The 110,314-nt window shown below is 42.3% G+C and overlaps 8 protein-coding genes across 17 annotated transcripts; 1 reads left to right on the plus strand and 7 right to left on the minus strand.

Moving 5' to 3' along the window:
- Nucleotides 1-5,518: 5,518 nt before the first annotated feature.
- Nucleotides 5,519-17,392, minus strand: LOC309700447 (vitamin D3 hydroxylase-associated protein-like). Of its 4 annotated transcripts, none has more exons than XM_082523957.1 (16): nt 17,022-17,392; nt 13,769-14,006; nt 13,321-13,434; nt 12,835-12,975; nt 12,558-12,691; nt 12,200-12,406; nt 12,063-12,103; nt 11,813-11,937; nt 11,458-11,583; nt 11,270-11,367; nt 10,936-11,035; nt 10,814-10,857; nt 10,669-10,708; nt 10,485-10,593; nt 10,153-10,298; nt 5,519-5,953 (listed from the first exon to the last, which is right to left on the minus strand). In XM_082523957.1, exons 1-16 carry the CDS (start codon nt 17,249-17,251, stop codon nt 5,831-5,833), a joined length of 2,016 nt encoding a protein of 671 aa, XP_082380083.1. In that variant the 5' UTR covers nt 17,252-17,392; the 3' UTR covers nt 5,519-5,830. The 4 variants fall into 4 exon arrangements, with proteins under 4 accessions (XP_082380083.1, XP_082380084.1, XP_082380085.1 ...); XM_082523958.1 differs by lacking the exon at nt 17,022-17,392 and adding an exon at nt 16,875-16,956; XM_082523959.1 differs by lacking the exon at nt 17,022-17,392 and adding an exon at nt 16,111-16,852.
- Nucleotides 17,393-23,720: 6,328 nt separating this feature from the next.
- LOC309701144 (vitamin D3 hydroxylase-associated protein-like) lies at nt 23,721-32,027 on the minus strand. The gene is made up of 15 exons (XM_082525163.1): nt 31,819-32,027; nt 31,356-31,469; nt 30,870-31,010; nt 30,403-30,536; nt 30,045-30,251; nt 29,908-29,948; nt 29,658-29,782; nt 29,339-29,464; nt 27,104-27,201; nt 26,770-26,869; nt 26,648-26,691; nt 26,506-26,545; nt 26,322-26,430; nt 25,648-25,793; nt 23,721-24,025 (listed from the first exon to the last, which is right to left on the minus strand). Exons 1-15 carry the CDS (start codon nt 31,996-31,998, stop codon nt 23,903-23,905), a joined length of 1,728 nt encoding a protein of 575 aa, XP_082381289.1. The 5' UTR covers nt 31,999-32,027; the 3' UTR covers nt 23,721-23,902.
- An 11,891-nt stretch (nt 32,028-43,918) lies between these two features.
- On the minus strand, nt 43,919-49,920 carry LOC309701137 (vitamin D3 hydroxylase-associated protein-like). The gene is made up of 15 exons (XM_082525149.1): nt 49,620-49,920; nt 49,173-49,286; nt 48,686-48,826; nt 48,213-48,346; nt 47,855-48,061; nt 47,717-47,757; nt 47,467-47,591; nt 47,112-47,237; nt 46,924-47,021; nt 46,590-46,689; nt 46,468-46,511; nt 46,326-46,365; nt 46,142-46,250; nt 45,176-45,321; nt 43,919-44,236 (listed from the first exon to the last, which is right to left on the minus strand). Exons 1-15 carry the CDS (start codon nt 49,797-49,799, stop codon nt 44,114-44,116), a joined length of 1,728 nt encoding a protein of 575 aa, XP_082381275.1. The 5' UTR covers nt 49,800-49,920; the 3' UTR covers nt 43,919-44,113.
- A 6,901-nt stretch (nt 49,921-56,821) lies between these two features.
- Nucleotides 56,822-75,871, minus strand: LOC309701135 (fatty-acid amide hydrolase 1-like). Of its 4 annotated transcripts, XM_082525145.1 has the most exons (16): nt 75,800-75,871; nt 63,469-63,866; nt 61,779-61,892; nt 61,393-61,533; nt 61,116-61,249; nt 60,758-60,964; nt 60,620-60,660; nt 60,370-60,494; nt 60,015-60,140; nt 59,827-59,924; nt 59,493-59,592; nt 59,371-59,414; nt 59,229-59,268; nt 59,045-59,153; nt 58,079-58,224; nt 56,822-57,139 (listed from the first exon to the last, which is right to left on the minus strand). In XM_082525145.1, exons 2-16 carry the CDS (start codon nt 63,691-63,693, stop codon nt 57,017-57,019), a joined length of 1,773 nt encoding a protein of 590 aa, XP_082381271.1. In that variant the 5' UTR covers nt 63,694-63,866; nt 75,800-75,871; the 3' UTR covers nt 56,822-57,016. The 4 variants fall into 4 exon arrangements, with proteins under 4 accessions (XP_082381271.1, XP_082381273.1, XP_082381272.1 ...); XM_082525147.1 differs by lacking the exon at nt 63,469-63,866 and having other exon boundaries at nt 75,800-75,858; XM_082525146.1 differs by lacking the exon at nt 75,800-75,871 and having other exon boundaries at nt 63,843-63,924.
- LOC309700241 (uncharacterized protein) lies at nt 64,005-69,840 on the plus strand. 2 transcript variants are annotated; one of them, XM_082523694.1, is made up of 6 exons: nt 64,007-64,128; nt 64,918-65,826; nt 66,095-66,191; nt 66,565-66,675; nt 67,124-67,290; nt 67,624-69,840. In XM_082523694.1, exons 2-6 carry the CDS (start codon nt 65,588-65,590, stop codon nt 68,549-68,551), a joined length of 1,542 nt encoding a protein of 513 aa, XP_082379820.1. In that variant the 5' UTR covers nt 64,007-64,128; nt 64,918-65,587; the 3' UTR covers nt 68,552-69,840. The 2 variants fall into 2 exon arrangements, with proteins under 2 accessions (XP_082379821.1, XP_082379820.1); XM_082523695.1 differs by lacking the exon at nt 64,918-65,826 and having other exon boundaries at nt 64,005-64,128.
- LOC309701143 (uncharacterized protein) lies at nt 70,082-73,319 on the minus strand. Of its 2 annotated transcripts, none has more exons than XR_014274887.1 (8): nt 72,748-73,319; nt 72,533-72,635; nt 72,181-72,283; nt 72,049-72,101; nt 71,863-71,941; nt 71,438-71,641; nt 70,776-70,969; nt 70,082-70,667 (listed from the first exon to the last, which is right to left on the minus strand). XR_014274887.1 is itself a non-coding variant. In XM_082525162.1 (8 exons), the coding sequence occupies exons 1-8, from the start codon at nt 72,801-72,803 to the stop codon at nt 70,523-70,525; spliced, it is 1,206 nt and encodes a 401-aa protein (XP_082381288.1). In that variant the 5' UTR covers nt 72,804-73,171; the 3' UTR covers nt 70,082-70,522. The 2 variants fall into 2 exon arrangements, 1 of the variants encoding a protein (XP_082381288.1); XM_082525162.1 differs by having other exon boundaries at nt 71,169-71,641; nt 72,748-73,171.
- A 235-nt stretch (nt 75,872-76,106) lies between the features above and the next one.
- On the minus strand, nt 76,107-85,577 carry LOC309701136 (vitamin D3 hydroxylase-associated protein-like). The gene is made up of 15 exons (XM_082525148.1): nt 85,293-85,577; nt 83,462-83,575; nt 82,739-82,879; nt 82,275-82,408; nt 81,931-82,137; nt 81,799-81,839; nt 81,562-81,686; nt 80,165-80,290; nt 79,987-80,084; nt 79,660-79,759; nt 79,524-79,567; nt 79,379-79,418; nt 79,195-79,303; nt 78,168-78,301; nt 76,107-77,055 (listed from the first exon to the last, which is right to left on the minus strand). The coding sequence occupies exons 1-15, from the start codon at nt 85,515-85,517 to the stop codon at nt 76,933-76,935; spliced, it is 1,761 nt and encodes a 586-aa protein (XP_082381274.1). The 5' UTR covers nt 85,518-85,577; the 3' UTR covers nt 76,107-76,932.
- Nucleotides 85,578-88,483: 2,906 nt separating this feature from the next.
- LOC309701134 (vitamin D3 hydroxylase-associated protein-like) lies at nt 88,484-105,227 on the minus strand. Of its 2 annotated transcripts, XM_082525143.1 has the most exons (15): nt 104,782-105,224; nt 102,616-102,729; nt 102,308-102,448; nt 102,000-102,133; nt 101,386-101,592; nt 101,261-101,301; nt 99,296-99,420; nt 99,043-99,168; nt 98,844-98,941; nt 98,572-98,671; nt 98,408-98,451; nt 98,273-98,312; nt 98,089-98,197; nt 97,651-97,796; nt 88,485-89,716 (listed from the first exon to the last, which is right to left on the minus strand). In XM_082525143.1, exons 1-15 carry the CDS (start codon nt 105,028-105,030, stop codon nt 89,594-89,596), a joined length of 1,797 nt encoding a protein of 598 aa, XP_082381269.1. In that variant the 5' UTR covers nt 105,031-105,224; the 3' UTR covers nt 88,485-89,593. The 2 variants fall into 2 exon arrangements, with proteins under 2 accessions (XP_082381268.1, XP_082381269.1); XM_082525142.1 differs by having other exon boundaries at nt 88,484-89,716; nt 101,261-101,592; nt 104,782-105,227.
- Between the last annotated feature and the right edge of the window lie 5,087 nt (nt 105,228-110,314).

A 110,314-nucleotide genomic window follows, 5' to 3' on the forward strand; every position in this document is an offset into this window, starting at 1 on the left:
AGCGTTAAATCAGCGTAACGATTATCTTTAAATGCAAAAAATTGATCAGCCAACATACTGGAAACTGTTCTCCTGAACAATTAACCGCCACTACTGTAGCTGGTGTTATTTAATGTTTTAAAGGTTTTCAAATCAACATTTCACATTTTTTATTTTATATATGTATCTGTTACACAATTTAAAACTTTAATAATCTCACAATAATTCCAAGCCTCGGATGTAATCCTTTTGAAACTACATTTAAGCGTCCCATAACTTTGTATTGCAATTTACATTAATGATATTGACTGTTGTAAAGGTCCAGTTTTGTTTATTGATCTAAGCCTGAGCAGCTACGCGTAGTTTCCAGTAGAGGGCTCTGTCGCTTAGTTAGCAGCAAGTTGCACTTCCAGCTTGTATTTGATTGCTTAGTTGATATTTTATTGTATTTTCTGCTTTGTTTGAGTTCATATTTGTAATAAGCGTCTAAGAAAATGTACTTTGTGTTTTTGTTTAGTTTTCACGGTGCATTGGCGCACCTCAGCACTGTTAGATTCTGAATGAATCTCAATGTAAAAATTAATGCACCCATCGAGGCTCTCTCTATTTCTTCTTTGGTCCGGGGGACTGCTACAGTGAAAACTCGGTCGCTGAGTGAAGACTACTTGCTAGCTGCCATGCCAGATGAGTGCAGCCCGTGCCTGTCGAGCTGGGTCCGTGTGTCAGCTGTGAGAGATTTCTACACCAGTCGACATCATCATTGCTTCATCGCCTACCTCCACTTTGAACTCTGATGGTCACTTTACAAAGGTGCAGGTGTTATGCCCATTAAGGACTTTGCTGATAACAAAGTTAAAATGTCTGCACACTAATTCAGAGTAACTTGCCTTAAATATTTTGTGGTTTACAGCCTTAAAGGTATACTGTATTGCACTAAGTAATTACAATCTTTAAATTGTATTGGTTTATTCTTCTTGAAAGTAACGTTATGGTATATCAGCAGGATTTACAGTTACATTTTGTCTAATATGTGGGTGCTAATCTGTTTATTTATGTGATGTAAACGTTTGATGTGAGCATTGTTTCCAAAAAGTTAAAGTAAGTCCAGACGTTATTACATAGAGCAACATACACATTACAGTAACAAAATGTTGAACCCTGCTGAAGAAGCCGACGACTCAGAGCAACAAGGAGTGAGAACCAGCAATCGGGAAAGGCATTTAACTGAAAAAGGTAAAGAAATGCAGGAATATGAGGCAAAGAAAAATGAGAAGGCATTTAACAAGGTTTATGACACTTGGAAGAAGGCAGCTAAAGAAATCAGAACAAAGCTGAAAACTTTCTGCTCACCTAAAGAACTAAATAATATCAGTCATGACATAAGAGACAAGCACGCTGTAGTACAACAGCATTATGAACCCATTCGCCGCAGCCAATCCATGACGCCAGACATTGTTAAGCGAATGGATGCTTGTGCAGTGCTTACAACTGACATTTGGGAAGTTATTGCTAAACGACAGGAAAATATCAATCAGCTCTTTAATGATCGACTTTAAAAGGAAAGAGTACCGACATTTAGACCTCACAATACTACTCCAGAACAAGAAGAACTTAGCTTAGTTCAAGCCCTTGCCAGCGCTCTTACCCTAAACAGGCTTCCTGTACATGAGCCCACCATCTTTAGTGGCGACCCCCTAACGTTTATGGATTGGAAAGTATCCTTTATGGCACTAATTGGTGACAAACCTCTACCTGTGTGTGAGAAAATGTTGTATCTAAAGAGCTATCTTGCAGGTGAAGCACGAAAGGCAGTAGAGGGATATTTCTTCCCCAACAGTGAGCAGGCATACGCAGGCATTTGGAGCGTTCTAGAGGAAAGGTATGGCAGCCTATTCGTTATCCAAAGAGCCTTTAGGGCTAAACTCACAAAATGGCCTAAAATAGCTGCCAATGATCCTATAGCACTGAGGGAGTTTGCAGATTTTCTCCAAAGCTGTGCAGAGGCTATCCCCCAAGTCAAAGGCCTAGATATCCTTATTGATTGTGAGAAAAATCACAAGCTTCTAAGAAAACTGCCTAAGTGGATAGTACAGAGATGGAGCCACATTGTAGTGGAGGAGCTAGACAAAAGCCAAGACTACCCCAACTTCGCTCGCTTTACAAAGTTCATACAAAACGAAGCTAAAGTAGTTTGCAATCCTGTTGCCTCACCATTCCTAATGAACGAAAGGGCATCAGAAGAACGGCACGTTAAAAGAGCGAAGGCACTCAGTACTACCATTCAACCAAAGTCTCCACCAATCCCAGTATCCACTTCTAGACCTAAACCCCCATGTTAGTTTTGCAAAGAAGAATCGCATGGCATAGCTAAGTGTCCTGCTTTTGCAGCGAAAACTAGTGATGACAAGAAAGTTTTCATTCAGGAAAATCCTCTCTGCTTTGGATGTTTGAGAAGGGGTCATGTAACCAAAGAATGCAGAGGACGTCACTCCTGTAGTAAGTGTGGCCGGCGTCACCCCACCTGTCTACACACAAAAAGAGCGAATGAACCTAAAGAAAGGAAAACTGAGGATTCTAAATCCCCAGATGAAGGTGCAAACAAGGAAGTGCATAATGTTATGACTCATGTACTAACAAGCAAAACATCTTCCACATCCAGCATAGTACCAGTATTTGTGTCAGTTGCATCTGAGCCTGAGAAAGAAATACTTACATATGCCCTGCTTGACACCCAGAGTGACTCATCCTTTATTTTAGAGGATTTGGCCTCAGAACTAAATGTAAATGCCCAACCAGTGCAGTTAAAGCTTAGCACCATGACTTCCGTCGACACAGTTGTTGCAAGTAAACTTGCCAACAACAGGTGCGTGGGTTTGACTCTGAGACTCGTGTCCGAATAGAACAAGCCTACTCTCGTGACTTTAACCCAGTTGACACGTCTCATATCCCTACCAATGAAACTGCATTTCAGTGGTCACACCTTGAAGGCTTAGCTAACAAGTTACAGCCATTGCAGAACTGTGAAGTAGGTCTATTGATTGGTTATGACTGCCCATCAGCACTAGCCCCCCTAGAGATTGGTAAGTTAAATGTGTTTGTAAGCTACTCCGTAATTACCATCCTTAGCTAGCTCCTGAGACCTAGCTAGCTAAAATGAGCACTCGGCTGTCAGGGATCGTTTAGCTAACCCATGCAGGTGAATGAATTTACCCTGACTAAAGAAATCAAGAGAAACGCTCCGGGCTGCTCAGTCACTAATTACTGTTACTGTACTTTTATTACAAGTATTATACTTTATAAACAACAGGCTGCACCCTCCTGCAGCTCCTGTGCAGAGCTGAATATTAAATATGTGCAAACAACAGCATGTTTTCAGTCTCTTGCCACATCTGTAAAGACAGTAACATTTTTTTTTTAAAGCTTGTACTTCAGTAACTCCTCATTAATCAGGAACTATGGATTAAAGTACTGTAGTGTACTGTAATACTGAAAAAAATGCAAGGGAAGAACTTCAGATCCTGAGTGTGTGAGGACAGAAGAATCAGCTTTATTTCAATTTTGAGGGATAAAATTAATATTTGAGTTTGATGGGGTCTTTCTGTGTGGAGTTTGCATGTTCTCCCCGTGTTTGCGTGGGTTCCCTCCGGGTACTCCGGCTTCCTCCTCCCACCGTCCAAAGACATGCAGCTTGTGGGGATAGGTTAATTGGATAATCCAAATTACCACTAGGTGTGAATGTGCGAGTGAATGTGCGAGTGAATGTGAGTGCGAATGGTTGTCTGTCCCTGTGTGTTGGCCCTGCGACAGACTGTCGACCTGTCCAGGGTGTACCCCGCCTCTCGCCCTATGACAGCTGGGATAGGCTCCAGCGCCCCCCGCGACCCTGAAAAGGATAAGCGGAAGCGAATGTATGGATGGATGGATGGTTCTGTTGTCTTTGTGATTACAGGAGCTGCCCTCAGATTCAGACCTCAGCACCACCCAGTGACAGCAGACAGATCATCCAACATGTTCATATGTTAACTGCAAAATTAACTGATGAAAATAGTACAAAGGTTAATGAAAGATGCAGCTGTTTCATTGATAAAGTTAAAGACAAAAAACCAAAAGGATTAATCACCCATGTAACTGTGTCACTATATATCAGCATTAACAGGACCTCAATTTGGTGTTTCAGAGAGCTGCTGATCTCAGACCTGCACAGCTTCCGTTTTAAACACTTGATGTACTCAGCTGCATGAAGAGCATATGAGATTTTGTCTAACACAATTTAATAAAACCTGATGAAGGTCAAAGGTCATCACTTCTATGTTGAACTACAAACTTGTCATCTGGAATTCTTTCACAGTTTTTTGCAGATAGTGTTATTTACCATACAGTAATTCAGAGTTATTCATACCAGAGTAACCAGAGAGGATCATATATTTTTAAATATATAACTTTCTACAGGACTGAATATATTATGTTTATGTAAAAGTCCGGAGCCTCTGGGGAGTATCAGAGTATTTATAACATTACACAAAGCAAAGGTCACCATCACAGTGTTCATGAAATGCTGGGTTTATTCATCACCTGGGGCGGGCCTACGGAGGGGTGCTGAAGATTTCCCTGTCAGGGAGCTGCTGGTGAAGATCATGAGTTCTGCTTGATCAATGCGATGAGCTTCAGTCTTCCTGTTGTTTCTTAAATGATGCCTCTTTCAGTGGGTCAACAGAACTTCTGGCACAGGACAGCTGTGATGAAAGAAAGGGAAGAAGTTTCTCCAAACCTCTGGACCCAGGAAACTCAGCTTGGTCCTGATGGTCTCCCTCACTAGTTTCTCTCCAGGGTGAATGTAGCTGTTGATATAATATGGATTATTATAGGGCTGCTCGATTATGGCAAAAATGATACTCACGATTATTTTCACTGAAATTGAGATCGAGATTATTTGATGATATTTATTCAACCCTTTAACACCTACCATAGAACCAAGTCCGCCAGAGCTTATAGTATTTTTTTTTACATGTTGTAGTGCCATTTGTGGGAGCATTTCAAGTTGCTATACATCAATACAACTGTTATAGCCCATATTTTAATAATATGTATGCATTAAGTCCATAGTAACTACATTAATTGCAAAAAAGTGCAATAAACTACAAAAAAATTGAAAATCGTTTTTGTTTGTTTTTTTACATATATTTCGACTTGGAGAAATTTAAGAGGCTTATCCCTTAAAACAAAATACAAATACAAATACAAAAAAGTTGCAAAAAATAGTTTACAACAACAGGAAATTTATTTTGAGTGTCTTCATAGTTTTATTTTGGAGATACAGCAATTTTTATATGTTGCAGGAAAATGAAAACCAATCCTATGATGCAAATTTGCAAAGAAAACAGCATGTGCATCAAAATAAACTATTTCCAGCAGTGCAATTCGAGTTGTCAGCCAGACATCTAACTATGAAAAAATTACACTCCAAAAGACCCCGGGCTTCTGAAAAAACAACCCGGGCTTAAGCCCAGTAAGCCACCCCCCCGCTCCGCCACTGCACCAAAAGATGAAGCGTTTTGACTGCAGGTTCCTAAAAGTGGATAAATGATCATGATAACAATGGTGATAGCAAGACAATATAAAAGACTTTAAAATATAAGAACAAAAAAACATAAATGCATAATTTTGCCAGTTAACTTTTATTTAACCTTTAGCAAACAGCCAAAAAAACCCAGAAAGTGCCCAGATTAAGCTTGTAGTGCAGAGAATATTCCATTTATGACACCATTAGCTCATTATTACAGGAAATGCTCAAGTTAACATGTTTCCTCTGAAGTCTGCAGCCTCTCCTGTGAGACTGAGAAAGAAAGCAGCTTTACTTCTTGCTTTCTTTGACCAGTTGTTCCACTTCCTTCATGAAGCGCAGGCAGAGTTCATCCTGCCACGGCAGAGCAACACACTGAACCGCCACAGGTAGACCCTCGCCACCAGTCACTGCCTGAACACAAAAACACACTCCTGTCACTCAATGCTCAGCAGCTGAACGCACCACAGTCTCCTTCATCCACCTACTGTAATAAAAAGAAACTCTATAAATATTGGAGCCGCAATAGACTGATCTGGTTCAGTTCTTGGTTCTGTGTAAAGTCATGTTAAGTACATAGAATTGAACTGAATGTCCAGAGTAATACATCACATTTTTAAATAACATTCCACAGAAAATTGCATTTCTTAATTTAGCTATTACAAGATAAAACTGATACTAAGGGAAAAATTAGATTCAAGCAAGTAATGTTTATTATTACTTCAACATGCACAGATGAGTAATAGGGAACATCAAACGATGAGCTCTACATAGCCCGAGACAGATGTGCTACAGCAGCTGATTGAAACCACATTAAAGTACACTGACGCACATTCACAAGTATACAAAAAATAAATGTATCTGTATTTTAGACTTTACATCAGGGGCTCCTGACTTGTTGTTGCTGCATGAAAAGCTAGCCTGACACTGAGTCTAAGACACCAGATTTACTAAACAGGGCAAAAGAGCACAATCCCCAAATAGTGCGGATAGGCGTTTAGCTAGAAAAAAAAAAAAAAGGTTTTGCAGAGTTCACGTGAAAGTTATGTACAGGTCCGTCTCAAAAAATTTGCATATTGTGATATTCATATATGTCATATTTGATCCGACCAATAACAAAAAAGTGTTTTTAATACAAAAAAGTCTACCTTCAAATAATTATGTTCAGTTATGCACTCAATACTTGGTCGGGAATCCTTTTGCATAGATGACTGCTTCAATGCGGCGTGGCATGAGGCAATCAGCCTGTGACACTGTTGAGGTGTTATGGAGGCTCAGGATGCTTCGATAGCGGCCTTAAGCTCATCCAGAGTGTTGGCTCTTGCGTCTCTCAACTTTCTCTTCACAATATCCCACAGATTCTCTATGGGGTTCAGGTCAGGAGAGAGAGTTGGCAGGCCAATTGAGCACAGTAATACCATAGTCAGTAAACCATTTACCAGTGGTTTTGGCACTGTGAGCAGGTGCCAGGTTGTGCTGAAAAATGAAAAAACTTCAGGCATTTCCCTCGCCCCAGTCTTCCTCCAGACTCTGGCACCTTGCTTTCCGAATGACATGCAAAAGTTGCTTTCATCCAAAAAAAAAAAACAAAACAAAACAAAACAAAAAAAACCAAAAACAACACAAAAAAAAAAACAGTACTTTGGACCACTGAGCAACAGTCCAGTGCTGCTTCTCTGTAGCCCAGGTCAGGCACTTCTGACGCTGTTTCTGGTTCAAAAGTGGCTTGACCTGGAGAATGCGGCACCTGTAGCCCATTTCCTGCACACGCCTGTACACGGTGGCTCTGGATGTTTCTACTCCAGACTCAGTCCACTGCTTCCGCAGGTCCCCCAAGGTCTGGAATTGGTCCTTCTCCACAATCTTCCTCACCTCTTCTCGTTGTGTAGCGTTTTCTGCCACACTTTTTCCTTCCCACAGACTTCCCACTGAGGTGCCTCGATACAGCACTCTGGGAACAGCCTATTCGTTCAGGAATGTCTTTCTGTGTCTTACCCTCTTGCTTGAGGGAATGATGTCCAGAATGATGGCCTTCTGGACAGCAGTCAGGTCGGCAGTCTTACCCATGATTGCGGTTTTGAGTAATGAACCAGGCTGGGAGTTTTTAAAAGCCTCAGGAATCTTTTGCAGGTGTTTAGAGTTAATTCAGATGATTAGGTTAATAGCTCGTTTAGAGAACCTTTTCATGATATGCTAATTTTTTGAGATAGGAATTTTGGGTTTTCATGAGCTGTATGCCAAAATCATCAATATAAAAACAAAAGGCTTGAACTACTTCAGTTGTGTGTAATGAATCTAAAATATATGAAAGTCTAATGTTTATCAGTACATTACAGAAAATAATGAATTTATCACAATATGCTAATTTTTTGAGTAGGACCTGTATGTGTACGCGTGTACATCTGTGATCTCACGTATTGTCAAAGTGCATGCAGCTGAATATGTGTAGATCCACCAGTAATAAGTAATGGTGTTTGAGCACAGCTGATGTGCTGAAAACCGTGTGCTGTTTACAATCCTGGAATTATAACTGTTTCAAAATGTATTTGTTAAATTTTATCAACATAAATACATTGTTTAGTATGATGTCCTTCAAAGGTCTGATTCTTCTGAGGATCAGTGCTGTCCTCCTCCCTGTCTCTCCATTTTTTGGCCGTTTCTCTTTGAACCCTATTGCACAGGCTGTGAAACTGAAGACCTGAAAGCAGTTTTGTTGCCGCTGGCATTGTGTGACTCGTTTAGCTTGAAGGTTACAAGTCACCTCTGACTTCATTGAATAAATTTAGCATTGAGTGCAATTTTCCCTCAATTTTTCACGTGTCTGAGTGAACACGCAAACTCCTTGAGCGGTCCCTTGGACCACTGTGAGCAACAGCAGACGTGTGCACTGTGGTCACACCAGCATCGAATCCATCCAAGTTACATGGTTTATTAAAATAATCCAATTACAACATTTACATTTATGTTAGACTACTTTTAATTAAGTGCTTTAGCCCACTTACAATGACAATGTTAAAAAAAAAAAAATCTAATCATTGACCTGTGTAGTATGTTAACACTATTGGAAGTAAAAATAACTTGAACTCCAATTTCAAAAACACAACTTTTTTTTCTTATTTATTTATTTTTTTTATAAAGCTCTGACTTGTATTATGAGTCTGTGGTCTGTGAGAGAGTCCTGTAACTCTGTCTGCAAAATACAGTAAATAATGACCAATGCTGGGCAATTAATTATATAGTAATAGGGCGATCGTGGCTCAAAGAGTTGGCAGTTCGTCTTGTAATCGGAAGGTTGCTGGTTTGAGCCCCGGCTCGGACAGTCTCGGCCATTGTGTCCTTGGGCAAGACACTTCACCTACCGCCTACTGGTGTTGGCCAGAGGGGCCGACGGCGCAATATGGCAGCCTCGCCTCGGTCAGTCTGCCCCAGGGCAGCTTGTAGCCACAGCTGCCCTGGGGCAGTAAATGTAAACAGGAAGAAAACCAAACATTGCAGATATTTTTATCATAACTCTGGTTTTACGTGGCCGATCAACACAATTTAAAAACTGATATAAAGTCCACACTTTTTCCGTCAATTGCTCCGTCTGTCCTGCTCACATCTCCAATGGTTGTACAGGTTGTCATTAACATGGCTTCACTCCACATCAGCCGCTTTGCCAGCTAAAAGACCGGTGTCGGCACATAAGGACGCTGCCATAGCCTGTCAACCACGTTGATTAGCTGCGTATATACGAATGTGAATCGCATCATTGGCTGGACTACGGGATAAGGTGGCATCGTTCTGATCCCATACGGGAGCATCCAGTCACTCACTGACTAACACTGCAAAACAGAATTGTTAAAGTATTAATTTTAATTTCAATTCAGGTTAGAATTATTTTGTGCGCAACGCAGATTTTCTGTGCGCAGAGATCGTGCCAGCAGTGCGCAATTGAGCACGTGCGCAGCTTAGAGGGAACATTAATTGAGTGGTTTGGTAGTCAGTTCCTTGGAATGGTTAGTCTGCTTGCCTATCGATCTTGCTTATCGGTTGCACTTGCACATGAGATACAATCAGTTGATTTCAATTCATATGCCGCAGGGCGAAAATAGTGACACAGTCTACAACGTGGATATAAACATTACTTTTATTTTAAATTGCAGAAAAGAACAAGCGTTAAGGTACAGTGAAAACGTCCAGAACAGAAACAACTGCAACAGTTTTTAATCTACTGCACAATATTTTGAAGGCATTTATCTGCTATAAAAAGACAGGCCAGGAAAATCTGATTCACATTCTCTGTATTTTATCCTCAGTTACTTTGACACAAAGGCATCTGCTGTGATGCTTTTTTTTATACAAATATAACAATAGGGATATGTACTGATGAATGATCAGAATTATAATATTTCTGGAGAGCTGAGTTAAAACTGAATCGACTGGAGTCAAAATCAATACGCAGCACTAATTTTATGGAGAAATACGAATGTAATGTAATGAGTTGTGTAACAAATTGGCTTCACCTGGGAATAATTAAGTAATGTACTGGATGGCCTGGCCTGACACAACGTGTTAGTAAATCTGGCTCTATGTTCTCACTCAGTCTTATCTCACTGGTACATGTTGCCTACCTCTTTGAAGAGTTTGTCCCACATGTCCTGATAACAGCCCTTATAGTTCTTGAGTTCCTCCTCATCCTTTTTGGTCACTGTGGAAACAGTGACTACACCCGCAGGAAAGGTAAGGAGATTGTAGAGCATCGTGTAGCTGGCAGCAGCTGAAGGTGTAGAAAACAAAAATAAAGAAACATAAACACGATTCTTAGCCTTTAAAAATGTTGTTGAATGTTGATGTTTAAAGTGTTCACATTTTAAACATCTTTAAAGTCCTTAGATTACAGTATTTTAAAAACAAAGTGATAGATACAGAAACTAAGTTGTCTGTCATACTGAGTTAATCATACTTGAAAGTTTGCCACAGTATAAGAAGTTGTAGGCTGGTCCAATCACAGGACACAGCAGCACATCAATGTTGCAGCTCCTCCAATGTGCTATTGTCTCTTGAATGTAGTCCTAAAGAAAACACAGGAAATCTCAATTTCTCCTTCAGACTTTCATACGTGACCATGCATCATCAGCTGACAGTACCTCAACAGCAGCATGTTGCTTCCACAGCTCAGGAACAGATCTAAGAATGAAGCAGAACGTTTGGATATAATTCCTAGCACATGGAAATGTAACAAAGAAACTGAGATTCAAGCACAAATGAAGAATTTCAAGGATACTTTCTCACCCAACTCCACAAAGAGCATCAAAGTTGGCAGAAACACGAGGAAACTGCCAAAAAAAATCAGCATCATTATAAATGTTTTATCAGACTGAACTGTGAAGTTAACTGTTAAACCAAGGACTCACCACGGGTTTGAGCAAGAATGAAATGGTTTTCTTCAACCACTTGGGAAAGCCATAAGGAAAAACCTGAGGCTCCAGACAAGGGTCCACAGGTCCCCCTTCCCTAAAATGAAAGAGATCATTGGCACAGGAGAAAACAGTCTGTTCAGAGACACTGAACTGAGAATTACTGTAATGGTTTCAAAAAGAACCACAACCCCATGTTGTTCATAAAGACAATGGCAGCATGGTGATGTTTAGTGGTTAGAACTAAAAAGAAACAAAATCTCTAAATGTTAGATGATTTAAGTTTAGAAAACAAATGGTACTAACTGACTTATTAAATGGAACAACTCACAGTTTTTGTAGCAGGGTGGTAGCTCCATCTGCTAAAAAACCCTTTATCAATAGTTCAGGGAAAATTTGATCCATCTTCAGTGGACAGTAAGGGACGAGCTAAAGACACAAATATCAACACTAAGGACCTATGACTCATATCACATACGTGGCTTGACAGTGATCATAGTGTGTGTGGTGACGTCTTACTGTGTGTCCTGCTTGCTCTAGCAGAGCTTTGACCTCTCTGACGCCTCGGGCCATGCTTGGAGATGGATGCGTGTAGCCATCGCTTTCCAAATAACCGATCCTTAGAGGTCTGGAGCTTCTGTATATCTAAGGGTCAATCTTTTTTACTTCCTCAGTCAATTAAACATAATCAGTTTGCAAAGGTTAAGATTACAGCCTGTAAAGTTAGTTCTGTATCTCAGGACATTAATAACAGGTGAGGTAAGAGTAATATAAAGTGAAGGATTAGGACAACTATGTATCCGCTTAATTTGTAGTTTTTAACCAAAAGAATAATCATTAACAGATTATATGAACCTCACAGTACAGGACACACCTCCATGTTAAAAGGTAATGGTGGAACAGTGGGGTCCAAAGAAAACATGTGGTCACAAAGAAGTGCCTGCATGCACAGAGCCAGGCTGTCCACATCTCTTGCCATGGGTCCAGGAGATGACGGCACTAGTTTCATACGAAATATAAAGCAGTGACTCAAATATTTGAGACAGTTTGTGTCTGTGAAATATTGCTATACAGTGGTTATGTAACTACATTTACTTTATATGTAAAGTACATATGTTTCTTACCCGACTTTTGCCCTCGATAAATTGGACGAAGGCCCTGTAAACTAATCATTACACAAAAGTGTTAACAAAGATAAAGTTTAACTCAGTGTAACTCAATGTGTAATAAATTTCCAGGAAACTGACTGAATGAGACCCACCTGAGCCGACCTGCAGTTGGCTTGAAACCACAGATTCCACAGAAGGATGCAGGAATACGGATACTGCCACCTATATCAGTGCCTATACCAAGCAGAGAGCCCCCTCCCCCAATGAGAGCCCCCTCCCCACCAGATGAACCTCCAGAGGTCTTCTGGGGGTTATGAGGGTTCACAGTCTGCCCGTAGATAGGATTACTGCAGTCATAGCTGTCAACAGAGAGTTAATGAGTCTCTGCATATTATTTTCATTCATATTTTCATTATTTGCACATTTGGAATGGACAAAGGCAACTTAACACATGCACTCAGTTTTAAATGTGCTGTAGATTTTTATGTGAGTAACTGATAAAAGATGTACTTTAAAAGAGCTTGAGGCAAGTTGGTTCTCACAAAGGGAATAGCTCCTTGTTTCTTCAGGACTTGAACGAGCACACTGTCCTTTTCAGCGGGCTGGTCCAGGTTAATGACCACACCACAAGAACAGTCATGATTCTAGTGTTGGAAAAAACAAAGATGATAATGTTACATCAAATACCTGAGCTATGATGCTCGAGAATACTGTACCATACTTATAAATACTGATGGGAAATACTTTAACTGTAACTGAAATTTGCATTGCATAACCTTTGTAATACCTTAAATGTAATATTTTCTTTGACGCTAACTGGAACTCCGTACAAGAGACCATCCTTGTTGGAGCCAACAGTTGTCAGCTGGTCCAAACTCTCCAGCAAAATTTCAGTGCAGCAGTTCAGCTTTTGGTTTACAGCCAGAGTCTGTTGGAAAGGAAACAAGCACAGACAGTTTGAGATTAACTTATTCACCTAAAGGGATTTTAATCTTTGTAAAATATTAAACTCTTGTTGGAAACACAAACATTACTTGACACATCAGTCTGTGTTGCTTATATGAATATTTTTATCCAGTGTGTCTAAACTTTAACTGTAATAAGACAATTCTGTGTAAAAAGAACTAAAAAGCAGTGAGTTGTAAGTAGGAGTAATGTCAAAAATAAACAACATTAAGATAAGTCTGACTAATTTAAATGATTACTTGTTTAAAAATGACTTTTGCTGTATTTGATCTATTATGAAAGATTTGTGTCATGCTGGATATTGAACCTTTTCCATGTAAGAGTAAAGCACATCCTCGGGGCGCAGTAAACCTTCGTTCAGCTGCTGTGTCAGCTCAGACAGGGAGAGCGTCAGGATGAAAGCAGAGTCAGTTGTCGGATGCTAGGAGACACAGACCCACACAGAATCATTATGTTATTATTTCTTTTAAAGGCTGCAACAAAGAGACGGAACCACATCCATGTACAGATTCAGGATTCTTCCTTCCACTTTTTTTTTTACAAACTTTCTCAAACACAGCAATGAGTTCACTGCACTTAAACGGTTTGCACAGTCATAACTTTCATTTTCATGCTCAAGCATGGAGACATTGCAAAGTGCCAGTATTTTGGTATTTAATAACTACACCTCTGCCAGGTTAAACTAAAAGCAGATCATTAGCTGAGATTATCGATAAAGAGAAACTAGAAAAATCCCCAAAGCTCTGAACTCTCACCGACTGTTTGTACCGGAGCACCGCCTGCTCTGCGTGCTGCAAGCTCTCATCTCTCCTGTTTCTGGCTCTCTGTATCTTTTCCTCTGCCTGTCGGAGGCTGTTGATCTTTTTCACCCGCACAACCAGGTATCCCACAATGCAGGCAACACCAGTGAGCAGAGCCGCTGTCCACTTGTCCATCTTCACTCTCTTAATAAACAGTTCAGTGTTCTGCGTGGCTTTCGTCTTTGCCCTGTGGCTGCAAGATGCAAAAATCCAAGCGGACCTAACAGTCAGATGTTTAAACACGACGACAGGCTTGTCTTGTTTTAGGCGTGGCCGTGTTGTGTACCGTAGCTTCCCTAATCTACATGCACAGCAACATGTCCTTTCATTTTAATAATAAGCCACATTCCAAAATGTAAAATCTAATTAGTTCTCAGAATGTAAATAAATTATGCAAAATCTCTGCCTTAAAGAAAAGTACAGCTTACTTAAGATTGCTGAGTTAGAGCAACTTATTCATTGTGAGTACACAGCAGTAAGAATAGCTTGATTTTTCTGAGTGAGAAATACTAAATGTTAACTGACATAAACATTTATTGTTCAGCAAAATTAAAAAATAGTTTGTGGTAACTTACGTTTTAACATTTTGCTTATGTGACCAAGTGGTCGGCGGAGTTATAAAAGAATAATAAAATGACAACGCTATAGGGGAATTTCACCCCCAGGAAATATATATTTAAGAAAAGAAAAATAGATACCTGGGACCATTTCGTGGCCTTTGCGTTTTACGTTTCCACGCCATTTCCACTGTGTTTAATGGAGTATAGCCAAACTTTCTAACATGAATTTTTTTCCCATTTTATTTTGAAATTCAGTCGGAGTTTTTAAAATGAGCTTAAATGGCTGAATAAAAGGCATACATCCACTATCGAACCTCGTGGCCGATTTGTGCCCCATTGAAACCCTTTATAAACGCTATTTTTCACTGCAGGATTTATACCGTTAACATCTGGGTGATGGCTTAGGTTTCGTTTTTGTTTTGGAGAAGAGGCCTTAGAATTGTAATTTTTTTATTTGTCCACCGGGTGGTGCCCTTGCTCCACATTTGACCCGGGGCTGGAAAACAGCGGGCTGCTTAAAGAGACCTGCGGGAAATGACGCCTCTTTTCCGGCGTGCTGCAGCGGCTTCGCCCGCTGATCGGGCGGGACAATTTTCGGCCCCAGGACCGTTTGAGGTTGGATTTTTTTTTTTAATCAACAGGAAATGACGTATTTGTTGTGACGTGGTACCGGATGTGTGTGTTGGAAAAAGGGATCGACGCAACATGCCCCGGTCATCGTCGCGAGTCAACCCGGGAGCATGCACCGATTCCGGGCTAGAGGAGAAGCATTTGCCGCCTGGAGACCATTTTCTGGTCCTGAAAAAAAAAATAAAAGGCGATCGAAATGACTGTTTGTGCCAATCTTTAGTCCATCTAAAGGCCTAATTATAATAACAATCAAATATTACTTCAAATGTTTTTTTGGGAAAATATTTAGTTTTTTAGTTTTTTTTTTTAGTTTTTTTGTAATTTAAAGGGTTAAAACAACGAAAATATAATTAAAACTTTATATGAATATTTCAGGGAGAAGTAGTTTTAAAAGACTGACCAATTTAAAGTGAAAAAAAAATTAATATTTAATATTTTTATTGCACTTTTTGGGCGTGGTCGATAGTGTGCATTTTATGAAATGCGCTCCTGGAAAAAAAATAAAAGGCGATCGAAATGACTCTTGGTGCCAATCTTTAGTCCATCTAAAGGCCTAATTATAATAACAATTGAATATTACCTCAAATGTTTTTTTTGGAAAATATTCAAGTTTTTTGTTTTTTGGGGCTAAAAAAACAGGGCGCTCATGTAATAAAACTGGGATTTAAAGGGTTAAAACAATGAAAATATAATTAAAACTTGACATGGATATTTTAAGCAGAAGTAGTTTTAAAAGATTGACTAATTTAAAGTAGAAAAAAATATTGATATATAACATTTTTAGAGCACTTTTGGGGCGGGACCATTTTTGGTCCCGAGGTTCACGAAAGGGTGGGATTTTGAGGTTGCCCCAGGGGTTAAGAAAAATAGATAAAAGGAATAAAGAGAGGCCGCACAGATTCAAGGATGCACACCGAGGCAGATTGGCTCCAATATTAAAACTGTTTTATTTATAACAAAAATAAATAAAATATTAGAAAATCAAATGTAGCGTCGTGTTGACAGTGTCCTAAAACTTTAGGACACTGTCAACAACGACGCACCACAAGAAGAAAATCACTACAGCCCACCCGGTGCTGTACAAAAGAAAGTGCGAAAATGACCCACCACCTGAGGTCTCAGGGCCACTGGCACGTCCTCCGTTCACCGAAATAAAACACAGAAATACGTTAAAAGAATAAAAGGACACTGAGCGTCCGGCTCGCTACAGATCATAAAAAACTAAAACCAACTTTAATTAAAGAAATCACGCGCGCGCGCACGCACACAATACTGGAAGGCGTACGCCCCACGAGTCAACTACAACTCCAGCAACAATCCAGAATAAAATAAAATAAAACCAGGCGAACCAGAAAAAGGTAAGCCTACAGTTTCACGACGAGACAAGACAGCAGGCTCCACCGAGGAGGAGCCCTCACAACAGCAGCTGGGAAGGCGTTTCACTCTTCCGATTAAGGTCGGGCAGTTTGCCAGGGAGATGTGAAGGCAGCAATCAAACCCTATAACAACAGATAAATATAACCTTAACCTCCGGTAATTGTGAATGCTAATAAAAGTAGTAGGACCGGAGGCGCTATACTCTCACGGGTGGAGATAACTGGAGCACTTCTCTCCGCAACGCCGGAATAAAACAAACTGCCGCGCTGTAGCTGTCATATGATCTACTCGCTTGCTGATCAATCCGTTGTGGTGTGCCAGCATTGGCTGCTGCTTTTTGCCAAACGGATGGGAGGAATAAACCAGGAGAACACCGGCTTTGTCATGGTCCTGGGTCGGTGACCCAGCGCTTTGAGTTTATGATTATTATTTTCTAGTTTATTCTGTTTTTGTATTAGTTCTTGGGGTTTGGTTGTCGTGTTTCTTTTCCCTACCTGTGTCTCCCTCTGTGCTCTGTACAGGTCCCCGAGTTTTGTGTTGTAAAACAGTCTGTGTGTGTCCTGTTTTACTTTGTAGGGCTGTGTCTCGTTATGCCCATTAGTTCCAGCTGTGTCCCCTCCTGTGTGCCGTTTCCTGATTACCTGGTGTGTGTATTTATATTTTGTGTCTGCCTGTGCTTCTCGTCGCGTCGTCTGTGTTTCTCTGTGAATCTCCTGTGTAGTCTACATTGTTCCATGTTTCTTCGTGTCTTTCTGCTCCTCGCTCTATGTCCTCCATTTCGTATTAGTTTTCCCAGTTTAGGTTTATGTTCGGTTCTGCCCACACCTTGGTTTTGTGCACTGTAAATAAAACCCACTTGCACCTCCGCCATTGTCTGCTATTGGATCCTCCTTTCTCACCCTCCACACGACTGCCGCCCCAGCCGTGACAGGCTTAACTTTATATGGACTGGCGCCACCCTGCAATCAATATGCAGGTGGGTTCCCAATTAACCTAGTGGCGCAGCCGAGAGCAAGCGCAGTAGAGCGAGCGAGGGAGAGAGAGAAAAAGAAAGGCGAGTAGCCCATCCGGCTACACTTACAAATTAAATGCAACTAAATCCCATTAAATTTGTATCACTGTTGACTTAAAAGATTTCTTGTCCAACAACACAATAAACAATATAAAAGTGTATGTAAATATGAATACAAAATAATAATGAAAAACACTTCTTGTAAAGCGTTAAATCAGCGTAACGATTATTTTTAAACGCAAAAAATTGATCAGCCAACATACTGGAAACTGTTCTCCTGAACAACAAACCACCACTACTGCAGCTGGTGTTATTTAATGTTTTCAATGTTTTCAAATCAACATTTCATATTTTTTATTTTATATATGTATCTGTTACACTATTTAAACTTTAATAACGTCACAACGAATAAAAGCCTTGGATGTAATCCTTTTGAAACTACGTTCACATAACTTTGTATTGCAATTTACATTAATGATATTGGCTGTTGAAGCTAAAGGTTTCCCGAAGGAATTTTTCTGCTGTTTTCTGACCAGCGCATGGATTGTTCCCAAGATCGTTTGTGTCTCGGCATTTTCTGGATCCTGTTGATGTCTGCTTGATGTCTGTGTAAAAGGTTAACATCTGTGTTTAAGTTGAAATGTGTGGCTGGTAAATCTGGATCACACTAATAGTTAAAAAGTTAAGAGATAAAAAGGCTTATGGGGATGTTAGTTCAGTTTATGTCTTCATACAAGGAAAAAAGGGAACCCCCCAGTTATAATTTGGTCTTTGTTATATCGTTCAGTGTTAAATCAGTATTTTCTAATTACACTTTACATCTTCCATGGCATTACTTAAAAAATACCACTAGGTGGCGCATAGCGGCCGGGAGGAGCGTAAACCCCCTGGGAGGCAAATCTGCAGAATAAATCCTGCAGTTGAAACGTAAACAAGTTCATGATCTGTGCCTCTTTATTTCAATATACAGGTGGGTTACTAGTCCTCAAAATGACTAATAGGTAACACAGTAGAAGAAATAAGACTGTTGTGAACTCGTGAATGAAAGTATACCGTTATAAGCTGCAGGATCTAGGATCGCACCCCTCCCAGGCACCTGTCACACCAGGGGGGCAACATCTGCTTAGTCGTGGTCGGCTTTGATGACCTCCGCCGTGAAACCTGAGGCCGCTGCGTCGGATTTCTCGACTTGCTGAAGCCCGTGCTCCAGCTCCTGCTCCTGCTCCTGCTCCTGCTCCAGCTCCAGCTCCAGCTCCTGCTCCTGCTCCTGCTCCTGCTCCAGCTCCAGCTCCTGCTCCAGCTCCAGCTCCAGCTCCAGCTCCTGCTCCAGCTCCAGCTCCTGCTCCAGCTCCTGCTCCTGCTCCAGCTCCAGCTCCAGCTCCAGCTCCTGCTCCTGCTCCTGCTCCAGCTCCAGCTCCAGCTCCTGCTCCTGCTCCTGCTCCTGCTCCAGCTCCAGCTCCTGCTCCTGCTCCTGCTCCAGCTCCTGCTCCAGCTCCTGCTCCTGCCAGGATTGGCCTGGTGAGTGACAGATCGCTTTTGAACGACACTTTTGATCTTCTGGACTTTTTCGGTTCCCGTTATCTGGATTTCCTGTGTGTGACTGAGACGTAGCTGAGTGGTGGCGAGTCCAGTGCTCTGTCTGAACTTCTACCAGTGGATTGCTGCTATTTTAACTCGCCACGGACGTCAGGCGGAGGCGGAGGCACAGCGGCTATTTACAAAAAGGATGACAAATGTAAGCAGTGTTTTCTGAAGCCTTCATTCTCCAGCTTCGAACTTACCTCGCTTGAGGTGAGTCACACAAAACCGGTTTTCTGCGCCTCATCTATTGCATGGAAATAAAACAAGAACTTCATAAACGACTTCCATTTTTTCCAGCTGGGATTATGCCCAACTATGATCATGTTCTTATTGCTGGCAATTTTAATATACGTGTGTTGTCCTGATAAACCACTGGTAAAGGACTTTTTGGGCCTTTTGACTCTTTTAACCTGGTATAGTCCGTGCCTGGCCCTACACATGAGCACGGACACACACTGGACCTTGTTCTTTCATGTGGTCTGCCTGTCACTAACCTGGAGATCTGTGACTCTGTGCTCTCAGATCATATGCCTGTGTTATTCAATGTTGCTTTTACACATACTGCAGTTAAATCTCGCGCTGCCGCTCTGCACTGTCGGGTTATTAACCCCTCCACTGCCACACAGTTTTCTGTTGCTTTTAATCAGCCCTGTGGCCCTTCTGACTTTGTCTCCTCTGATACAGAAGACCTTAATTCCTGGTCTTATTCTTGCTGTCAAACTATCTTGGAATCTGTGGCTCTAGATATTATTTCAAACTCTAAGACTGCTGGAATTGCTACTAGAACACTGCCAAAGAGGCAAAAAGGGAATACTTTGCAAATATTATTTCTTCCAACAGTCATAACCCACTTGTGTTATTTAAAACCATTGAGGCTGTTCTTAATACTCCATTGAATGTCTGTTTGGAAGTTTCTGCTAATATGTGCAATCATTTTCTGAGCTTTTTTATAGTAAAGGATGTCACCACCAGGGCTCTCATACAGCTTCTGACTCTGACCTCTCTGTCTCTGTTGTTTTTACTCAGTTTGAGCTTGTGACTCTCTTGATTTTAGGGGATGTGGTTCATCATATTAGGCCTGGCAAATAGAACTCTTTCTGTCAGCCTTCTCAGTTTTGTATCATCTTCTGCTCAGAATGCAACATTTTCATTATTTATTTATGATGAAATTAAAAAAATATTTTCCCAAAAGTTTACATAATGAATGACATACGACACAAAAGCAAATGTACTATGTACTAACTCATATCACCATCAATGAAAATAAGTTGGGGGTTTCTTATTATTATTTTACAATAATTTCAGTTCAAAGTAATTCAGTGAGTGCTGTCAGGGAACATGTTAACTATCAGGAAGGAGCAGTTAACAGGAAATTAGCCCACTTTAAAGTCCAGAAAGAGTAATTTATCATTTTTATAATATAATTCCATCCAAAATAATTTGAAACATATGCTGTTGGGTAAATATCATGGTATGCTAACTATATTTAAAAAATAAACTGGGTTGCACCAGCTACCTTGACCTCAAAACCTTTTTTCTGAAGATTAGTATCTATAAGTTGCTGCACATTCAGGACATAGATGTTGCAACACAGATTGCTCATTGCCATTCATTAACTAAAATACACACACACACACACACACGCACACACACACGCACACAGTTTCTGTTTTATATGCTAGTGAGCTTATTTTTTAAACATTAGCTGTGAAGCAATTTAAACACACATGACTTTAGCCTGTACAAATACAACTGACTTGACTTTAGTAAAATACATAAAACGAATGTTACAGACAGCTTAGAGCAAAGAGATATAGGTGTGTTTTGTGCAGATTATTTTCGATACCTATCGTTTAATGTTAATTTTCAATATTTTCAAACTTGTACTAGCACTGTCCCTTTGCCTAATATTGACATGCTTCTAGTTTTCAGGCTTTTAGTGCCTTTTCATGCTTTATTACATGAAATGGATGGTGTTAGGGAGAAATATTTTCATGTATGGTTAAGATGTCCTTTTATACTTCTATATTTTTTGTAGAATAGAATAGCCTTTATTGTCATTGTACAGAGTACAACGAAATTGGAGTGCCACTCCCTTGGTACAAGATTCAATAATAAATATAAATGTAAAATATAAAAAGTACAATAAAACAATCGCAAGTACTCAAACAATAGTAAGTATGATATATACAGGATAGCAGCATTAATATAATGACAGTATGAATAGCAGCATAATATAATGGCAGTGACGGTATGGTATAGCTAAGCAGGTTAAATTGTTTTGTGCTTATTTACTACGGTGATAGCTCTGGGAAAGAAGCTATCCCTGAATCTGTTTGTCCTGGTTTTATGTGACCTGTACTGTCGGCCTGACGGTAATAGTTCAAACAGTTGATTGCTGGGGTGAGAGTGGTCCTTGATGATATTGCCACCGAGAGTTTGCAGTGACCTCCAGGCTGGGCAGAGAGCAGCCAGTGATCTTCTGGGCTGTGTTAATGACCCTCTGCAGTACTTTCCTGTCCGCAGCTGAGCACCCTGCATACCATGTTGTTATGCCGTACGTTAGGATGCTCTCTATGGTGGCTCTGTAAAATGTCACCAGCAGCCTCTCCTCCAGGTTGTTCCTCCTGAGCACTCTCAGAAAGTGGAGACGCTGACGTGGAGACGAGCAGTCGGATGTGTAGAGCGTAAACAGGAGGGGACTCAAAACACATCCTTGTGGAGACCCGGTGCTGAGTGTGATGGTGCTGGACCGGTGGGGGCCGAGTCTGACAGACTGTGGTCTATTTGTCAGGAAGTCCTTGATCCAGAGGCAGATGGAGGTGGAGAGTCCCAGGTGAGACAGTTTCTGGACCAGGATCTCCGGGATGATATGATTGAATGCTGAGCTAAAGTCCAGAAAGAGCATTCTCACATAGCTTCCTCGGTGCTCCAGGTGACTCAGCGCAGTGTGGAGCGCTATGGTGATAGCGTCCTCGGTGGATCGATTTGTCCTGTAGGCAAATTGGTGGGGGTCCAGACTGGGAGGCAGACCGGCCCTGATGTGCTGACAGACCAGCCTCTCAAAGCACTTCATCACTACAGGCGTAAGTGCAACAGGCCTGTAGTCGTTTGGGCTGGCCACAGCTGTCTTCTTGGCGATGGGGATGATGGTGGAGGTTTTGATGCAGGGCGGGACGGTGTTTGATGACAAGGAAAGGTTGAAGATTTTAGTGAAGACTCCAGTCAGTTCGTCAGCACATGCTCTGAGAACCTTTCCATGTATTCCATCAGGACCTGCCGCCTTCCTGGGATTCACTGACCTTAGAACACACCTCACTTGGTGCTCCCTGAGTGTTAGTGTGCCAGTGCTGGGGGCGGGTGGAAGTGGTGTGGCAGCTGAGGGCCTGGTCGTCTCAAACAGCGTTAACAGCGTTCTCTGCAATAAGAAAGAGAGAATTTATTGTGTCGGTTAAAGCTGATATCAGCATGACAATAAAACATCCCTGATAACAACTGAGGTAAGGTGTTTTCTCACACGGGGCACTCTGTCAAGTGAGATCTCTCACTGTAAGCCAATGACTGTTGCCACGTGGAAACACTATCAGGAGAACAAATCAGGGAGTGCCAATTCTTAACCACGGCTCTTTCCCTGTGTCATTCTTTCAACCAATCAGACAGATGCACATTCTCATGTAAATCTTTCTATAACTGCTAAGATAGTTTACTCTCTTTTGGAAGTTGACTGCTTGCAGACTGTATGTTAGAGAGTTATTTCTGGGATGCTGGGATGATAGCTCCCTCAGGACTTAAACTCCGGTCAGAGAGTGGGGCACAGAGAGTGATGTCCGGATATACTTTAATGGAAGTTAACAGCAGCTCAACAGTACAGCAGTAGGCATACTTAACGAATGTGGGAGGGGTGGACAGACGTGTGGTTCTGAATAACAAGAAACAAGGAGAAACAATTTTCACATGTAAACAACAATCGTCACTTCCCAACATCATGCCAATATAATGAACTGTAACACAAATAATCAGCTGAATGCTCTGACATAAGAAAGTCCCACAATCCCATTTGAACAGGCAGGAAACAAGAATATCTGCATATCTCAGGCAACAGAAAAGACCTAATGCCCCCAAATTAGGAAAGGTCAGCAATTACATGGTCTTCAGTGCCCTCTAGTGGCTAAATAACCCAACTGCGGTGCACAGATCCAACCCGCAACAAATGCTACGGTGGTAAGTCACATGCCTCTATCAATCTCGATAAATCTCCTAGCATAAACCCCCTGTAATTAACGTCAAAGTACAGCCCGTGCTATAAGTGGGAATGGACTCGTAGAACTGGAGGGATTTTGACTCACATTTGCACAGGAACGCACACGTCTGGAGATCGCTATTCCCCCGCACTCATGGAGAAAAACATGCCTAGTGCTCCTCGGACTCGTGATACGGCAGGACCGTAGCAAACAGTAAGAACAAAGTGGAACTTATCGGCAGAAATTAACACTGCACTTATAGCGATGCGATTGAAATAGAAGGAGACTTTCGGACACACTGTAGTTTTCTGAACAGAAGAGATCCATGTATGTGCTGATTTTTGATCATCCAATGCTTTAATAAATACACCAAAAGATGAAGCGTTTTGACTGCAGGTTCCTAAAAGTGGATAAATGATCATGATAACAATGGTGATAGCAAGACCATATATAAAAGACCCGCCTTTAAAATATAAGAACAAAAAACATAAATGCATAATTTTGCCAGTTAATTTTTATTTAACCTTTAGCAAACAGCCAAAAAACAGAAAGTGCCCAGATTAAGCTTGTAGTGCAGAGAATATTCCATTTATGACACCATTAGCTCATTATTACAGGAAATACTCAAGTTAACATGTTTCCTCTGAAGTCTGCAGCCTCTCCCGTGAGACTGAGAAAGAAAACAGCTTTACTTCTTGCTTTCTTTGACCAGTTGTTCCACTTCCTTCATGAAGTGCAGGCAGAGCTCATCCTGCCACGGCAGAGCAACACACTGAACCGCCACAGGTAGACCCTCGCCACCAGTCACTGCCTGAACACAAAAACACACTCCTGTCACTCAATGCTCAGCAGCTGAACGCACCACAGTCTCCTTCATCCACCTACTGTGATAAAAAGAAACTCTATAAATATTGGAGCCGCAATAGACTGATCTGGTTCAGTTCTTGGTTCTGTGTAAAGTCATGTTAAGTACATAGAATTGAAGTGAATGTCCAAAGTAATACATCACATTTTTAAATAACATTCCACAGAAAAAATTGCATTTCTTAATTTAGTTATTACAAGATAAAACTGATACTAAGGGAAAAATTAGATTCAAGCAAGTAATGTTTATTATTACTTCAACATGCACAGATGAGTAATAGGGAACATCAAACGATGAGCTCTACATAGCCCGAGACAGATGTGCTACAGCAGCTGATTGAAACCACATTAAAGTACACTGACGCACATTCACAAGTATTCAAAAAATAAATGTATCTGTATTTTAGACTTTACATCAGGGGCTCCTGACTTGTTGTTGCTGCATGAAAAGCTAGCCTGACACTGAGTCTAAGACACCAGATTTATGTGTACGCGTGTACATCTGTGATCTCACGTATTGTCAAAGTGCATGCAGCTGAATTTGTGTAGACCCACCAGTAATAAGTAATGGTGTTGGAGCACAGCTGATGTGCTGAAAACCGTGTGCTGTTCAAGATCCTGGAATTATAACTGTTTAAGTGGAGTATAATAAAACTTTAAAAGCACACTTTTACTTAATAACTTTTATCAACATAAATACATTGTTTAGTATGATGTCCTTCAAAGGTCTGATTCTTCTGAGGATCAGTGCTGTCCTCCTCCCTGTTTCTCCATTTTTTGGCCGCTTCTCTTTGAACCCTATTGCACAGGCTGTGAAACTGAAGAGCTGGAAGCAGTTTTGTTGCCGCTGGCATTGTGTGACTCGTTTAGCTTGAAGGTTACAAGTCACCTCTGACTTCATTGAATAAATTTAGCATTAAGTGGTTTGGTAGTCAGTTCCTTGGAATGGTTAGTCTGCTTGCCTATCGATCTTGCTTATCGGTTGCACTTGCACATGAGATACAATCAGCTGATTTCAATTCATATGCCGCAGGGCGAAAATAGTGACACAGTCTACAACGTGGATATAAACATTACTTTTATTTTAAATTGCAGAAAAGAACAAGCGTTAAGTTACAGTGAAAACGTCCAGAACAGAAACAACTGCAACAGTTTTTAATCTACTGCACAATATTTTGAAGGCATTTATCTGCTATAAAAAGACAGGCCAGGAAAATCTGATTCACATTCTCTGTATTTTATCCTCAGTTACTTTGACACAAAGGCATCTGCTGTGATGCTTACACTTCTAATAAAGTCTCACATGTGTCAGCTTTGTTTTTATACATAGATATAACAATAGGGATATGTACTGATAAATGATCAGAATTATAATATTTCTGGATGTCTGCGATAAAACTGAATCAACATCGATATGCAGCACTAATTTTACTCTTACTGCACTTTCTTTACAAAAATCTACTTTATGCCTTTTTAATGCTAAAACCCAGTTTTGTCCTGACACAACATGTTAGTAAATCTGGGTCTATGTTCTCACTCAGTCTTATCTCACTGGTACATGTTGCCTACCTCTTTGAAGAGTTTGTCCCACATGTCCTGATAACAGCCCTTATAGTGCTTGAGTTCCTCCTCATCCTTTGTGGTCACTGTGGAAACAGTGACTACACCCGCAGGAAAGGTAAGGAGATTGTAGAGCATCGTGTAGCTGGCAGCAGCTGAAAGTGTAGAAAACAAAAATAAAGAAACATAAACACCATTCTTAGCCTTTACAAATGCAATTATTGTTTAATTTAAATATAATTTAGTTAATGCAGTAATGCCTTTGCTTTGCTCTTTATCCAGATGTTGTAATCCAGGTTACCTTTTAATCAAGTAATGTCTGGAGACAGTTTCATGACTCTTACTGTGCTGCACTCTGTCCTGTAATGCCCAGTTTTCCCAGCAGTAGACAAAAGCAGTCGTCCTCATCTTTGATGAAATGTCTCTTTTTCTTCACTTTTTTAAGTCCTGTCACACTCTTGTATTGTAACATGTAACTGTTTTGTTTCTTATATGTATCCGGTTCCCCAGTGAGGAAACTCTCTGAATCCACTACAACATGAATTACACCTTTAGCTAAACTTCATTTACAAATAGAAGTACTAAACACAATAAAAATTAAACTGGAAAAATAAAGCGGTTGTTTTCTTAGTCCCTGCAATCTTTTGCCTTTTATAGTTTACAGCTATCATAATCAGCCATACTTAAAAGTTTGCCACAGTATAAGAAGTTGTAGGCTGGACCAGTCACAGGACACAGCAGCACATCAATGTTGCAGCTCCTCCAATGTGCTATTGTCTCTTGAATGTAGTCCTAAAGAAAACACAGGAAATCTCAATTTCTCCTTCAGACTTTCATACGTGACCATGCATCACCAGCTGACAGTACCTCAACAGCAGCATGTTGCTTCCACAGCTCAGGAACAGATCTAAGAATGAAGCAGAACGTTTGGATACAATTCCTAGCACATGGAAATGTAACAAAGAAACGATTCAAGCACAAATGAAGAATTTCAAGGATACTTTCTCACCCAACTCCACAAAGAGCATCAAAGTTGGCAGAAAGACGAGGAAACTGCCAAAAAAAATCAGCATCATTATAAATGTTTTATCAGACTGAACTGTGAAGTTAACTGTTAAACCAAGGACTCACCATGGGTTTGAGCAAGAATGAAATGGTTTTCTTCAACCACTTGGGAAAGCCGTAAGGAAAAACCTGAGGCTCCAGACAAGGGTCCACAGGTCCCCCTTCCCTAAAATGAAAGAGATCATTGGCACAGGAGAAAACAGTCTGTTCAGAGACACTGAACTGAGAATTACTGTAATGGTTTCAAAAAGAACCACAACCCCATGTTGTTCATAAAGACAATGGCAGCATGGTGATGTTTAGTGGTTAGAACTAAAAAGAAACAAAATCTCTAAATGTTAGATGATTTAAGTTTAGAAAACAAATGGTACTAACTGACTTATTAAATGGAACAACTCACAGTTTTTGTAGCAGGGTGGTAGCTCCATCTGCAAATAAACCCTTTAAAAATAGTTCAGGGATAATTTGATCCATCTTCAGTGGACAGTAAGGGACGAGCTAAAGGCAAAAATGACAGGATTAATGACCTATGACTCGTAGGGCTATGCGATATGTCGAAATACACTCAACAAAAATATAAACGCAACACCTTTGTTACTGCTCCCATTCCCCATGGGATGGACGTAGAGACCTAAAATTCAAACAGTGGTCACAAATCAGTCCAAATGTGTGGTAGTGGGCACATCTGCTATATTGAGATAATCCATCCCACCTCACAGGTGTGCCACATCAGGATGCTGATCTGACATCATGAGTAGTGCACAGGTGTACCTCAGACTGCCCACAACAAAAGGCCACCCTGGAATGTGCAGTTTTTTGCACTATTGGGGGTCTGGGGACCCAGAACCAGTCAGTATCTGGTGTGACCACCATTTGCCTCATGCAGTGCAACACATCGTCGCATGGAGTCTATCAGATTGTCAGTTGTGGCCTGTGGAATGTTGGTCCACTCCACTTCAATGGCTGTGCGAGGTTGTTGGATATTCGTGGGAACTGGTACACGCTGTCGTATACGCCGGTCAAGCACATCCCGAACATGCTCAATGGGTGACACGTCCGGTGAGTATGCTGGCCATGCAAGAACTGGGACATTCTCAGCTGCCATCTGCCCTGAACAATGTGAACCATGATTCATCCGTGAAGCGCACACCTCTCCAACGTGCCAGACGCCATCGAATGTGAGCATTTGCCCACACAAGTCTGTTACGGCGACGAGCTGGAGTCAGGTCAAGACCCCGATGAGGACGACGGGCATGCAGTTGAGCGTCCCTGAGACGGTTTCTGACAGTTTGTGCAGAAATTGTTTGGTTGTGCAAACCAATTGTTCCAGCAGCTGTCTGGGTGGCTGGTCTCAGACGATCTTGGAGGTGAACCTGCTGGATGTGGAGGTCCTGGACTGGTGTGGTTACACGAGGTCTGCGGTTGTGAGGCCGGTTGGATGTGCTGCCATATTCTCTGAAACGCCTGTGGAGACGGCTTATGGTTGAGAAATGAACATTCAATGCACGGGCGACAGATCTGGTTGACATTCCTGCTGTCAGCATGCCAATTGCACGCTCCCTCATTGCTTGTGGCATCTGTGGCATTTTGCTGTGAGACAAAACTGCACATTCCAGGGTGGCCTTTTGTTGTGGGCAGTCTGAGGTACACCTGTGCACTACTCATGATGTCAGATCAGCATCCTGATGTGGCACACCTGTGAGGTGGGATGGATTATCTCAATATAGCAGATGTGCCCACTACCACACATTTGGACTGATTTGTGACCACTGTTTGGGAGGGATGGTTATATTGTGTATCTAGAATGAATTTTAGGTCTCTACGTCCATCCCATGGGGAATGGGAGCAGTAACAAAGGTGTTGCGTTTATATTTTTGTTGAGTGTATATCAGATGACTTTATGAAAACATCTATCATTTCAAATTATATGCTATCGTTTGGCATGGTGTCGCAAAATAAACTGTTTACAGCAATATTTTTTCATCGGGACACAGAGAATACCAGCTTAGCCAGTGAAAATGAGGCAACAACAGGTAGCTCCAAATGGAAGGACCAGTCAAAATAAATCAAGGACCTTATTACCTCTGAAGCATGGACATGGTTTGGTTATGAAAGGACTGACGCGGAGCGGAAAACTGTACTATGCAAATTGCGCTGCAAACCGCTCACCACCACAGACTCAAACACGACAAACTTTTTCTACCACCTACACAAGAATCATGTGAAAGCGTATGGAGCGAGTTTATGGATGGGAAGCAAAAAAGAGTCGTCAGGTGCTCAGAATAAACTTTAGACTCAAACATTAGAACAGGCTTTTCCCCGCAGCACGCCATGTAATAAATACATACAAATAGAAATTGGAGCCCCTGTCACAACTTATGTTTAAAAATGTATAACTTCATGCATGGCTCAAAGTACTCGACTCCAGGTACACAACGCCCAGCTGAAAATACTTCACGCAAGTCGAGTTGCCCGAGATTTACAGAATTTACAGAAAATGCCCTGTTTTGTGATATCTATTGTTATCGGGATGAAAAATGTCCTATATTGGGATATGAGATTTTGGTGATATCACACAGCCCTAAATCACATACGTGGCTTGACAGTGATCATAGTGTGTGTGGTGACGTCTTACTGTGTGCCCTGCTTGCTCTAGCAGAGCTTTGACCTCTCTGACGCCTCGGGCCATGCTTGGAGATGGATGCGTGTAGCCATTGCTTTCCAAATAACCGATCCTTAGAGGTCTGGAGCTTCTGTATATCTAAGGGTGAAGAATTTTCATTTCCTGAGTCAATTAAATATAATCAGATGTTTTTGCGAAGTTTAAGATTACAGCCTGTAAAGCGTAATATAAAGTGAAGGATTAGGACAACTATGTATCGGTTTAATTTGTAGTTTTTAACCAAAAGAATAATCATTAACAGATTATATGAACCTCACAGTACAGGACACACCTCCATGTTAAAAGGTAATGGTGGAACAGTGGGGTCCAAAGAAAACATGTGGTCACAAAGAAGTGCCTGCATGCACAGAACCAGGCTGTCCACATCTCTTGCCATGGGTCCAGGAGATGACGACACTAGTTTCATACGAAATATAAAGCAGTGACTCAAATATTTGAGACAGTTTGTGTCTGTGAAATATTGCTATACAGTGGTTATGTAACTACATTTACTTTATATGTAAAGTACATATGTTTCTTACCCGACTTTTGCCCTCGATAAATTGGACGAAGGCCCTGTAAACTAATCATTACACAAAAGTGTTAACAAAGATAAAGTTTAACTCAGTGTAACTCAATGTGTAATAAATTTCCAGGAAACTGACTGAATGAGACCCACCTGAGCCGACCTGCAGTTGGTTTGAAACCACAGATTCCACAGAAGGATGCAGGAATACGGATACTGCCACCTATATCAGTGCCTATACCAAGCAGAGAGCCCCCTCCCCCGATGAGAGCCCCCTCCCCACCAGATGAACCTCCAGAGGTCTTCTGGGGGTTATGAGGGTTCACAGTCTGCCCGTAGATAGGATTACTGCAGTCATAGCTGTCAACAGACAGTTAATGAGTCTTTGCATATTATTTTCATTCATATTTTCATTATTTGCACATTTGGAATGGACAAAGGCAACTTAACACATGCACTCAGTTTTAAATGTGCTGTAGATTTTTATGTGAGTAACTGATAAAAGATGTACTTTAAAAGAGCTTGAGGCAAGTTGGTTCTCACAAAGGGAATAGCTCCTTGTTTCTTCAGGACTTGAACGAGCACACTGTCCTTTTCAGCAGGCTGGTCCAGGTTAATGACCACACCACAAGAACAGTCATGATTCTAGTGTTGGAAAAAACAAAGATGATAATGTTACATCAAATACCTGAGCTATGATGCTCGAGAATACTGTACCATACTTATAAATACTGATGGGAAATACTTCAATACTCCCAACCCCCTGAGCCACGGTCATCTGCAACCGGAAGGTCGCCGGTTCGATCCCCCAGGGCATCTGTGGCTACAACTGTAGCTTGCTTCCACCAGTGTGTGAATGTGAGAGTGAATGAATAGTGGAATTGTAAAGCGCTTTGGGTGCCTTGAAAAGCGCTATATAAATCCAATCCATTATTATTATTATTAACTGAAATTTGCATTGCATAACCTTTGTAATACCTTAAATGTAATATTTTCTTTGACGCTAACTGGAACTCCGTACAAGAGACCATCCTTGTTGGAGCCAACAGTTGTCAGCTGGTCCAAACTCTCCAGCAAAATTTCAGTGCAGCAGTTCAGCTTTTGGTTTACAGCCAGAGTCTGTTGGAAAGGAAACAAGCACAGACAGTTTGAGATTAACTTATTCACCTAAAGGGATTTTAATCTTTGTAAAATATTAAACTCTTGTTGGAAACACAGACATTACTTGACACATCAGTCTGTGTTGCTTATATGAATATTATTATCCAGTGTGTCTAAACTTTAACTGTAATAAGACAATTCTGTGTAAAAAGAACTAAAAAGCAGTGAGTTGTAAGTAGGAGTAATGTCAAAAATAAACAACATTAAGAAAAGTCTGACTAATTTAAATGATTACTTGTTTAAAAATGACTTTTGCTGTATTTGATCTATTATGAAAGATTTGTGTCATGCTGGATATTGAACCTTTTCCATGTAAGAGTAAAGCACATCCTCGGGGCGCAGTAAACCTTCGTTCAGCTGCTGTGTCAGCTCAGACAGGGAGAGCGTCAGGATGAAAGCAGAGTCAGTTGTCGGATGCTAGGAGACACAGACCCACACAGAATCATTATGTTATTATTTCTTTTAAAGGCTGCAACAAAGAGACGGAACCACATCCATGTACAGATTCAGGATTCTTCCTTCCACTTTTTTTTTTTTTTTACAAACTTTCTCAAACACAGCAATGAGTTCACTGCACTTAAACGGTTTGCACAGTCATAACTTTCATTTTCATGCTCAAGTAGGCCCAAGCATGAAGACATTGAAAAGTGCCAGTATTTTGATATTTAGTGACTAACCCTCCACCAGGTTAAACTGAAAGCAGATCATTAGCTGAGATTATCGATAAAGAGAAAGTAGAAAAACCCCCAAAGCTCTGAACTCTCACCGACTGTTTGTACCGGAGCACCGCCTGCTCTGCGTGCTGCAAGCTCTCATCTCTCCTGTTTCTGGCTCTCTTGATCTTTTCCTCCGCCTGTCGGAGGCTGTTGATCTTTTTCACCCACACAACCAGGTATCCCCCAATGCAGGCAACACCAGTGAGCAGAGCCGCTGTCCAGTTGTCCATCTTCACTCTCTTAATAAACGGTTCAGTGTTCTGCATGATTTTCGTCTTTGTCCTGGGGCTGCAAATGGGTTTAAATGCCACATGGTCCTAACACACAGCTGTTTAAATGCGACAGGCTTGCCTTGTTTTAGCTGTGAACTAAAGTGGGCGTGGTGAGCATGTAGGGTTGATTAACTTCAGGACAGACAAAAAGCCTTTTTTAGTTACTCATTAACCAGTAGCCACCAACAACTAATATGATAAGAGATAAGATAAGATAAGATAAAACTTTATTAATCCCTCGGGTGGGTTCCTCTGGGAAATTCGGTTTCCAAAAGCACAGCACCGACAGAAGTTACAGTTACAGAATATTATATACACACACACACACATATAAATACAGAGACATATATAAATAAAATATACGAAGGGGATAAATAGGAATAAAAATGAAAATACAAGTGAATTGCACATTTCAAGTATGGAGTCTATTGCACCATTGACTATTAACAAAAGTATTACACAAAAGGTATTGTACAGTGAGGTGAAGAGGCACTACAGCTTAGTTGTTCCCCCCTCCCTTGTCCCCCTGTTTCCCCTCCCTCTCCCCTCCAGAGAGGAGTTAAACAGTCTGATGGCGTGTGGGACAAAGGAGTTTTTAAGTCTGTTAGTTCTTGTCTTGGGGAGAAGCAACCTGTCACTGAACAGACTCTTCTGGTTGTTTATGGCCGTGTGCAGAGGATGCCCAGCATTGTCCATAATGTCCAGCAGTTTCTTTAGTGTCCTTTTCTCTGCCACTGTCACCAGAGTGTCCAGCTTCATGCCGACCACAGAGCAAGCCTTCCTGATCAGTTTCTCCAGCCTGGATGAGTCCTCCTTTGCTGTGCTGCTCCCCCAGCACACCACAGCATAGAAAAGTACTCCAGCAACCACCGACTGGTAAAACATCCACAGGAGCTTCCTGCAGATGTTAAAAGACCTCAGCCTCCTGAGGAAGTACAGTCGGCTTTGGGCTTTTTTATACAGGTGCTCTGTGTTGCATGACCAGTCCAGTTTATTGTCCACCCACAGCCCGAGGTACTTGTACGTGTTGACCACCTACACCTCCTCCCCCTCTATCTGAACCGGCAGTGGACCTGCTCTAGACCTCCCGAAGTCCACAACCAGTTCCTTAGTCTTTGAGGTGTTGAGTTGCAGGTGGTTTGTGTGACTCCATGCAACAAAGTTCCTCACCAGGCTCCTGTACTCCTCTTCCTGATCATCCCAGATACACCCCATGATGGCTGTGTCATCTGCAAACTTCTGAATGTGGCATAATTCAGAGTTGTAGCAGAAATCAGAGGTGTACAGGGTGAAGAGAAGAGGGGACAGCACAGTTCCCTGTGGTGCTCCTGTGCTGCTGACCACAGTGTCCGACGTGATGTCCTTCAGCCTGACGTACTGTGGTCTGTCGGTGAGGTAGTCGGAGATCCAAGCCACCAGGCAGGGGTCCACCTTCATCCTGTTCAGTTTTTCCTGAAGCATACAGGGCTGGATGGTATTAAAGGCACTGGAAAAGTCAAGAAACAGGATCCTGACCGTGCCTTTTCCCCCATCCAGGTGTGAGTGGGCTCTATGCAGGAGGTACAGGATGGCATCCTCCACTCCGACATCCGCCTTGTATGCAAACTGTAGTGGGTCCTGGGCATGTTGTACCTGTGGTCGGAGGAGGTTGAGGAAGAGCCGCTCTAGAGTCTTCATAAGATGTGACGTCAGTGCCACCGTTCGGAAGTCATTCAGCTCATTGGGCCGGTTCCTTTTGGGGACCGGGACGATGCAGGATGTCTTCCATAGGGCGGGCACTCTCCCCAGTCGCAGACTGAGATTGAAGACTCGTTGTAGCGGCTCCCCAAGTTCAGCAGCACATGCCTTTAGCATCCTAGGACACACCTTGTCTGGGCCTGCTGCCTTTCTGGGGCGAAGCTTCCTCAGTTCTCTCCTGACCTGATCCACTGTGACACTGGGAGATGTTTGGGAGGGGGGGGGGAGATGTCTTGCTGCTGAGAGAGGGATTGGAGGAGGGGGGTGTCATAGTGTCAGGAAGGGGGGAAGCGAGGGAGGTAGGAGAGTGGGGAGAGGACTCTGTAGTAAAGGTGAGGGTGAGGGTGGGGGTTGTGGGCTGGTCAAAACCTGTTTCTTTCGTTTGCCTTCTCCACAGTCCCCCCCACTGTACTTTTCTTGGTGTTGTGGCCTGTGATGGTTTTCACACCATTCCAGACCTCCCTCATATTGTTCCTCTCCAACTTCTGCTCCACCTTCCTCCTGTAGGTGTCCTTTGCTTCCCTCAGGCAGCGTTTCACCTCCCGCTGTGCTGCTTTCATCTCCTCCTTCACTTTGCTCCTGAAAGCCTTCTTCTTAATGTTGAGGACAGCTTTGACTTCCTGTGTTACCCACGGTTTGTTATTAGGATAACACCGTACCGTCTTAGCAGGGGCGACTGTGTCCACACAAAAGTTGAGGTAGTCTGTAAGACAGTGTGTCGCCCCCTCTATGTCCTCACCATGTGGGCTCAGAAGCACATCCCAGTCTGTGGTGTCATAGCAGTCTCTCAGAGCATCCTCCTTTTCTGGGGTCCATCTCCGGATGGAGCGCGTTGTGACAGGCTGCCTTTGGACGAGGGGTGTGTATTGTGGCTGTAGGTAAACCAGGTTGTGGTCTGACTTCCCTAGTGGGGGGAGGGGGGTGGCTCTGTATGCATCTCTCACATTAGCATACAGTAGGTCAATTGTCCTGTTGCTCCTTGTGGGACAATTCACAAACTGGTGAAAAGCAGCCAGAGTAGAATCCAGTGTGGCATGATTAAAGTCTCCAGATATAATAATGAAAGCCTCGGGGTTTTGTGTCTGAAGTCTTGCTGTGACTGTGTGTATTTTCTCACAGGCAGCTGTTGAGTCAGCCCTCGGAGGGATGTAAACACACACACAGATCACATGACTGAACTCCCGAGGTAGATAATATGGCCGCAAGCTAACAGCTAGCAGCTCCAGGTCCGGACAGCATACCGAAACTTTAACGGAGACGTGTCCAGGGTTACAGTATCTGTTGTTAACATAGACCAGGGACGTGCAGAGGGGGGGGGGCTAGAGGGGCTTGAGCACCCGCCCCTTTCCTGATGAGTGCCCAAAGTGCCCTTTTGTTGAGGCAACTTTTAAAAAATTTTTATTTTTTTTTTTATGTGTGTGTGCGTGCGGAGTCCTTTCTGTGCCCCTCAACAATAATATTTAACTATTAATCACAGTTTTGCTAAATAAAAGGATCTGGCTTGCATCAGTCACATGATCACTATTAACCAATGATCGCCCTCGACGGCAGAACGCGCTGGTTACAAGCCGGGAACGAGCTCACAAAGAGCACGCGCATTTTTTGCGGTACGGAGCTGTAGGAGAAACACAAGTTAACTCAGAGACACAGACTGATGCGACAAAACCAGTAAGTAGGTGTACAGCGTACACTGTAGTGTGTAGCACCCAGGAGTATTAGCTTATTACGTACACGTTGGTAAGCTGTCTTGTTGCAACTGACGAACTGAAACAAACGAGCGTGCTGTGTGTGCAACAGCGCGACAAACATTACCTGTCCTTTTATTAACTGCACAGGTAGTGCTGGTCACAGCTGCTGGCTACCTGTGTAAGGCTGTCATGGGTCTGTAGCTCTGTCACCGTTTTAGGGAACATATTTAGTTTTAAAGTATTTAGAACATATTTAGTTTTAAAGTATTTAGAACATATTGTAACGATGGTTAAGTGTTATTGTACAGTGACATGTTGGTGATCTCTGCACACTGTTGTTGTTCCTTTAAGATTCATGTTTGGTTGTGGTGTACAGGAAGGGGTGGGTGGGACCTGGTTGTTCTGTGTGTGTGCCAGGCTGAAGAGAGGTGAGTTCGAGAGCGCTTCCCCCTGAGTTAACAACCCGCTGGCTTATGTGCCAAATAAACGGACAAACTGAGACCCCAACCGTCTGGTTCTTGTGAACGTTACATTGGTGTCAGAAGTGGGATAAGAAAAAAGAACCCCAGAACGCCCGACACCCTGTTGCTGGCGACGCTTGCCGTTACGAGACGAGGATGTTGCCGGGCAAGATTAAGAAGGAGACGGAGGAGAGGGAGGAGAGGGAGGTTCGTCCGCGCTCGCCCGCCCATGGAGTGAGGGAAACGGCGCTGCGGCTGTCTGCCGAGGCTGGATTTTCTCCAGGTTTGACTAGGCTCGGGAACTGTTCGCACAGCGGCCGCGATTCCGGCGGGAAGGAGTCGACCTCGCTTGGCGCGCCGTCACGTGATGTAAACAAACATGGCGGCGCCCAGCAAGCTGCAGCGAATATAAAAACGCCTAAGTTCAGCGGCAAGACGCCATGGGAAGTGTTTATCGCACAGTTCGAGCTGTTAGCTGTCGCAGCTGGCTGGGCTGAGGAACATAAAGCTCTCCAACTGGCTTTGTGTCTGTGTGAGGATGCAGCTGCATGCCTGCTGCTGCTGACCGAGGAGCAGAGGGGAGATTATAATGCTCTGGTCGGAGCACTTCAGAGGCGCTTCGGGCAGTATAACCAACCAGTGCTGCTGAGGTCGGAGTTCCACAACAGACGCAGATTGCCAGGCGAGCCCCTCCGCATTTTGGCCCATGAAATCGAGTGCCTTTGCCGGAGGGCGTATGACAGCATGCCACCATCAGTGCAAGCGGAGTTAGCTCGGGACCAGTTCCTGCAGGCCCTGAGCCCTAAAGAGCTCCGTATGCAAACTCAGCTTGCTCGGCCAGCCACACTCAGTGCAGCCCTGGAGCTAGCGTTGGAGAGGGAGATGCTTGCAGGATCCTCTGGGGGCGCTGATGACGCACACGTGGTGAGGGCTGTGTCAGCACCTGTGGAACAGATGGAGACACCAGCGGGCTTGTGCAGTTTGGTGCAGGCGGCTTCGCTGCAGTCGCCTTCCCCTCGGGCTGGCCCACACCGCCGACCACAGAGCTGCTGGGGATGTGGACAACCCGGACACCTCATCAGGCAGTGCCCCAAGCTTGCAGCGGTTCAGGGAAACGCCCACGGGCCCGTGTAGGCGGGAGTACACGGGCCTGGGAGAACGACATCCCCACACCACCGCCACCTCCACCCGGTGCGGCCATCGCTGTGGGCTGGACCCAGGTTGGCGGCTTTTGCCATGTTCCAGTGACGATCGCGGGGGTGTCCTGTACGGCCCTGCTGGACACGGGGTCCAATGCAACGCTGGTCCGACCCGATATTGTCCCAACCGGAGCTGCTGTGCAACCGACTAATGTGCAACTTAAGACTGTGACCGGTGATCTGGCCCCAATGAGAGGGAGGGGAGTGTTCCAGTTCAAGGTGGGGGACCTCGGTGTGTCTTATGCTGCCTGGGTGGCTGACGTGCAGGACGCCTGCATCCTTGGGCTGGATTTTTTACGAGCCATTGGCGGTGTACTGGACTTAGGCAAAGGCTTCCTCGTAACCCCTGATGGGAAGAAGGTGCCGCTTATTCCTCCCCCGGTCTGCACAGCATCTGCCGCGGCGTCCACCTCCACCGCAGAGACCGCAGCAGACCCGCCAGCAGAACAGCGAGCGGAGGAGGAGGAGGAGAGGCTCTAAGCAGTGAGGAGTATCTGGTCAAAGAACTGTGAGGGGCTGACTCCACAGCAGCAAGAGAGTCTATGGCAGGTACTAAAAGAGTTTAGTGACATTTTTGCCCTGAAAGAAAGTGATGTTGGCTTGACACACTTGGTAGAGCACGTCATTGAGACCGGGGATGCCCAGCCTATTAAAGTGCGCCCACGCCGCCTGCCCCTGGCTCATCAGGAGGCTGCGGACAGAGAGTTGTGTGAAATGATGAAGGCGGGCATCATAGAGCCATCTGATAGCCCGTGGGCCTCCGCAGTGGTGATGGTGCCTAAGAAAAAAAGTCCTAGGATGCGTTTCTGTGTGGACTACAGACCACTCAACAAAGTGACGAAGAAGGACTCTTACCCCCTTCCCAGGATTGATGAGTCTCTCAACTTAGTAGCCGGGTCCTCCTGGTTCTCCACCCTGGACCTGCGGAGTGGCTACTGGCAGGTGCCACTGTCCCCGGAATCCAGACCGAAGACAGCCTTCTGCACTAACAGGGGACTATGGCAGTTCAAAGTCCTGAGCTTTGGTCTTTGCAATGCTCCTGCGACCTTCGAGAGGCTTATGGACAGTGTGCTGGCTGGCGTCCCACGGCAACGGTGTCTGGTTTACCTGGATGACCTTCTAGTGCACGGGAGCTCCTTTGATGCTGCCCTGGATGCCCTGAGACAAGTGTTGGAGAGGGTGGCAGCTGCAGGCCTGAAGCTGCACCCCGACAAGTGCCACTTCATGAGGAGGGAGGTGGAGTTTCTGGGCCACAAGCTGGGTCGTGAGGGCATCAGCACGTTGGAGGAAAAAATTCACACCATTACCGAGTGGCCCACACCAGCAGACCAGAAACAGCTCAAAAGCTTCCTAGGACTGGCGTCTTATTACAGGAGGTTTGTGAAGGGCTTTTCCTCCATAGCCGCACCACTCTTCCACCTGCTGCAGAAGGACCGTGACTTCATCTGGACCCGGGACTGTCAGCAGGCGTTCGACACCCTCCGCAGATCGCTGACAGAGTCTCCAGTCCTTGCCCCCCCTGACCCCGCCCTGCCTTTTGTCCTGGACACTGACGCAAGTAATGTGGGGCTGGGAGCAGTGTTGTCGCAGGTTGGGCCGGAAGGGGAGAAGGTGGTGGCGTACTTCAGCCGGGTCCTGAACAGGAGTGAGCGGCGCTACTGTGTCACACGACGAGAGCTGTTGGCTGTGGTGGCGGGGGTGAGACACTTTAAGTACTACCTGTGCGGCACAGCATTTGTTATCAGAACTGATCATGCTGCCCTTCAGTGGCTGATGTCTTTCAGGGAGCCAGAGGGACAGGTGGCTCGCTGGCTGGAGGAGCTCCAAGCCTTCAATTTCACTGTGGAGCACAGAGCAGGGACGCACCATTCTAACGCAGACGCCCTCTCTCGTCGCCCATGTGCTGCAGCTGGCTGCCGTTACTGTGAGAAGCGAGAGGAAATAGAGCGGGAACTCACGACAATAGACGGAGCAGCACAGCTCGCCTGCAGGGCTCTTCTGATGGTGGATGCAGCGGAGTGGAGGGCACGGCAGGAACAAGACACGGACCTGCTGCCGGTCCTGCAGTGGCTGGAGAAGGGGGAGCAACCCCTTTGGGATGAGGTCACTGGGTTTTCCATCTGTACCAGGGGGCTATGGGCCAAGTTTGCAGCTCTCAGGCTGAAGGAGGGGGTGTTGGAGCGTGCCTGGAAGGATCCTGCCACGGGGGAGGAGAGGTGGCAGGTTGTGGTGCCAAGGTCGCTGAGGTCAGCTGTGCTGGAAGCCTGCCATGGGAGCACTGGCTCCGGCCACTTTGGGGTCTCCAAGACTCTCCGCTGCCTCCGCCAGGGCTATTACTGGGGTCAACAGCGGAGGGACGTGGAGGACTTTTGCCGCAGCTGTGATGCATGTTCCTCACACAAAGGGCCACAGGACCAGTCCCGGGCTCAGCTTCAGCAGCAACCAGCAGGAGCCCCAATGGAGCGAGTAGCTGTGGACGTCATGGGCCCATTTCCTCGCACAGACAGAGGAAACCGCTATGTTCTTGTGGCCATGGACTATTTTACCAAGTGGCCGGAAGCATACGCCATCCCAGATCAGGAGGCTGAGACGGTCGCTGATGTATTAGTGGAGGGGATGTTCAGCCGCTTTGGAACAGCAGAGACCCTCCACAGTGACCAGGGGCGTAACTTTGAGTCCAAGGTATTTGCTGCCATGTGTGAACGCCTTGGGACTAAGAAAACCCGCACCACCCCACTTCACCCCCAAAGCGATGGGCTGGTGGAAAGGTTTAACAGGACGCTGGCCCAGCAGCTAGCCATCCTTACCTCAGAACACCAACGGGACTGGGATTACCATCTTCCCCTTACCCTCATGGCCTACAGGTCGGCAGTACAGGACTCCACCCAATGTACGCCTGCCCTGCTCATGTTAGGGAGAGAGCTGAGAACTCCTGCAGAGTTGGCTTTTGGGAAGCCCCCGGACGCGCCAGAGGCACCACCGGGCCGGGACTACGCAAGGAAGCTGCAGGACCGGCTGGATTCTGCACATTCCTACACCCGAGAGCAGCTGGCGAAGGCAGGCCTGCGCCAAAAGAGGAATTACGACATCACCACTAAGGGGAGGCACTTCCATGCTGGGGAGCTGGTGTGGGTCTACAGCCCAAAGAGGAAGAAGGGACGGTGTCCTAAACTGGATAGCAGCTGGGTGGGGCCTTGCAGCGTCCTAGAGCGAGTAGGGGAGGTTGTTTACAGGGTGCAGTTGCCTCCTAGGGGGAGGATAGTAGCGCTGCACAGAGACCGGATGGCCCCCTACAGAGGGCAGTCCCTCCCCTCCTTTCCAGAGGGACGTGTACAGAGCGTCCGTGACCCTGCTCAGAGGGACCCCCGACCGGGGCTGCGTTCCCCTCCCTCGGACTCTCCACCCCAAAGCCCCGAAGCTCCGCGTCCACCTCAGGGGCTCAGGAGGTCAAGGAGGGAACGTAGGCTACCACCCCGCCTCAGAGACTGTGTCGTTCCCTCGGGGACGAGGAACTTATTGCTGGGGGGGCAGTGTAACGATGGTTAAGTGTTATTGTACAGTGACATGTTGGTGATCTCTGCACACTGTTGTTGTTCCTTTAAGATTCATGTTTGGTTGTGGTGTACAGGAAGGGGTGGGTGGGACCTGGTTGTTCTGTGTGTGTGCCAGGCTGAAGAGAGGTGTAGTTCGAGAGCGCTTCCCCCTGAGTTAACAACCCGCTGGCTTATGTGCCAAATAAACGGACAAACTGAGACCCCAACCGTCTGGTTCTTGTGAACGTTACAATATTTAGTTTTAAAGTATTTAGAACATATTTAGTTTTAGAGTAAGTTTCTGGGCATTTCCTGCCTTTCTGGAGGGATTATATTTCACTAAAAAACGATCTAATATGCATGTCCACATAATAATAATTATAATTATAATATATTAAAAAACACAAGCTGTATTTTAAAAAACATACATTAAGAAGCAGATTATATTAGATTTATATTTTAAATAAGACAAAAGTTGGATTTTACAGCAGTAAAATGATTGTATCTCTACAGTTTAAAGATGTAATAAGCTTTGCCCTGCACAGAGTGGATAGTGAAACAAATGGAATCATCATAAATACATTATTTCATATTTATTACTTCCCCCTCCTCATTGCTTTATTATTGTAGCTCTAGTAATGAATAATAATGTAAGGATTCTGGATCAGCACCATGATGCCCATAGTATATACAGTATTCTGAAGAAGGTCTAAAATGTCACTGTGTGTGCATGTGTGTGTTTTATTTAGCTGGATTTAAAAAAATATTACTCATGATATAACATTGTGCAGACATGGCTGGTAAGGACATGAGGAGGAAACAGTAGGAGCTGTATGAGGCTACTAAAGGCAGTGCTATAACATTTTTCTGTCATCATTTTATTATAGATTAAGTGCAAGAGTTGTTAGGTGTGGATAATTAGATTATAGTTTATTGCAATAGCAAGTTGTGCCTTGTTCTCAGATAGACAGCAAGTGGAGAGTGATATATGAAATGATGGGAAGGAAGGAAGAAGAGAAGCAAAGAGTGATTCACAGGCAGAGCCGAGTTTATGTCACAGTTTTTTGTTGCCTTATGGTTCCAAGCGCTGTCACCAATCTTTGCATTTTGTTATTATCTCATGACACTTGTTTAATCAGCTACCATCTCTCCTGTGGACTTTTTAATGTCTACAGTCTCAGATCAACACAGCCCTGCCCTTCCCATATTAGATTCTTGATGAATGTGTGTTGTTGTTATTCAGCCTGGTTCAATGTGCCCCTTTTTAACTTTGAGCACCCGCCCCTTTAAACCTCTCTGCACGTCCCTGACGTAGACAATGAGTCCCCCACCTCTGCTTTTTCCGCTGGCCTGCGTGTCCCTATCGGCTCTCACGGATGTGAAACCGCATAGGTCTACGTTAGCCTGTGGCGTTAGCTCGGTTAGGCACGTCTCCGTGAAGATAAACAAGCTGCACTCACGGTATAGTCTGTGGTTGTTCAGAGCGCACAGTTCATCAATCTTATTCTGTAGCGCGTTCACGTTGCCCATTATCACTGTCGGGATTGATGGTTTGAATCGCCTCCGGTGATCCGCTCTCCTCGCTCCAGCATGAGCGTGAGAAAGAGTGATTAACCCACTAACAAAAAATCAATATGCTATGTAATTAATAGCATAACACAGTACTAACTTAGCCTATATGCACAAGAACATAAATAATAAACTTCATTCAACACTGTAAAATTAATTAGCTCCAAGAAATTATGGATACAACTATAAATATAGTTATTTGGCTTATATCGTGATATATATCGTTATCGCCCGAAATGAAAAAGCATATCGTGATATGAAAAAATCTTATATCGCCCAGCTCTATTAACAATATAGCTCCAAGCTACCTCATTGAGCTACTTAGATTATACACCCCTGCTAGAGTACTAAGATCATCTTCCCAGTCACTCTTGGTACTGCCGAGATCCCGGCTGAAGACTAGAGGTGACCGAGCGTTTGCCTTGGCTGCACCCAATCTATGGAATAACCTCCCCATCGCTGTCCGTGAGTCTGATTCCATTCAATCCTTCAAATCGCGGTTAAAAGCCCACCTATTTAGCCTTGCCTTTTTCTACCAGTTAATGCTTGTTAGTTAGTTTAATGCTTATTTCTATCTCCGGTCTATTCTTAACTACTTTTAATCATTTTTAAAATTTTTGACTGTTTTATCCTTTACATATATTGTTCTTTTATGCTTTTATATGCATTTCTTTTGCTTCTATGTTTTTAATGCCATTTAACCTGCTAGCATGTTGGTACTTTGCCATAGCCTGTTACGAACTTGCACGTTCATGTGTTTGTTTTGTGCAGGTGATGTACCTTTTTATGTTAATTCAGCTGTGCCAGGGCCCTGCTCCGATTGGTGCGTGGATACACCGCCCCGACGTGACTGGTTCCAGCTGGAGGACCCGCCCATTAAAAGGAGTCTGGAGTGCTACTGCAGGAGAGGTCCTCGCGTTTCTCCTCATGACCCAGCAGTGTAACTGTGGCAGCCGCTGGCTACAGTGCGGCTTAAAAGTTGTGGAAGTGGAGTGGGTAGGGGTGAGCTGCCGTTTCTTTTGATCACCCGTTTTTTCCTGTTTTGAATTAGTTAAGGAGGTCAGATTCTGTCTTTACTTTTGACTTTGTTTTGGTAAGGTCAGGGGAGCGGGATTTGTGTAGATTTGTTTTTGTTTATTATTTTGGCCTTGGCTCACCCTGAAGTGTTGACACTCCCGTTTTGTTGTTCCTTTTTTTCACTTTGTAAATAAATCACATTATAACGAACGGATTTGTTTCCTGTGGCTGCTTGGGTCTTGGGGTGGGAAGCGAGTGCCTCACTCATGTTATTGCCTGGCCCTAGACGGGTCGTAACAAGCCTTCATCCTTCCCTGTTACTTCATCTTACCCTCTTGTATGTTAAGCACTTTGGTACACCACTGGTTTTAAATGTGCTGTATAAATAAAGGTTATTGTTGTTGTTGTTGTAAACAAAAGCAAATGTAGTATGTACTAATTTGTATATGTATACAATGTAAATCGTAGAATTATGTGCACAAACAGTAATATTACTTTACATACTTATTATTTAATGCTAATTCTTAACATTTTTACACATGTACTAGCACTGTCTCTTTGCCTACTGTTGACATGATTCCAGTTTTCGTTCTTTTAGTGCCTTTTCATACTTTATTACATGAAATGGATGGTAATACGACAAAAGACCTACAACAATAAGAACAAAAAATGTGTAATTTTAACAATTACCTTTTATTTAACCTTCAACAAACAGCCAAAAAACAAAAAGTGCCCAGATTAAGCTTGTAGTGTAGAGAATACTCCACTATTTATGACACCATTAGCTCATTATTACAGGAAATACTCAAGTTAACATGTCTCCTCTCAAGTCTGCAGCCTCTCCTGTGAGACTGACAAAGAAAGCAGCTTTACTTCTTGCTTTCTTTGACCAGTTGTTCCACTTCCTTCATGAAGCGCAGGCAGAGCTCATCCTGCCACGGCAGAGCAACACACTGAACCGCCACAGGTAGACCCTCGCCACCGGACACTGCCTGAACACAAAAAAACACTCCTGTCACTTAATGCTCAGCAGCTGAACGCACCACCTAAATGTGTAATTTACTAAACAGGGCAAAAGAGCACAATCCCCAAATAGTGCTGAAAGGTGTTTACCTAGAAAAAAAAATGGATTTGCTGAATTCATGGGGAAGTCATGTGTGTACATGTGTTCATCTGTGATCTCACGTATTGTCAAAGTGCATGCAGCTGAACTTGTGTAGATCCACCAGTAATAAGTAACGGTTGTTGGAGCACAGCTGATGTGCTGAAAACCGTGTGCTGTTTACACTCCTGGAATTATAACTGTTTAAGTGGAGTGTGATAAAACTTTATTAAGGAAAAATGTATTTTTAAAGTTTATCAACATAAATACATTGCTTTAATGTCCATCAAAGGTCTGATTCTTCTGAGGATCAGTGCTGTCCTCCTCCCTGTTTCTCCATTTTTTGGCCGTTTCCCTTTGAACCCTATTGCACAGGCTGTGAAACTGAAGAGCTGGAAGCAGTTTTGTTGCCGCTGGCATTGTGTGACTCCTTTAGGTTAGAGGCTCCAGGTCATCTCTGAAGCTATTGAGCAAATTTAGCATTAAGTGGCTTGGTAGCTCTGTACCTTGGAATTGTTAGTCTGCTTGCCTATCGATCCTGCTCAATGGTTCCACTTGCACATGTGCTGCAATCAGCTGATTTCACTTCATATGCCAGAAGAGGAAAATAGTGACGCAGTCTACAGCGTGGATATAAACATTAAACACGTGCAAATGGATCATTTACAAAAGTCTCTGAGCCCCCACTTCTTAACTGAAGTCTTCTTACTGCACTCGCTTTGGAAAAATCTATTTTTTTTCATGCCAAAAGTTTGTCCTGACACAACGTGTTAGTAAATCTGGCTCTATGTTCTCACTCAGTCTTATCTCACTGGTACATGTTGCCTACCTCTTTGAAGAGTTTGTCCCACATGTCCTGATAACAGCCCTTATAGTGCTTGAGTTCTTCCTCATCCTTTGTGGTCACTGTGGAAACAGTGACTACACCCGCAGGAAAGGTAAGGAGATTGTAGAGTATCGTGTAGCTAACAGCAGCTTAAAACGCAGAAAAGACAAAACAATTACTTACTTACTTACTCTATATCCAGACCCAGGTTACTTTTTAAATCAAGTAATGTCTGGAGAGTCGTCCTCATCTTTGATGAAATGTCTCTTTTTTTCCTCTTTTCAAAGTTCAGTTGTATTATAACGTGTAACTGTTTTGTACACTAAGGAGCTTGGAAATAAAAGTGTCTGGACTTCTTTAGGTTTCTTGAAGACGTTTCACCTCTCATTCGAGAAGCTTCTTCAGTTCCAAGAGCAGCTGGTGGAGAGTCCCAGATTTTAAGCCCCATGGAAGTGTCCCCAAGAGGGTCATGGACCACCCATTGATCCTATACCTAATCACACCATCCAAGGTGTGGAAACGGGTGTAAGTCACAAGCAGCAATGACGTTTTTCTTTCCAAGCTCCTTAGACTACAGTGACCTGGATGACTGAGTTCACAGACATGTTTTGTACACTGTCATTCTTTTTTTTTATCATGTCTATCCAGTTCCCCAGTGATGAAACCCGCTGAATCCACTACAACATGAATTACACTTTAGCTAAACTTCATTTACAAATAGAAGTACTAAACACAATAAAAATTAAACTGGAAAAATAAAGTGTTTTTTATTAGTTACTGTTATCTTTTGCCTTTTATATTTTACATATCTTTGTAATTTTCTGAAACTATTAAAGTAACAATATCTGATCTAATTTGTGACTTTTGCTTCACACTTTAAACATCTTTAAAGTCCTGTAATTACATTTTTTTGAAAACAAAGTGATAAATACAGAAACTAAGTTGTCTGTCATACTGAGTGAATCATACTTGAAAGTTTGCCACAGTATAAGAAGTTGTAGGCTGGTCCAATCACAGGACACAGCAGCACATCAATGTTGCAGCTCCTCCAATGTGCTATTGTCTCTTGAATGTAGTCCTAAAGAAAACACAGGAAATCTCAATTTCTCCTTCAGACTTTCATACGTGACCATGCATCATCAGCTGACAGTACCTCAACAGCAGCATGTTGCTTCCACAGCTCTGGAACAGATCTAAAAATGAAGCAGAATGTTTGGATATAATTCCTAGCACATGGAAATGTAACAAAGAAACGATTCAAGCACAAATGAAGAATTTCAAGGATACTTTCTCACCCAACTCCACAAAGAGCATCAAAGTTGGCAGAAACACGAGGAAACTGCCAAAAAAAATCAGCATCATTATAAATGTTTTATCAGACTGAACTGTGAAGTTAACTGTTAAACCAAGGACTCACCACGGGTTTGAGCAAGAATGAAATGGTTTTCTTCAACCACTTGGGAAAGCCATAAGGAAAAACCTGAGGCTCCAGACAAGGGTCCACAGGTCCCCCTTCCCTAAAATGAAAGAGATCATTGGCACAGGAGAAAACAGTCTGTTCAGAGACACTGAACTGAGAATTACTGTAATGGTTTCAAAAAGAACCACAACCCCATGTTGCTCGTAAAGACAATGGCAGCATGGTGATGTTTAGTGGTTAGAACTAAAAAGAAACAAAATCTCTAAATGTTAGATGATTTAAGTTTAGAAAACAAATGGTACTAACTGACTTATTAAATGGAACAACTCACAGTTTTTGTAGCAGGGTGGTAGCTCCATCTGCAAATACACCCTTTATCAAAAGCTCAGGGATAGTTTGATCCATCTTCAGTGGACAGTAAGGGACGAGCTAAAGACACAAATATCAACACTGAGGACCTATGACTCATATCACATACGTGGCTTGACAGTGATCATAGTGTGTGTGGTGACGTCTTACTGTGTGCCCTGCTTGCTCTAGCAGAGCTTTGACCTCTCTGACGCCTCGGGCCATGCTTGGAGATGGATGCGTGTAGCCATCGCTTTCCAAATAACCGATCCTTAGAGGTCTGGAGCTTCTGTATATCTAAGGGTCAATCTTTTTTACTTCCTCAGTCAATTAAACATAATCAGTTTGCAAAGGTTAAGATTACAGCCTGTAAAGTTAGTTCTGTATCTCAGGACATTAATAACAGGTGAGGTAAGAGTAATATAAAGTGAAGCGTTAGGACAACCATGTATCCGCTTAATTTGTAGTTTTTAACCAAAAGAATAATCATTAACAGATTATATGAACCTCACAGTACAGGACACACCTCCATGTTAAAAGGTAATGGTGGAACAGTGGGGTCCAAAGAAAACATGTGGTCACAAAGAAGTGCCTGCATGCACAGAGCCAGGCTGTCCACATCTCTTGCCATGGGTCCAGGAGATGACGGCACTAGTTTCATACGAAATATAAAGCAGTGACTCAAATATTTGAGACAGTTTGTGTCTGTGAAATATTGCTATACAGTGGTTATGTAACTACATTTACTTTATATGTAAAGTACATATGTTTCTTACCCGACTTTTGCCCTCGATAAATTGGACGAAGGCCCTGTAAACTAATCATTACACAAAAGTGTTAACAAAGACAAGAGTTTAACTCAGTGTAACTCAATGTGTAATAAATTTCCAGGAAACTGACTGAATGAGACCCACCTGAGCCGACCTGCAGTTGGTTTGAAACCACAGATTCCACAGAAGGATGCAGGAATACGGATACTGCCACCTATATCAGTGCCTATACCAAGCAGAGAGCCCCCTCCCCCAATGAGAGCCCCCTCCCCACCAGATGAACCTCCAGAGGTCTTCTGGGGGTTATGAGGGTTCACAGTCTGCCCGTAGATAGGATTACTGCAGTCATAGCTGTCAACAGACAGTTAATGAGTCTTTGCATATTATTTTCATTCATATTTTCATTATTTGCACATTTGGAATGGACAAAGGCAACTTAACACATGCACTCAGTTTTAAATGTGCTGTAGATTTTTATGTGAGTAACTGATAAAAGATGTACTTTAAAAGAGCTTGAGGCAAGTTGGTTCTCACAAAGGGAATAGCTCCTTGTTTCTTCAGGACTTGAACGAGCACACTGTCCTTTTCAGCGGGCTGGTCCAGGTTAATGACCACACCACAAGAACAGTCATGATTCTAGTGTTGGAAAAAACAAAGATGATAATGTTACATCAAATACCTGAGCTATGATGCTCGAGAATACTGTACCATACTTATAAATACTGATGGGAAATACTTCAATACTCCCAACCCCCTGAGCCACGGTCATCTGCAACCGGAAGGTCGCCGGTTCGATCCCCCAGGGCATCTGTGGCTACAACTGTAGCTTGCTTCCACCAGTGTGTGAATGTGAGAGTGAATGAATAGTGGAATTGTAAAGCGCTTTGGGTGCCTTGAAAAGCGCTATATAAATCCAATCCATTATTATTATTATTAACTGTAACTGAAATTTGCATTGCATAACCTTTGTAATACCTTAAATGTAATATTTTCTTTGATGCTAACTGGAACTCCGTACAAGAGACCATCCTTGTTGGAGCCAACAGTTGTCAGCTGGTCCAAACTCTCCAGCAAAATTTCAGTGCAGCAGTTCAGCTTTTTGTTTACAGCCAGAGTCTGTTGGAAAGGAAACAAGCACAGACAGATTGAGATTAACTTATTCACCTAAAGGGATTTTAATCTTTGTAAAATATTAAACTCTTGTTGGAAACACAGACATTACTTGACACATCAGTCTGTGTTGCTTATATGAATATTATTATCCAGTGTGTCTAAACTTTAACTGTAATAAGACAATTCTGTGTAAAAAGAACTAAAAAGCAGTGAGTTATAAGTAGGAGTAATGTCAAAAATAAACAACATTAAGATAAGTCTGAGTAATTTAAATGATTACTTGTTTAAAAAATGACTTTTGCTGTATTTGATCTATTATGAAAGATTTGTGTCATGCTGGATATTGAACCTTTTCCATGTAAGAGTAAAGCACATCCTCGGGGCGCAGTAAACCTTCGTTCAGCTGCTGTGTCAGCTCAGACAGGGAGAGCGTCAGGATGAAAGCAGAGTCAGTTGTCGGATGCTAGGAGACACAGACCCACACAGAATCATTATGTTATTATTTCTTTTAAAGGCTGCAACAAAGAGACGGAACCACATCCATGTACAGATTCAGGATTCTTCCTTCCACTTTTTTTTTACAAACTTTCTCAAACACAGCAATGAGTTCACTGCACTTAAACGGTTTGCACAGTCATAACTTTCATTTTCATGCTCAAGCATGGAGACATTGCAAAGTGCCAGTATTTTGGTATTTAATAACTACACCTCTGCCAGGTTAAACTAAAAGCAGATCATTAGCTGAGATTATCGATAAAGAGAAACTAGAAAAATCCCCAAAGCTCTGAACTCTCACCGACTGTTTGTACTGGAGCACCGCCTGCTCTGCCCGCTGCAAGCTCTCGTCTCTCCTGTTTCTGGCTCTCTGTATCTTTTCCTCTGCCTGTCGGAGGCTGTTGATCTTTTTCACCCGCACAACCAGGTATCCCACAATGCAGGCAACACCAGTGAGCAGAGCCGCTGTCCACTTGTCCATCTTCACTCTCTTAATAAACGGTTCAGTGTTCTGCGTGATTTTCGTCTTTGTCCTGGGGCTGCAAATGGGTTTAAATGCCACATGGTCCTAACACACAGCTGTTTAAACGCGACAGGCTTGCCTTGTTTTAGCTGTGAACTAAAGTGGGCGTGGTGAGCATGTAGGGTTGATTAACTTCAGGACAGACAAAAAGCCTTTTTTAGTTACTCATTAACCAGTAGCCACCAACAACTAATATGATAAGAGATAAGATAAGATAAGATAAAACTTTATTAATCCCTCGGGTGGGTTCCTCTGGGAAATTCGGTTTCCAAAAGCACAGCACCGACAGAAGTTACAGTTACAGAATATTATATACACACACACACACACATATAAATACAGAGACATATATAAATAAAATATACGAAGGGGATAAATAGGAATAAAAATGAAAATACAAGTGAATTGCACATTTCAAGTATGGAGTCTATTGCACCATTGACTATTAACAAAAGTATTACACAAAAGGTATTGCACAGTGAAGTGAAGAGGCACTACAGCTTAGTTGTTCCCCCCTCCCTTGTCCCCCTGTTTCCCCTCCCTCTCCCCTCCAGAGAGGAGTTAAACAGTCTGATGGCGTGTGGGACAAAGGAGTTTTTAAGTCTGTTAGTTCTTGTCTTGGGGAGAAGCAACCTGTCACTGAACAGACTCTTCTGGTTGTTTATGGCCGTGTGCAGAGGATGCCCAGCATTGTTCATAATGTCCAGCAGTTTCTTTAGTGTCCTTTTCTCTGCCACTGTCACCAGAGTGTCCAGCTTCATGCCGACCACAGAGCTAGCCCTCCTGATCAGTTTCTCCAGCCTGGATGAGTCCTCCTTTGCTGTGCTGCTCCCCCAGCACACCACAGCATAGAAAAGTACTCCAGCAACCACTGACTGGTAAAACATCCACAGGAGCTTCCTGCAGATGTTAAAAGACCTCAGCCTCCTGAGGAAGTACAGTCGGCTTTGGGCTTTTTTATACAGGTGCTCTGTGTTGCATGACCAGTCCAGTTTATTGTCCACCCACAGCCCGAGGTACTTGTACTTGTTGACCACCTACACCTCCTCCCCCTCTATCTGAACCGGCAGTGGACCTGCTCTAGACCTCCCGAAGTCCACAACCAGTTCCTTAGTCTTTGAGGTGTTGAGTTGCAGGTGGTTTGTGTGACTCCACGCAACAAAGTTCCTCACCAGGCTCCTGTACTCCTCTTCCTGATCATCCCAGATACACCCCATGATGGCTGTGTCATCTGCAAACTTCTGAATGTGGCATAATTCAGAGTTGTAGCAGAAGTCAGAGGTGTACAGGGTGAAGAGAAGAGGGGACAGCACAGTTCCCTGTGGTGCTCCTGTGCTGCTGACCACAGTGTCCGACGTGATGTCCTTCAGCCTGACGTACTGTGGTCTGTCGGTGAGGTAGTCGGAGATCCAAGCCACCAGGCAGGGGTCCACCTCCATCCTGTTCAGTTTTTCTTGAAGCATACAGGGCTGGATGGTATTAAAGGCACTGGAAAAGTCAAGAAACAGGATCCTGACCGTGCCTTTTCCCCCATCCAGGTGTGAGTGGGCTCTGTGCAGGAGGTACAGGATGGCATCCTCCACTCCGACATCCGCCTTGTATGCAAACTGTAGTGGGTCCTGGGCATGTTGTACCTGTGGTCGGAGGAGGTTGAGGAAGAGCCGCTCTAGAGTCTTCATAAGATGTGACGTCAGTGCCACCGTTCGGAAGTCATTCAGCTCATTGGGCCGGTTCCTTTTGGGGACCGGGACGATGCAGGATGTCTTCCATAGGGCGGGCACTCTCCCCAGTCGCAGACTGAGATTGAAGACTCGTTGTAGCGGCTCCCCAAGTTCAGCAGCACATGCCTTTAGCATCCTAGGACATACCTTGTCTGGGCCTGCTGCCTTTCTGGGGCGAAGCTTCCTCAGTTCTCTCCTGACCTGATCCACTGTGACACTGGGAGATGTTTGGGAGGGGGGGGGGGGGGGGGGGGGGCAGATGTCTTGCTGCTGAGAGAGGGATTGGAGGAGGGGGGTGTCATAGTGTCAGGAAGGGGGGAAGCGAGGGAGGTAGGAGAGTGGGGAGAGGACTCTGTAGTAAAGGTGAGGGTGAGGGTGGGGGTTGTGGGCTGGTCAAAACCTGTTTCTTTCGTTTGCCTTCTCCACAGTCCCCCCCACTGTACTTTTCTTGGTGTTGTGGCCTGTGATGGTTTTCACACCATTCCAGACCTCCCTCATATTGTTCCTCTCCAACTTCTGCTCCACCTTCCTCCTGTAGGTGTCCTTTGCTTCCCTCAGGCAGCGTTTCACCTCCCGCTGTGCTGCTTTCATCTCCTCCTTCACTTTGCTCCTGAAAGCCTTCTTCTTAATGTTGAGGACAGCTTTGACTTCCTGTGTTACCCACGGTTTGTTATTAGGATAACACCGTACCGTCTTAGCAGGGGCGACTGTGTCCACACAAAAGTTGAGGTAGTCTGTAAGACAGTGTGTCGCCCCCTCTATGTCCTCACCATGTGGGCTCAGAAGCACATCCCAGTCTGTGGTGTCATAGCAGTCTCTCAGAGCATCCTCCTTTTCTGGGGTCCATCTCCGGATGGAGCGCGTTGTGACAGGCTGCCTTTGGACGAGGGGTGTGTATTGTGGCTGTAGGTAAACCAGGTTGTGGTCTGACTTCCCTAGTGGGGGGAGGGGGGTGGCTCTGTATGCATCTCTCACATTAGCATACAGTAGGTCAATTGTCCTGTTGCTCCTTGTGGGACAATTCACAAACTGGTGAAAAGCAGCCAGAGTAGAATCCAGTGTGGCATGATTAAAGTCTCCAGATATAATAATGAAAGCCTCGGGGTTTTGTGTCTGAAGTCTTGCTGTGACTGTGTGTATTTTCTCACAGGCAGCTGTTGAGTCAGCCCTCGGAGGGATGTAAACACACACACAGATCACATGACTGAACTCCCGAGGTAGATAATATGGCCGCAAGCTAACAGCTAGCAGCTCCAGGTCCGGACGGCATACCGAAACTTTAACGGAGACGTGTCCAGGGTTACAGTATCTGTTGTTAACGTAGACCAGGGACGTGCAGAGGGGGGGGGGCTAGAGGGGCTTGAGCACCCGCCCCTTTCCTGATGAGTGCCCAAAGTGCCCTTTTGTTGAGGCAACTTTTAAAAAATTTTTATTTATTTTTTTATGTGTGTGTGCGTGCGGAGTCCTTTCTGTGCCCCTCAACAATAATATTTAACTATTAATCACAGTTTTGCTAAATAAAAGGATCTGGCTTGCATCAGTCACATGATCACTATTAACCAATGATCGCCCTCGACGGCAGAACGCGCTGGTTACGAGCCGGGAACGAGCTCACAAAGAGCACGCGCATTTTTTGCGGTCCGGAGCTGTAGGAGAAACACAAGTTAACTCAGAGACACAGACTGATGCGACAAAACCAGTAAGTAGGTGTACAGCGTACACTGTAGTGTGTAGCACCCAGGAGTATTAGCTTATTACGTACACGTTGGTAAGCTGTCTTGTTGCAACTGACGAACTGAAACAAACGAGCGTGCTGTGTGTGCAACAGCGCGACAAACATTACCTGTCCTTTTATTAACTGCACAGGTAGTGCTGGTCACAGCTGCTGGCTACCTGTGTAAGGCTGTCATGGGTCTGTAGCTCTGTCACCGTTTTAGGGAACATATTTAGTTTTAAAGTATTTAGAACATATTTAGTTTTAAAGTATTTAGAACATATTGTAACGATGGTTAAGTGTTATTGTACAGTGACATGTTGGTGATCTCTGCACACTGTTGTTGTTCCTTTAAGATTCATGTTTGGTTGTGGTGTACAGGAAGGGGTGGGTGGGACCTGGTTGTTCTGTGTGTGTGCCAGGCTGAAGAGAGGTGAGTTCGAGAGCGCTTCCCCCTGAGTTAACAACCCGCTGGCTTATGTGCCAAATAAACGGACAAACTGAGACCCCAACCGTCTGGTTCTTGTGAACGTTACAATATTTAGTTTTAAAGTATTTAGAACATATTTAGTTTTAGAGTAAGTTTCTGGGCATTTCCTGCCTTTCTGGAGGGATTATATTTCACTAAAAAACGATCTAATATGCATGTCCACATAATAATTATTATAATTATAATATATTAAAAAACACAAGCTGTATTTTAAAAAACATACATTAAGAAGCAGATTATATTAGATTTATATTTTAAATAAGACAAAAGTTGGATTTTACAGCAGTAAAATGATTGTATCTCTACAGTTTAAAGATGTAATAAGCTTTGCCCTGCACAGAGTGGATAGTGAAACAAATGGAATCATCATAAATACATTATTTCATATTTATTACTTCCCCCTCCTCATTGCTTTATTATTGTAGCTCTAGTAATGAATAATAATGTAAGGATTCTGGATCAGCACCATGATGCCCATAGTATATACAGTATTCTGAAGAAGGTCTAAAATGTCACTGTGTGTGCATGTGTGTGTTTTATTTAGCTGGATTTAAAAAAATATTACTCATGATATAACATTGTGCAGACATGGCTGGTAAGGACATGAGGAGGAAACAGTAGGAGCTGTATGAGGCTACTAAAGGCAGTGCTATAACATTTTTCTGTCATCATTTTATTATAGATTAAGTGCAAGAGTTGTTAGGTGTGGATAATTAGATTATAGTTTATTGCAATAGCAAGTTGTGCCTTGTTCTCAGATAGACAGCAAGTGGAGAGTGATATATGAAATGATGGGAAGGAAGGAAGAAGAGAAGCAAAGAGTGATTCACAGGCAGAGCCGAGTTTATGTCACAGTTTTTTGTTGCCTTATGGTTCCAAGCGCTGTCACCAATCTTTGCATTTTGTTATTATCTCATGACACTTGTTTAATCAGCTACCATCTCTCCTGTGGACTTTTTAATGTCTACAGTCTCAGATCAACACAGCCCTGCCCTTCCCATATTAGATTCTTGATGAATGTGTGTTGTTGTTATTCAGCCTGGTTCAATGTGCCCCTTTTTAACTTTGAGCACCCGCCCCTTTAAACCTCTCTGCACGTCCCTGACGTAGACAATGAGTCCCCCACCTCTGCTTTTTCCGCTGGCCTGCGTGTCCCTATCGGCTCTCACGGATGTGAAACCGCATAGGTCTACGTTAGCCTGTGGCGTTAGCTCGGTTAGGCACGTCTCCGTGAAGATAAACAAGCTGCACTCACGGTATAGTCTGTGGTTGTTCAGAGCGCACAGTTCATCAATCTTATTCTGTAGCGCGTTCACGTTGCCCATTATCACTGTCGGGATTGATGGTTTGAATCGCCTCCGGTGATCCGCTCTCCTCGCTCCAGCATGAGCGTGAGAAAGAGTGATTAACCCACTAACAAAAAATCAATATGCTATGTAATTAATAGCATAACACAGTACTAACTTAGCCTATATGCACAAGAACATAAATAATAAACTTCATTCAACACTGTAAAATTAATTAGCTCCAAGAAATTATGGATACAACTATAAATATAGTTATTTGGCTTATATCGTGATATATATCGTTATCGCCCGAAATGAAAAAGCATATCGTGATATGAAAAAATCTTATATCGCCCAGCTCTATTAACAATATAGCTCCAAGCTACCTCATTGAGCTACTTAGATTATACACCCCTGCTAGAGTACTAAGATCATCTTCCCAGTCACTCTTGGTACTGCCGAGATCCCGGCTGAAGACTAGAGGTGACCGAGCGTTTGCCTTGGCTGCACCCAATCTATGGAATAACCTCCCCATCGCTGTCCGCGAGTCTGATTCCATTCAATCCTTCAAATCGCGGTTAAAAGCCCACCTATTTAGCCTTGCCTTTTTCTACCAGTTAATGCTTGTTAGTTAGTTTAATGCTTATTTCTATCTCCGGTCTATTCTTAACTACTTTTAATCATTTTTAAAATTTTTGACTGTTTTATCCTTTACATATATTGTTCTTTTATGCTTTTATATGCATTTCTTTTGCTTCTATGTTTTTAATGCCATTTAACCTGCTAGCATGTTGGTACTTTGCCATAGCCTGTTACGAACTTGCACGTTCATGTGTTTGTTTTGTGCAGGTGATGTACCTTTTTATGTTAATTCAGCTGTGCCAGGGCCCTGCTCCGATTGGTGCATGGATACACCGCCCCGACGTGACTGGTTCCAGCTGGAGGACCCGCCCATTAAAAGGAGTCTGGAGTGCTACTGCAGGAGAGGTCCTCGCGTTTCTCCTCATGACCCAGCAGTGTAACTGTGGCAGCCGCTGGCTACAGTGCGGCTTAAAAGTTGTGGAAGTGGAGTGGGTAGGGGTGAGCTGCCGTTTCTTTTGATCACCCGTTTTTTCCTGTTTTGAATTAGTTAAGGAGGTCAGACTCTGTCTTTACTTTTGACTTTGTTTTGGTAAGGTCAGGGGAGCGGGATTTGTGTAGATTTGTTTTTGTTTATTATTTTGGCCTTGGCTCACCCTGAAGTGTTGACACTCCCGTTTTGTTGTTCCTTTTTTTCACTTTGTAAATAAATCACATTATAACGAACGGATTTGTTTCCTGTGGCTGCTTGGGTCTTGGGGTGGGAAGCGAGTGCCTCACTCATGTTATTGCCTGGCCCTAGACGGGTCGTAACAAGCCTTCATCCTTCCCTGTTACTTCATCTTACCCTCTTGTATGTTAAGCACTTTGGTACACCACTGGTTTTAAATGTGCTGTATAAATAAAGGTTATTGTTGTTGTTGTTGTAAACAAAAGCAAATGTAGTATGTACTAATTTGTATATGTATACAATGTAAATCGTAGAATTATGTGCACAAACAGTAATATTACTTTACATACTTATTATTTAATGCTAATTCTTAACATTTTTACACATGTACTAGCACTGTCTCTTTGCCTACTGTTGACATGATTCCAGTTTTCGTTCTTTTAGTGCCTTTTCATACTTTATTACATGAAATGGATGGTAATACGACAAAAGACCTACAACAATAAGAACAAAAAATGTGTAATTTTAACAATTACCTTTTATTTAACCTTCAACAAACAGCCAAAAAACAAAAAGTGCCCAGATTAAGCTTGTAGTGTAGAGAATACTCCACTATTTATGACACCATTAGCTCATTATTACAGGAAATACTCAAGTTAACATGTCTCCTCTCAAGTCTGCAGCCTCTCCTGTGAGACTGACAAAGAAAGCAGCTTTACTTCTTGCTTTCTTTGACCAGTTGTTCCACTTCCTTCATGAAGCGCAGGCAGAGCTCATCCTGCCACGGCAGAGCAACACACTGAACCGCCACAGGTAGACCCTCGCCACCGGACACTGCCTGAACACAAAAAAACACTCCTGTCACTTAATGCTCAGCAGCTGAACGCACCACCTAAATGTGTAATTTACTAAACAGGGCAAAAGAGCACAATCCCCAAATAGTGCTGAAAGGTGTTTACCTAGAAAAAAAAATGGATTTGCTGAATTCATGGGGAAGTCATGTGTGTACATGTGTTCATCTGTGATCTCACGTATTGTCAAAGTGCATGCAGCTGAACTTGTGTAGATCCACCAGTAATAAGTAACGGTTGTTGGAGCACAGCTGATGTGCTGAAAACCGTGTGCTGTTTACACTCCTGGAATTATAACTGTTTAAGTGGAGTGTGATAAAACTTTATTAAGGAAAAATGTATTTTTAAAGTTTATCAACATAAATACATTGCTTTAATGTCCATCAAAGGTCTGATTCTTCTGAGGATCAGTGCTGTCCTCCTCCCTGTTTCTCCATTTTTTGGCCGTTTCCCTTTGAACCCTATTGCACAGGCTGTGAAACTGAAGAGCTGGAAGCAGTTTTGTTGCCGCTGGCATTGTGTGACTCCTTTAGGTTAGAGGCTCCAGGTCATCTCTGAAGCTATTGAGCAAATTTAGCATTAAGTGGCTTGGTAGCTCTGTACCTTGGAATTGTCAGTCTGCTTGCCTATCGATCCTGCTCAATGGTTCCACTTGCACATGTGCTGCAATCAGCTGATTTCACTTCATATGCCAGAAGAGGAAAATAGTGACGCAGTCTACAGCGTGGATATAAACATTAAACACGTGCAAATGGATCATTTACAAAAGTCTCTGAGCCCCCACTTCTTAACTGAAGTCTTCTTACTGCACTCGCTTTGGAAAAATCTATTTTTTTTCATGCCAAAAGTTTGTCCTGACACAACGTGTTAGTAAATCTGGCTCTATGTTCTCACTCAGTCTTATCTCACTGGTACATGTTGCCTACCTCTTTGAAGAGTTTGTCCCACATGTCCTGATAACAGCCCTTATAGTGCTTGAGTTCTTCCTCATCCTTTGTGGTCACTGTGGAAACAGTGACTACACCCGCAGGAAAGGTAAGGAGATTGTAGAGTATCGTGTAGCTAACAGCAGCTTAAAACGCAGAAAAGACAAAACAATTACTTACTTACTTACTCTATATCCAGACCCAGGTTACTTTTTAAATCAAGTAATGTCTGGAGAGTCGTCCTCATCTTTGATGAAATGTCTCTTTTTTTCCTCTTTTCAAAGTTCAGTTGTATTATAACGTGTAACTGTTTTGTACACTAAGGAGCTTGGAAATAAAAGTGTCTGGACTTCTTTAGGTTTCTTGAAGACGTTTCACCTCTCATTCGAGAAGCTTCTTCAGTTCCAAGAGCAGCTGGTGGAGAGTCCCAGATTTTAAGCCCCATGGAAGTGTCCCCAAGAGGGTCATGGACCACCCATTGATCCTATACCTAATCACACCATCCAAGGTGTGGAAACGGGTGTAAGTCACAAGCAGCAATGACGTTTTTCTTTCCAAGCTCCTTAGACTACAGTGACCTGGATGACTGAGTTCACAGACATGTTTTGTACACTGTCATTCTTTTTTTTTATCATGTCTATCCAGTTCCCCAGTGATGAAACCCGCTGAATCCACTACAACATGAATTACACTTTAGCTAAACTTCATTTACAAATAGAAGTACTAAACACAATAAAAATTAAACTGGAAAAATAAAGTGTTTTTTATTAGTTACTGTTATCTTTTGCCTTTTATATTTTACATATCTTTGTAATTTTCTGAAACTATTAAAGTAACAATATCTGATCTAATTTGTGACTTTTGCTTCACACTTTAAACATCTTTAAAGTCCTGTAATTACATTTTTTTGAAAACAAAGTGATAAATACAGAAACTAAGTTGTCTGTCATACTGAGTGAATCATACTTGAAAGTTTGCCACAGTATAAGAAGTTGTAGGCTGGTCCAATCACAGGACACAGCAGCACATCAATGTTGCAGCTCCTCCAATGTGCTATTGTCTCTTGAATGTAGTCCTAAAGAAAACACAGGAAATCTCAATTTCTCCTTCAGACTTTCATACGTGACCATGCATCATCAGCTGACAGTACCTCAACAGCAGCATGTTGCTTCCACAGCTCTGGAACAGATCTAAAAATGAAGCAGAATGTTTGGATATAATTCCTAGCACATGGAAATGTAACAAAGAAACGATTCAAGCACAAATGAAGAATTTCAAGGATACTTTCTCACCCAACTCCACAAAGAGCATCAAAGTTGGCAGAAACACGAGGAAACTGCCAAAAAAAATCAGCATCATTATAAATGTTTTATCAGACTGAACTGTGAAGTTAACTGTTAAACCAAGGACTCACCACGGGTTTGAGCAAGAATGAAATGGTTTTCTTCAACCACTTGGGAAAGCCATAAGGAAAAACCTGAGGCTCCAGACAAGGGTCCACAGGTCCCCCTTCCCTAAAATGAAAGAGATCATTGGCACAGGAGAAAACAGTCTGTTCAGAGACACTGAACTGAGAATTACTGTAATGGTTTCAAAAAGAACCACAACCCCATGTTGTTCATAAAGACAATGGCAGCATGGTGATGTTTAGTGGTTAGAACTAAAAAGAAACAAAATCTCTAAATGTTAGATGATTTAAGTTTAGAAAACAAATGGTACTAACTGACTTATTAAATGGAACAACTCACAGTTTTTGTAGCAGGGTGGTAGCTCCATCTGCTAAAAAACCCTTTATCAATAGTTCAGGGAAAATTTGATCCATCTTCAGTGGACAGTAAGGGACGAGCTAAAGACACAAATATCAACACTGAGGACCTATGACTCATATCACATACGTGGCTTGACAGTGATCATAGTGTGTGTGGTGATGTCTTACTGTGTGTCCTGCTTGCTCTAGCAGAGCTTTGACCTCTCTGACGCCTCGGGCCATGCTTGGAGATGGATGCGTGTAGCCATCGCTTTCCAAATAACCGATCCTTAGAGGTCTGGAGCTTCTGTATATCTAAGGGTCAATCTTTTTTACTTCCTCAGTCAATTAAACATAATCAGTTTGCAAAGGTTAAGATTACAGCCTGTAAAGTTAGTTCTGTATCTCAGGACATTAATAACAGGTGAGGTAAGAGTAATATAAAGTGAAGCGTTAGGACAACTATGTATCCGCTTAATTTGTAGTTTTTAACCAAAAGAATAATCATTAACAGATTATATGAACCTCACAGTACAGGACACACCTCCATGTTAAAAGGTAACGGTGGAACAGTGGGGTCCAAAGAAAACATGTGGTCACAAAGAAGTGCCTGCATGCACAGAGCCAGGCTGTCCACATCTCTTGCCATGGGTCCAGGAGATGACGGCACTAGTTTCATACGAAATATAAAGCAGTGACTCAAATATTTGAGACAGTTTGTGTCTGTGAAATATTGCTATACAGTGGTTATGTAACTACATTTACTTTATATGTAAAGTACATATGTTTCTTACCCGACTTTTGCCCTCGATAAATTGGACGAAGGCCCTGTAAACTAATCATTACACAAAAGTGTTAACAAAGACAAGAGTTTAACTCAGTGTAACTCAATGTGTAATAAATTTCCAGGAAACTGACTGAATGAGACCCACCTGAGCCGACCTGCAGTTGGTTTGAAACCACAGATTCCACAGAAGGATGCAGGAATACGGATACTGCCACCTATATCAGTGCCTATACCAAGCAGAGAGCCCCCTCCCCCAATGAGAGCCCCCTCCCCACCAGATGAACCTCCAGAGGTCTTCTGGGGGTTATGAGGGTTCACAGTCTGCCCGTAGATAGGATTACTGCAGTCATAGCTGTCAACAGACAGTTAATGAGTCTTTGCATATTATTTTCATTCATATTTTCATTATTTGCACATTTGGAATGGACAAAGGCAACTTAACACATGCACTCAGTTTTAAATGTGCTGTAGATTTTTATGTGAGTAACTGATAAAAGATGTACTTTAAAAGAGCTTGAGGCAAGTTGGTTCTCACAAAGGGAATAGCTCCTTGTTTCTTCAGGACTTGAACGAGCACACTGTCCTTTTCAGCGGGCTGGTCCAGGTTAATGACCACACCACAAGAACAGTCATGATTCTAGTGTTGGAAAAAACAAAGATGATAATGTTACATCAAATACCTGAGCTATGATGCTCGAGAATACTGTTCCATACTTATAAATACTGATGGGAAATACTTTAACTGTAACTGAAATTTGCATTGCATAACCTTTGTAATACCTTAAATGTAATATTTTCTTTGATGCTAACTGGAACTCCGTACAAGAGACCATCCTTGTTGGAGCCAACAGTTGTCAGCTGGTCCAAACTCTCCAGCAAAATTTCAGTGCAGCAGTTCAGCTTTTTGTTTACAGCCAGAGTCTGTTGGAAAGGAAACAAGCACAGACAGTTTCAGAGAAACGTTTTCCCCTGAAAGAAGTTTTCATGCTTCAAGGGGATGAACATTCCTGTCAAAAATAAAAAAGAGAGACAAGTCCTGAAAATTAAAATAGTTACTTGATTACTAATGATTACTTCTAAAAATTAGCTTTTGGTGTATTTGAGCTATTATGAAAGATTTGTTTTGTTATATTAAGTGAACCTTTGTGTCATGTTGGATACTGAACCTTTTCCATATAAGAGTAAAGCACATCCTCAGGGGTAAGTGAGCCTTCCTTCAGTGTCTTTGTCAGCTCAGACAGGGAGAGTGTCAGGATGAAAGCAGAGTCAGTTGTCGGATGCTAGGAGACACAGACCCACACAGAATCATTACTTCAAAAAAACATTTAAAGCAAGAATTTAAAACTCAGTATCACCTCTAATTTTGCATCCTAGTCATGGAACAACCTTCAGAACACATTAAAGCTCTCCCTGACAGAGTTCATAACACTCAAAAAGACTTATGTAACCGAAGACTGTTATTGCCATTTATAAGCTGGATCATATATTTTTGTATTATTTTGTCTCTAACTACTTATTAAGTGTTTTGATGTTATATTTGAATTGTAACTTGTAACAATGTAAGGGTTTGTCCTCTTGACCAATTTATCCTTGAAAAACTGATGTTAATCTCAAGGGGTTTTTCTGGTTCAAAAATAAATAAAATAAAATAAATTAAATTAAACAAAAAAAGCATTGAACCAGGATTTTTCCTTTGTCTGTGTTCCACCTCTGTATACTTAATTACTTATGTAATTAAGTAATACCCTCACCCTGAGGCTCTCTTACGCCCTACACGTATAATTAATTTTGCAACTGTGGAGAATTTTTCTGTCTTTCCTGAAACTTGCCTCCTCCATTCCTGACTGTTCCCTATCTCCCATGGTTGATGATTTTGCTAGCACCCTTTTTTCCACATGCTCCTCCATCCTCAATACTGTTGCCCCTGTTAAAATGAAGCGCCCTAGATAATTTCCCGATGTTGGCTAAACGATTCTACACGTGACAGTAGTATCCCCCGTGGCCAACTCCGTGATGCCTTGGGTTCCTTTGATAGTTTCCTCACCGACACTGTTAGTGACCTGGGTGTGTTTTTGGATAGCTCTTTTAAATTCGACAAACAAGTGTCTGCTCTTGTCAAATCTTGCTTCTATCAACTGCGTCTTATTAGCAAGGCCAAACATTATGTCACGCCTTTGTGACATCTAGGTTAGATTATTGCAGCTCCCTTTACTTTGGTCTTAACTCTACTCTTCTCCATAGACTGCAAATTGTTCAGAAAGCGGCTGCGCGTCTCCTTACTGGTAGTGGGGGGCGTGTCTCTATTAACGCTGTCCTTGCCGACCTGCACTGGCTTCCTGTTAAGTATCACATTCAATTCAAAATCCTGCTGCTCACCTTCCGAATTATTAACAATATAGCTCCAAGCTACCTCATTGAGCTACTTAGATTATACACCCCTGCTAGAGTACTAAGATCATCTTCCCAGTCACTCTTGGTACTGCCGGTACTTTAATTTATATATTTTATCTTATTCTTTCCCAGTTAAATTTACCCTTCAGTCTAATTTGTGTTGTACAGTTATTTCATTTTTAACTTTAATTTTTATGTTTTATTTTATTCCTTCCTAGTTAAATTTACCCTTTTTAATTTTCATATTTATTTCCTATCTTATTCAGAGCCTTTTCTTCTTTTCTTTAGGTCACGAGCAGTTGTCTAAGCATTTCACTGCATATCGTACTGTGTATGACTGTGTACGTGACAAATAAAATTTGAATTTGAATTTACCAAATTGTTTGTCCATAGTTCATCAGGTTTGAACTAATATCTCCAAAGATTAACTTAAACAATTCAAAGTCCAGGGCTCTGAACTCTCACCGACTCTTTGTAGCGGAGCACCGCCTGCTCTGCCCGCTGCAAGCTCTCGTCTCTCCTGTTTCTGGCTCTCTTGATCTTTTCCTCCGTCTCTCGGTGGCTGCTGATCTTTTTCACCAGCATAACCACGGATCCGACAACGCAGGTAGCACCAGTGAGCAGAGCCACTGCCCACTTGTCCATTTTCACTTCCTTAATAAACTGTTCAATATTCTGCAAGGCTTGCATTTTTGTCCTGTTGCTGCAAACTCGACTAAATGACAAGTGGACTTTACACACGGTTGTTTAAATGGGACAGGCTGACCTTTGAGCAAAATACATAGGCGCGTTAAGCAAGTAATAGCTCCTACTTTAATAAAACAATGACGCTCACTCACTGCGCGTGCGTACTTCCAAATACTCTGTGAATGACGGACGATCTGATTTCCTCGTGTCAGCATTGTTCCCACATCATCATAATTAATGTTGTTCCAGGTTCAACATTGCAAGTGACCAATCACCTTCTTGTGACGTCATTCCTTTGCGACTTCGAAATACCCGCCTTCGAGTATTTTGAAATACAAGTGAAGAAGCGAAAAACCGCCGCCTGTCCGCCGAATTTGAAGTCAATTCGCCTGTCCGCCGAATTTGAAGTCAATTTAGGATACTTTCCTTTAATAAACGGTAAGCATTATACATATGTTCCTCACTTGGCTTGCTGTTTGTTTGCTAGCGATAGGCTACTTGACGACAGCATTAGCTAACCAGTGTTCCCCAACTTTTTGGGTGTTTCGTGGCCCGGGGGTTGGGTCAGGCAAAATTGCAGTAGCTTCCCTGATCATTTTACAAACATAAGTGAAGAGAATCTGGACTAAAAGGCCTAGACTTATGGTTGTGTGCTGAATCTATGAATCAAACTATCACCTGGAAACATAATTAACTGGTCCATAGCTGTGAAACTGGACATGAGTTCTTGATTCTATGGAGATTAACAGTAATCCAGAAATTTACAAATTTGTCCTGGTACATCGCGTAAATGTTGTCCCTGGGACATCATGTAGAAGTTGCCCTGGGACATCGTGTAGATGTTGTCCCTGGGACATTGTGTAAATGTTGTCCCTGGGACATCGTGTAGATGTTGTCCCTGGGACATTGTGTAAATGTTGTCCCTGGGACATTGTGTAAATGTTGTCCCTGGGACATCGCGTAAATGTTGTCCCTGGGACATCGCGTAAATGTTGTCCCTGGGACATCGCGTAAATGTTGTCCCTGGGACATCATGTTAAAGTTGCCAGAGACATACCATATAAAAGTTTAGCTTCTTTTAGCCCCTGTTTGTTTTATATTATTTTATATATATATTTTTTTTTAATATTATATTTAATATTTACATTGTATTGCAAAAAACCCCACAACAAGTTAAAATGAATTAATGAATATTGACTAATTAAACCTTCGTTATTTTTCCACCAGAAATGGACGACATAATTAGAAGAAGTGTTCTGAATGACGAAAAAAAAAGAACTGGAAAAGACACACAACTTTGTGTGCATGTGTCACAATGCCAGGAGGACCCGTTCAGTGTTGTGTTAGAAAAATTGAACTCATTAACCCTTCATGGACATTATAAATGTTTAAATGTTGCCTCAGGTAAAGACAGGAAAAGAGACTATTACAAATTCAACTGCATCAGAGCTGGGAAAAAAGTCGAAACAGCTACAGAGCAGTGGGCTGTAAGGCCTATGTTTCATTTAAAGTACTCAAATGTTGGAAAGACCACACAGTCATCGTGCAGCGTACATATGATAAGCATGATGGGCATGATCCTTCGGACCCAAAAGACGCACATTTCAACAATATTTCCAGTGATTTAAGGAGGAAGATTGAGGAACTGCTTTCCCTTGGAACTAAGCCAGCCATCGTACTAACCGAATGTCATAAATGGGCCAAAGAACATGGACACAGAGATCTTCACAACAGAGAGCATTTTGTCACACCACGTGACATTGACAGTGTTAGAACCTGCATGATGAGGAAGAAGCACTTTAACTGTGGAGACAGTTAAAGTGTACATACCTTACTTAATGGAAAACATCAAGAACATGTTCTCTTCTATCAACCATACACATCTGACCAAGAACTAATGATTGTTTTGCAGACACCTGTAATGAAATCAAACATGGAGAACTATGCAAAACAGTTAGTATTTGTTGACACCACGCACTGCGTTAACCAGTATTCATTTCCCTTATTCACACTTGTTGTAAGAGATGATCATGGGCATGGAGTCCCTGTGGCCTATGCTATTGTCAGCAACGAAAGTCAGAAAACCCTGGAAACTGTTCTTGGAATAGTTTGTGAGCATTTCCCAACTTCCCCGAGGTAAATAATACATTGACAGCTATTAATTTTGAAATAATTCCTTTTCAAAAAAGTTATAACATGCCAGAATCTAATGCTATAGCTGCAGCATGGGCTGCAAAAAACTTTCCTTTCCAGTTGTTAAAGTTATTCCTATAGGCTGTATGCAGTATTTTATATATCTACTTGTGAGTTGAAATGTTTAATTTGGCATTGAAGTGGTGCTTTGAGATAGCAAAAACATTTTCATACTGTTTAATCTCATTTAGTGTTTTCTTTTTTTCTGTAGAGCATTTATGGTTGACAAAGACTTTGCGGAAATAAATGCTTTGCAGAAGGTTTTTCCAGAGTCAGCTATCCTTCTATGCTGGTACCATGTCTTGCAGGTAAACCACATTGTTTTCTTTTCACGTTGTCTAAGATGCACCTGAAACACATTTTTACAACAGGGTCCTGTTGTCATGATTTGCCTTATTGTGATATTCACCTACTCAGGTTAATGAATATAAAGGGATAAAATGTTGAGTGACTATGTCCATCCATTTAAGACCACAGTGCACTCATCTTCTGGTGGCTGCTTCCCAAAGCTCTTTTTGACATTTAAAAATATGTTTGCCTGGTTGATTTCTGTAATGCACAGGTCCTCTTGTCCAGTGAGTGACAAAGTTATTTTTGGACGTCAGCTTTCTTTTATGCTTTTTGTACAGCTGCTCCTCTGTCTCTCTCTCCAGATTAACTTTTTTTCTCTTACATTCACAGGCTGTTAATCGATGGCTTTCAAAATCAGAGTCCGGGGTCCATGGGCTTTCTAACACCCAAAAGAGAAATGAAATCATTTCTTTCTTTTGTAAGCTGAAAGCTTGCACATCTGTAAGTGTAATTTGTCTATTTCACATTTTGATTTCTTGATTACACTAAGAGCATAATAACTTTCAGTTGCTAAAAAAAGTTACAGAGAGATACAAAATAGATTTTTGAAACAATTTCTAAAACTGGCTTCTTATCTTGCTTATCAAAACAAGTACTTAAGCTGTGCAGAACATCATTGTGTCACCCACTGTGCAGTAGAACTTGTGAGTGGGATTCTTTCACAGACAGATGCTGAAACCAAATATGCTTATAGGTTTAGTGTTCCTTCTTAGCCATTGTAAGGGAAGAAATAATTGCTTCTTAATACAAAAACACGACATATTATTAATAACTTAAAATTCTTAATGTTATTCAATAAAAGGAAAAGGGCTTCAATACATAATATTAAAGATTTCAATAGGTCTGTTAAATGGATTGAAATATATTCTGTTGCATCCAATTCTCTTAGGAGGACGACTTTAAAGCCACATCAGCAGAGTTCTGCCAGACATTTAAGCAATACCCTTTGGTGTGCCAGTATTTTCAGAAGCACTGGGAAGGCATTGGCCACATGTGGTGTGACTACGGCCGTCGCTTCAGTCACGCTCGTTGTGAAACAAACAATGTGATTGAAAGGTATGATTTATTATTTTGACCTCATTCAATTGTATTGCTGAAAAAAAGATATTATGCTTTAATCCAAGAGGCTAAACTGAGTAGGTTCGTCATGTCATTGCCAGAACAGGTTTTAGGCAAATCCTTTAAATTCTAGCAGCGTTTTTTATGTTATCACAACAAAAAACAGAGTAGGTGGATTTGCCTAAATCAGCTAAACCGGCACAGAGCATTCCTTTATAAAAGACGTGTGCAATAGGTATTCCAATTTTTAAAAAAAATAATACAGTCTTGATTAAAACTTTAAATTCCTTCAATTACAGTTACTAATCATTTCAAATAACTTTTGTTCAGATTTTTCCACCGCCTGAAATACCAGTTTTTATCTGGCTACACGAATAGGCGTCTGGATGATCTGATTGAAGTGCTCCTAGGGAAGGCCGACGACTACTTCTCAGTCATAAAAACCCTGCAAGATGTGGGCCGCATGAAAAACAGGTTTGCTGACACCTTGTCTCAAGTTTCAGACTCTGCTTCAAGACTGATGGAAAGTGGTTGGGCTCTTAAAATTACAGTCAAGAACAGCCATGGAGTTAATGCATATCAAGTCCCATCTGAGTCAAGAGAAGACATGGTGTATGATGTCTGCCCTGTTGAGTCCTACTGCAACTGTACATATGGCTTACGAGGACTTCTTTGCAAGCATCTAGTGTTACTTGCAAAATTAGCAGAGGCTGACAATGACATCTATCCAAACATGGAAACAGACATTTCTACCTTGGCAAGAATTGCAGTGAAAGAAAGGCATTACTTTGTACACTGTGAGGACTTGAAAGTGATAAAAATGCCAAGTTTGTTTGGAAATCTGTGTTTTTTTGCATCGGCTGAAACACTTCAGTGCACTTGTTGTACGTTCTCTCACTATAACACATGTGCTTGCCTGAAGGTGGCTTGTAGCCATTTTAAACAAATGAAAAACTCTCTGAAAAGTCCTCTATCAACTTTGAATGACACTCCTGTAGTTGAAAGCACAGACAAAAAATGCACAGAAGATGCAGTTGGAAAACTAAATGCTGTTTTAGACACAGTTAAACAGTGGGCATTCATTCCAGAGGGTATTACTCCAATGATAGATGAACTGCATACAAATGTCTTAAAAACAAAACAAGTAGGCAAAAGTATATGCCAGTACGAAATAAAGATGACAGATAATGCACGCAAAATTAGGCCATTGTATTCTAGCAAGAAACGTTCGGCCAGCATCGACATTCCAACAGTCTGAAAATGAATGTGAACAGTCGATAACCACTGAAAGAGAGACATCCTCTGGAGAAAATGAAAACCTTTTGGAATACAAAACAAAAAAGAGAAGAGTTAAAGCTAAGTATATGCACAAGTAGACTTTTGTGTGACATTTCAAAGGGACTGCATCCATTACTTCTGTTTATTGAAACCTAAAGCTGAATAGCTGTCTTAACTTTCTGCCAAGGAACAGTTGAAAAGAAATTGTTTGGTCTCTCAAGCAGTTGTTATTTATGTGTGTTATTCATTACTTTGGCTTGGTTGCTGTTTTTGATACAAATTCATCTGTGCCCATTGTAATATTTTCATATGTTACTATTTTTATATTGCTATGCATTATAAATAAAGGATTACTTATTACTATTAAAGGTCTGCATTTGTAATTGTTGGTATTATTTATAAAATATGCGCTCTTAAGTTTTTTGCTCCATAAAACGATACCTGTCACTTTTTGGACATAGAGTATCAGCTGTTGAGAATCCTGGCTCATACAAAATAGAAGTAAAAGGTTTCAACATCCAGCCTTTTTATGATTAAATACAAAGTGTAATAACAGAGTTATTGGGGTGTGATTTTGTTAATAGTTAGTCTTAAGTATAAGTTTAATAGTAATGAGTAAGAAAATATAGCCAGAATAATGGAATGAGACTAACACCTGACCTCACACTGAGATTTGGTATGAAGTGGCATGTTTGTGCTAATGCTGACATTGGGGCTCAGAGTTCCTCTGTGTGTATATATTTGTGAACGTTAACTTGGCTAATGTCCAAGGGTTTGACTGCTTTCCTGTTGGATTGTATCACAAAGAAAAGGGATAAGAGCACCAGTGGCCGTGCACACCCTCATCTCTCTCCTTCACCCGATCATTAGTGTTGGAAACCGGCATTAGCTCAGAGTAGATTAGACTTCAGTATAGTGCAAGTGATTTGATTTTATGATTATTTGATTCAGTTTTTTCTGTGTTCAAGCTCAATTACTTTAATAAAATATGTTGAATTCAAACAAATAAATAAACAAATAAACTGTGGACATTACCCTTTTAAACCTTTCTGAAACAAGACAGGTAAAAACCAGTGTATAAAAGTTTACATAGGTATAAATAGCTCTAACACTTTACTCCAGCCTGGCGTCCACACATGTGGACATCACATTTTGGGTTATTTAGACCAAAATACTAAATCTTGATCAACAAGTGCCTGATATACAGTTATGAGGACATTATACTGCAACTGTTCTATCGAAATTTCAAATTAATGTCCTCATATGTGGCTCTCATTTTTCTCAAAAACAAAAATTAGGTAAAAAAAAACAAAACCTGGTAATTCTTTCTTTTTACATTCATCGGGTTCCAATCGGCCCAAATATCAAAGAGAAATTAAAAATGCATGCCATGGAAGATTTCGGGTCTTAGGGGGTTAAAATGACCAGACCCCTCCGGCCTGTTTTCCAGGCCACTAAATTAAACCCAGTCAATTACCAATTGAACAGAATAAAAACCTACAAGGTCCACTAATAGTCCAAAAGTCCAAATCTTTAATAGAAAAGACAGGCAGAACTCAAACAAACAATAATCCAAACGAGGAGCATATATACACACTGGAAAGTAAATAATTATAAGTTATTAAATCAGACTAATTAAATACAGTAAAACTAATAAGGGAAGACGAACACACGGGAAATAAAAATAACAGTGTAAACATACCAAAACTCAAAATAAAACAGGAAAGCTACTACAAACCGAGTGTGACACAATTACATTCATATTGAAACATATGTGATAATTTTCTTTCTTTGTAGCATTTTTAAGATATGTGTTAGAACAGTCATTATGCTGTTTGGATTAGGAACCAATCATTTTTGCCAAATAGTTAACACAAACTTAGAACAACAGTGAACAATTTTCAAGATTCTGATTTACAGAACAAACAAAAGTCACAAAAGGTTTCATTATTTAAGAGACAAGATCAAGTTTTTCACACAGGAATGAAATGACAGAATCCAGTGCAGCGGGGCCAAAGGTGTGTGTCAGCAAACTGAAGGTTGAGGAATCAGTCAGCTCATGTTTAAGATTGTGTTGGATTTTGAGAAGAGTCTGTCTGTTATTAGAAAGTAAGATTAACAATGTTACACCAATAACCCAAATACGGGGAAATGACAAATAATACCAAAAAAGATACAACTTTCATATTGTTTTACTAACTTACTTTGTCATATCAGCACTTGAATGGTCGATGCCTTTACAGACCATGTCTGTTGTGACATCGCAGGCCAATCTTCCGGCAAACCCGAGGGCTAGCTCCCCAGCCTCCTCTTCACTCAGAACACTAAACACTGTTACTTTAGTTTTGGCCTTCTTAGGCCTGTCAAGAATCATTGCGGGCAGTTTGGCTTTACGGCCCTAAAAAAGAAAAAGTGCAAACACCAAAAGAGCAGAGAGAGACACACACACGCGCACAAAGTTAAATGCTTTTGTTTACATGGTGTAATTGTGTATATGTTGCAGCAAATGCACAATTTCCAGCCACATTGTCACTTCATTGATACGAGTAACCCGGATTTATTTCAGGTGACATCAAAATCACGAAATGTATACCTACCCCAATCAAACCTCTGAAAACATGAACTGACATGTTCTCTGCATTGATTCTGTGCTTGATCTCGTCTTCTGTTATTGTGTAGGTTTTCTTTTTTGAGCTTGGTACAGATAAGCGACCATGCACTCTGTAAACTGTACTAGTTCCTTCTGAATCAGTTTGGAATTCTGTATCTGCATCGATCCTGTCAACATCATCAGCAGCAGCATTATCTGTACTCAGACTTGTGCCGTACACTTCTGTTTCTTTTTCTTTGTCTTCAGTCTGTGTACCTTCATCTCTGACTGTCAGTCTTCCTATCTCACTGTTACTTGTCGATTTGCTGCAGATGTTCTCTCCCTTAGGAACTTTTCCTTTGTCATTCGCTGCCTGATGCTTTCCCTGATGACATTCTTCACTGGCTACTTCTATTGCTCCTCCTGTATAGCCACCCACTATGCTGCACAACTCCTTTCCCTCTGCTGTGCTGCACTGTGCTGTTACATAAAGAAGAATGATATAAACAGCACTATATCAATTTAATTGTGAAGAGAAATCCCCACAATACGACACAGTTATGTCTAAAATAGTTTTGTGTAAAAAATGGATCTTGAAACGTCCACTTTAATTACACAGTCCTGGTGTGCAAAGGCAAAATTACGAAAAAAAAATTCACTTTAAACATTTTTGGACATTGTTTAGTTATATTGTGACTTACTCTCACAGAAGATACAGATGCCACAAACAGACTTTGAACAACGCATGTGCTTGTATGCACCACATTTCTGGCACTGCACCTGTGAATTAAAAAAAAAAAAAGAAGAAGAAATAAACAAACAAAAAACAAATGAACAAAGTCCATTAAATAAACAATCTATATGGCTAAGGACATGTCATAGTGTACCCGGTCTTTGGCTGCAATCACACACCAGCACTGACTGCACTTCCTAGTTCGATCTGCAAAATATAATTTGTTTAAGTACAAGTTACATTTTCCAATGTTAGAGAAAAAGAAGGCAGCTAATTTTATCTTTACCTATTGAGGAAAATAAGTAGTGGCAAAGTCGGGACCTGAGCTTTGTGATTTCAGTGTTGTACTCCTCCACTTGTGTTTTACCGTCAATGAGAGATTGGGCAAACTAATAATTGACGAAGAAGAAAAAAAAAAAAGAACAAAAAGAATTAGATTAACAAAGAAATGTTTGTTTGTTTTTAACCCCCCCGAGAAAAAAAAAAAAACAGAGCAACCAAAGCAAAGCATTACTGCTGAAATGGTTCAATCTACAAAAAAAATTGAGATTTTACCATCCTGCCTCTAAGGCTTTAAAAACTGAATAGGCAAAAATGTAAACATTACGTATATAGGTTAAAGCTATAGTTTTCAGTACCATTATGACATGCACTCCACATGAGTTCCCATCCTGTTGATGTGGGTGGCTCACATGTGACAAGGTCCACTCTCCAGCGCAGCCTCTTGCTGAAGCAAATGAGCTGAGAGATCGCAGTTATTACAAATAAAAAGCATATAGAGAAATCAATAACCACGTTCGGTAATGATTTCAATTAAATTAAATATGTTATGTTAAATATGTTAATTAATTACCTCCAGTTTTTCAACACCGCACTTTTTCTGACCTCCGACTCGCCAAATGAATTCATATAGACCAGGGGTGCTCAATACGTCGATCGCGATCGACCAGTCGATCGCAAAGGTAGTATTGGTAGATCGCATGGCATTAAAAAAATAGATGCCAGCCTATCATCCATCCCGTCACTTGATTGATACAGGGAAGCCAGTCAGATGACAGCAGATTTTTTCTGACGCTTAGGTCGCTGCGCATGCGCAAACAGCGGCGCGAAGTGTAGTAAAACTGACAAGCTAGTCAGCGAGTTAACTCCAATTTTTAGCTCTCGGTTTTTTCTCTTAAACCTGGCCGTCAGCAGCTACTGTCCGGACTATGCATCCCTGGCTGATTCAATTCAGTGCAAGTCATCAGAGTAAACTCAGGTAATGACAAAAAATTTACATAGTTAATTGCGTTGTGAAATATTGGATATTGCGGTTATGCATGTATATACATTGTAGATATAAAGAATCCTCAATATATTTATAAATAAGTATATGTTTTGGATTTTTGTAGTGGGTAGATCATTTTGACTTGGTCATTTTATAAGTAGCTCACATGCGGAAAAAGTGTGAGCACCCCTGATATAGACTATGGTCCTCTTGGGTATGTCACAAAACTGTTTTGTAAAAAGATGGATATGGTAGGCTTGGGCCTTGAGCTTTCCTAATGAGGGACACTGAAAAGTATCATGCACTAGAGAGTGCAAAATCTGTGCAACTTACAAACAAGGTCCAGTGGCTGCCGTTTTCCAGACAGGCTCCAATCAATTTCTCATACATCTGAAAGATGTTTTTCTGGAAATAAAAATAATGTGACAAGTATGTTTTTCTGTCAAGAATGACACTGCAAAACTGCAAAAGCTTGTCAGGTGAGACTTGTAATTAATTCTGCAGATACACAAACATATAGAAAGTGTCATTTTTTGTTTACATTAATTAATTTCTATAGTGTGTACAAAACAAATCAAGACCACAGACTCAACACGCACCACTAAATTTTTGGTGTTCTTTATCAGTTGGCCAAGACAGAAATGTTTTAATCTGTGTGCATTGCTTTTGAACAAGTCTTTACACAGAAAAGGTTTCAGAAAGGTATTTTTCAGGTTCTTCTGACAAGGCTTCAATTTTGGAAAATGCTGTTTGTTTATAGTGGCAACTTATAAACCCTTTGTAATAAGAACATAGTTACCACAGTCCAAGTCATACCTTCAAAAAGTATGCACTTTGTGCTCTTGTGGACCCATCCAAAATTTTTCCAGTGATTTGGCTTGGTATTGGATAAATGTGAGGGAAATTCTATAAAAATAACATAAATACACCTATGTTTTCAAATACATTACAAAAAACGTAAACATGCTATGTCATTATGATCAAACAAGCTTTTCAACATACCTCACACTGCAAATAGATTAGGCCATCTATTACCTTATAAAACAAATAAATAAATACATATAAATAAAAACAGAACTAAGGAACACGATTCATTAAGTAAATTGTACAATAAAGTGTATTTAAAGCAGAATTTAACATTAGTTTTATGACAACATAAAAGGATTTTTATGTCAAGAGGTACCTCATCTGAAATGTTAGTCTGGTCAAACAGGGATTTCAAACTTGAAATACCAATAGAGTTTGGTCCAGCTACTCCCACAAGGTAATCTGTGAGAAAGCATATGCTGTAGTCAACAGATATCATTTTCTTTTTGCATGCTGCAACCATCATCCATTTCAGTCTTCTAGGAGCTTTGTCTGGTTGTAGTTCTTTTTTCTCCTCCTCTCCCCTCATCTATTAATTAAATTGTTTTCTGACCTTCCTAACTGTTTCCGACCTGTCTTCCCAATGTGATGTTTAAGCAATATATGTATGGTCAGAAGGGGGTGAAATTTTCATTGCAGTTGTACGTGTAACATTGCATGTGATAATAAAAGGCTTGATTGGTTGATTATTCAACATGAGTTGACATTTACCTGACATTGTGAAGGAGTCACAGTTTCTGTAAGGGTGTAAGAACATAACATGTGGATTTGTTACACTTCTTTTTCACAAGTTAATAACAATCAATAATTTTCATTCCATTATTTACAAGCTATCACACGATGTCCCTGGGACAACATTTACACGATGTCCCTGGGACAACATTTACACGATGTCCCAGGGACAACATTTACACGATGTCCCAGGGACAACAATTACACGATGTCCCAGGGACAACATTTACACGATGTCCCAGGGCAACTTCTACATGATGTCCCAGGGACAACATTTACGCGATGTACCAGGACAAATTTGTAAATTTCTGGATTACTGTTAATCTCCATAGAATCAAGAACTCATGTCCAGTTTCACAGCTATGGACCAGTTAATTATGTTTCCAGGTGATAGTTTGATTCATAGATTCAGCACACAACCATAAGTCTAGGCCTTTTAGTCCAGATTCTCTTCACTTATGTTTGTAAAATGATCAGGGAAGCTACTGCAATTTTGCCTGACCCAACCCCCGGGCCACGAAACACCCAAAAAGTTGGGGAACACTGGTTAGCTAATGCTGTCGTCAAGTAGCCTATCGCTAGCAAACAAACAGCAAGCCAAGTGAGGAACATATGTATAATGCTTACCGTTTATTAAAGGAAAGTATCCTAAATTGACTTCAAATTCGGCGGACAGGCGGCGGTTTTTCGCTTCTTCACTTGTATTTCGAAATACTCGAAGGCGGGTATTTCGAAGTCGCAAAGGAATGACGTCACAAGAAGGTGATTGGTCACTTGCAATGTTGAACCTGGAACAACATTAATTATGATGATGTGGGAACAATGCTGACACGAGGAAATCAGATCGTCCGTGAATGACAGAGTAAACAAAAACAACAAATATGTGTTGAAGTGCGTGTGCATCCAAATTAATTACAGGAAGTCCATTTAAGACTTCTCCTTAGAACGATCACCTAAACATTTTCACGTAAGTTCTGTATTTTATAGTGATTATTATCATTTTTATATTAGGATAAAGGAGAGCCGACCGCTTACTCGCCTCTTTTCCCCTTTCTGCACCGCATCAGCTGTTAGCTTTCCGTGACCCGGAAATTATTCTCCCTCCGGAACAACGGATATTAGTGTTTCGAGTTTAGTTACTTTTGACATTATTATATATATAACTATATTAACAACAGTTTCAACCTTTATTATTGTCACGATGATCATGTCATAATTCCGTTTAATATATGAAACATTTTACAACAAAAAAACAACAACAACAAAAAAATCAACAACAACCCCAAAACAAAGCCCCCCCCCCCCCCCCCCCCCCATCAGAGATCTTCGGGGCAGGTTTGAAAGATCAAATCAAATGTAATACGGCTTATAAAACATGAACTATTTATTTTATTCGTTTATAAATATCAATGTCAAACCACTACATTAGAAAAATAAATGGTTTGTTTTAATGTCATTAGCAGATGAACAATACACATATAGTGAATGTTATGGTCATTTTGGGCTAATAATTTCTTTGAAATGTCCTTTTTTTCCATGGTGGGCCGATTGCAAGCTGTACCTCAGAAAGTTTTGGTAACCCTCAACAAGCTTCTGGCATAGTTCTGTCTGGATATTTGACCGCTTTTCTTGTCTCATTCTTCTCATGTCTGCATATATTGTATGTGTACATATTTAAGTATTTCACATAGTTTGCTTGTTTGTTTGTTTGTTTACTTGTAACCGTTTGAATAAATTTGTGACTTTTTTGTAATATTGTTTAGTATGCTTTTTGGTCTTTTTATTGTCTGTGAGGTTATTTTGGTCTATACAAATAAAGCAGACTTGCCTAATGATTTCACATTTTATTTTCTCAACAAGATCTAGCATGTTTGCTGTTATGGATATAAAGAAATATAAAGCATAGATGGGGATAGCAAGACAAAAAAAACACATGGTTTATTAAATGAATGTATGAAAGAAAGATGAAAAATGAAAGAGTTAGAGTTCCTAAAGCCTTTAGGAAACAATCAAAGACCAAAATAAACACAAAATGAATAGACTGTACTTGTACTACTAAGATTCATCCACCATTTATGACTTGATTAGCTCATTATTACAGGAAATACTCAAGTTAACATGTCTCCTCTGAAGTCTGCAGCCTCTCCTGTGAGACTGACAAAGAAAGCAGCTTTACTTCTTGCTTTCTTTGACCAGTTGTTCCACTTCCTTCATGAGGCGCAGGCAGAGCTCATCCTGCCACGGCAGAGCAACACACTGAACCGCCACAGGTAGACCCTCGCCACCAGTCACTGCCTGAACACAAAAACACACTCCTGTCACTTAACGCTTGGCAGCTGGACACACCACAGTCTCCTTCATCCACCTACTGACAAACTCTGAAACTACTAATACATTGTGTGTATATCTGCATGGCAACAAGGAATGTGACAATATTTCTAGTTACAATAGTCTGATACGTTTCATTTCTTGGTTTTGTGTATGGATGGGCCTTTTACATGTTGGTGTTAAAGAGTCTGTTTAATCATTATACCCACCACCACCACACTGGACATCTCTAAGTACATAAATGCTCCCGGAACCATAATGTAAAGTCATGTAAAGGCAGCTGGTTTCCCTATCGCTTATACAGCATTTTCTTTAATAAAATGCAAGAAAAAAAATGCTGGTTTCAATGTTCCCAGTCTAAGGGCTTTTTAACTTTAAACATATTGTCAAAGTTTTGGTCATCTGTTTGTTAATTTGTTGGTTATTTAGTGGAGATGCTTTTGAGTGCCCATTGTGGTTTCTCAATCCAACTATTAGAATAAACAACCAACACTGTGAAAACACTTAAAAAAATTCTCTTACCCAATCGGTAACATTCAGAATAAAATTACGTGCCTCACAAATGTTTCACATGATGTTACTTATCAGGGCTGCAATATAGAGCTGTTGCATTAATTTAATTGCCATTTTGAAATACACAGAGGATTTGGGGAATGACATCAAGTAAAAGGTCCACTGATCTCTTACTGACACTATTGATTGGTCACCCATATTGGACATTTAACATTAGTGAAACAGGTCAACAGCTGTAAGTTCTATGGCATCATAACATTATCGTGGTCATCACAGTTCTATCCTGTTAAAGAAGCTCAGAAATGACCTCACTTTTAGAAAACCTAAGAGCCCTAACTTCCACTAACAAGCCAGGCCAGAACAGAACAGGACAGAACAGAAAGATGGACAGAAAGATGCAGGTGACTGAAACCCCCCCAGAAATTTATTCTATAATAAATTCATCTATAGTTTAGGCTTCACATCCGTGTCTCCTGAGAGATTATGCCTGCATGAAAACCTAGTCTTACAGTAGATCCAGCTCCATATATTTCACCAGTCTTCCCTCACTGGTATGTTTCACTTACCTCTTTTAAAACCTTGTCAAATTTGTCGGGATAGTGCTCGAATTCCTCCTCATCCTCTGCAGTCACTGTAGAAACAGTGACTACACCGGCAGGAAAGTTTAGGAGATTGTAGACAAATGTGTAATTGGTATTGACTGAAAAAAAAAACATTGAATGATGAAGAATACGGAAAGAGAATTCTTTCTTTAACCAATACAAATTTTGTTGCCATTTCATCAACTCATGATTTGGAAATTTTAATAAAAATGCATTCACATTGCCATTTGTCTTAATGTTCTAATCTACATGTAATTCTCTTAACTGAGTAATCTCTATAGCAATGGTGGGCAATAAATTTTCCCAAGGGGCTACATGTGAAACTACAACTGCCTTGGAGGGCTGCACTAATAAGTGGAACTTTGTGAATCTTTAAACAAAACAGCTCTGGATGAATGTTGCTCTCCATCTGGCTTGAAAGAAATTGCAACTTTCCCATGAAAGCCTTCATCAAGTTGTACAAATGCCTTCTATTCAGCATCGCAGGGCTTTGGAATGTCTTTGCCTTTCTTATCACAACACCTCCCAGTGTATATTTCAATGCAAATGTAACAAAGTCAGCTCCAGTTCAAAATTTCAAAAATTTGTCCGTGTCAGGTTTGAACCACAGCAGAATGCTCTCCATAAACTTAGTACACCGCTCTCCTCGGGACTTCACTGAATACTAAGAGGGAATGTCTTGTAAAAACAAAAAGATCCCAAAATCAACACTACTTTCTGCATCATGTTTTTTTGTATGTCAGGTGACATCCTTCAGGGGTAACAGACTAGCATCTCTCAGAAATGGCTCTTCCAAAATAAATGACAGGAAAGCTGTAATCTCTGGAACATGTACATTTTAGAAAACTAACAGTCACCTAAAAATATTTCTGATCTTATTTGTGACTTATGTTTAAAACTAAACATCTTATAGTTTACCTTGAGATTACAATTTGTTGAGAACAAAGTGACGCACAGACTATGCTGTTTTATTGTACTCAGTGTACCATACCTGAGGTTTTGCCACAGTATAAGAAGTTGTAGGCTGGTCCAATCACAGGACACAGCAGCACATCAATGTTGCAGCTCCTCCAATGTGCTATTGTCTCTTGAATGTAGTCCTAAAGAAAACACAGGAAATCTCAATTTCTCCTTCAGACTTTCATATGTGACCATGCATCATCAGCTGACAGTACCTCAACAGCAGCATGTTGCTTCCACAGCTCTGGAACAGATCTAAAAATGAAGCAGAACGTTTGGATATAATTCCTAGCACATGGAAATGTAACAAAGAAACTGAGATTCAAGCACAAATGAACAATTTCAAGGATACTTTCTCACCCAACTCCACAAAGAGCACTCATTCTGGCAGAAGTGTGAGGAGACTGGGGTAAAAAAAAGTTTCATCAGAATAAACTGTCAAGATCAAACTGATGTATGAATTCATATACATCTGTCAGAAGACGAAACAACGCACCACAGGTTTGAGGAAGAATGAAATTATTTTCTTCAACCACTTAGGAAGCCTGTATACAAAAATTTGTGGCTCCAGACAAGGGTCCACAGGTCCCCCCTCCCTAAAATTAAAAAAGGAATCCTTGGCACATGGGAAAGTAGTCTGGTCAGAGAAATTACTGTAATGGTTCCAAAAAGAAGCACAAGCCCATGTGCCCTATAGATAATGTCAGAATGGCGATGTTCACTGGTTAGCGCTGAAACAAAAATTACATTTCTAGCTATGAGATGATGTAAGTTAACAAGAACATATTAAGTAATTATTAAAAAAAAAAAAGATCCAACTCACAGTTTTTGTAGCAGGGTGGTAGTTCCATCTGCCAATAAGCCCCTATGCCACAGCTCAGGGACAATTTCATCCATCTTCAGTGGACAGTAAGGGACAAACTAAAGACATAAATAATATTAAAGACATATGGCTCACATAACACACTTGACCGCAATCAGTGTGTGTGGTGACGTCTTACTGTGTGTCCCGCCTGCTCTAGCAGAGCTTTGACCTCTCTGACGCCTCGGGCCATGCTTGGAGATGGATGCGTGTAGCCATCGCTTTCCAAATAACCAATCCTTAGAGGTTTGGAGCTTCTGTATATCTAAGGGTGAATCATTTTGAGAGATGAGATGGTGAGATAGCCTTTATTTGTCAGTTGCAGTATCAGTATATGTATGTGTGTGCATGTCCATAGTTCAGCTGAGACAATGTCCTTCGCCCTGCCAGGCTAAGTAAACAGCCAAAACAGCTGTGTAAACAGCTGGCGCCAAAGGGGTATCCGCATAAGTGATGGTGGTTTTTACTTTAGTGCGAACAGCTCATTTGAATTTCAAAGCAGTTCTACAGTCCAACACTGGTCTCTCAATCTCCCGTTGGAGAGCCGCGAGCTTCGCCATACTTGCGTTCTGTGATGTTGTCATTTCTTGTGCTCAAGGAGCCAATTCTGAGAACTCACGGCAGTGTGCCTTCCCGAGATGTCATCCAATTTGCGCCCAGAGATGTTATTCCGGGCTAGCCCTTCCGAGATGTATCCAGTCTGCAGTCAGAGATCTTATTCTGAGTATTCACAGCAGCCGTAGCCTCTCCAAGATCTTATCCGTGCTGACTCAATAAGACCATTTTGAGAAACTCACGCCTCTCCCATCATTCCAATCCCAGCGGGCAGCCTTGTGGGGGTTTGAACAGCCAGTTCCGCTTCCTTAATTCTTCGATAACTCAGGGCCAAGCCAGCTCCAATCAGCCAGAACCCTGTTACCATGGTTCCGAATAGGTAGATATCTTCAGCACTCAGGCTCACCCGAGCCCAAACTTCTCGTTGAGAAAGGGGTGTCAATTGCATTCAGAGACCAGTTGATCCAATCCATAATTCCTCTTTTAGATTTTAGAGAACAGACTGTGAGAGAGTGTTCCAGGGAAAATACAAAAAAAACCACGAGACTAGACAAGGACATAAGCAGGGAAGATAAGGTTGAGGAGAAAAAGTGCGCCTGCCTCCTCCGAGAGCCAAAGAAGAAAGGAAAAGATGGCCTTTAGTTAACTTGTTTTTAAATATAAATGTTAATGTATTGTTTATTCTAAGACATTAATACATTTAATAAGTGTGTTAAGACAATAAGCCATTTCATTAATTTACAAGTTTGAACATTTAGTAACTATCTGGTCAAAGTCCAGTAAAATAATCCTGAACAGTCTTCATTTCACCTTCAACTTTCAGGTTAACCTCCTAGCACCTGGCGTCCACATATGTGGACATCACATTTTGGGTTGTGTAGACCAAAATACTACATACTACAAGGGCCTGATGTCCACTTACAAGGGTGTTATACTGCCACTGTATGAGGCAATTACAAAAATTGTCATCAACAGACACACCTCCATGTTAAAAGGTAATGGTGGAACAGTGGGGTCCAAAGAAAACATGTGGTCACAAAGAAGTGCCTGCATGCACAGAGCCAGGCTGTCCACATCTCTTGCCATGGGTCCAGGAGATGACGACACTAGTTTAATATAAAACAAGAAGCAGTAAACCATATTCCCAGACTGTGGAACATTACAGCAGTTATGTAACGTCACATTTTACTTTGTTTAGTAAGTAGATATGTCACTTACCTGTCTTTTGCCCTCGATAAATTGGACGAACTCCCTGTAAACTAATCATTACACAAAAGGTGTTAACAAACATAAATGCTTAACTCAGCAATGTGTAATAAATTTCCAGGAAACTGACTGAATGAGACCCACCTGAGCCGACCTGCAGTTGGTTTGAAACCACAGATTCCACAGAAGGATGCAGGAATACGGATACTGCCACCTATATCAGTGCCTATACCAAGCAGGGAGCCCCCTCCCCCGATGAGAGCCCCCTCCCCACCAGATGAACCTCCAGAGGTCTTCTGGGGGTTATGAGGGTTCACAGTCTGCCCGTAGATAGGATTACTGCAGTCATAGCTGAATGTGGCCAAAGACATATGGGTAATGAGTCCTTGCATATTATGCACACTTGTAATGGGCAAAGACAACTAAATAAGTGCACATAGTATTTAAATGTACTCCAGATTTATGTCAATCTCTGATAAAAGATTTACCTCAAAAGAGCTTGAGGCAAGTTGGTTTTCACAAAGGGAATAGCTCCTTGTTTCTTCAGGACTTGAACAAGCACACTGTCCTTTTCAGCGGGCTGGTCCAGGTTAATGACCACACCACAAGAACAGTCATGATTCTAGTGTTGGATTAAAACAAAGACAATAATTGTACATCAAATACCTGAGCTATGATGCTCAAGAATACTATACTCAGTCCTGTTTACACTGAGTAGGAGACGCTCTGTATCTCACTGTACATCTGTATAGTGACAATAAAAGCATTCTGTTCTATTCTATAACATACTTACTAATACTGATGGGTACAGAAGAGGATTAGGACCAACGAAAAAAAAGTGGGCACGTCTTTTTTTTTTCTACTTTTCTCAGAATTCTGGAAAAGAAGAAGAAAAAAGACGTGCCCACTTTTTTTTCGTTGGTCCTAATCCTCTTCCGTAGATGGGAAATACCTTAAATGCAATATTTTCTTTGATGCTAACTGGAACTCCGTACAAGAGACCATCCTTGTTGGAGCCAACAGTTGTCAGCTGATCCAAACTCTCCAGCAAAATTTCAGTGCAGCAGTTCAGCTTTTGGTTTACAGCCAGAGTCTGTTGGAAAGGAAACAAGCACAGACAGATTCAGACAAACATATCAATCTTTGTAAGCCCTCTGTGGAATATCAAAGTCTTTTTGGAAACTCAAATATTTCTTTGGCACATGAATCTGGTTTGCTTTCATAAATATGTCTATAAACCTTAACCGTAGCAAAGACACAAGTGTAAGTAATAAGAAATACCTAGTTAGCTGAGAGTATACCTAAAGTAGAACACTGATACAAGACTGGAAAATGAAATTGATTATTTAGTGTAGACATTATCTTTTGCTCTATTTTATCCATTATGTAAGCTCTGTGTTATGTTAGGTCAGGGGTGGGCAACTCCAGGTCTCGAGGGCAGGTGTCCGGCAGGTTTCAGATCTCACCCTGGGTCAACACACCTGAATCACATGATTAGTTCAATACCAGGCCTCTGGAGAACTACAAGACATTTTGAGGAAGTCATTTAGCCTCTTGAATCAGCTGTGTTGGATCAAGGACACATCTAAAACCTGCAGGACACCGACCCTCGAGGCCTGGAGTCGCCCACTCCTGTGTTAGGCAGTGAACCTTTGCGTCATGCTGAACACTGAACTTTTTCCATGTAAGAGTAAAACACATCCTCAGGGGTAAGTGAGCCTTCCTTCAGTTGCTTTGTCACTTCAGATAAAGACAGGCCAAGGATGAAAGAAGAGTCAGTGGTTGGATGCTAGAAGACACACAAAGAACCATGTCAGAAAAAAGCTACAACAAAGAACTAAAACGGTATGGATCTACAGAATCAAGATTCTTTATTTGCCAGTGTTGCATCTCCCTACCAAATTGAATAAAAGACAGCTTGCTAATGATGAAATAAACAGCAATGAAGACGTATAGAAGGAAAAACCCATCGTAAATTGTGTAGACAACAATGTGAATAGAACCAGAACAGGCTCAAGAAAACTGAGCACTGACTTTTGTATGGACCTATCAGAGGGATGAATTGCTCAAAAGCATTTTGAGTAACTCACTGCATTTAGGCATGGAAGCATGTTCAAGATGACCTGCTCAGATTCATCAAAATTGTGAAGAAACGTGATTTATGTGACTAAACGTGGCATGACTGTCAGTGCCAGATGTTCCGATCTCAGTATTTTAAACGCTACTGATCTACTGAAGTTTTGAAAATGCCTTGTTGATGTTGATATACATATACTCAAAAGTTTAGTGGCTTCTCGACAAGAACATCGACAGGCTCCTGTATTTCTTATTATGCCCTCAAGAGGGCACGCAGCATCCTACGGGACTGCACACACCCAGGACACCGGGTGTTTAAGCTGCTGCCGTCTGGCAGGAGGTTCAGGCTGCTGAGGTCCCGAACAAATAGACTCAAGGACAGCTTTTACAACAGGGCAATAGCCCTGATCAATGCAAATAGCTGACCTGACTGGATACCTCCCTGGACTTTTTAGGGGGAGTTTACAATGTTTAAAACAATAACAATAATATTTATATTTATAACAAGGTGCAATAATAATTAATGTGCAATAATAACAGTGTGCAATACACATACACTTATTCTTCTTTTTTATACTAAGTTAATATACTGTGTTGTGTTGTTTGTTACGTTGTGATGTGTCATATCGTGTCGTGTTGTGTTATATGTAGTGCCGACGTAGGACAGTTTTTCCAATTTCATTGTACTACTGTACTATGTATGACTGTGCAATGACAATAAAGAGTTATCTATCTTATCTCTATCTTATCTTATGCTTATAAATGACATCACGGGCAGAAAAGTAGCTTCTGCAAGGGTTTCCTTAGAATAACAGAAAAACCATATTTACTTCTAAAGAAAAAAACAAATACCTGATTGTATTCGTTTTCGGATGGCTGCTTTGCTACATTAGTGCAAGATTATGCACTAATGTAACAAAGTTCAAATCTTCTTCTTGGTGTTATTGAGTTCACTGTACTCTTCTTCTGATTCTGGTCTCTAAATTCACCAGAATCTAATCAAATAGAGGACCTTTATAGTGTGTTGGAATAGGAGATTTGCATTATGGATGTACAGCCAACAACTCACCAAAACTGTGTTATGTTTTTGTGTCAATTTGGATCAAAACTCTAAGAAAACAACTAGTTGAATCTCTGCCAGGAAGAATTTGGGGGGTGGCTTTAAAAGAAAAGGCAATCTAATCCAGTAATAGCAAGGTGTCTCAAATAACTTCTCCACAGAGTGTAAATGCAAAAGACAATCTAGAAATAGCAGTAGGTTATTATCGCTGTGTTTGTCGGCTAAGTTTATTTTTTTTTGCTCAAGGTAAGCCTGCTGACAACAAAAGCTGTCAGTGATCTGATAAATTATGTCAGGTTCGAACTAAAAGCAGAAAATTCAATGTTAAACTTTCCCCAAAAAAACTCCTAAATTAAGGCTGAACTCTCACCGACTCTTTGTATCGGAGCACCGCCTGCTCTCCCCGCTGCAAGCTCTCATCTCTCCTGTTTTTGGCTCTCCTGATCTTTTCCTCTGCCTTTCGATGGCTGCTGATCTTTTTCACCAACACAACCACAGATCCCACTGCACAGACAACACCAGTGAGCAGAGCCGCCCTCTGACTGTCCATCTTCACTCCCTTGAGAAAATCCTGGATGTTCTGCAAGGCTTGCATCTTTGTCCTGTCACCGCAACTCCAGTTTTAAATGGCACAGGTCAGCCTTAGTCAGGCTTAAGTATGCTAATCAAGAGGGCGCTGTTGTGCCTAAATCGTTGTCAGGGACCAAGCAGTAAAGCATAAAGGACACAGCTGTTTTAATTCAAAAAGGGGGTTTTATTGACCCAAAAACATGAAGATATATTTAACAAAGCCAAAACTTAAACAGGAAGACCAATAAAAGAGGTCAACTCAATAGACTAAACTCAAGATAATAATTAACAAAACCTCAAACAAACATAAGATAAACTGACCTGCTGAAATGGGGGAACTTAAACACTGGTTTAGCTAAACCAAATGACACACACGGGGAAAATAAAATGGCTGCCATATAACCAACTAATACAAGTCAATTAAACAAACATGAAACACCCCCCAGGCAATGAAGCATGTGGTGCTATCCAATTAGGCTGTGAGTGGTACTTCAGGTCTCCCAGCCCTTTGCCACACCTTTTGCCAGACATAAACACACCAGCAATGTTTTGGTTCTATAACATTTTTCTATTATTACTTTATTATGAATTGTAGGTGCAAGAGTTTTAGAGTGTGGATAATTAAATAATAGATCAATGTAATAGCAAATTGTGCCTTGTTCTCAGATTCACAGCAAGTGGAGAGTGATAGATGAGATCAGGAGATGGAAGGAGGAAGAGAGGCAAGAATGATTCACAGGCAGAGAAAAGTTTGTTTCTCACAGTTTTGTTCCCTTATGGTTTCAAGCACTGTCACTAATCTTTGCATTTTATTATTATCTCATAACACTTGTTTAATCAGCTACCATCTCTCCTATGGACTTTTTAATGTCTACAGCAGGAGTGGGCGACTCCAGGCCTCGAGGGTCGGTGTCCTGCAGGTTTTAGATGTGTCATTGATCCAACACAGCTGATCAGGGCTGGACTGGGACAAAAAATCAGCCCGGGCATTTTGACTAGTTACCGGCCCACCATGGTATTATAGGAAAAGCCATAAAGCCTTTATAATCAACTTAAACCTACACCATCCTCTCTATTCTGGTATTCTAAACAGTACTTAGCAAAACTATAAAACAACCTAATTTATAATTACATATACCTCACTAATAGGGTTGCCAACTCCCAGCAAAAAAAGAAAAGAAAGAAAAATAGGGAACCACTCCCCCACCCTCTGCCTCAAGATGCTTTACTGACAAAACCGATTTTAATTTAATGCACGTATAAAACAAATGCACAGACATCTATTATTTTTCTCCAGTAATTAAATAGATTTAACATCTTTCTTCAACAGAATTGCAGACTGCACAGATGGTATCTTAACAAAGGAAAGAATACCATAACTTACTAGGGCATACTAGACTTAATATTTACTGAATACAATAATGGATTTCTATACATTTTACATCAGATAAAAAGTTTGGTTGTAAGATTCAGATAATTATTTATTAAAAGGTAGACATCATGACCAGCAGCTTTACAGCTGTGGCTCCAGCAAACATCAGCTGATACTAGAAATTAATATTAAATAAATTCTAACAACAGCTGATCAAGCTTAAACGTGCTGCTGCTGTTTACCGCGACATCCGCTGGTTTCCTCTTTCTGGCGCAAAGTGGGCGATAAATAAACAAGAGAGAAAAGCCGATCAGCTGATCATTGATCAGTTTCATGATTGAAGTAGAAACAGGAGAGGGAGGGGGAGAGGATGAGAGAAGAAGAGGCAGCTGTGCAGCGTAAACACAGAATAACTCCAGCTTTGTGTCTTTTTCATTGTAGCTGAAGTCCGGGACAAACTGTTCCTTTTCACCTCAATATTTTCTCTGAATACGAGACGATTCCGTTTTTTACGGGACGGTTGGCAACTCTAATAATTAGCCTTATGAACAAAATAAAGTTCAACATCAGTAACATAGCACCCACCCAGCTGTATAGAAACTCTGTCATGCTAGCTAGCACGCAGTACGAAAAAGTCAACACAACGAAAATAAACTCCACCTAAACTTGGTTCATATCTGACCCAGATGGACTGCAGGTCATAACTTCTTACCTGAAGTTCAGTTCACCTGACACTCGGACCAGCAGCCGCTTCGGGTCTCTCCTCTTGCCTCCCTTTTCCTTCATCCACCTGCTGGCTTCCACCACTTGCTAATGTTATTGAATCTGTGGAAGCTCTGCGATAGCCACCACACGAAGTAACGAATAACAAGCCTATTTAAATCCCAGTAACGAGTAACGCCTTCCTGGTTTTGGCATAATAACTAGTTACCGTGCTCGTTACCACAATAATAACGTAGTTACTGTAACGCGTTACTTAATAACGCATTAGTCCCAACACTGCTCACCACATATCCAAACCAACATCATGACCAGCAGCTTTACAGCTGTGGCTCCAGCAAACAACAGCTGATACTAGTAATTAATATTAAATAAATTCTAACAACAGCTGATCAAGCTTAAACGTGCTGCTGTTGTTTAGTGCGACCTCTTTCTGGTGCAAAGTGGGCCAGCCTGGTTCTGCCGGAGGTTTCTTCCTGTTAAAAGGGAGTTTTCCTTCCCACTGTCGCCAAAGTGCTTGCTCACAGGGGGTCATATGATTGTTGGGTTTTTCTCTGTATCTACTGTACAATATAAAGCACCTCGAGGTGACTGTTGTTGTGATTTGGAGCTATATAAATAAAATTGAATTGAAAATTGAATTGAATTGAAAAATGTTTATAGAGGTCATACTTTTATCAAGGGGTATACATTTGTCATGACTGACTTGAGTAGCTGAGTAAGTTAAAGGGTTGCTAGATCAAGACTAGCAACCCTAAAACGGAGAAACCTTTATTATCTAGCGTGCATCAAGACTTAAAACATGGAGCAGTTGAGTCAGTTTTAATTCTCACATGTTTAAACTGCCTTGCTCACTACTGCTCAGGTTACCTGTTGGGAAGTTTTGAACAAAAAGCCTGTCTTCTAAAAGCTATATGGAAGTTCTGGAAGTTTTTTTTTCAATAATATCAATAATACATGAGTTCAAAATACAGTCGTGGAATGTGGAAGCTGCTCTCTTCTGTTGTTTTTTTGGCTACATTATTACATGCTGTAAATTCAATTCCAAAAAATTGAAAAAGTTCTACATTTTGTTTGTACATTTTTTTTTTACTGAAGCTCACTTGATAATTACAACAAAGTGACAACAAAGCCCAAAACTCGTGACAACCAATCCTATATAAGGGTTTCAATCATCAACAATGCATGCAAGTGAAACAGTGTGACAACCAACCCCAGTCAACCCTACTGGCAGTGCAGAGGATGCTCAACCCTTTGACACATTTAAATAGCATTTATGGGGAAAACTCAAGTGATAGGTTTGTAGCTTGAACCTATTCGCTGGAACGTTGAGGACAATATAATTACACAGCAAGCAAGACACGAAGTAGGCAAAGTTCTTCATGTTTCTCGTGCACGGGAGAGAACCGGACAAACGCCGTTCCTTCGCTTGACCCCAGTTGCTCTCGTCCGTTCTCCCGTAACACTACTCTTTTATTGAGGTTACATGAATATGCATAGGTTCATGAACATATGACGTCTACATACACACAAAGAGTACCTTGCCTTTGTGTGTGTGTGTGTGTGTGTGTGTGTGTGTGTGTGTGTGTGTGTGTGTGTGTGTGATCTGTGTGAGGTCAAGATGTGACCCTGTGAAGACTCCCCAAAGCTGGTGCCAGGAGTCTAGCGGGTCCATCTGAACAAAAGGCTCTTATACTTAATGAGATATACGTGTGTTTGCCATATATCAACAAGAGAAGATACGACCTCTCCTAGGAGGTGTGTGATCTTATGCCAGAACACTCTGTAGAGGAGTGAACGCACTCCCCTCTTCATGCTACACAGAGTTGTTACAGACCTCCTAGGATGAGACATTCTTTCAATCTACAAATGATTATACACCTCTAAGCATATATGGTTAAATATTTCTAAGCATAATTGGCAATCAACAATACAAAACCTAACATCAAGTTAACGTGTCTCCTCTGAAGTCTGCAGTCTTTCATGTGAGACTCAGAATGAAAGCAGCTTTACTTCTTGCTCTGTTTGACCAGTTGTTCCACTTCCTTCATGAGGCGCAGGCAGAGTTCATCCTGCCACGGCAGAGCAACACACTGGACCGCCACAGGCAGACCCTCGCCTCCAGTCACTGCCTGAACACAAAAAAAACCACACCTGTCACTTAACGCTCAGCAGCTGAACATACCACAGTCTTTTGCCTTCACCTACTGACAAACTGTGGAATTTCAGATACAGATTATGTATAAGTGCAAGGACAGAAGACCTGCAAAAAGACTAAGATTGTCATGGTCCGCGGCCCGGCGTCTGAGGTGCTGATGGGATGCCCACTCCCGTGGGCGTGGCCACTGACTCCACACCTGCATCCCATCCCAGGCGATCACCAGGTGGACCATTTAATCCTGCCCAGCCTGCTGCTCCACGCCAGTCCGTAGTCGTCCTTCAGCGATCACAGCTCGGCGTGTTTGAGCCACCAGCCTGTCCACCTGCCTGTCCGGAATTTGGATCACAATCAGCCCCAGCCCCCTCGCCCTTTCTGGAGTTCCTCCCCACGGACCCTCACCCCTCCCTCCGGTTCCCTTGGCCCCGCTATCATCCCTCCCACGGTCCCGCTCTCGGCGTTTCCTGCGCGATTCTTCTCCCGGTCCCTCGGTTTCTCTGGTTCCGTGCGTTCTCTCCCTTCTACTCTCCCGGGACACTCTCAGTTATAATAAAGTTTATTTTTTCTCTCGTACCGCTGTGTGTGTGTTCTGCTCCTGGGTCCAGCTTGTGTGTGTTGAACTTCGGTTCTTGACAGTACGGACTGGCCAGTATGGACCCAGCAGAACCACTCCGTTCCGCCATTAATAAGCAGGGCGCTATTCTCGGTCGCCACGACCAGCAGCTTCAATCGCTCCAGGACCGCTACCAAGAGCTCAGTGACACTCGGGAACAGCTGCGAACCAAGCCGCCTGATCCCGTGCCCCACGGCGTTTCGCCTCCGCCTTTGGAGCCCTTCCACGGGGAGTTAGACCTGTGTGGGGGGTTCCTTTTTCAATGCTCCCTGTTCTTCAGCCGCACGCCACACGCCTTCCCCACGGATGCAGCTAAAATCTCCTATTTTGTGGGTTTATTACGGGGACGTGCTTTAACGTGGGCTGAGGCCTATTTAACATCTCACTCCATTCGTGATTGCGATTACGATGATTTCCTGGAGGAGTTCCGGGCTACGTTCTCCCCTCCGGTCTCGGAAGATGACGCCACACAGAAGTTGCTGGGGCTCCGTCAGGGGCGGCGCAGTATCGCGGAGTACCTAGTCGAGTTTCGTACCAGAGCGGTCGCCGTGGGTTGGCCCGATTCAGCTCTCCGTGGGGTTTTTTTACGGTCACTAACCGACCAGATGAAGGACCAACTAGCTTTTCACGAAGAGACTAAATCCTTCGAAGAATTGGCTTCCCTCGCCCGTAGGATCGATAGACGCCTGCGGGAGAGGGATGCCGAGCGGCGGCTTAAACCTATGGGCTCCGTATTGCGCCCCGGGATCAGTGTTTCTCCGCCCACGCCCACGGCTGCGTGTGCGCGCTCTCCGTCGCCTCCCCCGCCCGAACCCATGCAGATCGGACGCTCTCGGCTTTCTCCGGAGGAGAGGGAACGCCGATTTCGGGCTGGAGAATGCCTGTACTGTGGGAGGCCCGGTCACCGCATCGCTGTCTGCCCGGTCCGCCCAAACGACCCGGCCCACCGGTAAGTCCGGGGATACGGGTGGGCAGCACGTTAAGCACTACTAGACCCCGATTATTACTGTCCGTTACCCTCGTAACTAATAACCAGACCTTTACATGCTCCGCGCTGGTAGACTCCGGGGCGGAACAGAATCTTATGGATGAGAGACTGGCTAAGAAATTAGCTGTGTCCCTCACGCCACTCGAGCCGCCCATCCCTGCATCCACGTTGAATAATCAAGTGTTTGCTTTTATCACCCACCAAACTGCACCTGTACAGTTAGTCACATCAGGGAATCACCAGGAGCAGCTTTCCTTTTTCACTTTTCCCGCTCCTGACACCCCGCTTATCTTAGGTTACCCCTGGCTACAGAAACATAACCCTCGCATCGATTGGGCCGGAAAGAGGATCGCGAGCTGGAGTGTGTTCTGTCTGGCGAACTGTTTGGGGTCGGCCGTTCCCTCCGCCTCAACGAAACGAAATTCAACCCCGCCACCCGCACCGGACCTCTCTTCCGTGCCCCCCGAATATCACGATCTTCAGCAGGTGTTCAGTAAGGACGAGGCGCTCTTACTACCTCCTCACCGTCCTTATGACTGTGCCATTGATTTACTCCCGGGAGCTTCGCTGCCCTCTAGCAGACTGTATAACCTGTCTCGCCCCGAAAGAGAAACCATGGAGAATTACATCCAAGAGTCGCTAGCGGCAGGACGAATCAGGCCGTCGTCCTCCCCTGTCGCTGCGGGTTTTTTCTTTGTGGGAAAGAAGGACGGGACGCTTCGCCCCTGCATCGATTACCGGGGTCTTAACGACATCACCATCAAGAATAAATATCCCCTCCCACTAATTAATTCTATTTTTGACTCACTCCAGGAAGCCACAGTCTTCACCAAGCTGGATCTGCGGAACGCCTATCACCTGGTTCGAATACGTGAGGGTGATGAGTGGAAGACCGCCTTCAACACCCCACTGGGGCATTTCGAATATCTGGTGATGCCGTTTGGACTAACCAACGCCCCGGCGGTTTTTCAAGCTCTAGTCAACGACGTGTTACGGGACTTCCTAAATGTGTTTGTTTTCGTATACCTAGATGACATTCTGATCTTTTCCAAAACACCCGAAGAACATCACATCCATGTGAGAAGCGTACTACAACGGCTGCTCGAAAACAGGTTGTACGTCAAGGCGGAAAAATGTGAGTTCCACGTTTCATCCATCTCCTTCTTGGGCTACATTCTAGCAGGTGGGCAGGTGAAGACCGACCCGGTGAAAGTCAAGGCAGTGTTGGAATGGCCGGTTCCGGAGTCACGGAAGAAGCTTCAGAGCTTCCTGGGGTTTGCGAACTTTTACCGCCGCTTCATCCGGAACTACAGCCAGGTGGCAGCGCCGCTCACCCAGCTCACCTCACCCAAAGTGCCCTTCACCTGGTCCCCTGAAGCCCACGCAGCCTTCGCTAAGTTAAAACGGTTATTCACTTCCACACCCATCCTAACCCACCCAGACGCTGCTAAGCAGTTTGTTGTAGAAGTTGACGCGTCTGATGCGGGAGTGGGAGCGGTTCTCTCCCAGCGGTCTGGGCCTCTGAATAAGCTCCGGCCATGCGCCTTCTTCTCACGCCGACTCACCCCCGCAGAGAAGAATTATGACATCGGCGACAGGGAACTGCTAGCCGTTAAACTCGCTTTAGAGGAATGGCGCCACTGGCTGGAGGGGGCCGCTCAGCCCTTCCTCATCTGGACAGACCATAAGAACCTCCTGTACCTGAGAACCGCCAAGAGGTTGAATCCACGCCAAGCTCGCTGGTCCCTATTCTTCGCCCGCTTCAACTTCACGCTCTCCTATCGTCCAGGATCGCGGAACACCAAGCCCGATGCGCTCTCCCGTCAGTACTCCTCCGACAGCGAAGCGACTCCCTCTGCCACCATCCTACCCGCCACCTGCGTGGTGGGCGCCCTCACCTGGGAGATAGAGGAGACCATTCGCCGAGCTCTCCCGGGAGACCCCGATCCAGGGACCGGACCACCCGGACGGCGCTTCGTTCCTGCTGCCGCCCGTGGAGCTGTCATCCACTGGATCCACACAGCACGATTCACGTGCCACCCAGGCGTGAACAGAACGACGCACCTCCTCAAGAAACATTTTTGGTGGAAAACGCTAATAAGGGACGTGAGGGACTATGTGTCTGCCTGTGCCGTCTGCGCCCGTAATAAGTCATCCACCCAGCGCCCCGCAGGCCAGCTCCACCCGCTCACTACACCCCACCGGCCCTGGTCTCACATCTCCCTCGACTTTGTTACCGGTCTCCCTGCCTCGTCCGGAAAGCGTGTCATTCTCACCGTTGTAGATCGGTTTTCCAAGGCCGCTCACTTCATCCCACTAGCCAAGCTGCCCTCAGCCGCTGAGACTGCCCAGTCGTTGGTTGCTAATGTGTTCAGGCTCCACGGAATCCCCTTGGAAATTGTCTCCGATCGAGGTCCCCAGTTCACCTCACAGGTGTGGAAGACCTTCTGTTCCGCTCTCGGCGCCAAGGTTAACCTAAGCTCCGGCTTCCACCCGCAATCCAACGGACAGACTGAACGTCTCAATCAAGAACTGGAGACTATGCTACGGTGCGTGGCCAGTCAAAACCCCTCCTCTTGGGTTACCTACCTGCCCTGGGTGGAGTACGCCCACAACACTCTAACCTCGTCCTCCACCGGTCTATCACCTTTCGAGGCGTCTCTCGGATATCAGCCTCCGCTCTTCCCTGAAGAGGACTTGACTCTCTCCGTCCCGTCGGCTCCACACCACCTTCGGCGCTGCCAACGTGTATGGCGCAGCGTTCGCAGCGCCCTCCTGCGTGCGAAGGAACGGCATGCGCACTACGCCGATCGTCGCCGCGCCCCAGCCCCTGACTACCAGCCGGGACAGAAGGTTTGGTTGGCTGCTGGGAACATCCCACTCCGGGGCACGTCCCGCAAACTAGCTCCCCGTTTCATCGGGCCATACGAGGTGGGCCGAGTCGTCAACCCAGTGGCGGTCAGGCTTCGGCTTCCAGCCTCCCGGCGTGTGCACCCCACGTTCCATGTGTCTCAGCTTAAACCAGTCCGCCTCAGCCCCCTGTGCCCTCCTTCCGCGCCCCCTCCTCCCGCCCGGCTCATCGGCGGCCATCCGGCCTATGCGGTCCGGCGTATCCTGGATGCGCGCCGGCGCGGGCGCGGCTGGCAGTATCTCGTGGATTGGGAGGGGTACGGCCCCGAGGACCGCCTCTGGGTCCCGCGCTCCTTCGTTCTGGACCCTCGCCTCATCTCTGCTTTCCATGCTTCTCTCCGCAGGCGGGGTCCCGGCCTATCGCCTGGGGGCGACTCTTGAGGGGGGGGTACTGTCATGGTCCGCGGCCCGGCGTCTGAGGTGCTGATGGGATGCCCACTCCCGTGGGCGTGGCCACTGACTCCACACCTGCATCCCATCCCAGGCGATCACCAGGTGGACCATTTAATCCTGCCCAGCCTGCTGCTCCACGCCAGTCCGTAGTCGTCCTTCAGCGATCACAGCTCGGCGTGTTTGAGCCACCAGCCTGTCCACCTGCCTGTCCGGAATTTGGATCACAATCAGCCCCAGCCCCCTCGCCCTTTCTGGAGTTCCTCCCCACGGACCCTCACCCCTCCCTCCGGTTCCCTTGGCCCCGCTATCATCCCTCCCACGGTCCCGCTCTCGGCGTTTCCTGCGCGATTCTTCTCCCGGTCCCTCGGTTTCTCTGGTTCCGTGCGTTCTCTCCCTTCTACTCTCCCGGGACACTCTCAGTTATAATAAAGTTTATTTTTTCTCTCGTACCGCTGTGTGTGTGTTCTGCTCCTGGGTCCAGCTTGTGTGTGTTGAACTTCGGTTCTTGACAAAGATGAGACAATAAATGACAGAACCACAAGGAAATGATACAAAACACTGACAAATTTTGGAGTCACAATAGTCTGATCTGGTTCAGTTCTTGGTTCTGTGTAGGATGGATCAAATTGGGCAATGACCTTTCCGAAAGCACTGGAGGGTTGCCCATTATTGGACATTCTTTATGAGATGAGATGAGATGAGATGAGATAGCCTTTATTTGTCAGTTGCAGTTACCCACAACCGAGATTCAGATTCAGAAGACTTTATTTATCCCCAAGGGGAGATTAAGAGACTGACTTTGCCGACCGTACATACAATAGACAAACATCACATTGGGGAGACAGGTCAGGCTGGGTAGCTGGCCGGTCAGCTACACGAGCAGCGACCCGGGACCGAACAATGGAAAAATGCACAACATCAGGAAAGACAAGGAGAAAAAAGAACTCCCCCAAGACTGAGCTCCAACAGGGGGATCAGTTTGAGAACAGAAAAAAAACACCTCAGCGCATAGTACATGAAAAACTCTTAATACACCATAGAAACACATGACAAGCAACAGGGATGGATAAAAGGTGAGAGACAGCCACTGTAGACAGCGCATCCAGGCCTGCAGCATATGCGCTGGTTCCCTGTGATCCACCGTCTGCATTGGGAGGGGATAAGCATTGAAGGCATTTGGAAGGGGAGCGGGGATGAATGTATATCTGTGTATGTCCAGAGTTCAGCTGAGAGAGTATCCTTTGCCCTGCCAGGCTAAGTAAACAGTCTTCCAGCCAACCCAAGTGGCCTTGCGTAGGATAGGGGAGGAAGAGTCTAAACACCATCCGTTATCCGGGAGAATTTGTTTTGTTCAGCTCCAGCCTTGAGACCACAGCTGTTGCCGAAATGGTAGCTACATGAAATGATGGTGTTTTTTTCCTTTAGTGCGAACAACTTACGTGAATTTCAAAGCCGTTCTAGCAGTCCGACACTGGTCTCTCAATCTCCCGTTGGAGAGCCGTGAGCTCAAAGAGCAAATTCTGAGAACTCAAGACCGCCGTGAGCTGTTATTCAATTTTCGCTCATATATATATATATATATATATATATATATATATATATATATATATATATATATATATAGATATATATATATATATATATATATATATATATAGATATATATAAAATTGGCAAAATGGAGAATGGCTGATTTTGAAAAACAAAAACTATTTAGTACTTTATATTCTTTCTTTTATATTTCCAGAGGTCTAAATTGCAGTAACAAACCCTTTTTAATCTTCACAGAGGTGTAATAGGAACATGACTCTGACGGCCGTGTCTACAACAGCACAATTGAAATAATCTGCTAATATTCATTCATTTATCATATTCATATAAATCAGATACAGAGTAAGACTGTCCACTTCAACCTTACTTTCACATTTAAGTTACTTTGCAGCCCTCCTGTAGGCCCCTCACATGCAGGAGGTGGAATGTAATGTATGAAACTTATGGGCAGTGGTTACAGTCTTGCTGCCTGTATGTTAGAGTTCTCACTGACTGGTTGAGACGGTTGGTACCCTCACTTGACTGATGTAGTTAAACAACTCCTGCATGACTCATTTCAATCTCATCTCTGCTTTTGACAGATGATGTGCTCCTGTTGGCTTTATCAGGTTGTGGTATCCAGCTCTAACTGGAGCGGTGGGTATAAGAATTTGCACTTCCAAGTCTGAGACTGTGGTCTTCAGCCAGAAAAGGACGGAGTGCCTACTTTGAGTCAGGGAGGAGTATGGTCATGAGCTTTGGGTTGTGACCGAAAGTTCAAGATCGCAGATCCAAGCCTTCTCCAAAGGATTACTGGACTCTCCCTTAGAAGTAGTGTGAGGTGTTCAGCCATCCAAGAGAAGCCAGAGTAGATCTGTCACTTCTCTACATTGAAAGGAGCCGGTTGAGGTGGTTCGGGCATCTGATTAGGATGCCTTCTGGACACCTTCAGGGTGAGGTATTCCAAGCATGTGCTACATTGGAGACATGATATCTCTCATCTAGCCATAATAAATTATCTATAGTTTAAGCTTTACATCTGTGTCTCCCAGAAGATTATTTCTGCAGGAAAACCTGCTGTCACAGTAGCTTAAACTACACTATGTGTTCAATTAGTCATCCCTCACTGGCATGTGTTACTTTCCTCTTTCTTTTTCTCTTTTTTGAGTAATGACACCAACTTTGATACACCTCAAACAGGCAGAAACATTTGACCTCACACAATGCAATTAATTTGCATGAGTGTAATGTCTTTGATACGCTGCTTAGAAATGGTGGTTCTCAAAGTGGAGCCAATGAGAACCCAATGAGGTCAGAGAACTGATTTGCAATTGGAATCGCTAAATTCTTATCTATTCCCATCCCTACTTGGTAATCTGTATGTTTTTAATCACATCTTTGTGTAGCATTCCAAATAAACTGACGAGTGACTATGTTTTCAATCAGTCTTATCTCACTGGTACATGTTGCCTACCTCTTTGAAGAGTTTGTCCCACATGTCCTGATAACAGCCCTTATAGTGCTTGAGTTCCTCCTCATCCTTTGCGGTCACTGTGGAAACAGTGACTACACCCGCAGGAAAGTTAAGGAGATTGTAGACAACTGTGTAACTAATAGCAGCTGAAATAACAGAAAATATAAATATATTATTATGTAGAATATTTATTAATATTCAATATAATAATTAATATTGAAATTTATTTGTCCAGGCTGTCAGGCTGCTCTTGCCAAAGTAATGTTAAAAAAAGCAGTTACAATCAAAGAGTCAAAGTTGTGCTGTGATTCAATGCAAAATCACAAAAAATAATCCATTCTCTAACAGGGAGTTTATCAGCAAGTGTTTTGTGGCTGAAATTGGACAAACTGTGATAAACAGAACACTATGTTGTCACTTGTACTGAGTGTATCATACTTGGAATTTTGCTACAGTAAAACAAGTTGTAGGCTGGTCCAATCACAGGGCACAGCAGTACATCGATGTTGCAGTTCCTCCAATGTGCTATTGTCTCTTGAATGTAGTCCTAAAGAAAACACAGGAAATCTCAATTTCATCTTCAGATTTTCATACGTGACCATGCATCATCAGCTGACAGTACCTCAACAGCAGCATGTTGCTTCCACAGCTCAGGAACAGATCTAAAAATGAAGCATATCATTCCTAGAACATGTATAATATGAAAATCTAACAAAGGATGAAGTACAAATAAAACATTTCAAGAATACTTTCTCACCGAACTCCACAAAGAGCCCTCATGTTGGCAGAGACACGAGGAGACTGCAGATAGATAGATAGGTATGCATTATTCTGCTAAATCACTCAATCCGGTGATTTAAATAAACAGACCATCTATTTGACTATTTTTGTATGCGTCTGTCACAGAATTGGAGGGCTTACCTTAGATTTGAGCAGAAATGAATGGATTGTCTTATACCACTTAGGAAGACGGTAACGATGAAACTGTCCCTTCAGACAAGGGTCCTCGGGTCCCCCCTTCCTAAAAAGAAAGGGCTCATTAGCACATAAGAAAAAAGCCTATTTTGAGATACTTAACTAATTAATGGAATAGTTTCAAAACCAGTCAACACCATCGTGTGCTCAAGAAGACAATGGCAGCATCTCTAGGTATTAAAAACCTATTAACTAAACTGTTAAAAGAAAAAACTCACAGTTTGGTTAACAGGCTGGTACCTCCATCTGCTAAATAACCCTTTACCATTAGTTCAGGGAAAATTTCATCCATCTTCAGTGGATGGTAAGGGACCAACTAGAGAAACAAAAGCCAACATTAAAAAACATGACTTGAAAATGATTGTTATATGTTTTTGTTTTTGTTTTTGTGTGTGTGTGTGTGTGGTGACGTCTTACTGTGTGTCCTGCTTGCTCTAACAGAGCTTTCACCTCTCTAACGCCTCGGGCCATGCTTGGAGATGGATGCATGTAGCCATCGTTTTCCAAACAACCAATCCTTAGAGGTTTGGTGGTTCTGTATCTCTAAGAGGGAATCACTTTTTGTTTTTAATGCTCACATGAAATGAGACCATTTATGCATATATATGCACAGGCAATTACAACAAAGGATTATCAACAAGTGACATGAATCCCACAGTACAAGACACACCTCCATGTTAAAAGGTAATGGTGGAACAGTGGGGTCCAAAGAAAACATGTGGTCACAAAGAAGTGCCTGCATGCACAGAGCCAGGCTGTCCACATCTCTTGCCATGGGTCCAGGTGAAGATAGCACTAGTTTAACATGAAACAAGAAGCAGTAAACAAAATTCCCTGACTGTTTTTTCCCAGGACTGTCTATCAGTATCCCAATTTTGACTCTGTATATATGTAGTAGGGGTGCAACGATATTCGTATCGATATTGAACCGTTCGATACAGTGCTTTCGGTTCGGTACGCATATGTATCGAACAATACAAAATTTGTAATTTATTTTATCAGCTTTCCTTCTGACGATGCTGTCTGTGTTGAGCGCTCAGTGAATCTGCGTTCGACTACTCCGCCTAGGCTGCACTTTTGAGCGCAGATCCACTGAGCGCTCAACACAGACAGCATCATCAGAAGGAAGAGCGCAGGGCAAGCTAGCGAGACAGAAGTTAAGCTCTCCTTGCAACATGGCAAATTGAACCTCCCCCACCCTCATTCAGATCTGGCCTTTGGAACTATTTTGGTTTTCATGTGACGTATGACCCTGAAGGTAAGCGAGTCATGGACTAAAGTAAAACAGTATGTTGGATGTGCCACGCAATGCTCAATTACATGGCTGGGAACTAGTGCGTTAGCGCAGTTAGCTCGTTAACGTGTTGGCCGTCTAGCCCCATGCAGGGGTAGCTCGTTAACGGAGATTTGCAGTGTTGTGGCGTTAAGGTCATTTCAACGAGATTAACCTGACAGCACTAGTGGGAACACAACGAATATGACTGCACATTTACACCGACATCATCCTAGTGCAAAGACAAGTGGAAGCAGACAAAAACAACAAGCGCGTATGCTACAAACTTTAACCGAGTCATTTAGACAGCCGTTAGCACATGATTCTCCTTATGGGGACCTGATATGTTTAATATGCTGCTGAGAATATAGCCCAGAAGAAGCGTATAGTATAGCTTTTACTTTGGAAAGAGCCATTTCTCTGTAATAAAACTCTCTTTTCCAAAGATGAGTGATTCCTCAATCAGATACAGGGCTCGCAATATCGCTAGCCCGACGTCCCGGGGCTAGCGATTTTTCCAGTCGGGCTACCAAAATCTATCTCTGCCCTGCCCGTCGGGCTATTGTAGGAAGGAAAAATATATGTCAATGCTTTTGCATTCTTTCAGAAATGTAGCTGGGTAATTATGTCATTGGCATCGGTGAGCCACTGTCAATATGTGACATTGAAATCGTGTTTGAATTTGCGCTTGTTTTTTTGCTTTCACTTTGCAATCGCGCAAACTGTGTATAGAGAGCGACAGCACTGATTGGTGAGTGACGATAATTTGTGCACCAATTCCTCTGACATCGTCTTATCAATCGTTAGCTTACTACGCAAACATGACAAGTGAAATCTCCCGCAGCTTAAACATGTGAGAGGTTGATCGCGCAGAGAATCGCTGAGCGTTATGTGAGTGCCTGTGTAAGAGCAGCAGGATATATATTTCAGTTCTGCTGAGCCAAATAAGACAGGTCAGGGTGAAGAAGTGACAGCCAAAGAAAAGCTTACCACAAAACGGAGAAGTTATGACAAATCAGACTATAAGGCAAAAAGAAAGTGCAGCTTTATGGTTTCATGGACAAAATAATTTCTGTGGCTGTGATATGATGAGCTAAATAACCAGGGCTGCACATAAGTGGTCTGCAGGTGCGCATTCGCTGTCAAAATAAAAAACACGCACAAGGGTTAGGGTTAGCGTTAAATTTAAAAACTGTACTTTTGAGTTAAAATATATATTTATAATTTTAATAAATGACAAATTAAAAAGGCATGAACATTTTTTTTGTATCGAAAAAATATCGAACCGTGACACCAAAGTATCGAACCGAACCGTGAATTTTGTGTATCGTTGCACCCCTACTAAGTAGATATGTCACTTACCTGACTTTTGCCCTCTATAAGTTGGACAAACTCCCTGTGAACTAATCATTACACAAAAGGTGAGATAAAAGTTTTTTTCAGCAATGTATAATAATTTTCCAGGAAACTGACTGAATGAGACCCACCTGAGCCGACCCGCTGTTGGTTTGAAACCACAGATTCCACAGAAGGATGCAGGAATACGGATACTGCCACCTAGATCAGTGCCTATACCAAGCAGGGAGCCCCCTCCCCCGATGAGAGCCCCCTCCCCACCAGTTGAACCTCCAGAGGTCTTCTGGGGGTTATGAGGGTTCACAGTCTGCCCGTAAATAGGATTACTGCAGTCACAGCTGAATTTGAACAGACAAGAAGGTGAGAAGTCTTTGCATGTTATGCACATGTGGAATAGCAAACACAACTGACTGAGTTTTAACCACATCAGACATAAAAGGCAGATGGGGTATTGTCATCACCCCTCCAGATGGGCAGAGTGGATACCCAAGTTTGTGAATGTGATAACTCCAGAATTAAGTGAGGTGACATAGGAATTTCGAATTGGTGTATCTTCTAAAAATCTTGGATGACTTTGAATCTCAATGACTTCGCCCTTAAGGTCATAGGTCAGCTTTTCTAAAAATTACCCGGATTTTCAAATTTATGCCATAGGTGCATCTAGGAGGCTGACGGGCAGAAATGGCAGACACCGGTATTTTTAAATTGGCTCTAGATTTATGTCAATCACCGATAAAAGATTTACCTCAAAAGACCTTGAGGCAAGTTGGTTTTCACAAAGGGAATAGCTCCTTGTTTCTTCAGGACTTGAACGAGCACACTGTCCTTTTCAGCGGGCTGGTCCAGGTTAATGATCACACCACAAGAACAGTCATGATTCTTGTGTTGTGAAAAAAAAGAGAAAGAAAGAAGAAAAAAGATGATAATTGTGCTTCAAAGATGTGAATAATAATGCTTGGGAATGCTATAAGTTAGACATAACATAGAAATTAGTTAGAAATACTGACCAGAAGGCCTGCAATTGATATTTGCATTATTTAACCTTTGTAATACCTTAAATGCAAGATTTTCTTTAATGCTAACTGGAACTCCGTACAAGAGACCATCCTTGTTGGAGCCAACAGTTGTCAGCTGGTCCAAACTCTCCAGCAAAATTTCAGTGCAGCAGTTCAGCTTTTTGTTTACAGCCAGAGTCTGTTGAAAGGAAACAAGCACAGACAGTTTGAGATTAACTTATCTACCTTGAAGGGACCTTGATCTTTGTAATCACTCTGTAAAATATTTAACTCTTGTCGGAAACATTGAACCTTTTGGTGTATTTGAGCTATTATGAAAGATTTGTGTCATGTTGGATACTGAACCTTTTCCATGTAAGAGTAAAGCACATCCTCGGGGGTAAGTGAGCCTTCCTTTAGCTGCTGTGTCAGCTCAGACAGGGAGAGTGTCAGGATGAAAGCAGAGTCGGTTGTCGGATGCTAGAAGACACAGACCCACACAGAATCATTATGTCATTAAAAAAGCTGCAGCAAACAAATAAAAGCATATGAATGTAGAGATTTTCCACTTCTTTACAAACTCTGTCAAACGTGACAATGACAATTCACAGTGCTTAAATGGTGTCAATGGAAAATTGTATTTAGTAGTCAGTATAATCTTTTAGTGATATAAGTTTGCATATGGTAGAATACTGCATGTAGTTATTTGTATTAGGAAATATTTAACCATGTATGCTTAGAGGCATATAATTAATTGTGTAGTGACAGGATGTGTGATCTCTAACAGGCTGCAGGCTTGGTGTGCACTCCAGGAATGCACCCCCACGTCCTGGGAGCATGAGAGTTCGTACCTTGTTTTATCGTTTTACGGTAGGATTAACGTAGCTATGTCTGTTTTAGTTTAAGTGCTTTAACTGCTGGACTTCCTCACCGTGTTATCTAGGGTGAACCATCTAGGGTGGGGGAGACTACCGTCTTTGTGACCAAGGATGTACCTTTTGTGCTTTCATGTTATATGACCCTTTGATCAGCAACACACACACACACACACACACACACACACACACACACACACACACACACACACACACACACACTGAAGTATAAAATAAAGACCGGGGCAGTTTCTCAGCGCGAGTCTCAGTTTGGAGGCTGCCCTTGCTAGCAAGAAGTTCTGTGTGTTTCTCTTCTCTGAGTCTTTACTGAAGAAGTGTTTTAGAACATTTTCCCTAACAAATGGTCTCCACAATTACCAGATTTAAATCTGACAGAGCACCCTTAGGATGTGGTGGAACAGGAGATTTACATCACTGATGTGCAATCAACAAATCAACTGCAACTGGTAATGCTATTGTGTCAATATGGACCAAAATCAAACAAACGACCTAGAATAGCTGCATATTATTGGTGTGCTTTTAACTTTTATTTTAATGCTCATGTTTAAAAGCCCTCCTGCCAGCATGGCAGGTAATGGCCCATTGAAGTTGCCCGTATATGACTTACTTTTGTAACGATTTTGAAATGCTCTAAATAGAAAAAATCCTGTTTCCACAGGATAATTTCACCTTAGATCAACAGTATACAACCTCACGATGTTACCATATCAATTTCAATTACTTTGGAAAGTAAAATCAGACTGACTTGATATTGACATGGTATCACTGTGGGGCTTTATACTGTAAATACAGAGTGAAATTATCCTGTGGAAACAAGAATTTTTCTTTTTAGAGCATTTTGAAATCGTTAGAAGAGTAAGTCAAATATGGGCAATTTCAGATTTCTGTGGTTGGATAGTGTTGATATAAAATGCAACTAGTCTTTGTAAATATGACTTTTGCTTTTAACTCATTCACTGCCAGGGTTTTTGAGCATTTTTACTCATTTTTGAAGAGCCACAGAAAACTGTGTGTTATGATCATATAAACGCTGAACCTACCAAAATGAAGAACAGACTCATTTTCTACCATTTTCCATTCTTTAGTAATCAGCTGTAGAAGAGAGGTGGGTTCCACCAAAAATGCCTGTTTTGACCACAAAAAGGGAGAAAACGAGCTTTTTGTGAAAAATACATTTCACGCAGTCTGATGTTCACTGACAAGCTGCCCGAGGTTGTATTCTAGCCCCTCCCATTGAAAAACGTAATTGACGTCTATAGACGTCAATGGCAGTCAACGTAAGTTTTTCAATTGACGTCTATAGACGTCAATGGCAGTGAATGAGTTAAGAGCATTCTGAAGTCATTGAAAGAGAAGTTCAAAAATGAAAATTCACAGGGCTTTTACTTTGAAATCCAAAAGGAGATGGCTTTAATATTGACATGTTATTTTGAAATCAGGTTTCAACATCTTTTGCCATAATACTTTGAATACACAGGGAATGTAAAACAAAGTGGAGGCTGGCTTGACTGCAATGCTTGAATTGGAGGCTGGCTTGACACCAGTGCCAGGTCTGAACTAAAAGCACATAATTTGTTTTGATTTCTATCTAAAGAAAAAGTTAAACATTTCAGTGTTTAAAGCTCTGAACTCTCACCGACTGTTTGTACCGGAGCACCGCCTGCTCTGCCCGCTGCAAGCTCTCATCTCTCCTGTTTCTGGCTCTCTTGATCTTTTCCTCTGCCTGTCGGAGGCTGTTGATCTTTTTCACCCGCACAACCAGGTATCCCACAATGCAGGCAACACCAGTGAGCAGAGCCGCTGTCCAGTTGTCCATCTTCACTCTCTTAATAAATGGTTCAGTGTTCTGCGTGGTTTTCGTCTTTGTCCTGGGGCTGTAAATCATTGGCGGAGCGGGTAGGGAGGCTTACTGGGCTTAAGCCCGGGTTGTTTCAGAAGCCCAGGGTCTTTTGGAATCTAGTTTATTTCACAGTTAGATGCCTGACTGACAACTGTATAAAAAACGACACAATATTTGAGGCACATAGCGCGCCGACTGAGCACAGCACTTACGCACGTGAGCGAGGGGGGAGAAGCTGCTGCCTGCGAGTTTTCTGTAGAAGTGCAGACAGAGGAGAGCTCAAGTTTGACCAGGTACCAAAGCAAATCATTCCTACTGTACAAATAATGTAAATATGACGGTGTATCACAAAAGATTGATATCAAACTGATCACTTGACCCATATTACGTTACTTGCTCTTCGAGTGAATCAACAAATGGCGAAATGAAAAGCCGAACAACAACAATGCTGTTTTTTTCAGTCTTAGCTTACATGTATGTTTATTTCATATTTTCAGTTGTTACCCTCCACGGCTAAATAAAGCACTCTAAATCGGTTTCAGTTATGTACTGATGACCACAACAATGGACATAAGGGGCTTCTTTCAAAGAAATAACTCAGGTAGATGTTATTTTATATATTATGCTTTGTATGTTGTTCAGTATATTTCTATGCAAAACAAGAGGAATTTCAATACACAGCAGTCTATTCACTGTTTAAACCAGATATTTACACTTTAGGGGGAAAAAAAAACATAAAACATTTTTTTTACTGTTGAACATCAATTTAGTAATTTTTTTTGTTTTAGATAAATAAATATTGAAATATTTTTTGAATTAGTTAAATGTCAGAGTAAAGAGAGAGAGAGAGAGATGTCTATTTTTTAGCACTTTCATCAACCTTCCTTTCATATCAAACATCCTTGAAAGAGTAGTTGTCAAACAGCTAACAGATCATCTGCAGAGGTTTATTTGAAGAGTTTCAGTCAGGTTTCAGAGCTCATCACAGCACAGAATCAGCTTTAGTGAAGGTTACAAATGATCTTCTTATGGCCTCTGACAGTGGACTCATCTCTGTGCTTGTCCTGCTAGACCTCAGTGCAGCGTTCGATACTGTCGACCATAATATCCTATTAGAGCGATTAGAACATGCTGTAGGTATTACAGGTACTGTGCTGCAGTGGTTTGTATCATATCTATCTAATAGACTCCAGTTTGTGCATGTAAATGGAGAGTCCTCTTCACACACTGAGGTTAATTATGGAGTTCCACAGGGTTCAGTGCTAGGACCAATTCTGTTTACATTATACATGCTTCCCTTAGGCAGCATCATTAGAAGACATAGCATACATTTACACTGCTATGCAGATGACACCCAGCTCTATCTGTCCATGAAGCCAGATGACACACACCAATTAGTTAAACTGCAGGAATGTCTTAAAGACATAAAGACCTGGATGGCTGCTAACTTTCTGCTTCTTAATTCAGATCAAACTGAGGTTATTGTACTCGGCCCTGAAAATCTTGGAAATATGGTATCTAAGCAGATTCTTACTCTGGATGGCATTACCTTGGCCTCCAGTAACACTGTGAGGAACCTTGGAGTCATTTTTGACCAGGACATGTCCTTCAACACACATATTAAACAAATATGTAAGACTGCTTTCTTCCATTTGCGCAACATCTCTAAAGTTAGAAATATCCTGTCTCAGAGTGACGCTGAAAAACTAGTTCATGCATTTATTACTTCCAGGCTGGACGACTGTAATTCATTATTATCAGGATGTCCAAAAAAACTCACTGAAAAGTCTTCAGCTGATCCAAAATGCTGCAGCAAGAGTCCTGAGAGGGACTAGAAAGAGAGAGCATATTTCTCCTGTTTTGGCTTCCCTTCATTGGCTTCCTGTTAAATCCAGAATTGAAATCAAAATCCTGCTCCTCACATACAAGGTCTTAAATAATCAGGCCCCATCTTATCTTAATGACCTTGTAGTACCATATCACCCTATTAGAGCACTTCGCTCTCGCTCTGCAGGCCTACTTGTTGTTCCTAGAGTATTTAAAAGTAGAATGGGAGGCAGAGCCTTCAGTTTTCAGGCCCCTCTTCTGTGGAACCACCTTCCAGTTTGGATTCAGGAGACAGACACTATCTCTACTTTCAAGATTAGGCTTCAAACTTTCCTTTTTGCTAAAGCATATAGTTAGGGCTGGACCAGGTGACCCTGAATCCTCCCTTAGTTATGCTGCAATAGATGTAGGCTGCCGGGGGATTCCCATGATGCATTGAGTTTTTCCTTTCCAGTCACCTTTCTCACTCACTATGTATTAACAGACCTCTCTGCATTGAATCATATCTTTTATTAACCTCTGTCTCTCTTCCACAGCATGTCTTTATCCTGTCTTCCTTCTCTCACCCCAACCGGTCGCAGCAGATGGCCCCGCCCCTCCCTGAGCGTGGTTCTGCTGGAGGTTTCTTCCTGTTAAAAGGGAGTTTTTCCTTCCCACTGTCGCCAAAGTGCTGCTCATAGGGGGTCATATGATTGTTGGGTTTTTTCTCTTTATCTATGAAGCGCCTTGAGGCGACTTTTGTTGTGATTTGGCGCTATATAAATAAAATTGAATTGAGTTGAATTGAATCAAATTTAGGAGTATATATGCACGAAGTTTATTGTGTCTTTAATTAATAAGAAAACTCCAGACGATTCCATTCTGAGCTTAAGAAACTTCTAATAGGTTAGTAGAGTCCACGTGGATGCATATAAGACACCCCAAAACACAGAGCCCGTTTCTTTGACATGGGAAAATCAAGAGATATCAAGCAAGACACCAGGAAAAGAATTGTGGAGCTCCATAAGTGTGGCTCAATTTCTCACCCCAACCAGTCGCAGCAGATGGCCCCGCCCCTCCCTGAGCCTGGTTCTGCTGGAGGTTTCTTCCTGTTAAAAGGGAGTTTTTCCTTCCCACTGTCGCCAAAGTGCTTGCTCATAGGGGGTCATATGATTGTTGGGTTTTTCTCCGTTTCTATGAAGCGCCTTGAGGCAACTTTTGTTGTGATTTGGCGCTATATAAATAAAATTGAATTGAATTGAATACAATTTGGGTTCCATTTGCAATTAAAAAATACAGACAATTTCTCTCTTTACTTTGAAATTTAACAAATATGTTTTTTATATTTATCAATCTAAAATAAATAAACATTTAGTCTGATTTGATGTTTTACAATTAAAAAGTGTTTGTGTTTTTACCTTAAGAGTATGTAAACTGTATATTTGATGATGTTGGTGTTTGGCTTGATTGTCAGCACAAAGAGGGAGAGAGAGGAACAGAGAGGGAACAAGAGCAGGTGAGACAGACATGTTAGTCAAATGGTTGTTTGCCAAAACTCATCAGAACATGTATCCAGTCCCTAGTGTATCTTTTTAGGTTTGTTATTTTTCAAATTCTATATTTATTAAGTTATGCACGCTTGTTTGCACAACAAGGCTAAATAGTTATGTAAACTTTTCTGAATCTAAATAGTGTACTTTGGTAGAATTAAAAAATAATATGGTACAAATTATGTATTGAAAAGCAATACTTGAATAATATTGACCCTGAAAATGTCATCAATAGGTTCGCAAAACTCAGGCCTCAATGATACAGTCTCATGTTACCACAATAAAGAGGTGTTGTCAGTGTCGTGCAGGTCTATGATGATTTTCAGTGCTACTATCATCTAGTTTTGATTCTGGTTCTGTCTTGGTTAAGCTCTAAAGTAGTCCAGATTTTGAACTGTTGTAGTCCTGTTTTAATTCCGGGTCAGGTCAAAATGCAATTGACTGCCTTCTGTTGTGTGATCGGAAGAGGTCTCTTGAAACGTCATTGGGAGTGTGAGGTGAGATAAGCTCTCTTCTGTGGGAATTTGTAACATGTGTTTTTGTACATTTTAACTTGTGTGACCACAGGTTTTTATGCTGTGTTCAGCCCTCTGGTTCTCCAAATGATACTGTCCCTCAACGATTGTTAAAGGAGATTGCCTAGGACAGGCTGTTCTTACTATTATAAACAGCAGTTTGATATCTGGTGTAGTCCCTGCTCATTTTAAGCATGCAGTAGTACAACCCTAGTACAACCCAAGAAACCTGTCTTGCAGGCATTCATGGTACTGCTTTGAATTGGTTTAGGTCTTATCTTTCTGTCAGAACTGTGTTAACTTTTTAGTGTATGAATCCTTTTCTGCTGCTCTTCAGTTTGAGGTTCGCAATTCTAAGGCCTCTGCCCTTTTCATTACATTTACAGCCCTTGGGAACCATTCTTAAAAGGCATGGATTATCCCTCCACTGCCAAAAACTGCCAGATTTATCTGCCTCTGAAGCAGAAAGATGCTTTCTCCATTAAACCACTTCTGGCATGTCTAGAAGATATTAAAACATGTATGGCCCTAAACTTTTTAAAATGTAATTCAAGCAAAACAGAGGTGATTGTGTTTGGTCCTAGCAGAGCCCTGGCAGGGCTGGCATGGGAAGAAGCAGTTATTTAGTCTATTGGTTTTGAACCTGATGGATCTGAACTTTTTCCAGAGGGCAGGATGTTCAGGGTGTATGATCTCTGGTTGCCAATCTCGACTGATTGTGAACGGTCTGTGAGAAAGTTTTTGGAAGTCCAAGTTGGCTTGGCTATAAGGATGTCTGGGATGATGGTATTGAAGGCCAAGCTGAAGTTAAGGAAGAGCATCCTTACTGATGTCCCAGAAAACATAGGCAAACAGGATCAAACTGCTTTAATTTAATCTAATGTGCTGATTTTATTGTTTTAATTGAATTTTGATTATCATTATCATTATTATTTATTTTAAATTAATTTATAGGGTTTTTTATGTCAAGTGTACAGCACCTTGTTTTCAGCTGGGAGTTGTCTGAAAGTGCTATATGAATAAATTGATTGCTTCCTAAATAAAGCTTGAGCCAAAAAGCGAGTGCTGTCAGGGCACACAGTGACATATCATAAGGTCATAAGGGAGCGACTGTCAGAGTTTTACCCCTGATACTGCTGGATAAACAGAAGCTCACCCAGGAACGAGGTCACACAGAGCTCAAATTTTCACTCGCGAGACGGAAGCAGTTGTCTCCAGCCCACTTCAACTTGCTTTCCCTCTGCAGGCTGTTTTTATTGGTTACACACATGAATATTCATAAAGCTTGTTGCTGTATTACCTATGAGAAATTGCTATAACTGGTTACAAAGTGTGATTGTGCTGTGCCAGGAAAAAAATCTAAGGAGTGAAAGGGTCAGACCCATACGAGCATAGTGGAGCATAGTAAGGACGTTAGCGTGCTGCCCAACTTGATGACCAAGATGAAGGAAAAGAAAA

Source organism: Aulonocara stuartgranti (assembly GCF_965226115.1).
Source record: "Aulonocara stuartgranti genome assembly, chromosome: 23".
Taxonomy (NCBI): Eukaryota; Metazoa; Chordata; class Actinopteri; order Cichliformes; family Cichlidae; genus Aulonocara; species Aulonocara stuartgranti.

Coding starts and splice junctions, on each gene's coding strand:
- LOC309701135 (XM_082525145.1), bottom strand. CDS start 63,693: ATGCAAGCCTTGCAGAATATTGAACAGTTTATTAAGGAAGTGAAAATG. Junction 61,250..61,392: donor AAGAAAATATTACATTTAAG/GTATTACAAAGG, acceptor TTCCAACACTAG/AATCATGACTGTTCTTGTGG. Junction 57,140..58,078: donor GGGACAAACTCTTCAAAGAG/GTAGGCAACATG, acceptor TTTTGTGTTCAG/GCAGTGTCCGGTGGCGAGGG.
- LOC309700447 (XM_082523957.1), bottom strand. CDS start 17,251: ATGGCGGAGGTGCAAGTGGGTTTTATTTACAGTGCACAAAACCAAGGT. Junction 12,692..12,834: donor AAGAAAATATTACATTTAAG/GTATTACAAAGG, acceptor TTCCAACACTAG/AATCATGACTGTTCTTGTGG. Junction 11,368..11,457: donor TAGAGCAAGCAGGACACACA/GTAAGACGTCAC, acceptor TTGTGTCTTTAG/CTCGTCCCTTACTGTCCACT.
- LOC309701144 (XM_082525163.1), bottom strand. CDS start 31,998: ATGGACAACTGGACAGCGGCTCTGCTCACTGGTGTTGCCTGCATTGGG. Junction 31,011..31,355: donor TTTACTCTTACATGGAAAAG/GTTCAATATCCA, acceptor CCTTTCCAACAG/ACTCTGGCTGTAAACCAAAA. Junction 26,692..26,769: donor CATTCTTGCTCAAACCCATG/GTGAGTCCTTGG, acceptor TTTTTTTGGCAG/TTTCCTCGTCTTTCTGCCAA.
- LOC309701134 (XM_082525142.1), bottom strand. CDS start 105,030: ATGATTTACAGCCCCAGGACAAAGACGAAAACCACGCAGAACACTGAA. Junction 102,134..102,307: donor AAGAAAATCTTGCATTTAAG/GTATTACAAAGG, acceptor TCACAACACAAG/AATCATGACTGTTCTTGTGG. Junction 98,672..98,843: donor ACCAGCCTGTTAACCAAACT/GTGAGTTTTTTC, acceptor CTTTCTTTTTAG/GAAGGGGGGACCCGAGGACC.
- LOC309701143 (XM_082525162.1), bottom strand. CDS start 72,803: ATGAATTCATTTGGCGAGTCGGAGGTCAGAAAAAGTGCGGTGTTGAAA. Junction 72,636..72,747: donor GCGGTGTTGAAAAACTGGAG/GTAATTAATTAA, acceptor GCGATCTCTCAG/CTCATTTGCTTCAGCAAGAG. Junction 72,284..72,532: donor GTGGAGTGCATGTCATAATG/GTACTGAAAACT, acceptor GTCAATTATTAG/TTTGCCCAATCTCTCATTGA.
- LOC309700241 (XM_082523694.1), top strand. CDS start 65,588: ATGATTGTTTTGCAGACACCTGTAATGAAATCAAACATGGAGAACTAT. Junction 65,827..66,094: donor CATTTCCCAACTTCCCCGAG/GTAAATAATACA, acceptor TTTTTTCTGTAG/AGCATTTATGGTTGACAAAG. Junction 66,676..67,123: donor AGCTGAAAGCTTGCACATCT/GTAAGTGTAATT, acceptor CAATTCTCTTAG/GAGGACGACTTTAAAGCCAC.
- LOC309701136 (XM_082525148.1), bottom strand. CDS start 85,517: ATGCAAGCCTTGCAGAACATCCAGGATTTTCTCAAGGGAGTGAAGATG. Junction 83,576..85,292: donor TGCTCCGATACAAAGAGTCG/GTGAGAGTTCAG, acceptor TGTGTCTTCTAG/CATCCAACCACTGACTCTTC. Junction 82,409..82,738: donor AAGAAAATATTGCATTTAAG/GTATTTCCCATC, acceptor ATCCAACACTAG/AATCATGACTGTTCTTGTGG.
- LOC309701137 (XM_082525149.1), bottom strand. CDS start 49,799: ATGGACAAGTGGACAGCGGCTCTGCTCACTGGTGTTGCCTGCATTGTG. Junction 49,287..49,619: donor TGCTCCAGTACAAACAGTCG/GTGAGAGTTCAG, acceptor TGTGTCTCCTAG/CATCCGACAACTGACTCTGC. Junction 47,758..47,854: donor CCAACTGCAGGTCGGCTCAG/GTGGGTCTCATT, acceptor TGTAATGATTAG/TTTACAGGGCCTTCGTCCAA.